Raw genomic sequence first — 143,827 nt, 5'->3', positions numbered from 1 at the left:
AAAACATGGTGGGCCTTTAGCTGGGCTGGCCTTTTCACCGGAATGGGCCTCTATTAGGCCGTGCCATGTGTCGATGTATCATAGGCGCCTCCTGTCCAATGAGTGGATGACATCTGTCCCAATAGTGAGCAAACACGTGTTTCCTCCGGCCAATGAGAATTTTACACGTGGAAAATCCCTATTGGTTCGGGCTGTTAACGGGTTATCGGATCCAAAACTGGACCCGGTAGCTTAACAACGACCCATTACAGTCAACGCCACGTGTCGGTCACCCTTGACGAAAGCACTTCTATGACGCGGGATTTATCGTCATGGAAGTGGACACTTCTGTGATGATAATTTTGATATTGTCATGGAACACTTCTACGACAGCATAGGTATGACTATCTTGATTCTGTCATAAAATCGTCATGGATGTACATGCATGACAGAAAATGTGACCTACTATGACAAACACGTATCATCACGGAAGTGTATTTTTTTTGTAGTGATATAGGATCATTACATCAGTTTGTCTTCAAAGACCTCGTGTTTTGAAGACTTTTGTAAAAATCGCCTATTCACCCCTGTCGGTGTCAAAACCGGCGGATCTCGGGTAGGGGGTCCCGAACTATGCGTCAAGGCCGGATGGTAACAGGAGACAAGGGACACAATGTTTTTACCCAGGTTCGGGCCCTCTCGATGGAGGTAATACCCTACTCCTGCTTGATTAATATTGATGATATGGGTAGTACAAGAGTAGATCTACCACGAGATCAAGGAGGCTAAACCCTAGAAGCTAGCCTATGGTATGATTGTGTATGGAGTTGATTGTCCTATGGACTACAACCCTCCGGTTTATATAGACACCGGATAGGGTTAGGGTTACACAGAGTCGGTTACAAGGGTAGGAGATCTTGAATATCCGCATCGCCAAGCTTGCCTTCCACGCCAAGGAAAGTCCCATCCGGACACGGGACGAAGTCTTCAATCTTGTATCTTCGTAGTCCAGGAGTCTGGCGAAGGTATAGTCCGGCTACCCGAACACCCCCTAATCCAGGACTCCCTCAGTAGCCCCTGAACCAGGCTTCAATGACGAGTCCGGCGCACAGATTGTCTTCGGCATTGCAAGGCGGGTTCCTCCTCCAAGTCCTTCATAGAAGATTGTAAACACCAAGAATAGTGCCATAGAGAGAATAATATTGACACAAATCAAATTTGCTGACGCATTCCGTAGTGCGTCATCACACTACGGCCAAGTCTTTTACTCGAATCATTTTTACTTTTCCACCTCAGCACAGTTTACAAGGCGGTTTCCTTGGCACGTCTTGTCAAAGCAGAGATCGTGTCCCCTTTTTTACGGGATTCTCATCAATACGGACGTGGGTAACCCAATCGTGCCCGTTAGCACATTTCCTCGATTAAAGGCGAGCCCCAAACGGTTACAGGGAGGGCTCTTGGTATTCAACCTCTTATAAAGAGACCAAGGCCCCGCTCCTCCTTTCAATCTCAAGCGAGTTCGCCCGTCACCTCGAGTTCCAACACCCTAGGTTCCAGATTTCAGGCGCTTCTGATCTTCGACAATGTCTGGTTCTGACCTTCAAGGCCGATGGACACCCTCCTCCGTCACGGAGGAGGACGTGCTAAAGTTAAGAGAGGCTAAGTTCCTGACCGGCGAAATTCCGCATAGGTTGCCTGCTCAAGGGCAGGCCATTCCCAGCCCCCAGCCCGGTGAGAGCATAGTGTTCATGTCTCACTTCCTCCAAGGGTTAGGCTTCCCGATGGATCCCTTTGTCAGGGGGCTGCTGTTTTATTACGGGCTGGAATTCCATGACTTAGCTCCGGAGTCCATCCTCCATATCTCCTCATTTATCATTATGTGTGAAGCGTTCCTCCATGTTACCCCTCACTTCGGATTATGGCTCAAGACCTTTAAAGTGGAGCCGAAGATAATCGAGGGACGGCACGCAGAGAGGTGCTGTCATAAGCAAGAAAGCCGATGCTCCATGGCCCGAGGGCTCTTTTCAAGAGGAGCTTGGCTTGTGGCAACGAGAGTAGTTTTATATCACCGCTCCCCGGGGCACCAAGTGGGTGGCGCCTCCTGCCTTTCGCTCGGGTCCCCCGCCACAACTAACATCGTGGGTCAACAGAGGGTTAGATTGGGGGTTACCCAAAGACGTGCCCCTGCTGTAGGGCCGCATTAAGGATCTCTTGGAAGGAGACCTCAGCCTGGTCAAGGTGACGCAGGTCATGCTGATTCGCCGAATACTGCCCGGCAAACGTCGCTCCCTTCTCCTGTGGGAGTTTAATCCAGAGGGACCTCGAGCTCTCCGGAATTTCATGGGCGCAGGCCTGAGCTGCAATCGCCCGGATACTCAAGTAAGTAACCTTGTGCCCGGACCTTCTATCCATATAATTGTCATAATTTGCCCCTGAAAGAGCTGTCCTTTAAGCAGGAATGGATAGCGAAGGCAAAGCTGATCAGGTGTTTGGCTCCCCTTCCCGAAACCAGGTCGGATCCTGTGCTAGTCAGGATGCTGGAGATAATGCCTTTGGAGGGGAGTAAAGGGGAGGACAAGGAAATATGGCCTCCTCGAAGGAGGCTAATCCGAAGGGAGGAACCGACAATCCCTCTCCTAAGGGGAAGAAGAGAGCCGCCTCCGACGACCCAGAGACCGTGACCTCGAAGTGGGGGAAAAAATCCTTGTCAGAGGGTCCTACGCCGGGGAGTTCCTCGGCCGGACTACACCCTCAAGGGGATCAGCCCTCCAGCGAGCCGTAACTAGAGGAAGATTTTCCTTTTGAGGGATGAGAGAAATCCTTAACTTATATTTGATAAGATTAACCGAGTTTTTACCTTGTAGTTTGGACCTCAGCCCTTCTCAGCAGAGCTCATCTTCAGGGGACCTCCTTCCGGAGATGATGGAGAGCGGGACGCCTCCCCCTGCCGTGCCGCCTAGCGAGGCGGGCGATCCTGAGGTGTCGTCGCGGAGAGTTTCTCCGAATCCGGCAGGGGCAGAAGATGGTCATGTGGCCCCCCGGGGTTCTCCGTGTCCGGCCTTCGAAAGAGGTCATGGGACGAGTCCGGCACCGTCTGGTGCTCGGACGGAGGAGTTAAAGATTCTGCTAGGGCGAGCTTCAATCTTGGAAGAGCATCGTGCATTGATGGGCATGGTGATTGAAAGGATTTCATCCGCACAAAGCGGATTGCATGAGGCCGTCAAAAGTTTACTGACGGGTTTTGAGGTACGTTGGATAATGTACACTTTTGTCAGTTACGCATAAGTAAGATGCGCCCTGTGTAGATAGTAGCCCCTGAGACTCTGCGCGTCGTCAAGAAAGGATGGCACGCGGAGGATCATAATCCCAGGTCTAAGATGTCGCCTTTGAATGTAGGCGGCAGGGTGTCTGGAATCCAGCCGGACTAATGATTTGGCCGAACTAAAGCGGCAACTGGATGTGGCAGATGCCGACATCGCGCTTGTCAACAAGCGGCTTGATGAAGCTCAAGGTATGTAGTTCCTCGGACGGCATTAGGTAAGAAGGGCTTTACGCCAGTATCTTACAATGCGTGTGCTTGACGCAGATGGTGCGGCCTCCGTGGAGAGTCTCAGGGCAGAACTTGCCCGAGCTAAGGAACAAGCCAGAAGAAGCGATGCGGCTGCCGAGAAAGCCCGTGAAGAGCTGAAAGCTGAACAGGCTTCTCACTGCCAAAGCAAGGAGGAGATGGCCGCGATGGCCGTGAAGTTAAAGGGCGCTGCTGACCGTTGCAAGCTTCTTGAAGAAGAAGACCTGGCGAGGCGGACGGGCTTAGAGAAGGCCGTTACTAATGCCAAAGACGCTCGCTCTGCGATGAGAGCTGCGAAGGAGGAGCTGCGCCAAGCCGGACAGATTGCGGCTGGAAGGCCATTTATGCTACGGAGGAAGTTTTGTGATCCGAGGTTTGCTCCGTTGGACCAGATGTGGAGTGTGAAGGACACCTATCTGGATTTGGTAGTGAGTTCTGCTGATGCGACCAAACATTTTCGAGATCAAAAAGATCACGAAGTGGAAAAGCTTTTCTGGTCGCAGTTTCACAATCCAGAGCGTCCACATTCAGTGGACGATCGTTTGGCTCAATGGGCCGAACTGAATAGGTTGTCCGGACTCGCCATGAAGTACGTCATGGGTCATCTTTGGCCGGGGAGATCGGAGCCGAAGAGTTACTTCAGCTTGGTGCAGCAATTCCTTGATGCAGTGCCACGAATCGATGCAATGAAGAGGTCAGCCTGCATAGAGGGCGCACGGATGGCTCTTGCCCGTGTCAAAACATACTAGGCAGAAATGGAGACCACCGTTGTCGCGTTCCGAGATTCGGACAAAAGCCGAGTACCTTCCGAGCACTATTTTCAGGACGTCCTTGAGGGCGCTCGTATAATAGAGACGCAGTGCTCGAAGGATGCTATTTTATGATAGCATATGTAATTATAAAGCAATATTGTAGTGGCCTTTTATACTTGTGCCTTCAAGTATTTGAAACACCTCCTGTGCGGCCGTTATATATATAATCTGAAAGATGGCTGTCGTTGGCTTCAGCCCCCACGCACATAGTGCGGGGGTGCTCGCAGAAGATGCATTTTCACACTTAACCCAACGCCTTGGTCCTACCAAGGAGGTGATAGCGCAGCGGGCCAGGCAACCAGACTATAATGCTTTAACACTTTCACTTAGCCATAGGAGCTTGACAGTGGGACTCTTTAGGTAGCCCTTTGGTGGCGACTGCGCTCGCCTGAGTTCGGGGCGCGTATATGCCTGGCTGGGAAGCGGCCCTTCGTTAAAGCGGAGGAATCCGATAGATTCCCATAGGTCGTCGAGTGGCTGACCAGTCTCACGCTGCATCATGACAGTCAGTTTTCGGCTTTCTCTACTGAGGTGCTCGCCCGGCCGAACCGGGGCACAAGCGCAGTAGTTCTCCTGGTGCTACCTTAGCCGATAGAGCGGAACGTAAGGTAGCCGAACTCAGGAGCCGGGCAACCCAACATTTGACCAAAGACATGATTCGGAGCTGATGCATATAGTGCCAAAACTCGCGACGCCGAACACTCCCTAGGGTGTTCGGTCTTTATGAGTGCGGGAAAAACAACACTCTGTAGTAAAAAAGCCCCTAGTGTCCAGTTACGCGCAAGAATTCTGACGTGGCCACATGCCAAGACGCCAGCCTCCTCCGTGGTTATGTTAAAGAAAACCAGGGGAGATGTAACAACGAGAGACAGTAAAAAAGGTTTACGCAGGGTCTTAATCTAAAAAGAATCCTTAAGACGGGTCCCTACTGCACGTCTGCGCCTGTGTCTCCGTTGTGCCGTATCCTGGACGGGCGCCGCATGACGTTCTTCTGTAAAAAAGAGGAACTTATTTAAAAATGGGTCGTGTCGGACAAAGGTTTGAAATAAACAATGTATAAAGTAAAATATATAAAATTGAGCTTTATTGTTTCTCCATGTAGCCCCTAGTGCGGGGGTATATGGCCAATAGGCCTGCATCAATGGTGATTTTTGCGCCGAACTCGTCTATCCGTGTTCGTGGTCTTTAGTGACCTATTTCTAAGTTTTTTTTGGCCATTGAGACCATTTTACTGTGAGGCTGTGAAAGCAGACGCACAGTCCTCCGCTTGGGGGAGGCGCATTTCAGTGCTTCCCCTTCAAAGAGATGATGCCCCATGGACCGGGCATCTTAAGCGTGAGAGATGCATAATGCGGTATTGCGTTAAAGCGGGCGAAAGCTTCGCGTCCTAGTAGTGCTTGATAGCGACTTGAGAACGGGACGACATGGAAGGTCAGCTTTTCGCGGCGGAAGTTATCGGTAGAACCGAATATAACTTCGAGTCGGAGAAAACCCATGCAATGGGTGTCCGGACCAGGTGTTACCCCTTGAAAGGAGGTTTTGCTATGGCGGATTCTCGCTGGGTCTATCCCCATGTGACGGATTGTGTCCTGATACATCAGGTTTAGTCCGTTGCCGCCGTCCATAAGGACATTTGAAAATTGGATTCCGCCGATTATTGGATCGAGTATCAAGGCAGTCCAGCCTGCGTTCCTGATGCTTTTCGAATAATCCAGCTAATCGAAGATGATTGGTTTTGACAACCGGTGGCAGGATCCCTTGGGTATATGTCGGGTGGTGCGTGCCTTTATGGGCGCGGCACGTTTTGTTATGTGAAGTAAGTTCACTGCTTTTACTTCTTGTGGGAAGTTCTTTTGTTTCCTGGTGCTCTGCTTTTGGGGTTCGTCCTCGTCTTCGCTTGGTGTGTCGAGCCCCTTGTGTTCGGCATTGAGTCTGCCGGACTGTTTGAAAACCCAACAATCTCTGTGGGTATGGTTAGCAGGCTTCCCGGGAGTACTTTGTATCTGGCATATCCTATCCAGGATTTTATTTAAGTTGGATGGATCATCCTTGTTATCCTGGAGGGGTGGTTTTGTCTGATTTGGTCGTGAGCCTTTGAATCCGGCATTAACTGTCGTGCTCTTCGGACTTTTTTCCTTAATTCGGCGATGGTCCTTGTTGCGTCGTGGTTTTCTGTTTCCATCCCTAGTTTTGGATGTACTTGGGTCGCTGGGGCTGCACCTTGCCAACCAGCTGTCCTCTCCTGCACAAAAGCGGGTCATGAGGCTTGTTAGTGCGGCCATTGTTCTTGGCTTTTCTTGGCCGAGGTGTCTGGCGAGCCATTCGTCTCGGACGTTATGCCTGAAAGCTGCTAAAGCTTCGGCGTCCAGACAGTTGACTATCTTATTCTTTTTAGTGAGGAATCTATTCCAGAACTACCGAGCTGATTCTCCGGGCTGTTGAGTTATGTGACTAAGATCGCCTGCATCCGGGGGGCGGACATAGGTCCCTTGAAAATTTTCTCGGAAAGCATCCTTGAGCTCTTCCCATCTTCCAATTGTGTTTTCAGGAAGGCTTTTAAGCCAGTGCCGGGCTGGCCCTTTAAGCTTAAGGGGTAAATATTTGATGGCGTGGAGATCGTCTCCTTTGGCCATATGTATGTGGAGGATATAGTCCTCGATCCAGACTCCAGGGTCTGTTGTTCCATCGTATGCCTCTATGTTGACGGATTTGAATCCCTCTGGGAATTCATAGTCCAGAACCTCATCGGTGAAACATAGGTGGTGTGCGGCGCCCCTATATCTGGGGGTGCCGGATTCTGATGATGGCTTTATTGCATTGCTTACGAGAGCTTGCTTTCTTGGCCCATAAATGGACCTCACTGGGCCGTGATGCGAATCCTTAGGTGGATCGCATGCCGTTTTAAGTGCGGCACCGCTTGCCGCTTTATGGGGTCGTCTATCCGACCATGTGGCTTTCTTATTTTTTGAATGTGAGGGCTCTAGAGCCTCTTCGTCGAATTCGGGCAGCAGCCTTCCTTTCGGATAGCTTTTAGTGCGGCGACCGTCGCCGTATTTATCTACGGTATTGATTACTTTGCTCAATCTAATCCGGAGTGCGTCTTCCGCTGTTTTTAGCTTCCGCTTCTGCTTTTTCAGGCTTCGTGCTGTTGCAATGAGCCTCTTGTGGAGATTCTTCTTCTTTGTGGGTCTATCCGGCGTAAAGTCGTCCGGAATGCCATTTTCGTCGGGGGAGGGATGTTCGGTTTCTTTATCCGTGTTGCCCTGTTCGGACGGTTGCTCTAAGGCCTGCTTGTCGTCTACCGGCTCATCCTGCTCTATGGCTGGGTCTTTATTGAGGCGGGGCTTGGGTCGGTGTTTACGCTGACGCTTTGATTGCTTTTCGGGGGGTCGATCTCCCGTTCCATCCCCTTTTTCCTCGTTGTCGCTTCCTCTAGGGGTATCCACCATGTACACATCATGAGATGAGGTGGCTGTCCAATGCCCTATGGGCGTTGGTTCGTCGTTATCCCTGCGTCGTCATCCATGCTGTCGATGTCTGTGGAGTCGAAGTTGAGCACGTCGTTTAAACTGTTGACAGTGGCTACAAAGTGGGCGGTGAGTGGGCTTTGAATTTTTTCATCGTCCGTATCCCATCCTCGCTGACCGTAATCCGGCCAGGGCTCTCCTGATAAAGAGAGAGACTTGAGAGAATTCAGGATATCGCCAAAAGGCGAGTGCTGAAAGATGTCCGCGGCGGTGAACTCCATTATCGGCGCCCAATTGGACTCGATCGGTAGGGGCGCGGGGGGTTCGGAGTCCAGAGAGGAGTCCGGATCCTCGGAGTCATGAGTCACGCGGAGTGCGGGGCTGGCGTTCGGCTCGATCACCCTTGAGATCGCAGCCCCCGAGGTGACGTCCAACCGCTCATCCTCGATTGGCGCAGTGGGCTCCGAATTAAGGGTCGGAGCCAGTGCGGCCTCCAAGGCGCTGTTCGGCTACAGAGCTAGATCATGCCCATCGAAACAGTGCGGCGCGCTTGGCTGTGGCTCGAATCCGTCAAAGATCAAATCTCCACGGATGTCCGCCGTGTAGTTTAGGCTTCCGAACCTGACCTGATGGCTAGGGGCGTAGCTTTCGATCTGCTCCAGGCGGCCAAACGAATTGGCCCGCAGGGCGAAGCCGCCGAAGACGAAGATTTGTCCGGGGAGAAAAGTCTCACCCTGTACCTCATCGTTATTGATGATCAAAGGAGCCATCGAGCCTAAAGGCGATGACACAGAGGAACTCTCAATGAAAGCACCAATGTCGGTGTCAAAACCGGCGGATCTCGGGTAGGGGGTCTCGAACTGTGCGTCAAGGCCGGATGGTAATAGGAGACAAGGGACATGATGTTTTTACCCAGGTTTGGGCCCTCTCGATGGAGGTAATACCCTACTCCTGCTTGATTAATATTGATGATATGGGTAGTACAAGAGTAGATCTACCACGAGATCAAGGAGGCTAAACCCTAGAAGCTAGCCTATGGTATGATTGTGTATGGAGTTGATTGTCCTACGGACTACAACCCTTCGGTTTATATAGACACCGGATAGGGTTAGGGTTACACAGAGTCGGTTACAAGGGTAGGAGATCTTGAATATCCGCATCGCCAAGCTTGCCTTCCACGCCAAGGAAAGTCCCATCCGGACACGGGACGAAGTCTTCAATCTTGTATCTTCATAGTCCAGGAGTCCGGCGAAGGTATAGTCCGGCTACCCGAACACCCCCTAATCCAGGACTCCCTCAACCCCCCTCTAGTCAATAACTAGCACTTTCAAGTCAACCTACTCCTTTTAGTCTGCATGAAGGTACAAATCTTTTAACTGAATTTTAACAGTTTGGCAGTGTTTTCACTGAATTTTGGCCTTAAGTACAATTACAAAATCTGACCGTTTGAGTACAATTTGGACTACTGTTTTCTGGAGTGAACTGAACTGCCTTTGGAAGCAAAAGGCATCAGAAACACAGAGAAACAAAGCCATTTTACAAAAGTTGCTTTCATAAGTTGCAAACAGTACTCCAAACTGGCAGTAACAAACTGAATTTTGTACTCCAAACTTTCATAATTTGTGGAGTACTCCAAACAGGAGTAATTCCAGCAGTACCAAATAGTTCTCCATATTTGCATATGTTTAGTGACTGCATATGTTCAGTGACTTAAAAATTTGACAGTTAGCAAAGTACAGTGATTGCGTATGTTCAAAATTGGATGATCTACTCTAGTTCCATAATGCTAGCAATAATTGATCTAGACAAACATTCAATTTCATAGATGACTATCAGTTTCACTGTGACTATTAATTTCACTATAATTGATCTGCTTCCGTACGTACCCAGACATCAGCAGAGGTGGGGGCTCTGGAGGAAGCCAAGGTCGGCGCTCAGGCAAACAGTAGCAGAGGCGGAGGCTCAATGCTGCATTGCTTGTACTGTCAAAAAGGTTTAGGCTCAATGCGACATTGCTAAAAATTGATAGTAAATTTTAACAGTTTGGAGTACAGATTAACTGAAACCGGACAATTTTAATTGAATTTTACCTTCTTCCTTCCTTAGGAACCGAGCTCTGGCGACAACACAAGGAGCAGGCCAGAGGAGCACAAGGGAGCTGCTACTGGAGCTCTGCTGCTGCTGATCAACACGATCACGCCAAGCGAGCTGGGATCAATATCACTCTGTATAAGCTACAGGACCAGAGCAGAGTAGCAGAGGCAGAGGCGGAGGCCTCGGGGGTCGGGGGCGGGGATTGGAGGGCGTCGGCGTCGCCCACCAGCAGCAGCAGTGGTGGCACAGGCGTCGCTAGCCAGCACCACCTCAACCAGCCGGTGGGCCAAAGCGGACCAGCGCGGCGGCAGTGAGCAGCGGAATCATGGGCGGAGTGGACCAGTGCGGCGGTGGTGGGTGGTGGAGGAACAACTCGTTGGTGGGCGACAGAGAACCACTCGTCGGTGGGCAGCGGAGGTCCTCCTCATGGGCGGTCGGCGGAGTCCTCCTCGTGGGCGGCCGGCGGAGATCCTCCTCGTGGGCAGCGGAGGTCATGTTCGTGGGCGGGCTTGTGAGTGGCTCAGGAACTGCTCGTCGGCGGCTACCTTCTCCTGGAGACGGCTGGCCGTGGCGACGCGGGCGACGGGAGGAGGAGGAAGGAGATGGGGGCTTAATTTCTAAAGCTTTGAAAGTGGAAGGACTAAAATGCAGAAAAACAAATGTACTACCCCTGCGACAAGAATTACGGGATGGAGGGAGTATTATCTAAAAAACATGTTAAAATTGTTAAAAAAATGTTTGTAAAAAACTATTCATGCGTTTCAAGAAATGTATGTGAGATTAAAGAAAAGATAATCATGTATATTGAAAATACGAACCATGTATTGTCGGATCACGGGTTCCGGCAAAAACCCTTAAGGTTCAAACTTTGGGGTGCGCGCGAAGATCTCTCTCCCCCTAGCTCACGCTCTCACCGCAATCTCAAAGCTCGGCCCGCCGAACCCGAAGAACAAGGGACACAAGAGTGTATACTGGTTCGGGCCACCGATGTGGTGTAATACCCTACTCCAGTATGGTGTGGTGGATTGCCTTGTAGGCTGGGGATGAACAAGTACAAGGGAAGAACAGCCTCCTGAGGAGAGGTGTTCTTAAGCTCGGTGAGCTTGCGTGTGTGAGGATGGAATGGATCCGATCCCAGATGAGTTGTGTCGGTGTCAAAACCGGCGGATCTCGGGTAGGGGGTCCAGAACTGTGCGTCTAGGCGGATGGTAACAGGAGACGGGGGACATGATGTTTTTACCCAGGTTCGGGCCCTCTCGATGGAGGTAAAACCCTACTCCTGCTTGATTGATCTTGATGATATGAGTATTACAAGAGTTGATCTACCACGAGATCGTAGAGGCTAAACCCTATAAGCTAGCCTATGGTATGATTATTCTTGGTCCTACGGACTAAACCCTCCGGTTTATATAGACACCGGAGGGGGCTAGGGTTACACAGAGTTGGTTCAAGGAAGGAGATCTACATATCCGTATTGCCAAGCTTGCCTTCCACGCCAAGGAGAGTCCCATCCGGACACGGGATGAAGTCTTCAATCTTGTATCTTCATTGTCCAACAATCCTACCAAAGGATATAGTCCGGCTGTCCGGATACCCCCTAATCTAGGACTCCCTCAGTAGCCCCTGAACTAGGCTTCAATGACGATGAGTCCGGCTCGCAAATTGTCTTCGGCATTGCAAGGCGGGTTCCTCCTCCGAATATTTCGTAGAAGATTTTGAACACGAGGATCGTGTCCGGCTCTGCAAAACAAGTTCCATATACCGTCGTAGAGAGAATAATATTTCCACAAATCTAATCTACTGACGTATTTCGCAGTGTGAGATCACACCGCAGCCAGGTCATTTATTCATTTTTCATAACCAATCTCAGCGTGTATAGCGAGGCGGTTTCCTTGGCACATCTTGTCGGAGCAGAGATCGTGTCCCCTTTATTACGGGATTCTCATCAACGCGGACGTGGGTAACCCAATCGTGCCCGTTGGTACGACTCCTCGATTGTAGGCAAGTCCCAAACGTTCACGAGGAGGACACTTGGTATTCGACCTCTTTATAAAGAGACCAAGGCCTATTCTTTTTCCTTTTTGATCTTAATCGAATCCACCCCCACCTCGAGTTCCAACACTCAAAGCTCAAGTTTAGGTGCTTCGGACCTCCGACTATGTCCGGATCCAACCTTCAAGGTCGGTGGATGCCTTTGTGAAAAAGCTAAGGGAGGCTAGGTTTCTGACCGGCGAGATCCCGCACCGGCTGCCTGCTTGAGGGCAGGTCATTCCTACCCCCAAACCCGGCGAGAGCGTTGTGTTTGTGTCTCACTTCCTCTGAGGGCTAGGCTTCGCTCTAGATCCCTTCATGAGGGGGCTCATGTTTTATTACGGGCTGGATTTCCACGATTTAGCTCCGGAATCTATCCTCCACATCTCATCGTTCATCCTCGTGTGTGAAGCTTTCCTCCGTATTACCCCTCACTTCTGACTGTGGCTCAAGACCTTCAAAGTGGAGCCGAAGATGATCGAGGGGTGGCACGCAGAGTTCGGAGGCGCCGTAATAAGCAAAAACGCCGATGCCCCATGGCCCGAGGGCTCTTTCCAGGAGGTGTCCAGCTTATGGCAACGAGAGTGGTTTTATATCACAGCTCCCAAGGGTACCAAGTGGGTGGCTCCACCTGTCTTTCGCTCGGGTTCCCCGCCACGACTAATGTCATGGGTCAACAAAGGGATGGACTGGGGACCAGTAAAGGATGTGCCCACATTGCAGAGCCGCATCCAAGATCTCCTTGAGAGAGATATCAGTCTGGTCATGGTAATGCAAGTCATGTTAATTCACCGAGTTCTGCCCTGCAAACGTCGTCCCCTTCGCATGTGGGAGTTCAACCCGGAGGGACCGCGAGCTATTCAACATTTCCTCGGCATGATGCCCGAGGAGATGTACAAATTGTTCTTCGGACCACAAATAATGTGTCCGGACACCACTGAGGATGCAGGTCTGAGCTGCAATCGCCCGGATATCCAAGTAAGTAGCCCCGCATCCGAACACACGGTCTATTTATTTATCGCAACGTTGCCCTAAAAAAGCCGCTCTTTGACCAGGATTGGATAGCGAAGGTGAAGTTGATCAGGTGTCCGGCCCCCCTCCCTGAGACCTCACCGAATCCCGTGCTAACCAGGATGCTGGAGATCGTGCCTTATCAAGTGCCCTCAGGGGAAGATAAAGGGGGGAACAAGGAGGCTGGCGCCTCCGCGAAGGAGGATAACCGGGGGAAGGAACTGAAACTTCCTCTCCCCAGGGAAGGAAGAGGACCGACTATGAGGACCCGGAGACAATGGTCTCCAAATGGGGGAAGAAATCTTTGCCAGAGGGTCCTGCCCTGGGGGATACCCCGGCCGCACTATGCCCTCAAGGGGATCAGCCCTCCATCGAGCTGTAAGTAAAAGGGAACTTTATGGTGGAAATATCATGCCTTACTTCTGAGGAAAATAACCGAAATATTCCTCTTGCAGTTCGGATCATAGCCCATCTCGACAGAGTTCATCTTTTGGGGATCTTCTTCCGAAGATGATGGAAAGTGAGACGCCTCCCCCTACCATCCTGTCTCGTGAGGCGGGTGACCCCGAAGTGTTGTCGCGGAGGGTTTCTCCTGATCCATCAGGGCCAGAGGATGACTTTTTGGCTGCCCGAAGTCCTCAGTATCCGGCTTTTGAATAGAGCAATCGGAAGAGTCCGGCGCCTCCTGGTGTGCGGTCGGACGTACTGGAGGATCTGCTAAAGCAAGCGGCTATCTCTGAAGAGCACCGCACGTTTATGGGTATGGTGATTGAAAGGATTTCGTCCGGTGAAAGACTCTGGGTGCTGTCGAAGACAACGGCACACAGAGGATCATAGTCCCAGGAATAATTGTGCCGCCTTAATATGCAGATGGCGGAGGGTCCGGTGGCCAGCCGGACTAATGAGTTTGCCGATCTAAAGCGGCAGCTTGATGTGGCAGACGCCGACATCATACTTGTCAACAAGCGGCTTGACGAGGCACAGGGTATGTGATTTCTCCAGTGACACATGGTAAGAGGAGCATGATGCCAGTATCTATAACATGTTTTTGAATGCAGATGGAGCTGCGGCCGTGGAGAACCTTCGGGCGGAACTTGCCCGAGCCAAAGAACAAGCCAGGAAAAGTGATGCGGCTGCCCTGAAGGCAGTCGAGGAGCTGAAAGCCGAACAGGCTGCTCACTGCCAAAGCAAGGAAGAAATAGCCAGGATGGCTGTGGGATTGAAGAATGCCGCTGACCGTTACGAGCTTCTAAAAAATGAAGATCGAGCGAAGATGACAGACCTGGAGAAGGCCACGGTGGCGGCCAAAGACACCCGCTCCGCAATGAGAGCGATGGAGGAGCTGCGTCAAGCCGGAGATATCGCGGCTGGGAAGCCCTTTATGCTGCGGATGAAGTTCGGAGATCCTAAGTATGCCCCTTGTATGCTCCGGCTGTGGAGTTCTGCGGACGCATATCTGGACTTAGCAGTGAGTGCTACCGATGCGGCCGAATACTTCCGAGATAAAAAAGATTACGAAGTGGAAAAGCTGTTCTGGTCACAATTTAACGTTCCAGAGCGTCCGCTTCCATTGACTGATCGGTTGGCCGAATGGGCCGAGCTTAATAGATTGTCCGTACTTGCCATGAGGTCTGTTGTGGATCATCTATGGCCGGAAGGGCCAAAGCCGAACAGTTAGTTTAGTTTGGTGCAGCAGTTCCTTGGTGCAATGCCACGCATCAACGCGATGAAGAGGTCGGCGTGCGTAGAGGGTGCGCGGATGGCCCTTGCCCGTGTCAAGACATACTGGGCAGAGATGGAGGCCACCGCCATTGCAGCCCAAGATTCAGACGGGAGCCGAGTACCTGCCGAGCACTACTTTCGAGAAGTTCTTGAGGGTGCTCGTTCAATAGAACCGCAGTGCTCGAAGAATATTATGCTCTAATGACATGTATTCCTATCGAAAAACGATGTTTTACTGAATTGTAAAGGCAATTTTATAATTTTGCCTAAAAGAATTATAATACCTCCTGTGCGGCTGTTTATGTATATATGTATATAACCTGAAAGATGGCAGTCGTCGGCTTCAGCCCCCACGCATATAATGCGGGGGTGTTCACAGAAGACGCACGTTCACACTTGATCCAACGTCTTGGTCCATTAAGGAGGTGATGGCACAGAGAACTAGGCAATCGGACTATAATGCTTTAACGCTTTCACTTAGCCAGAGGAGTTCGACAGTGGGGCTACTATATAGCCCCTGGTGGCTCCGCGCTCGTCCGAATTTAGGGCGCGTACATGCCTGGCCGGGAAATGACCCTTCGTTAAGGCAGAGGAATCCCGAAGATTCTGCTAGGTCATCGAGTGGTTGACCAGTCTCATGCTATATCATGACACTCAGTTTTCGGCTTTCTCTACTGAGGTTCTCGTCCGGATGAACCAGGGCACAATCGCAGTAGTTCTCCTGGTGCCGCCTTAGCCGATAGAGCGGAACATAAGGCAGCAAAACACAGGAGCCGGGCAAACCCAACATTTGACCAAAGACATGATTCGGAGCTGATGCATATAAGGCCAAACTCGCGAGGCCGAACACTCCCTAAGGTATTCGGTCTTTATGATGTAAACCGGGATAAACAATGCCCTTTGTAATAAGCCCCTAGTGTCCAGGTACGTGCAATATTCTGACGTGGCCACAAGCCAATAACGTCAGCATCCTGCTCGGTTGTACGGAGAATCCGGGGGATGTGTATCAACAAGAGACAGTAAAAAAGGTTTACGCAGGGTCTTAATCTAAAAAGAAGCCTTGGAATGGGTCCCTGCTGCACGTCTGCGCCTGTATCTCCGTTGTGCCATATCCTGGACGGGTGTAGCACGATGGTCATCTGTAAAAGAGAGGAACTTAGTTGAAAAGTTGTCGTGCAAAAGGTATGTTATACTAAATAAACCATGTACAGTTCAAGATGAGTAAAGTTGAGCCGAATTGTCACTTGTTTACACGCATTGAGCCCCTTGTATTGTTATAGGGGTATAGCCATCAAACCTGTACCAATTATATGTAACTACGCCAGACTCGTCTAACCGTGTCCGTAGTCTTAACGACCGGTCATCTACTTTGGTTGGTGAGGTCGTCTAGTGTGCGGCTGCCAGGGCGGCCGCACGATCTTCCACGCGCAAGGAACGCTCAATTTTTTCCATTTACTGTAATGATGCCACGTGGACCGGGCATCTTAAGCGTGAGAGAAGCGTAATGCGGTATTGTGTTAAAGCGAGCGAAAGCTTCGCGTCCGAGTAGTGCTTGATAGCCACTTTGGAACAGAGCGATTTGGAAGGTTAGCTTTTCGCTTTGGAAGTTGTCGGGAAAGCCGAATACAACCTCTAGAGACAGAGAGCCCGTGCAGTGAGCTTTTGTGCCTCGCGTTACTCCTTTAAAGGTAGTATTGCTATGGCTGACTTTCGTTGGGTCTATCCCCATTTTGCGGACTGTGTCCTGATATATCAGGTTTAAACCACTGCCGCCGTCCGTCAGGACTTGTGTGAAATGGTATCCGTCAATTATCGGGTCTAACACCAAGGCAGCCAATCCTGCCTGCCGGATACTTGCCGAGTAATCCCTACGGTCAAAAGTGATCGGTTGGGATGACCAGTGGCTGAACTCTGTGGTGATAGGTCCTGGGCCATGTGTCTTTGGGCGTGCCGCTTTGTTTCTCCCCTTCATCACGTGTAACATGTTTACTGTTTTGACTTCTGGTGGGAATTTTTTCTGTTCCCCAGTGCTTTGCTGGCAAGGCTCGTCCTCGTCTTCGCTTGGTGTATCCAGCCCCTTGTGTTTGGCGTTTAGCTTGCCGGACTGCTTGAAGACCCAACATTCTCTATGGGTATGATTTGCAGGTTTATCAGGGGTGCTGTGGATCTGACATAGTTTGTCCAGAATCTTGTTTAGGCTGGATAATTCGTCTCTGTTGCTTTTGGAGGGCAACTTTCGCTGACCTTGCCGAGAGTTGCTGAATCCGGCGTTTACCGCCGTACTATTCGGGCTGTCTTCTTTATTCCGGCGCTTGTTTTTGTTGTGTCGTGGCTTCCCATTTCCGTCCCTGACTTCGGATGTGCTTGGGTCGCTGGTGCTACTTCGGGCTAACCAGCTGTCCTCGCCCGCGCAAAAGCGGGTCATGAGGCTTGTTAAGGCTGCCATTGTTCTCGGCTTTTCTTGACCGAGGTGTCTAGCCAGCCATTCGTCTCGGACGCTGTTCTTGAAAGTTGCTAAGGCTTCGGCGTCCGGACAGTCGACTATTTGGTTCTTTTTAGTGAGTAACATGTTCCAAAGCTTTCGGGCTGACTCTCCGGGCAGTTGAGTTATATGACTTAAATCGTCTGCATGGGGTGGTCGGACATAGGTCCCTTGAAAATTTGCCCGAAAAGCGTCCTCGAGCTCTTTCCAACTTCCAATGGAGTTTTCGGGGAGGCTTTTAAGCCAGTGTCGAGCTGGCCCTTTGAGCTTGAGGGGTAAGTACTTGATGGCATGGAGATCGTCTCCTCGAGCCATGTGGATATGGAGGATGTAGTCCTCAATCCATACCCCAGGGTCTGTCGTTCTGTCATACGCCTCTATGTTTACGGGTTTGAATCCCTCTGGAAATCCATGGTCCAGCACCTCATCGGTAAAACATAGGGGGTGTGCGGCACCCCTGTATTTGGGTGTACCGTGGTGTTCGGATTTTTGTTGCGTTGCATTGTGTGCTGGGGCGCGCTTTCTTGGTCCGTAGATGGATCTGGTTGCGCCGGCCTTTTGATGCGAGTCCTCACGTGGATCGCGCACTGGTTTGTGTGCGGCGTCATTTGCCGCTCTATGGTGGCCACGTGGTCGTCTATCCGACCGGATGGCTGTTTTGTTTTTCGATTGCAGGGGCTCTAAGGCCTCATCATCGAATTCAGGCAGCAGCTTTCGCTTCGGGTAGCTCTTTGTGTGGCGACTGCCGCCGTACTTTTCTGCGGTGTTGAGTACTTTACTCCATCTAATTCTGAGTGTATCTTGTGCAGCCCTGAGCTTTTGCTTCTGCTTTTTCAGACTCCTCGCAGTGGCGACAAGCCTTTGATGGAGATTCTGTTGCTCCAGGTGCTTGTCTAGTTTGATGTCATCCGGACTGTTATCTTCGCCGGAGACGGGTTGTTTGGTTTGATTCTCCGTGTTGCCGTGGTCGGACGGCAGTTCCATGCCGTGTTCGTCGCCCGCTGGCTCACCCTGCTCTATCGCTGGGTCTATATGATCGTTGTTTCTGTCGAGGCGGGATTTGGAGCGGCACTTACGCCGCCGCTTGGACTGCTTCTTGAGGGAACGATCCTTCGCTGCGTCCTTCCGTTCCTCGTCGTCGTTTTCTTTGGGTGTGTCCACCATGTATACATCATATGATGAAGTGGGTGTCCAGTGCCCTGTAGGTAGTGGTTCCTGTTCGTCTCCTGCATCGTCGTCCATGCTGTCAATGTCTTTGGAGTCGAAGTCGAGCATGTCGGTCAAATCATCGACAGTGGCTACTAAGTCGGCGGTGGGTGGGCGGCGAATTTCTTCGTCATCCGCATCCCAATCCGGCCGGACATAGTTCGGCCAGGACTCTCCTGACAAGGAGAGAGACCTTAATGAGTTCAGTACGTCGCCGAAGGGCGAGTGCTGAAAGATATCCGCGGAGGTGAACTCCATGATCGGCGCCCAGTCGGATTCAATAGGAACGGGCGCAGGCGGTTCGGAGTCCATGGCCGGGGAAGAATCCAGCAGTTTGGCGTCACGGCTCTCGTGAAGGGTAAGGTCGGTATTTGGCTCGATCGCCGCTAAGAATGCAGCCTCCGTGGAGGGGTCTATCCACCCGTCCATGGATGGCACAATTGGCTCCGAATTGAGGGTCGGAGCGGTTGCCGGTGCGATCTCCTAAACACTATCCGGTGGCAGAGCTAAATCATGCTCATCGTGACCGTGCGGCGCACTCGGCAGGGGCTCGAATCCATCGAAGATCAAGTCTCCGCGGATGTAGGACGTGTAGTTTAAGCTTCCAAACCTGACCTGGTGGCCAAGGGCGTAACTCTCGATCTGCTCCAGATGGCCAAGCGAGTTGGCCCGCAGTGCGAAGCTGCCGAAAACAAAAATCTGTCCGAGGAGAAAAGTCTCACCCTGGACTGCATCGCTATCGATGATCGAAGGAGCCATCAAGCCTAACAACGACGACACAGAGGAACTCTCAATGACAGCACCAATGTCGGTGTCAAAACCGGCGGATCTCGGGTAGGGGGTCCCGAACTGTGCGTCTAGGCGGATGGTGACAGGAGACGGGGGACACGATGTTTTTACCCAGGTTCGGGCCCTCTCGATGGAGGTAAAACCCTACTCCTGCTTGATTGATCTTGATGATATGAGTATTATAAGAGTTGATCTACCACGAGATCGTAGAGGCTAAACCCTAGAAGCTAGCCTATGGTATGATTGTTCTTGGTCCTACGGACTAAACCCTCCGGTTTATATAGACACCGGAGGGGGCTAGGGTTACACAAAGTTGGTTACAAGGAAGGAGATCTACATATCCGTATTGCCAAGCTTGCCTTCCACACCAAGGAGAGTCCCATCCGGACACGGGACGAAGTCTTCAATCTTGTATCTTCATAGTCCAACAATCCGGCCAAAGGATATAGTCCGGCTGTCCGGATACCCCCTAATCCAGGACTCCCTCAAGTTGCCTCCTACGGTGGTGGCTAGTCCTATTTATAGAGGCCCGGGTCCTCTTCCCAAATATCAGGCGGGAAGGGATCCCACAACGGCCAATTTGAAGGGGGGCAGCTAGTACAAGCTATCCTGAAAAAAGATGGTCTTCGCCTGCCAAAGGCTCTGGTGGTGACGCCGTCGTGGGCTCCGTGATGACCTCCGTCCTGCCGTCCTGCTGGTCTTGGTCTCGTTGCACCGATATGGAAACCTTTGCCTGATGCCTCGGGACCCCTCAACTACGCCTGCTCCTTTAGCACCAAAGAGGAAACGAGTACTCTGTGCCCGCCTGGCCTTGGTCGTCATGGCTCACGTCACGGGAACCTCACGAGGTGCCCCTTGCCTTGATCTCTCTGCTCCACGCGAGCCAGCCTAGTGAGGCCGCCCCTGAGGAGGTCTTGCGTTGTCCGCCTCGCGAGGCTCGGCCCCTCGTGAGGGTCTTGAGCGTTTGCTGGTGAAGATGGGCCGTACAGGGCCGCTGGTGGAGCCACGCTGCAGGCCACAGGCAGGCAAGTCTGGGGACCCCCGTTCCCAGAACACCGACAGTAGCCCCCGGGCCCAAGGCGCACTCGGACTTGGCTTCGAGGCGAAGCCAAGGGGCAAGTGCGAAGCGCCGCATGCCCCAACCGCCTGCGGCCTTGATTGATGCGTGGCGACTGACGGGACTTGGGCGTCCCCGCTTCCCCATGCAGCCTTGATATCCGCCTAGCTAGGCGGCCACCACGACCTGCACAGTTGCTCCTTCGTTGCTGGCGACGCACTCCGGAAGAGGAAGGGATCTCCAAGCTGCGGCGGTGATGCCTTCCGGCCATTGAAACAGAGGAAGTATATCGCCATAGACGAGTGAGTACCTTATCTTTGTAGTTTCTCGAGTGCTACTTCCCCTCGTGAGCATGATTCCTCAGGGTCCCTTCTGCTAAGGCGGCGAAATCTCCCGAGAAGCAGCCTTCTCCTACCTCGAGTCCTCTGCTGATCCTGAGCACCTCTAGCCGGCCTGCCACACTCAGTGCAAGGTTGGTCGGAGAGGTGCATGTGCCGGCCTGGCATCTTGACCCCGCGTTCTTGCCATTCCCCCTTTGCGGTCCTGCTTGGGGTGCTGAAGGTGTGCCAAGGGCTCCTCCTCTGGTTATTGACTGCGGCTGGGTGACCTCGGCCCTGGCGTCTTCTTCACGCAACGAACCTCTGCCCTTCCTGGCCTCTGTTGACACTCGAAGGACGACTGGAAAGGGGACGGCCTCGAGCCCCCTGCCGGGGGGAGGCGTGCCTCTTCGGATTTCTTCAGCGACTTCCGGCACGGAGGACGGGCCTGGTCGTTCGCTCGAGCAGGCGCGCAAGAGGGGCGCTGTCCGTCATGAGCTTTTCCGGGAGACGATGGGTGCGCTGAGTCGTCTTGGGGAGGAGCTTGTGGATGTTGACGCCGCCTTGAGACCGAGGGCCTTCGGCTGGTGGACGAGTGGCATCAACTGAAGGTGGCCATCAACCTCGGGTGCCTCCAGCACGAGCACGCCAATGCAAAGGCCGAAGCATCCCACACAACCTCGCGCGAGGACAGCGCCCGAGCCTTGGAGGAGGCCAGGGAGGCAGATCACCGCCGCGAGGTTGCCGAAAAGCGCTGGCAGGAGCTCCAGGCCCTGAATGCCTCCCTGGAGCAGCAAGTGGAAGCATGTAGGGCTGCCTTGGCGTCGATGAAGGGGGCGCCATCCGACGAGGAGGAGATCTTGAGGCGCGAGGAAGCGCTGATGCTGGAGGCCATGGAGCGCAGCCTCGAGCTTGAGCGATTGGAGACGAGGGAGCGTCAAGTTGCCCAAGCGGGAGATGCTACCAGCGCGCGCGAGGCGAGGACCCAGGAAGAAGTTGATGGCAGGGTAACCGAGGCTTGCGCTGATCTTGCCAATGTGTACGAACTGAAGCTGAAGTTCATGGAAGCTGAAGTTGAGGGCAGGACCGCCGCCCTCAGGTTGAGGTTGGCTGGGGCGGAGCAGCGCGAGAAGGCCGCCGCGGCTGCCTTGATCTCCGTGCAGGCCGAGTTGGCCTCCTCCCAAGCTGAGTTGCTCCCGCTTCAGCAGCGGGTTACCGTTGCCAAGTCCATCGCGCAGTAGAGCAGGGAAGAGGAGATCCGCCGACAAACGTTGCAGCGCGAGCATGCCCCATGCTCCGGGACCTTAGGACGAGGGCCAACCTGGCGCTCGGTGCCATCTGCGACAAGCACGCCCCTCATCCCCACACCGAGGACTATGTCGGCCATCTTCGCTTCTTCACAGATGTCGTGACGCGCCTGGAGGACTGGGCCGAGAGGGCTCACGAGCTTGTCGAGGAAAAGAGCCGGGGCCTCCTTGGACGCGCGTTCTCCTGCGTCTTTAGCCATCTTCAGAATGTCGATCCCAACTTTGACTTCGACGCTGCCATCGCCCCTGTGCCCGGAGTTATCCGGGACAACCTGGCACGCTGGGTGGATGATAACATGGATGCTCTGGCCGGAGCCTTCGCTACCGAAGACGACAAGGCCGTGGTCGTGGCGGACGAAGGTGGTGTGGTTGATGATGGTGAAGACGACTCTAGCAAAAGCGCCGGCAGCGCGCATGAGAGCGACTCGGATGACGTTGCGAGCGACATGTCCGACTAAGCTCGCACCCCTCTGTTTTCACCCTGCACGCAAAGACTTGGAGATGGCCCCGTGGGGTGTGAGAGTGTTTTGATGGGGAGATCCCCCTATGTGTATAAATTGGTGTTCTTCTCTTCTCTTCCCGTCTTAAAGCCGAACTTGGGACGTGCTTCCGCGAGTTGGCGGGCTCCTGAGCAGGGTCGCCACCGCGACTCATCCTGACCTACCTGGTCTTGTGTTGGTTGCAGGGCAGTTGGCACGCCCTTCTCCTGAGATAAACCGCTAGGGGTCCGCGGCCCTGAGCCTCCTGAGCAGCATGCGGCCCTACTGCGGGGAGCTTGGCCAGGGGCGTCCTGCTGACCGCGGCAGGATGCGTACGCAGCAATTTTGTGGCGCATACGCTCTTGCCCCAAGGGGGGTCCTGCCGAGGTGGAGTAGACCTGCCTGGTGGGATCGACCGTCCAGCCCCCGAGCCGGAGGGCCTGAGGCGCAAGCCTTAAAAACGAGGTGCATGACCAGAAAGTGATAGAACCAGCAGAAATCAAAGGAAAACTCCCCCCACTATTTGCAACGAGAAAGACTTCAAATTCAAGCCGAAAGGGTGACAAACCAGTTTACAAAGAAAATGGGAGAGGAAAGCAAATAGCCGCGTCCGGCGCCTAGCTAGTCTTCTTGTCTTCCACCAGCGCGGAGCTAAGTGCTACCACGGGGACGTGGGCGGGAGCCCACGAGGCCCAAGGGCGGCACTCGAAGACTCCGGGGCGTGTACAACCCCACTCATTATTACGTGAGAGTTTCACGAGTGGAGACCTTCAAAGGCGTGAGCCTTACTTCATATTGCCTGAAGAGGGGCCCGCCTTGCGCCACCCCCGACCACTATTGGGGCGTTCGGAAACCAGGACGAGACCAAGGGGCAAGGGGGACACCAGTGGTGCCCCCGGTGACCATGGGCCCTCTGCCGGGGGGAAGGGCTCGCTGGCGCTCCGCCGGTAGAGGACCTACCTCCGTCCGGCGCCTTGCTCTACAGGGCATGCGGGAGGCCGTGGCTCCAAGCCCCCCATGCACAGCCCCTAGCGCTGTGCTCCGGTCGGGGACAGAACCTCCGCCCTTGGGTCCTCGACCACCGTCACGGCCTGGTCCACCTGCAACCCATGGTTAGTGCACGCCTGCTCCTGCGATACCTGATGTACCCCGTCATCGTCGCTGAAGGGATCGGCGGAGCCTTCAGGCGACTCGTGGAAAACTCCTGCTTCCAGCGTTCCGCCGTCCCATGCTGGCCCAAGGAGTGTATTAGGGCCCTCCCCGAGCTTGTACTCCAGGTTCACCATGCGGGGCACATAGGCATCGACGGCTGCCCCCCCGGGGGCCACCGCCTGAGTGCAGCGCGTCTTGAGCTCCTGGCCGTGGCTCCAGGCCCTGGCGGCCGCTGGGTCGCACTCCAGCATGGCTTCATGGTAGGCCACCAGCGCTTGCCTCGGCCTGTGACAAAGTTGCTGCAGTAGGATAGGCGGCGCCGGTGCCCACGCTGGTGTCTCTGAAAGTGCAACTATCCCTAGGTGGTTTTGGTAATTCATAACAACATATAGCTCATTGAGCTAATGCTATTCCAAGATGATTATTTCAGGAAAGCACAATGATTGGCATGGCATGGATGTGAAAGTGGAACCCTCAAAATGCTAAGGACAAAGGATTGGCTCAAGCTCAAAAGCTCAAGACTCTTCATTTTATATTTTAGTGATCCAAGATCACATTGAGTCTTTAGGAAAAGCCAATACTATTAAGGAGGGATGAGGTGTTGCTTAATGAGCCTCTTGCTTCATGTGCTTAGTGATATGCTCCAAAACCCTCAACTACTTTCCCATATCCACATATGACCTAAACCCTAAGCCAAACTCGGTCCTACCGATTCTTCCTATCCGGCGCCACCGAGTTTTACTTGTCATTAGCCACTGCCAAACCCTAGCAATTCGGTCCTACCGATAGGGATCTCGGTCTCACCGAGATGGGGTTGCAAACTCTCTGTTTCCCTTTTGTAACTTTTCGGTCCCACCGAAAGAGCGAATCGGTCCCACCGAGATTGCAATGTAAACTCAGTGTTTCCCCTTTGTAACTTTTCGGTCTCACCGAGTTCCACTCGGTCTCACCGAAAGAGCAAATCGGTCCCACCGAGTTTGCCTGACCAACTCTCTGGTTAGCTAATTACCAAATTCGGTCTCACCGAGTTTGTGTAATCGGTCTCACCGAGATTACGTTATGCCCAAACCCTAACCATATCGGTCCTACCGAGTTGCATGTCAGTCCCACCGAAAATCACAAACGGTCACTAGGTTTACATTTTCGGTCCGACCGAGCGTATTGATTCAGTCCCACCGAGATTGGAAAACTGTGTAACGGTTGGATTTTGTGTGGAGGCTATATATACCCCTCCACCTTCTTCTCATTCGATGAGAGAGCCATCAGAACACACACACCATTCCAACTCATATGTTCTGAGAGAGAACCACCTACTCATGTGTTGAGACCAAGACATTCCATTCCTACCATATGAATCTTGATCTCTAGCCTTCCCAAGTTGCTTTCCACTCAAATCTTCTTTCCACCAAATCCAAATCCTATGAGAGAGAGTTGAGTGTTGGGGAGACTATCATTTGAAGCACAAGAGCAAGGAGTTCATTACCTACACACCATTTGTTACTTCTTGGAGAGTGGTGTCTCCTAGATTGGCTAGGTGTCACTTGGGAGCCTCCGACAAGATTGTGGAGTTGAACCAAGGAGTTTGTAAGGGCAAGGAGATCGCCTACTTCGTGAAGATCTACCGCTAGTGAGGCAAGTCCTGTGTGGGCGATGGCCATGGTGGGATAGACAAGGTTGCTTCTTCGTGGAACCTTTGTGGGTGGTTGCTTCTTCGTGGACCCTTCGTGGGTGGAGCCCTGTGTGGACTCGCGCAACCGTTACCCTTGGGTGGAGCCCTGTGTGGACTCGCGCAACCGTTACCCTTCGTGGGTTGAAGTCTCCATCAACGTGGATGTAGGATAGCACCACCTATCCGAACCACGGGAAAAACATCCGTGTCTCCAATAGCGCTTGAATTCTCCAAACCCTTCCCTTTACATTCTTGCAAGTTGCATGCTTTACTTTCCGCTGCCTATATACTCTTTGCATGCTTGCTTGAATTATGTGATGATTGCTTGACTTGTCCTAAAATAGCTAAAATCTGCCAAGAACTAAAATTGGGAAAAGGTTAAGTTTTTATTTGGTCAAGTAGTCTAATCACCCCCCCTTCTAGACATACTTTCGATCCTACAGTCTCCTGGCTCCTCCATTGCTCCGGGGGGTGCACGAGCTCGCCGGGCCCTTGCGCGTGCCTCAGCCACAACCTGAGGAGTGGACAAGGAGCAGAAGGGCGGCATGCCCCTGCAAGCACAGTCCATCAGTTCGGCAACGCGTTCTAGTAGTGCATCGCGGCCGCTCTCGGTCAGCCTGCACCGTAACAGCTCTCGTGCCATGATGAGCGTGGCCCGCACGTTCGCCTGCTCCCGCCGGGTGTGCGGTGATGTCACCGCTGCGTAGCTTGAGGCCCTCGCGGCGGCCCGCGTGCACCGCGGCGTGAGGGTGGAAGATGCCGGTCCGCTTCGCCCACACCCCGCGGTGTTCGGCAGTATGCGGGCCGCCTGGAGTGCGGAGTTGAGGTCTTCCTGGGCGGACGGTGCTGCCCTGACGGGCCAAGCTGCCCAGCTGTCAGCCTTGGTCCTCGGGTCGCCGGATATCGGAACCGCGGAGTGTTGGCGGGTCAGCTAATGGAAGAGAGGCTCCAGCGCACCCTACCTGGCGCGCCAAATGTCGGATCACGGGTTCCGGCAAAAAACCCTTAAGGTTCAAACTCTGGGGTGCGCGCGAAGATCTCTCTCCCCCTAGCTCACGATCTCACCGCAATCTCAAAGCTCGGCCCGCCGAACCCGAAGAACAAGGGACATAAGAGTTTATACTGGTTCGGGCCACCGATGTGGTGTAATACCCTACTCCAGTGTGGTGTGGTGGATTACCTTGTAGGATACGGATGAACAAGTACAAGGGAAGAACAGCCTCCTAAGGAGAGGTGTTCTTGAGCTCGATGAGCATGCGTGTGTGAGGATGGAATGGATCCGATCCCAGATGAGTTGCCTCCTACGGTGGTGGCTAGTCCTATTTATAGAGGCCCGGGTCCTCTTCCCAAATATCAGGCAGGAAGGGATCCCACAATGGCCAATTTGAAGGGGGACAACTAGTACAAGCTATCCTGACAAAAGATGGTCTTCGCCTGCCAAAGGCTCTGGTGGTGACGCCGCCGTGGGCTCTGCGATGACCTCCATCCTGCCGTCCTGCTGGTCTTGGTCTCGTTGCATCGATATGGAAACCTTTGCCTGATGCCTCGGGACCCCTCACCTCCGCCTGCTCCTTTAGCACCAAAGAGGAAATGAGTACTATGCGCCCGCTAGCACCCGCCTAGCCTTGGTCGTCATGGCTCACATCACGGGAATCTCACGAGGTGCCCCTTGCCTTGATCTCTCTGCTGCTCGCGAGCCAGCCTAGTGAGGCCACCCCTGAGGAGGTCTTGCGTCATCCGCCTCGCGAGGCTTGGCCCCTCGCGAGGGTCTTGAGTGTTTGCTGGTGAAGATGGGCCGTACAGGGCCGCTGATGGAGCCACGCCGCAGGCCGCAAGCAGGCAAGTCTGGGGACCCCCATTCCCAGAACGCCGACATGTATAAGAATATGTATACATAAAATACTAACCATGTTTAAAACGCGCCCTATTAAGAAAGTAGCATTAGGATGTTGACAATCCACTGATGCATCAGTTATCCGCATAAATGATTTCTGCCTCATCATCAACCCACTTGATCAAAAACTGGTGCATAGTAGATGACATGCATTGGTTGCATGAACCCAATCACGGCCTAGTATGACGTTGTAGTTACCTTGCACCTCGGCGACAAAAAAAGCAGTAGCCAAAGTTTTGCTCCTGACTGTAAGCTGATGGGGAATGTTGCATGAAAATCAAATTCCTACTAACACCCAAGATCTATCTAGAAGAAGCATAGCAATGAGAGGGGAGAGTGTGTCTACGTACCATCGTAGACCGTTAAGCGAAAGCTTATATAACGCGGTTGATGTAGTCATACTCTTCGTGATCCAATCACGATCCAAACTGATCTAGCACCAAACGAACGACACCTCCGAGTTTAGCACACGTGCGGCTTGGTGACATCTCCTCCTCCTTGATCCAGCAAGAGAAGGGAAGAAGTAGATGGGATCTCAACCAACACAATGACGTGGTGGAGATGGTGGTGGTGGAGCAATGGCAGCACTTCGCTAAGTGAAAACCGTGGACTAGAACTATGCTGGGAGGGAGAGACGGGGCAGTAGCCAATGCCAATGTGTTGGGGTGCCTTGCTGCGCCCCCTCCCCTATACTTATAGGTGTGGGAGGGCTGGGAGTCTAGCCATACTCCTAGTAGGACTGGCGCCAAGGGGGAGGAGTCCTACTCCTAGTAGGAGTTGGACTCCTAGTCCCTTTCCACATGTCTTAGCCACATGGGACTCTTAGGGGTTGGTGCGCCTGGCCCATGAAGGCCAAGGAGCCCCTTTCAGCCCATGCTGGCATGCGGGACTTGGTGGACCCACTTGTGGACTTCTGGACCCCTCCGGAACCTTCTCAAAGCTTCCCGGTAAAACACCGAAAAACTACACCTTTTTCCAGAATCCCGAAAATGACTTTCCATATATAAATCTTTACCTCTCGACATTTCCAAGACTCCTCGTGACGTCAGGGATCTCATCCGGGACTCCGTATAACTTTCAGTTACCAATCATCAAACATCCCAATACTACTGTAGCGTCAACGAACGTTAAGCGTGCGACCCTGCGGGTTCGGGAATCATGTAGTCATGACCAAGACACCTCTCTGGCCAATAACCAGTAGCGAGACCTGGATGCCCATATTGGTTCCTACATATTCCTCGAAGATCTTCATCGGTTGAACCACGGCGTCGAGGATTCGGGTAATCCCGTATGCAATTCCCTTTGTCCGGTGATATGTTACTTGCCCGAGATTCGATCGTTGGTATCTCCATACCTAGTTCAATCTCGTTACCGACAAGTCTCTTTACTCGTTCTGTAATACAAGATCTCGTGACTAACTCAAGGCGAGGTTGGTAGCCAAGGGCTATGTCCAGCGGCAAGGGATTGACTTTGAGGATGTGTTCGCGCCCGTGGCGCGGATGGACTTGGTGCGTGTGTTGATCACCCTCGTCGCTCACCATGACTGGCAAATACACCACATGGACATCAAGTCAGCATTCTTGAATGGTGACCTGCTCGAGGAGCTGTATGTGCAGCAGCCGCTGGGATACGTGAAGACAAGGTGTTGCGCCTCCGCAAGGCCATGCACGGTCTGCGCTAAGCTCCAAGGGCATGGAACACGAAGCTGGATGACAGTCTGAGCACACTCGGCTTCGAGCGTTGTCCGTCGGAGCACGCGGTGTACTGACAAGGCACAGGAAACTCACTGCTTCTCGTTGGGGTGTATGTGGATGATCTCTTCATCACCGGCGTGAACACGGAGGAGATCGCAAGCTTCAAGCAGCAAATGACCAAGCTGTTCTGCATGAGTGACTTGGGAAAATTCAGCTTCTACCTTGGCATCGAAATCCACCGGGAGCGTGATCGGATCATGATCTGCCAGACGGCATATGCCAAGCGTCTGTTGGAGCGAGCTGGGCTGTCAGACTGCAACCCAGTCAGCACACCAATACAGGCAAGATTGAAGCTGAGCAAGGACGGTGTCGGGGATGCCGTGGATGTCATGTACTACCAAAGCATCATCGAAGGTTTGCGGTATCTGACCCACACAAGGCCAGACGTAAGCTTCGCTATAGGCTCTAAGGAGGTTCATGGAGGCCCCTGCTGCAAATCACTATGCGGCGGTGAAGAACCTGCTTTGTTACATAGCAGGGACGCTGGAGCACGGATGTGCGTTCAAGCGCGGGAAGGGCGAGCTGAAGCTAACAGGGTACAGTGATTCAGATCATGTCAGGGACATCGTCGATCAGAAGAGCACGACAGGCACCATCTTCTTCCTCGATGAGAACCCTATAAGCTGGTAGTCGCAAAAGCAACGAGTGGTGGCCATCTCTTCATGCGAGGCTGAGTACATTGCAACCACCACAGCTGTGTGTCAAGGGATTTGGCTGGCATGGCTGCTCGACGAGATGCTGAACAAGGAGACAGTGCCGTCGAAGCTGTTCGTCGACAACAAATCAGCGATCTCTCTGTCGAAGAATCCCGTCTTCCATGACCGGAGCAAGCACATTGAAATCAGGTTCCACTTCATCCGGGAGTGCATGGAGGGAGGGAAGATCGACATCGACTACATTTGAACCAGTGATCAGCTCGCTGATGTTCTGAAAAAGGGACTTGGACGTCTGGCGTTTCAAGAGCTGAGGAGGAGGATCGGCATGACTGGAGTTCTTAGGAAATAAATCAGCAACGACAAGATTAGGGGGTGATTTGTTGACAACTTAATCTAGTCATTGGTAGCAGTAGTTAATTTCTATTTTTCACTTAAATTCAGTTAGGCATGTGTCGCGGCTGTGCGTGCTGTGCATGTAGGGCTAGGACCCGGTCTTGGTGCTCGTGGTATGGCACGGGCGTGAGCCAGATCATGGCGCCGAGGTAGGATCTCTACTGGCCACCGTTTCTTCCTTGTACCAGAAAAAATAGCGAATGAGAAAGTCAGAAAAATCACAAGATTTTACGCGACGCCAAACACCAGTGTTCATCTCTATCAGAGCGAGTGTCAGAGAGCGAATTCTGATAGCTGCTGCCTGCAACCCAGCTCAGGATGTACTTCACTGCCATTGTAGCACATCCGGCAGTTTTTTGGCAATTCTAGAGCTTTGGTTTCTCCTTCGCGGAGTGCAGCTACAAGCAGGCGTGGAGGATACTATATTGTGGAAACACATGGCCTGTGGGAGGTGTTGGGGAATGTACTAATTTCAAAAAAATTCCTACACACACGCAAGATCATGGTGATGCATATCAACGAGAGGGGAGAGTGTTGTCTACGTACCCTCGTAGACCGAAGCGGAAGCGTTATATCAACGCAGTTGATGTAGTCGAACATCTTCATGATCCGACCGATCCAAGCACCGAAAGCACGGCACCTCCGAGTTCTGCACACGTATGGCTCGGTGACGTCCTCGCCTTCTCGATCCAGCAAGAGGGGCGAAGTAGTAGATGAGTTCCGGCAGCACGACGGTGTGGTGACGGTGTTGGTGAAGAACAATCTTCGCAGGGCTTCGCCTAAGCACTATGAAAACTATGACGGAGGATAAACTAGAGGAGATGGGGTTGCCGGCACACGGCTTGGTGTTTCTTGATGTGTCTTGGGTGCTAGCCCTACCCCTCTATTTATATGTTGAGCCTTGGGGTCGAAACTTGGAGTAAAAGCCTCCACAAAGTCAATTTCACCCGAAAGGCAAGAGTCCTTCTCGGACTCCAGGGCCAGACGCCAGGGTTCCCGGCGTCTGGACCCAGACGCCAGGGACCCTGGCGTCTGGCCCCTGGACTCCGCAAAACTTCCTTTTGCACTTTCCAAAAACCTCGTGAGCTTTCCCCTTTGGCCCAGATAAAGTGTTCTCGTGCCCAAACATTTCGGGAAACATCCGGAACCCCTTCCGGTGAATTCCAGAACCCTTCCGGAGATCAAACACTACTATCCACATATCAATCTTTAATTCTGGACCATTCCGGAGTTCCTCATCATATCTGTGATCTCATCCAAAACTCCGAACAACATTCGGTCACCAACATACATAACTCATAGTACTATATCGTCAATGAACGTTAAGCGTGCGGACCCTACGGGTTCGAGAACTATGTAGACATGACCTAGGCACCTCTCTTGTCAATAACCAATAGCGGGACCTGGATGCCCATATTGGCTACTACATATTCTACAAAGATCTTTATCGGTCAGACCGCATAACAACATACGTTGTTCCCTTTGTCATCGGTATGTTACTTGCCCGAGATTCGATCGTCGGTATCTCAATACCTAGTTCAATCTCGTTACCGGCAAGTCTCTTTTCTCGTTCCGTAATACATCATCCCGCAACTAACTCATTAGTTGCAATGCTTGCAAGGCTTAGGTGATGTGCGTTACCGAGAGGGCCCAGAGATACCTCTCCGACAATCGGAGTGACAAATCCTAATCTCGAAATACGCCAACCCAACAAGTACCTTCGGAGACACCTGTAGAGCACCTTTATAATCACCCAGTTACGTTGGGACGTTTGGTAGCACATAAAGTGTTCCTCCGGTAAACGGGAGTTGCATAATCTCATAGTCATAGGAACATGTATAAGTCATGAAGAAAGCAATAGCAACATACTAAACGATCGGGTGCTAAGCTAACGGAATGGGTCATGTCAATCATATCATTCTCCTAATGATGTGATCCCATTAATCAAATGACAACTCATGTCTATGGCTAGGAAACTTAACCATCTTTGATCAATGAGCTAGTCAAGTAGAGGCATACTAGTGACACTCTGTTTGTCTATGTATTCACACATGTATTATGTTTCCGGTTAATACAATTCTAGCATGAATAATAAACATTTATCATGATATAAGGAAATAAATAATAACTTTATTATTGCCTCTAGGGCATATTTCCTTCAGTCTCCCACTTGCACTAGAGTCAAAAATCTAGATTACACAGTAATGATTCTAACACCCATGGAGCCTTGGTGTTGATCATGTTTTGCTCGTGGAAGAGGCTTAGTCACCGGGTCTGCAACATTCAGATCCGTATGTATCTTGCAAATTTCTAGGTCTCCCACCTAGACTAGATCCAGGATGGAATTGAAGCGTCTCTTGATGTGCTTGGTTCTCTTGTGAAATCTGGATTCCTTTGCTAAGGCAATTGCTCCAGTATTGTCACAAAAGATTTTCATTGGACCCGATGCACTAGGTATGACACCTAGATCGGATATGAACTCTTTCATCCAGACTCCTTCATTTGCTGCTTCCGAAGCAGCTATGTACTCCGCTTCACATGTAGATCCCGCCACGACGCTTTGTTTAGAACTGCACCAACTGACAGCTCCACCGTTTAATGTAAACACGTATCTAGTATGCGATTTAGAATCGTCCGGATTAGTGTCAAAGCTTGCATCAACGTAACCGTTTACGATGAGCTCTTTGTCACCTCCATATACGAGAAACATATCCTTAGTCCTTTTCAGGTACTTCAGGATGTTCTTGACCGCTGTCCAGTGATCCACTCCTGGATTACTTTGGTACCTCCCTGCTAAACTTATAGCAAGGCACACATCAGGTCTGGTACACAGCATTGCATACATGATAGAGCCTATGGCTGAAGCATAGGGAACATCTTTCATTTTCTCTCTATCTTCTGCAGTGGTCAGGCATTGAGTCTTACTCAACTTCACACCTTGTAACACAGGCAAGAACCCTTTCTTTGCTTGATCCATTTTGAACTTCTTCAAAACTTTGTCAAGGTATGTGCTTTGTGAAAGTCCAATTAAGCGTCTTGATCTATCTCTATAGATCTTAATGCCCAATATGTAAGCATCTTCACCAAGGTCTTTCATTGAAAAACTTTTATTCAACTATCCCTTTATGCTATCCAGAAATTCTATATCATTTTCGATTAGTAATATGTCATCCACATATAATATCAGAAATGCTACAGAGCTCCCACTCACTTTCTTGTAAATGCAGGCTTCTCCAAAAGTCTGTACAAAACCAAATGCTTTGATCACACTATCAAAGCGTTTATTCCAACTCCAAGAGGCTTCCACTAGTCCATAAATGGATCGCTGGAGCTTGCACACTTTGTTAGCTCCCTTTGGATCGACAAAACCTTCCGGTTGCATCATATTCAACTCTTCTTCCAGAAATCCATTCAAGAATGCAGTTTTGACATCCATCTGCCAAATTTCATAATCATAAAATGCAGCAATCGCTAACATGATTCGGACAGACTTAAGCATCGCTACGGGTGAGAAGGTCTCATTGTAGTCAATCCCTTGAACTTGTCGAAAACCTTTCGCAACAAGTCGAGCTTTGTAGACAGTAACATTACCGTCAGCGTCAGTCTTCTTCTTGAAGATCCATTTATTCTCAATTGCTTGCCGATCATCGGGCAAGTCAACCAAAGTCCACACTTTGTTCTCATACATGGATCCCATCTCAGATTTCATGGCTTCAAGCCATTTTGCGGAATCTGGGCTCACCATCACTTCTTCATAGTTCGTAGGTTCATCATGATCTAGTAGCATGACTTCCAGAACAGGATTACCGTACCACTCTGGTGCGGATCTTACTCTGTTTGATCTACGAGGTTCAGTAGTAACTTGATCTGAAGTTCCATGATCATCATCATTAACTTCCTCACTAATTGGTGTAGGTGTCACAGAAACCGGTTTCTGTGATGTACTACTTTCCAATAAGGGAGAAGGTACAGTTACCTCATCAAGTTCTACTTTCCTCCCACTCACTTCTTTCGAGAGAAACTCCTTCTCTAGAAAGGATCCATTCTTAGCAACGAATGTCTTGCCTTCGGATCTGTGATAGAAGGTGTACCCAACAGTCTCCTTTGGGTATCCTATGAAGACACATTTCTCCAATTTGGGTTCTAGCTTATCAGGTTGAAGCTTTTCACATAAGCATCGCAGCCCCAAACTTTAAGAAACAACAACTTTGGTTTCTTGCCAAACCACAGTTCATAAGGCGTCGTCTCAACGGATTTTGATGGTGCCCTATTTAACGTGAATGCGGCCGTCTCTAAAGCATAACCCCAAAATGATAGCGGTAAATCTGTAAGAGACATCATAGATCGCACCATAATAAGTAAAGTACGATTACAACGTTCGGACACACCATTACGCTGTGGTGTTCCAGGTGGCGTGAGTTGCAAAACTATTCCGCATTGTTTCAAATGTAGACCAACCTCGTAACTCAAATATTCTCCTCCACGATCAGATCGTGGAAACTTTATTTTCTTGTTACGATGATTTTCAACTTCACTCTGAAATTCTTTGAACTTTTCAAATGTTTCAGACTTATGTTTCATTAAGTAGATATATCCATATCTGCTTAAATCATCTGTGAAGGTGAGAAAATAACGATATCCGCCACGAGCCTCAACATTCATTGGACCACATACATCTGTATGTATGATTTCCAACAAATTTGTTGCTCTCTCCATAGTACCGGAGAACGGCGTTTTAGTCATCTTGCCCATGAGGCACGGTTCGCAAGTACCAAGTGATTCATAATCAAGTGGTTCCAAAAGTCCATCAGTATGGAGTTTCTTCATGCGCTTTACACCGATATGACCTAAACGGCAGTGCCACAAATAAGTTGCACTATCATTATCAACTCTGCATCTTTTCGCTTCAACATTATGAATATGTGTATCACTACTATCGAGATTCATCAAAAATAGACCACTCTTCAAGGGTGCATGACCATAAAAGATATTACTCATATAAATAGAACAACCATTATTCTCTGATTTAAATGAATAACCGTCTCGCCTCAAACAAGATCCAGATATAATGTTCATGCTCAACGCTGGCACCAAATAACAATTATTTAGGTCTAATACTAATCCCGAAGGTAGATGTAGAGGTAGCGTGCCGACCGCGATCACATCGACTTTGGAACCATTTCCCACACGCATCGTCACCTCGTCCTTTGCCAGTGTTCGCTTAATCCGTAGTCCTTATTTCGAGTTGCAAATATTAGCAACAGAACCAGTATCAAATACCCAGGTGCTACTGCGAGCTCTAGTAAGGTATACATCAATAACATGTATATCACATATACCTTTGTTCACCTTGCCATCCTTCTTATCCGTCAAATACTTGGGGCAGTTCCGCTTCTAGTGACCAGTCTGCTTGCAGTAGAAGCACTCAGTTTCAGGCTTAGGTCCATACTTGGGTTTCTTCTCCTGAGCAGCAACTTGCTTGCTGTTCTTCTTGAAGTTCCCCTTCTTCTTCCCTTTGCCCTTTTTCTTGAAACTAGTGGTCTTGTTGACCATCAACACTTGATGTTCCTTCTTGATTTCTACCTCCGCAGCCTTTAGCATTGCGAAGAGCTCGGGAATTGTCTTATCCATCCCTTGCATATTATAGTTCATCACGAAGCTCTTGTAGCTTGGTGGAAGTGATTGGAGAATTCTGTCAATGACGCTATCATCCGGAAGATTAACTCCCAGTTGAATCAAGTGATTACAATACCCAGACATCTTGAGTATATGCTCACTGACAGAACTATTCTCCTCCATCTTGCAGCTATAGAATTTATTGGAGACTTCATATCTCTCAATCCGGGCATTTTGCTGGAATATTAACTTCAACTCCTGGAATATCTCATATGCCCCATGACGTTCAAAACGTCGTTGAAGTCCCGGTTCTAAGCCGTAAAGCATGGCACATTGAACTATCAAGTAGTCATCAGCTTTGCTCTGCCAGACGTTCTTAACGTCGTCAGTTGCATCAGTAGCAGGCCAGGCACCCAGCGGTGCTTCCAGGACATAACTTTTCTGTGCAGCAATGAGGATAATCCTCAAGTTACGGACCCAGTCCGTGTAATTGCTACCATCATCTTTCAACTTTGCTTTCTCAAGGAATGCATTAAAATTCAACGGAACAACAGCACGGGCCATCTATCTACAATCAACATAAACAAGCAAGATACTATCAGGGACTAAGTTCATGATAAATTTAAGTTCAATTAATCATATTACTTAAGAACTCCCACTTAGATAGACATCCCTCTAATCTTCTAAGTGATCACGTGATCCAAATCAACTAAACCATAACCGATCATCACGTGAAATGGAGTAGTTTTCAATGGTGAACATCACTATGTTGATCATATCTACTATATGATTCACGCTCGACCTTTCGGTCTTAGTGTTCCGAGGCCATATCTGCATATGCTAGGCTCATCAAGTTTAACCTGAGTATTCCGCGTGTGCAAAAACTGGCTTGCACCCGTTGTAGATGGACGTAGAGCTTATCACACCCGATCATCACGTGGTGTCTGGGCACGACGAACTTTGGCAACGGTGCATACTCAGGGAGAACACTTTTATCTTGAAATTTAGTGAGAGATCATCTTATAGTGCTACCGTCAATAAAGCAAGATAAGATGCATAAAAGATAAATATCACATGCAATCAATATAAGTGATATGATATGGCCATCATCATCTTGTGCTTGTGATCTCCATCTCCGAAGCACCGTCATGATCACCATCGTCACCGGCGCGATGCCTTGATCTCCATCATAGCATCGTTGTCGTCTCGCCAATCTTATGCTTCTACGACTATCGCTACCGCTTAGTGATAAAGTAAAGCATTACAGGGCGATTGCATTGCATACAATAAAGCGACAACCATATGGCTCCTGCCAGTTGCCGATAACTCGGTTACAAAACATGATCATCTCATACAATAAAATTTAGCATCATGCCTTGACCATATCACATCACAACATGCCCTGCAAAAACAAGTTAGACGTCCTCTACTTTGTTTGTTGCAAGTTTTACGTGGCTGCTACGGGCTTAAGCAAGAACCAATCTTACCTACGCATCAAAACCACAACGATAGTTTGTCAAGTTGGTGTTGTTTTAACCTTCGCAAGGACCGGGCATAGCCACACTCGATTCAACCAAAGTTGGAGAAACTGACACCCGCCAGCCACCTGTGTGCAAAGCACAGCGGTAGAACCAGTCTCGCGTAAGCGTACGCTTAATGTCGGTCCGGGCCGCTTCATCCAACAATACTGCCGAACCAAAGTATGACATGCTGGTAAGCAGTATGACTTATATCGCCCACAACTCACTTGTGTTCTACTCGTGCATATAACATCAAACCATAAAACCTAGGCTCTGATACCACTGTTGGGGAACGTAGTAATTTCAAAAAAATTCCTACGCACACGCAAGATCATGGTGATGCATAGCAACGAGAGGGGAGAGTGTTGTCTACGTACCCTCGTAGACCGAAGCGGAAGCGTTATATCAACGCGGTTGATGTAGTCGAACGTCTTCACGATCCGACCGATCCAAGCATCGAAAGCACGGCACCTCTGAGTTCTGCACACGTACGGCTCGGTGACGTCCTCGCCTTCTTGATCCAGCAAGAGGGGCGAAGTAGTAGATGAGTTCCGGCAGCACGACGGTGTGGTGACGGTGTTGGTGAAGAACAATCTTCGCAGGGCTTCGCCTAAGCACTACGAAAACTATGACGGAGGATAAACTAGAGGAGACGGGGTTGCCGGCACACGGCTTGGTGTTTCTTGATGTGTCTTGGGTGCTAGCCCTACCCCTCTATTTATATGTTGAGCCTTGGGGTCGAAACTTGGAGTAAAAGCCTCCACAAAGTCGGTTTCACCCGAAAGGAAAGAGTCCTTCTCGGCCTCCAGGGCCAGACGCCAGGGTTCCCGGCGTCTGGACCCAGACGCCAGGGACCCTGGCGTCTGGCCCCTGGACTCCGCAAAACTTCCTTTTGCGCTTTCCAAAAACCTCGTGGGCTTTCCCCTTTGGCCCAGATAAAGTGTTCTCGTGCCCAAACATTTCGGGAAACATCCAGAACCCCTTCCGGTGAATTCCGGAACCCTTCCGGAGATCAAACACTACTATCCACATATCAATCTTTACTTCTGGACCATTCCGGAGTTCCTCGTCATATCTGTGATCTCATCCAAAACTCCGAACAACATTCGGTCACCAACATACATAACTCATAGTACTATATCGTCAACGAACGTTAAGCGTGCGGACCCTACGGGTTCGAGAACTATGTAGACATGACCGAGGCACCTCTCTTGTCAATAACCAATAGCGGGACCTGGATGCCCATATTCTCTCCTACATATTCTACGAAGATCTTTATCGGTCAGACCGCATAACAACATACGTTGTTCCCTTTGTCATCGGTATGTTACTTGCCCGAGATTCGATCGTCGGTATCTCAATAACTAGTTGAATCTCGTTACCGGTAAGTCTCTTTTCTCGTTCCGTAATACATCATCCCGCAACTAACTCATTAGTTGCAATGCTTGCAAGGCTTAGGTGATGTGCATTACCGAGAGGGCCCAGAGATACCTCTCCGACAATCGGAGTGACAAATCGTAATCTCGAAATACGCCAACCCAACAAGTACCTTCGGAGACACCTGTAGAGCACCTTTATAATCACCCAGTTACGTTGTGATGTTTGGTAGCACACAAAGTGTTCCTCCGGTAAACGGGAGTTGCATAATCTCATAGTCATAGGAACATGTATAAGTCATGAATAAAGCAATAGCAACATACTAAACGATCGGGTGCTAAGCTAACGGAATGGGTCATGTCAATCACATCATTCTCCTAATGATGTGATCCCATTAATCAAATGACAACTCATGTCTATGGCTAGGAAACTTAACCATCTTTGATCAATGAGCTAGTCAAGTAGAGGCATACTAGTGACACTCTGTTTGTCTATGTATTCACACATGTATTATGTTTCCGGTTAATACAATTCTAGCATGAATAATAAACATTTATCATGATATAAGGAAATAAATAATAACTTTATTATTGCCTCTAGGGCATATTTCCTTCAGGAGGTACTCTGCGTCTTTGGCTTATAACGTGCACTACTTGACCATCACCCGTTCTGCCATGTACAAGGTTGTCTGGAGATTCTGCGCCCCCCCCCCGAAAGTCAATTTTCTTGCATGGCTTGCCATCCAAGACAGGTTATGGACATCCATTTGCTTGGCCAAGCGAGGGTGGCCAAACAGTGGTCCGTGCACCCTCTGTAGGCGTGAACAAGGACGGTCGAGCACATTTTCTTCCAATGTAGATACACTTTGAGAGTTTGGGAGATGGTTAGAGTTTGCCTTCAACTCATTGATTTGGATACTTCTGGTTGGGCGACTTACACGAGCATCCATGATTGATGGTGTGAATCGGCTTCCGCCCATAGTGCACACAAGAAAGTGATGCCTTCTATCTTTATGCTCATTTCGAAAGCAATTTGGAATGAGAGGAACGCACGGGTTTTTCGAGGCCGCTCCGCTCCAACGTTTAGCACTCTCCAACCAATCAAGCACGAGGCGAAGCTATGGATCCTAGCAGGGGCGAAACATTTGGGTCTTCTGATGCCGGGAGAGTAACGGCTTGTATTTTTCTTTTCGGCCTTTGGCCGGTGCCTGGATACCTTGTTAAACCTCCTTCTTATTTAATGAATGGGGCGCATCTGGCAGTAATGACGACCATGCTTAGCTATTTGAATTTTTCTTGCAAACAACAATTTGCAGTTTGCTTAGGTCACGGACATCTCCTGGACCATCTCATATATTGTCTGTGTACGAAACCTTCTTCTCCTATTTTTTTACTAGGAACGTTTCCCTTTTCTGATCAAGAAATTGTTTGGCTTTCAACTCCATGGTACTGTAATAAACTGATGCTGAGGATGCTTCATTTTACATGCAGACATATTTCAGCTGTATTGGGCTTGTATGCTTGCATGCACCAGTTTGATGCGCACTGCATGGATTTGAATAATCCCCATCGGGAAGGGATTAAGTGAATTAACCAAAATGATAGGAATTAGAAGGGATCACGATTGACTAGAGGATTGCCCGGTGGCATATGACTTGTATAAATTGGGCCGATGGCTTAGGCCAACTCCAACGCACGACCCCAAATGGCTCGTCCGTGTCTGTTTGGGTATAAATGGACAAAGCAGGACCTCCAACACGCGACTGTAAACGGACCGTCGTTCGTTTTCTGTCCGCTTCCGACCCACTCCTGGCCCAAGATTGAGACGAGTTTGCGGCAGAACGGACAGCACGCGCATGGGCGTGACGCGTGCCCTTGTCCTCTTAGCCCGCCCGTCGGTGGCACAGGCGGACACTTTCCCTCCCTTTCCTCCAAAACGCTCCCGGGCCTCGCCCTCCACTCTCCCGCGTCCTCGGCCTTCCCCCTCCCTCCATCCACCATGGCCGATGAGGTGAATCCCGGCAACCCACCACCGGCCGCCCACCCCGTGGCGAAGAAAACGAAGCCTGTGAAGAAGCTTCGGTCGGAGCTCACGTCGGCGGAGGCCGCCAAGCTCGACGCCGAATCGGCCAAGAGGAGGAACCGGCGAACTGTCACGACGGAGAAGAAGGCCGTCGTCGAGTACGCTGCCAAGTGTTCCCTGCGGCGTGCGTTGCAGCACCAGGCCGACCTTGACGACAAGGAGTCCACCATCTCCAAGGCGCACACCCTCCTCATGTTGGGAATTGTTGGGTGCTCATCAAAGATTGCCCCAAGTTCAAGGACCAATACAATGCTCTTAAGAAGAATATAGGAGAGAAGGCGGCCATGGCTGATGAGGGAGACGTGCTCAAGAGGCCGAGGGGCAAGACAAGCTCAAAGGCCAACGAGAAGCATGATGTGTCTTCTATAGCCTTGCAAGGAAATTCGGAGAACATGATGAGCCAAAAGGAAGTGCGGGAGGGGAGGAGGTGCAAAGGGAAGGAGGAGCAAATGAAGATATACCTAGATCTTCAAACGAAGAATCTTGACATGGAGGAGGCCGTGAAGAAGAGGAAGCTTGACATAGAGGAGGCCGCTCAACTCAAGAAGCTAGAGATCGAGGCCACCAATGCCGGCAGAAAAGCCAAGGAGATGGCAATAGTGTTGATGAGCGTCAACAAGAACAACATGTCACTAGAGAGGAAGGCTTAGTTCATGAACCGGCAGAAGGAGATGTTCGCCCGTGACGGCCTGAACTAGGTGAGACCTCGGCCACGCTGGCCGCGATGGCGGTCCTTTCTTAAGGCTGGCTGGTGTGTCGGCCGCTGGCTTTGTTGCCGGCGTGAAACATGTACTTTTTAAAGGCTGGCTGTGTTGCGGCATGAGACTATAGGCCGCTGGCTGTGTTGCCGGCCGACGTGAACTAGTGCGAACCGTGGCCGCGACTTAAATCATTGGTTTCTCATGTTTGCATGCACGGGGACAAGATGCGTCGAAGATGCGACCGCTCGTTGGGCGTCCTGCCGACGCAAACTCAAATCCGGGTGGATACGACCCAATTGTCACCCTCAAACGGACGAAATCCAGACAAAACGGACGTCTGTTTGGGTCATGCGTTGGAGTAGGCCTTAGTATGGAGCAGACCATGTGCCACAAGCTCCGGTCCAGAAAAAGTAGAAAGTAGCGTCGTTAGAACACCATTGTGGGCCACAACATTAATGGACAACCGGCAAGAAGCACTGGCGCATTGAATATTGATGCAATGAAAAAGAAATGCATCATGCAATACGCCTGTGTTCACTGATCCCTATGTGGACCAACGGCTCGGATAATGATACCATATGGTAATATGACCCATGTTGAATTTCCGCTATTCCTATGCATACAACAAGGAGCGATTGCTCTAACAAGATTCGAGACACGAACCAACCTGTAGTTGGATGGTTATGTGGACAGTGGTATCCCCAGCCCACCAAGGTTCAAGTCCTGGTGCTCGCACTTATCCTACGGTGACTTATTCATAAAATCTCAAGATGATATGCCGGCTCGATCTCTCAGAGATGCTCATAGGGATAGGATGTACGCGTGTGTGTTATAATAGTATGAGCACTTGCGTCTGTACTGTGTTTAAAAAAAGCAAGATTCGAGATGAGGAGGCGTTTCTGCTTTGGAGCTTTTTTAATTTTTTTTAGCCGGAATACTCTTTATTCCATTAACCAGAACGGCCAGTCAAATTGCTGGCAATTAACGTATGAACAAAATCTGGAGCCCCATCCGGCCACAAGGCTGAGGATGCATGGCTCATACGTGCACCGTGAGCAGCTAGGGCGTGTTTGGTAGCCTGCATGAGGCCCGGCCTGGCTCGCGCGGGACGAAAACGGGTCGATTGGTTGCCTGCTTTCACTATTCGGCCCGCATGACATGAACCTTAAAGCACTCCTGGGCCTGGCTCCCTAGGAACGCACGAATCGACAGTTTCTCCAAGGCCATGCCCGAGCGGTGCACGTGGGCGGCGACGACTGCACGCGCGCGGCCACGCTCGAGAAGCCACGTTGCTTCCCGAAGCGTCAGCAGTTATTAGCCTCACCGCCCCTCACCGCTCCCTCTCCCCACTCTTCCCCACTCTCCCAACTCTCACCGACGGCGGCGGATCGGAGCAGAGCAAGAAGACCACCGGACTCCATCACCGGCGAGCGGATCAGCAGTTGGCCCGCGGCAATGGCGGTAAGCACTTCTCTTTGTTCGACATGCAAAACTTTTTCCCGTTCGATCCGGCGATAGATTCGATCCATGGCGGAGGGGAATGGGGAATAGAGGTAGATAAGCATAGGGGTAGTTCATACTAGTTCATACCAGTTCATACGAGTTCATATATGCAAGATCAGAATAGAGGTAGATGCAGATGCAGAAGGGGGATTGGGGGTACACAACGGACACCGGCTCACCGCGGCGGCCGTCACCGGCGTGCGGAGCGATGGGTCGAGCTGCTGGCCTTCATCTTCTCCTTCATCGCCGTGCGGGCCGGCGGGTCATCGTCGTCGTCCTCGGAGGAGTTGAGGTCGATCTGCCAGGTACGACGGCCTGGCTCCGGCGCCCTTGCTGGCATCTGCATCGCTTCTTCTTCCTCCTTAGGCTCCCCACTGATGACCGCCGGCGGCGCGATAGCCGTCTCCCAGTACACTGCGGCACGGCGGTCATTAGGAGCCCAGTAGTTCTTGTACTTGCACCACTTCTTCCTCTGTTTACCGTCGTCGGAGACGGCCTGATTCATGGCCCAGCGAATGATGTCAACTGCCATCGCGCCCTTCGCTGGGTCAGGAATCAACGTCTTCAGGTCTTCTGCAATGGCCTTCATGAACACTGCATTAGATTCCTTCTGCATGTCAGGCATGGAGCCGAAGTTCGAGCACACCTCCATGGTGTTCTCGAACTTGGTGCGGTCACCAGCCGACCACCCGAGGAAGAAGGCCCTCCAGCCAATACCCCAAGGGAAGGGGTTGGCTTTGGAGCTGGAGCTAGAGCTCATGGCGATGGGGAGGAGGAAGGTTGACAGTTAGAGAAGAGAGGGGGTGGGTAAGTAGTGGTGGGCAGGGTGAGTAAATATAGGGGCGATGGAGAGGAGGAGAAGAGTGACAGTCATGCCGTTTTAACTACATGCTCTTCAATAAGCCATGAAATCTATGCTGTGCCTGACTCCATGAATTGTGTGCAGATCGAGGAGAGCAATGAGATGGGCACGGAGGTGCTCCCGACCGTTGACAACAAGGGCAAGCAACCCCTTCACCTAATGCCCGACGAGGTTGTGCTGCCGCCCACCGCCGAGGAAGACCCGAAGACGCCTGAGGGTGGCGACGATGAGGGCATGGAGGAGCCCCCCCAGCAACAAGCGCCGCAACTACGGCCACTACCATCAGGAGGATGGCCCAACTCACTTCTGCAAGGTCATCCTTGCACCGAAGCTTGAGTGCATCCCCATGCCCCTGGACTTCACCAAGCACTTCGTCGCGGTGCCGACGGAGTTCAAGCTCAGGAACAACACCGGTTGCTCCTGGAAGGTGACGGTGAAGCTGATGAACGGCAGGGTGACCCTGGATCAGGGTTGGGCCACCTACGCAGCCGTTCATCAGATCAAGATCGGCTACATGTGAGGTTCAAGCTCCTCACTCCAGACACCCTCAAGGTCACCATATTCGACGATGATTGCATTGAGGTCGTCAACAAGTGTGGGAAGCACGACGAAGCCTTCGCCGCCAAGGAGTAGAGTCGGGGCCTCCCTAAGTACTATCGAGTCTGCTTTGAACTGTTTATGTTTATGGTTTATGCATAAAACTGTTATGAAGTGTGGTACTGCTTATCAGAAATATGCTCTTAAGTAGTTGATCCTCTTTTTATACTCTGCTCTGCTTATGATGTGTGCTACATGGTTGTGCCGAAGTGTGCTGGTAACATCACCAACTAGCCAAAGAGGTTACCACACACCAGACGTTGCATACAACCAAACACCATGCCTTGGGTTTGTCCACCAACATGCAGGCAACCGAACACCAGCAGTGTGGTTCTGCCCATGCAGGCAACCAAACAACATGCAGATGATGCATTTGAGGCTGCATTTACATAGCCAGACTGAGTTGAGAAGGCTATGCAATGCACCTACTGTTGGCTACATCAACCAAACACGCTCCTAGAGAATCAGCTACAGTATTACAACCCCTTGGGCAAAAAACAATCTTAAAAAAGAAAAAGTTCAAACTAACAAAGATTTTAATCTCTCTGAAGACAATATCGATGGAAGAGCGGTACTGGTCTGTCCCTTTGATTGCATGCATAAGGAAAAGCCAACGGCAGCCGACCCAATTTTCGGCCGGCCACCATGCAACCATTAGATAGGGCGTTTCCCCGTTGGCGTCTCTGTCCCGGCCGCCATGTGTGCCCATTCGGCGAGGGACGACAAGCGTCCCGCCAGCAAGCTCTCCAGCATCGATCGGAGTAGCTGGAGAACTTGCAAGAAACCGAAAATGGTCAGTTGCCTGACAAATTCCTCCCAGAATCTTTCCAACGGTAAACAAACCATGCGAGTAGACCTCATGTAAAAACATTTTTTTGTGTTCAGTTGCGCTCCTGCGCATGCAACACCTAGCCGCAACTATGCATAATCAGCTACGGTGACACTTATCAGGATTATTAAAGACAAAGCCAAAATCTCGATCAGCATTCACCGAAACAAACAGTATTTTTTTTATTTTTTTGAAGAGCTACGATACAGGCCAGAACAAACAAAGGTAACACAAACACAAACACTGGAAAATGAACAGGAATGACGTAGAAAGACATCTAACAAAAATAATAAACCAACCGGAAATATATGACAACTCACACAGCCAGAAAAAGAAGCAACACATGTATGACCTGAAGCTACTTTCAACGAGATTCCACATTTACCAACCAACCATTATGCACTCATTGGAGCAACAAAAAAACTCGCAGATGGGGAGGGACTGGATTGCGACATACCCACAGGCTAGGTTATTACATACTCCGTAGTTCTATAATAACAAAATGGCTCCCAGACATCCACATTGCCCCTTCCCTCTCCTGACCTCCCAGACTTCCACATATGCCATTGCCTCAATCCTCTCGGTGTCCGCGTGGCCACCTCCCTGCGCCCCTGCCCCTGTTGTTCAAGTTCCTCGGCTGGTAGTACCCATCGTCGTTGTTGTAGTACCCGCCGCCACCACCACCACCCCGGCTATTCTGGTACCCGCCGCTGCCACCACCACCCCGGCTGTTCTGGTACCCGCCACCGCCACCACCACCCCGGCTGTTCTGGTACCCGCCGCCACCACCCCGGCTGTTCTGATACCCGCTGCTGCCACCACCATCCCGGCCATTCTGGTATCCGCCACCACAACCCCGGTCATTCTGGTATCCACCACCACCTCCACACCCATTTTCGTATCCGCTGCCCATGCCACAGCCACCACCACCACCTCCACGCCCATTCTCGTATCCACTGCCCATGCCACGGCCGCCACCACCACCACCTCCACGCCCATTCTCGTATCTGCTGCCCATGCCACGGCCGCCTCCATGCCCGCTGCGGCCATTAGGGTAGGCCCCCCTCCAGCCACGATCACCACCTCGCTGGTTCTGACAAGATTGCCGAGGGTGCTGAAACTGTCGCTTTTTTGGCTCGGCATACATCTGATCTTGTTCTTTCACATCAAATTTCTCCTGCTCTGCCTCAGCCACGCGATATTCCACACGAGGGTTCACCAGGGTTTTACCATCCTGAAGTTGGCATGTTAGTATCAGCCAGATATATATTATATACACAGAAACCACTCCACAGGTCATCCAGTCATTACCACATTTTGCACATCGGCTGCATTAGACTGATGATCATTGTCGATTTCTGTGGCATGCGAGGAATCTTCCTCGTCCTCCTGTCAACAAGTAAACATACCAACAAGATCAATATAAGCTTTAATCATTTCTACTTTTAGAGGTCAACAAACAGACCCCTCAAAATGTCCCCAATTAAAACCGTGTAAATTTTAAATATAAACACTCATCTAATAATTACAAAATGTGTACCATTTTTCAGTCTATCATAGCTCAGCTTCTGGGTGTTAGAACAAACACAAAATGAATAACCAAGCCAACACGACTAAGCAACAGTAGAGACACTTCACAGTAACCAAAATAATAAATCTAGCAAGATGTCTTGTTTTAATCTCATCTGCAGAAAACACTTCGTACATGGTAGTGCTTTAGGTGAACATTCATAGTCATGACTGATCACATATGCTAGTATCAGAAAATTAGTAGTGCTTTTGCTTTCTGGATATAGTGGTTGATTATTTGCATCCAGCGCAATTAAAAAAGGCATCCCTGAAAAGAAAATACTATAGCTGGCAGCTTAGCCTCCTAGCAAAGTGCAACTGCTGTCCTGCTTGAGATATATTTACTTATTATACGACTGACCCTACAGAGGCAAGGAGTCCACTCGAGAATACGGCTAACCAGGAGGAACCATATAGTCCTCTAGGAAATGTGACCCTCTCATCAAGAATAACAATTACATGTACCTGCATTTTCTTCTCTATATCAATCTACACCAACTAACAAGACACTAGCATGGGCATGGCTCACAGGGCAGCCACCAGCAAATAACGCCAAAAATCTTCAGTGAAGACCGAGGCAAAAGTTTCAGGAGTTCGGGTTATTCTAAAACTTGCATTAACACAATGCTCTCCAGGAAATCAAATCCTTTATGCATAAAAAACTGAAATGCCATCAGCGAAATATGTATGCACCATTACACACTAAGTGTCCAGACGACCGCTGTGAGTTGGATAAGGTCTCTCATCATATGGCACAAAATAAAAACAGTACTTGAATTCCCAGCAACCCAAAACAATGGGAAAACACCACAAAAGTTAAACGATAACCCAAGTTCATGATTGGCTGTTTGGAAAATGCAAGACAGCACAATTTATCCAGGAGAACTACTTAATTATTAATGCATCATTTCAAATGTGTACCCCACCTCAGTGATTTATCATAGGTATGTACTCCCTCCGTCCGGAAATACTTGTCATCAAAATGGATAAAAAGGGGTGTATCTAGAACTAAAATACATCTAGATACATCCCCTTTTATTCATCTTGATGACAAGTATTTCCGGACGGAGGGAGTATGTAGGTGCATTTTAATAGTACTCTACACCAAAGAACTGTGATATTACCAAAGGTGTAGTAAGGTGATGACAGTGCTGTCTAGCTTTTGTTCCAATAATCATAATACTAAAAGGTGGAGATGGACATTGTACAGTTTCTAAATATAATGTCTGAGGCAACATGCAGTAGGTGATGCTTGGACGATTTACAGTGAATATACCATGATTTTTAGTTTTAAAAGCATAAAGAACTGTACATGTACACACAGGTTTAAATCTAGGGAAATCAATGCAGAAGCGATGCCAGCATAAAATTGTTACTAAAAATATCACAATGTTGTTATAAAGAATGGAGAACTGTGAACGTGAACTCTTAGGTTAGAAATCCCATTTTGCAATTTAGGAAAATGACACTACCTTTAGTGTTAGCACACACAAAAGAGCAACACTATAACTTCTATACATATTTAAATTGCAAGTGATTTTATGATGAGCCCTAGAGGCTGGAGCTTTACCCATGTCATATTAATGCTGAGTAAATAATTACATACTATCTCAACAATCAAGCTTGCGCAACGAACTGCAAAACTGGCAAGAAGAATAGGGCTATAGATTCTGCAACTAGCAGCATTGCAATGCGCCTAGGAGATTGCGGCTAAAAATAATAAGAATTCCTCAAATGGAAGTCAAAGAAGATCCCTCGGGACTTAACAAAGATTACGAATGATCCATAGTTATGAAAGAGAATCTGCAACTCAGAAAAGTAATCTAGCAATAATATCGAAGTACACAGCTAGGATGCCAACGAACATATATTACCAGACCCAAAGAATATACAACTATTAAGTTGTGTTATCAAAGTAATGTTGGTCACAAGTCCTAGACTTGTAATCATAAAGTAGATAAGCAACAAGAAGTAAGAATGACAGATAGGAGTAAAATGGTCCCCAGGTCCCAGGAGCATGTGCTCCTTCAGTGGACGGTAAATAAATAATTCTGAGTGTCTAAAATTCAGGTAAAATTACACATGCAAATGTTTGAACCATTCAGATTCCAGTAGGTTTTCTTGGAAAAACAAACACTTTTTTGCGCCTGAGCAAAAGAAACAAATCTGGGCTCTAAAATGTAATCTTTAGAGGCACAAAACTTGTACAGAAAAAAAGGAGACCCAGTGCTAGAAGCTCCTACGCCAGGTGGGGCCTGGGGAAGGATTATACGAGGCAAGCCTTACCCCTGCACACTGCAATGCAGAGAGGCCGCCTCCAAACTTGTTTTACACAATGGATACAAATATTGTCAGAGCGCTAAACTTGGTTTCTCCACTCATGCTGCAGAAATGCCAGCTTTTTCCGTTAAATTTACAAACGTAATAAAATACAAGAGAATTTACATGTGTATCCTTTTCAGAATGTTTTGATATCAGGGATTGGGATTGCTGTTCTTTTCAACCAGCATTTTAAGTAATGGCCAACAAAGTAAAAAAGGAACAAATGTACAATAAACAATCATGTTATTGCATGACTGCAATATGATGAATTCTAGCGCGTGATATTTATAATCTTTAATACAACAAAAACTCAATTACTATGTTTGCAAACTGCGAAGACCCATCAGAATAGAGACCATCCTGTACCTAGATAGTGGTAGCACTACACATAATATTATACAAAGATCATCGTTTTTAAGTTATTATTTTCAGCGTTTTTTCCAGAACACCAATGCACAGGCACTGTCTGTTATATCTAAGCAACGGCGCACAACATCCATATGAAACAGCATAATATACACCCCAAATGGATCGACCTTACAGTTTTCCAATTAAAGCTATAATCCACATTGATCATTACTACTGAATCAGCACAAAAAGCACCAGCAGCAGCAACAATGATGATAATAATAATACTAGGAGCACTGTGCACTACAGCAGATCAATCGTTGACAAAGATCAGAACAAAGTTTCAGGGCAATGATCACTTCACCATGCTAAGCATATACTATTAAATTACTAAGGAGTGCAATTTGCTATTTCACCTTGTGATTTTCAGCAGCTAGGGTCTCCTTGAGTGATGGTGCCTCTGGTGAGTCGGTCATGCTCATCTGTGCCTGCAGACCTTCAGCTCCATGGTTCCCAGCAACTGCAGGTGCTGTGTAGTAGTCTGATGCCATGATCCTGTCTAACTTGGACCTCACCGCAGCATCTACAGCAAAAGGCCACAAATTTCAATCAGCAATCACCTCAAATCAAACCAAATTACAAACCTATATCAACCCTCACATGTAACAGAGGAGCCAGGGTGGATCGGCGCATCAGTATGGGTTAGCCATAGGCGGGCATGATGGGCACAGGCCTGGAGTGCGTCATGGTGGGAGACACCATCTGCGGAAGAAGGGCGAGCCGCGGCAAGGGCCGCCACAGCAGACACTGCATCAAGGTCGCTCTCCACGAGCAGGTCCACGGTATCATCCCATACGTAGCCGTGGGTGATGCAGCTGCTCCGTTCGTTCTTGCGCGCAACCATGGTGGCGATGAACTCGTTCGGTGACTTGACATAAAAAAGGGAGCCGAAGTAGATGAGCGCGAGGAGGTCCTGGATGGACAAATCGGAGCCAAAGGATGAGGAACCGGCAGCAGGTGCAGGGACGGTGGAGAGCTCCTTGGTGAGAGCAGTGGAGAGTGGTACGCGGAGGCGCTGAAGCTCGTCAATGAGCGCGGCGATGACGGGCTTGGAGTGCATGAGCTCCTTCTGCTCCTGGTTAAGCATCTTGCCGGCAGCGACGGACTCCTCCATCTGCGCGATGCGATTCTGCTTCTTCCGCAGCACACGGAGACGCTTCGACACCACCGAGAGCACCGGCCCTTCCTTGATTTCAAATATTGTCCCTTTGGTTTCAAATTATTTAACCAACTCTGCAAAAAAATGCAAAGCATAATGTAAGGCAACAGTAATGTTTTCATCAACAAAAAAGCAACTAATTACATGTGTTATCAGACTACCATATTAACTAGTGCTTTTCCGGTTATTACAATTTTTTGTTAACTCCGTAAATTTATTAGGGACGAGTACCTGAAGTCGTGCCAAAAGAGCTAAAAAGAACACACGGTTCATATGTTGGTTCGAGCCACGCCGTCTTTTGAGGAGCACACTGCGCACCAGACTCGAGCTTCAAACTTTTGGTGTCCACAGTAAGTACATATGCTGTCGGATGGCACATGCTCTCGTTCGCCATAATGTAAATAACATTGTCATCAAGCAAGCTTAATGTAGGACCAGCACTAGTCAATTTCTTCCAAGTCAAATTGTTTTCCTCATCAAACATCCCAGGCAACAAATTCGGCAAACTAGAGTCGGTGAAAGATATCTCAGATGTATCAATCGTCAAGCCATCACACCAAACATCTGAATAAATTGATCTAGTCCATGTTTTAGCCATCCATCCATAATCCTTTGCTCGCTTCATGTTGAAGAAAGCATCTTGCACATGAAAATCTAACTCAACACACTTGATCAAATCATTGAATATCGTCACATGACGGTGTGGTCTTGGAGTGAGATTCTCAAACATCAAATGGAACTCAGACGTATCACACGGTTCCGGAACTGGCAACGGAACAAAACGGATGGTAGGCTTTTTATCCAAAACATTGCATAAGAGAATTCCCCACCAGAGATCAATCCAACCTATGATACCCTTTTCTGCATATGCCACGCTCATGGTATTATGAAGCAATAGCTTATCCCTGGCATTCCTTGTCTCATTATCCTCAGCGATACAAGCGACCTGAGAGTGCCAATCATTCGTGTTAGATCAATATATGTGGAGTGTGTAATGTTTGCGAGACTCAAGTCTGAAATATTCAACATGTGGGAAAATGACAGCAAAGTCTTCACTGTTATCACTAACAGGCAAGATGGCAGCCATGTTTGGCGAAAAAGAAGACGGGTATGGCCTTGCAAGAAGATGAAGAGAGGCGAAATCGGGCCCTGCTTTGTAAACAAAATAGTTTATGAACAAGTAACGGTTGACACTGTCCGAGAAGGTGATAGCCAGCAATACAAAGCCTCCAGTTACACCAAGTATACGAGGCGGTGCTGTCAAGCGATCCCCGGTCTGATCAACGCAGCTGACCAGGCACAGTGAGATGGCTGGAGGGTCAACTGCTTCAAAAGAAACCTCCAAGTGAACCCCTTTGCGATTCTTGGATTTTGCGGTAGTGGAATTTTTCAACTCGCCCACTAAACATTTTTTATCCAAGAGGATTTGGGGGTGGTGGCCACACGGAGAAGGATGGTCTTGCATTGCCATGACGGAAGTGAAAGGGTGCCGATGAAGATATGGATCGTGGAAGGCGGCGAATGGCCTAGCCCTGGGAATTGACGGGAAAGAAGCTCGGGGGTCGATGTCAAGGAATCAGGGTAGATGAGCTCGGACTATGGCTGCCTGGGAGTCAGGGCAGACGGCCGGAGACGGAGCATCGTGGAAAAGGCCGAAGGTGGGAAGCGCCGGGATGGCGGTGGTGGCGGCGGCGGCAGGCGGTCGAGGTGCGCGGCGGCAGGCGGTCGAGGCGCTCGGCGGCAGGCGGTCGCGGTGCGCCGCGACGGCAGGCGGTCGCGGTGCGCGGCGGCGACGGTGGAGCCGAACCCTAGCGAGGCGGCGGCACGAGGGAGACAGATTGAGCGAGGGGAAGAACCGAAGGAGCGAGATAGACCTTTTTGACAGATCGGTCGCAACAGATCCTCGAACGCTCGGGGCGGCCGGCCCATGTAGTGTAAGGCTCGGTAGCGAGTTGTTTCCAGTGAGTTTGTTTTTCCTTTTTTTGAGGTTTTTTTCTGTTTTATTAGTTTTCAGTGGGTTTTTATTTTGGTTTTCCAGGAAAACACGAGATTTATTTATTTATTAAAAATATATTTCTTAAAAAAATACATGGAATTTTTTAAAATTTGAGAATATTTTCTAATATGTTTGTGAGCATTTTATGAAAAAATATAAACACTTTTTTATATTTCTGAACATTTTTAAGAAATTTTTGTAAATGACGAACGTTACAGTTTTTAGTAATAGACTAGCACAAGTGTTTTCGTGGCTCTCTTGGTAGGTTTTGGAATATTTGAGAATACATAGGCGGAAGAAATAGGTCGGCAGAGTCATGAGGGGCCCACAAGGGTGGGGGGCACGCCCTACCCCCTGGGCGCACCCTCCGTCCTTGTGGGTGCCTCATGGCTTCCCTGACATGTACACCAAGTCCTCTGGATGTCTTTTGGTCCAAGAAAAATCATCGCGAAAGTTTCATTCCGTTTGGACTCCGTTTGATATTCATTTTCTGCGAAACTCTAAAACAAGGGAAAAACAGGAGCTGACACTGGGCTCTAGGTTAATAGGTTAGTCTCAAAAATAATATAAAATAGCATAATAATGCATATAAAACATCAAAAACAAATATATAATAGCATGGAACAATCAAAATTTATAAATACGTTGAAGACGTATCAACGCCTTCGTCGCTGGTACCCACCCCTCTCAACCAAAGCTTTCACCTATAGCCCAGAGACCCTCCACCTCGATGAGCCTCTTAGGAGAAGGCTAAACCATCGATACGTGCCACATGCCAGTGGAAGACCACGTGAACCGAACAAGGAGCAAGCTGCTCGATGCCTCTCCATCGCACCACGTCAACAAAGTGGCTAGCTCGCCCAGAGGCCACCCGCACCTCCACAGCCCAAGCACGCCTGCGACGACACTGGCAGAGCAAGGCACACGCCACCACTGAAGCGTTTACCACTGAGCCCCACCTTCACGACCTCATAAGACTAACTCCGCCGCACGACCCTATCCCGTCCGGCCCCATCCGTTTGGGGTAAAAGGGACAAACCGGACGGCCCAGCGCGCGACGGCCTGGACCCATCTGGTCCGTTTTGTGTCCGGGCCGACTCATTTCGAGCGCAAACATGCGCCGGGTTTGGGTCGCAGCGGACAGCAAGTGGACGCGGCGCTCGTCCACGTCGGGGCCGCGTGGCAGGCGGCCACCTACCACCCACTGCTTGACATTAATGCGCACACGCGGTTGGCCCCACCTGTCATCCGCCCAAGCAAACGGTCGCCGTCCTTTTTAAATGAGGAAGCCATGGACCGGTCGTCGCCCACACTCCCCATTCCAACCCGCCGCCTCCTCGAAACCCAACACCCCCAAACCCTAGCCTCTCCCTGTCCTCGAACTCGCCGGCCGGCTGCCTCGAAGCAATGGGGCTATGGAACCACGGCCGCAAGGGGAAGCACGACCGCGAGATTGGCTCCTCCTCGGGACGCCGCCGCGGCTCCGTGAAAGAGGAGGCCGCATCGCCACCGCGTCGGGCCCCCGCGCCTGCCCCATTCACCATCGGCCCTAGGGCCGCCGGCGAGCGCAACCGGCAGTACATCAACGCGGATGTATGCCGGCGCTATTGGGAGACGATGACGCCGATCCCGTGGAGCGACGTCCACCTCCCCAACAATTGGCACCTCTCCGCCGACCAGGTCCCGATCCCGCCGGTCCCGACGGGCGACCGTGCGCGCCACGACGAGATCGTGCGCCGCCGCCGCCTCCTCCCCGGTGACCTCTACTACGACGATAGGTACGCCCCCGACTCCGTGCTCTGGGACACGTGGCTAAGGGACGAGCACGACGTGCGGCGTGCCTCTTACTTCGCCGGCACGTCGTCGGGGCCGCGGCGGCCGCGGCGGGAGGTGCGTGGGAGTACGCGGGTGCGCGGCCTCACACCCACGTCGTCGCCTTCCCCATCTCCATCGCCACCTCCACCTCCTCGCATGACAGTGGAGGAGGAGGCCCAGCTCATGCAACGTGTCATGGAGGACTCCATGAACACACACGATGAGCGCCAATGGTGGGGCCTCGAGTAGACGGTGGCTCTCTTTTTGGCCGGCGACGTCGCCTTCCCCGAGCTACAGATGGTAAGGGCGGAGGAGGTGATGGGGGAGGAGCTGGTGGCCGCGTTCCACCCGAGCCTGGTGGGCCAGCAGTGGAGCTGGTCGTGCACGGCTCCGGAGATGGCCGACGCCGTGGGTGGCGTGAACTGGTGCCCCACGCCGCCGCGGTCACCGGAGCAGGAGGCGTCGCCATGGGAGGAGGTGGTGCAGGCACCTCCTGCCTTCCGGCCCGCCACCGAGTACCACGAACCGCCGCCCCACCTCTGGACGCCGCCGGACTATGTCGACCTCGTCAGCGATGACGACGACACCGGCGGCCACCGAAGACGGCCACGGCCACGGCATCGACGGGCACGGCAGGAGCGCGCGGGCAGCGTTTTTATTTATTTTTAAGTTAATTATGCCAAAATGGACGTTCGCTTTATTTTAGTTTTTCAGTTTCTTTTAATCACGTCCACTCCGGACATGATTTGGGGTGCGGCCGCGCGTTAGGCGCACCCAGGACCCAACTGAAGGGGACATGAGCGAACCCATTGCCGCTCCAAAGAGACAAAATCCAGCCAAACTGGACGTTCGTTTGGGGACGTGAGGTGAATTTGGCTAACTCACGTCGTGCCCTCACCAGAGCTCGCCAAGAACGGATCTAGGCGCCAAACCATCCGTCCCGTGTGTGACGGCTTGGTCTCCTGTCTGGCGCTTCTTGTGGCGACCTAGGGTTCGCCTCCTCGTCCCCCAACCCGGCGACGGCAGATCCATCTCGTCCCAGCCGCCTTCGGCAGCTTCGGAGGCCAGCGACCCAACCTCCCTCTCTCGTCCGCATAGATCCCAACCCATCTCCACCAGAGGCCTTCCGTGTGAGTCTGGGGCACGCGGTCGTACTTCCACCAAATCCCTAGTTTTTTTGTTTCTCCGGTGACGCACGGGCGTTTGGAGGCTGGGGGGTAGCATGGAGGGAGTCGAAGGAATGTTGAAGAAGATGAACCTGTCCGAGGCAGAGAGGAGGGGAGTCAAGGTGGGCTGGAAGAGGGCGACGGCGAGGGAGGGAAGTGTGCCAAAGGCGATGGGGAAGCTGATCTCAGACAGGCCGGGGTATGCAGAAGGAATGGCGATTGCGCTGGGGCGAGTGTGGTGCCCGATGAAGAGACTGGAGGTCAAGGAGATGGGGGAGAACCGATTTCTGTTTATGTTCCATCAGGAGGCAGGGAAACGAAAGGCGCTCGAGAACGGGCCATGGACCTTCGGCAAGGAGCTTCTGGTGATGGAGGATTTCGACCCTAGGAAGACACTAGATGAATATGTGTTTGAAACAGTTCCAATATGGGTCCGTATTTTTAATGTTCCTTTGGGAATGATGTGTAAGGAAATGGGGGAGGATCTAGTAGATGAGATAGGGGAATTGGTAGAAGTGGATTCGGGTGAGGATGGCTCGGCGTTGGGGTAGTGCCTGAGAGTGAAGGTGCGAATCAGAATTGCTGAGCCACTTATGCAAGGAATCTTTCTGGATATTGATCCAGTGGATGATGGGGCAATGGAGGAGGAGGGAGGGGAGGAGGAGGAAGAGAGGGAAAAGGAAGACGAAACGGGTGGGAGGAAGAAGAAGAGAAAGGAGGATGAAAGAATATGGTGCCGTTTTGAGTACGAGTTTTTGCCAGACTTCTGCTACACATGTGGTAGGCTGGGGCATTTAGATAAGGACTGTAAAACAAAACTCAAAAGGGGACAGGCTGCTGAATTCGGGAGATGGATGAAATATGCCCCAGAGAAGCCTCAATCATATTACATGGTCCGGGGTGGACCGAGGGAGACGAGTGGAGGCAGCTCGGGAAGGAAGAAGGGTTGGTCGAATAGTGAGGGAAAGAGCAGGAGTGATGCACCATCGTGGAGGAAACCACCAACTTGCACAACCGATGGGGGTAAGAAGAAGAATGATGATGGGGAGGAGGTCACGAGTCCACTTAAGATTGGTCCAACTGCTAAGGGGGCTAATGACACTGCAGTGGGAGAGAAGAATAAAAAACAACTTGATTTTGGGAAGGGGGACGCCAACGATCCAAGCCTGGCTGGGATGGAAAACATTATAGAGACGGCAGTAAGGGGTGGTGGTGGTGTGATAGTGGGTGTTGGGAATGGGTCGAATGAAAACCACAGTGTGCCAGGGAACAAAGAGGAAGATGGGGTAGGAAATATTGTAAACAACCCAAGGGCTGAACCAAGAGGGAGGAATGGGAAGTTCAAGAGAAAACCTAGGGAGAGTGTGGAAGGCAAAACATGTGGAGTAATAATAGAAAAAAAAGAGGAGGGGGAGGAGATGGAAGTGGACAGCCAGGGGTCACCGAAGAAAATCAAAGGGAACGAAGCAAGTACCCAAGAAATGGAGGGAGTACACACCGTTTTGAATGCGGGACTGCCGAGTCAGTCCTGCGAGCAGAAATGAGAATCATCACATGGAATTGCCGGGGTTTGGGGAATGGCCCGGCAATTCGAGGACTCCTGGATATCCGGGAGAAGGAGGACCCCGACGTACTCTTTTTGTCGGAGACGAAATTGATACGTAGTAGGCTGGAGTGGCTGCGGTGGAAGTTGGGCCTTACGAATATGATGGTTAAGGACTGTGAAGGTCAGAGTGGAGGTTTGGCTTTATTCTGGAAGAATGAGGTAAACTTGAGAGTGGTGGGCTTCATGTCTAGATATCACATCGATTCGGAGATCACGGAAGAGGACGGGTTTGTGTGGCGATACACAGGGATGTATGGGGAGCCGAAACATGATGATAAGGATAAAACTTGGCGTCTTATGAGCAACCTGAAGGTACAAAACAACAAATCGTGGCTTTGCTCAGGAGACTTCAATGAGGTTTTACACCCATGGGAGAAGGAAGGGGGGGCACCTAAATCACAGAATTGCATGGACAAGTTTAAAGCTACACTTGAGGCGTGTGAACTTGGAGACTTGGGCTTCATAGGAGATGCATTTACATGGCGGAATCACAGCCATACTGCAGTTAATTACATAAAGGAGCGGATTGACAGAGCAGTGGCTACACAATCATGGTGCAACCGGTTTTCTGCTTTTAAGGTCACTAACAGAGATCCTCGACACTCGGACCACAGACCAATCATCATTGACACACAAGGAGGAGCTAAGAGACAGCAAGGTGCGACTCGGAGCTCTATGCCGAGGTTTGAGGCGAAGTGGCTGGAGGAAGAGGACTGTAGGGCAATGGTAGAAAATGCTTGGAAGAAGGGAGTGCAGTTGGAAGGAAAAGGGGTGGCAGCAGCTGTTAAAGGAGTCATGGTTGAATTAGTGGACTGGAGTAGAAATATTTTGGGGGACTTGGAGAAAAGAATTAGCAAAACAAAGAAGGAGTTGGAGAAGTGTCGAAGGAGCAGCATTAGTGCAGAGCAGGTTTGGAGGGAGGAACTACTTAGATTTAAACTGAGGAGGCTCGAGGATCGGAGGGAGTTATATTGGAGACAGCGGGCACATGTCCATTGGATGAAGGGAGGCAACCGAAATACGAAGTTTTTCCATGCAGCAGCCTCGGATAGAAAGAAGAAAAACCACATTAAGAAATTGAGGAGACAAGATGGTACTGTAGTGGAGGAGAAGGAGGCCATGAAGGAAGTCGTGACTAGCTATTTCCTTAATCTGTTTACGTCCCACACGGCAACAAGAATGGAGGAGATGATGAGTCAGGTTGATGCACGTGTTACCCCGCAAATGAATGAGGTTTTGAATGAGCCCTTCTCTGAGAAGGAAGTGTTTGAAGCTCTCCAAAGTATTGGTGACCTGAAGGCCCCTGGACCCGATGGTATGCCATCGGTGTTCTACAAAAAATACTGGGACATTGTAGGAGAAAAACTGGTCGCAGAAGTGCTTGAGGTGCTGAATGGGGGACCCATGCCCGAGGGGTGGAATGAGACTTGTGTTGTGCTAATTCCTAAGGTGCAAAATCCGGAATGCATGAAAGACTTGAGATCAATCAGCCTCTGCAATGTTGTTTATAAGTTGGTCTCTAAGGTACTTGCAAATCGGTTGAAACAAATCCTTCCAGACATTATCTCACCTAAGCAAAGTGCCTTTGTTCCGGGCCGATTGATCACGGATAATATTTTGCTTGCTTATGAATGTACACACTATATGCAGAGAAAGAGAAGAGGAAAGGAAGGGTTCGTTGCAGTGAAGTTGGACATGAGTAAAGCCTATGATAGGGTGGAATGGGATTTTCTGGAAAAGATGATGTATAAACTTGGCTTCGAGGAGACATGGGTCAAACGGATCATGCTTTGTGTGTCCACGGTGTCATACAGATTCTAAGTGAATGGAGAGTGTACGGATGTGGTGCTGCCCCAATGCGGCCTCCGTCAAGGTGACCCCCTCTCACCGTACCTCTTTCTCATTTGCGTGGAGGGGTTCTCCTCCTTACTGAACAGGGCAGAAGTGAATGGAACTCTGACTGGTATACGTATTTGCAATGCAGCCCCAAGTTTCAACCACCTATTGTTTGCAGACGACTCGTTGGTACTGATTAAAGCTACAAGCGAAAGTGCCAGGCATCTGCAAAGTATACTACATCTGTATGAGGTGTGCTCGGGACAAATTGTTAATTACGATAAGTCATCGGTCATGTTCAGAAAAAACACAAGGAGGGAGAGGAAGCAAAGTGTCATGGCTGAGCTACATATCAATACGGAGGCTAGATCCGAAAGGTATTTGGGGTTACCTGCTTATGTGGGACAAGATAGAGCAAAAACCTTTCAGTATCTCAAGGAACGAATCTGGAAAAGAATCCAAGGTTTGGATTGAGAGATTGTTGTCTAAGATGGGGAAGGACGTCCTAATTAAAGCTTGTGATCAAGCAATCCCTACTTTTGCCATGTCATGTTTTGACCTCACTAAATCCTTATGCGAGCAGATGGGGAGCATGATATGCAGATTTTGGTGGGCAAAGCAGGAGAAGCAAAACACTATGCATTGGTTGAGTTGGGAGACTCTGACAAAGCCGAAGAAGGATGGGGGCCTTGGATTCTGAGATCTATATGGGTTCAACATCGCTATGCTTGCAAGACAGGCGTGGCGGCTCCTCCAGAACCCAACCTCCCTTTATGCACAAGTTCTTAAAGCACGTTATTTTCCATCTACATCAATTCTTGAGGCTGCACCAGCACCTGGTATCTCATATACTTGGAGGAGTATCGTGAAGGGTGTGCATCTATTAAAGGAGGGCCTAATATGCAGAATTGGTGATGGGACTGAGGTCAATATCTGGAAGGATCCGTGGCTGAATAGGAAGGGCCAGAGATTTCCCATCATGCCAAGAAGAAGGTGCCTTCTTACTCGGGTATGTGAACTCATTAATCCAGAAACCGCAAACTGGGATAGGGAGCTGGTCAGGAATATCTTTGCTGACGCAAATGCCAAGGTCATCCTTGCGACGCCAATCCAAGAAGAGTTTGAAGATTTCTATGCATGGTTCCCTGATAGTAAAGGCCAATTCTCAGTAAAATCTGCATACAAACTGTACGTCAAAGCAAGAGATGCTACCTCAGCCTCGTCGTCAATCTCAGGTCAACAACTCTGTTTCCCATGGAAGAAAATTTGGGACATCCCCTGCCAACCAAAGATCCAACAGTTCATGTGGAGATTAGCACACAACAATCTACCTTTGAAGCTAGCTCTGAAAAGGAGAGGGGTTGAATGTGAAACACTCTGTGTATGTTGTAGAAGGGTAGATGAAGATGGGGCTCACTTGTTCCTGAGATGCAAACAGGTTAAAAAGCTGTGGCGTTGTCTCGAGCTGGATGAGATTCGTGAAAAGTTGTGTGCTTGCACTGATGCAAAGGAAGTAATACAGGCAGTGCTGGATCTACCTGAAGATCAACGGGTGCTTGTTACATGCATGCTGTGGAGGTGGTGGGACTGCCGCAATAAAATTAACGCTGGGGAGTCTTCAGACACAGTGGAGAGGACTGCAGTGTCCGCTAGGCTTTGGGCTGCTGAATCACTACAACTATGCAGTAATCCCAAATCCCAGTCACAACCCAAGGAACACCGTTTCTGGCAGAAACTGCTCGGTGACTTGATGAAAATTAATGTGTACGGGGCGTTCAATGTCTCTACTGGGTGTGGCGGTTGGGGATTCGTGGCCAGGGACAACAGTGGCGACATAAGGGGATCAGGGGTTGGCAAGCTTCAGCATGTGGCCAGTGCTTTCCAGGCCGAGGCGACTGCTGCTTGGGAAGCAATTCACGCAGCATCCTCTTGGGGAATGACGGCTATCCAAGTGGAGTCTGATTGCCAATCTTTGGTGAAAGCTTTGCAGAGTACGGAGTACGACTTGGCTCCTGAAGGTGTTCTTCTAAAAGATATCCGGTCTTTTGCTCGGTTGAACTTTTTTTTTGCGAAAAACTTCCAATCTATTCATCTTCAATCATGACAGTACAACGAACACCAGAAATAATAAAAATTACATCTAGGTCCGTAGACCACCTAGCGATGACTACAAGCACTGAAGCGAGCCGAAGGCGCGCCGCTGTCATCGCCCCTCCCTCGCCGGAGTCGTGCACGACTTGTTGTAGTAGACAGTTGGGAAGTCATCGTGCTAAGGCCCCTTAGAACCAGCGCACCAGAAAAGCAACCGCCGCCGATGAAGGATAACGTAGATCGAAAGGATCCAATCCGAAGACACGCGAACATAGACGAAAAACAACCAGATCCGAGCAAATCCACCGAGGATAGATCCGCTGGAGACACACCTCCACACGCCCACCAACGATGCTAGACGCACCACTGGAACGGGGGCTAGGCGGGGAGACCTTTATTCCATCTTCAGGGAGCCGCCGCCATCTCGTCTTCCTGAGCAGGACAGAAACCCTAACAAATATGAAAGGAACGACTAACAACGGAGCCCTCTCGCCGGCCCTTACGAGGATCCACCTCGCCTCCATGGCCCTAGGGCCACCGGAGACGAGGCAGACCTGCGGCGAGCCAGCGAGAGGCACAAACCCTAGCTTTTTTGGTGGAGGAGGAGGAGGAGGAGTACGTATTTGCTCAGTTGAACTTTAATTCTGTTGAATTTATGTATGCTCCCAGGGGCTGTAATAAACTAGCACATGCACTAGCAGCCGTAGGCTCTAAGCGAACAGACGCTAGGCAGCTGTGGACCGATGGTGTCCCTGATGATGTATTGGTGTATCTGGCCAGCTCTCTTGCTGTTCCTGTGTGATTTATGGAATCGCTGTGTTCCATCTCAAAAAAAAAGAAAGAACGGATCTAGGCGGTCCTCCAAACCCACGGCGCAGATATATCCTCCAGTTGCCATAGGGTGGCCACCACAACGCCGAAGGGATGAAGGATGACGCCGCCACAGTCTTGGAAATCAACCCGAGGCGACCACCACGCGTGAAGCTCCCGCAGAACGCTGGACACCACCGCCGTGGCCTAGCCAGGCCCTGGACGGGCATATTTTCATCAACTTGATCATATGATTAGACACGTGGCATGCTGATTCGTGACAAGGGATGTTCACAAAACATTTTGCACAAGCAAAAAACGAAACTAAAATACCCTTGTATATAAGAGGTGTTTGTTAATGAATCACGATCAAATTAATAGGAAATTCAGTCCACAACATGTGCTAAGACCTTCATCTACCCAGTTGGTAGGCTACGTTTACCGCCACATGGGCAGAAGGATAAGATGAGCCACCCGAATAGTTTAGGAACCGATTTGGTCACTTTCATAGCTTAAGGACAAAAAAGAGTGGTTTGTAGTTGGAGGAGGGTATTGTGTATTAATTCTCATTAATACCGCATTTTCTATAGCACATGCGATTGTAGTTATAGTCTTGAATGGACATCTAGGTCTCTAAATGGATTCTTATAATTAACATCCAACAATTAATTCACTAATGTGTGTGTGCGCGCTAAGTGTATGAACATGTTTCAGTGCCAAATGTTCCAGGGCATTGACGCCCCCTCCCCCCTCGAAAAGTAAAAGGAATTTAGGCGAAGGCTTTCCAAAAAAATATTTTAACTTTCCTATGTTTTTGTGATGTTGTGTAATCACCTTGAGTCATGGGGTAGCCACACTAATTACAATGGATGCCGAAAGAAAAGGGAGGCGCTCATTGCTCAACTTTATCCTTTTGTCGCCACAAAAGTCAGACCAAAACGTACAACATAATCGGATTTATATTGGATGTGTGGAACTAGGACTCTTCATATGTGTAGTAGGACTCCGTAGTGTCTGAGGGTTTCTCTGACCCTGTGTCCAGAGTCTCTCGGTGAGGGGCTCGGAGTATCCTGAATGAAACCCGGAGGCCGGACCAATGTTCGAGGTTAACCACGAACAAGCGCCTGAGATCGACCACACACCAGCTTCCCTGGTGTGTCTGCGATGATGTTGTTAGTGTGGGGGTGTTGAAGTTTCTGAATGTTGTATTTGTGCACTTTTTTTCTCCTTTGATCGATTATTTGGACTTGGTTCCCGGAATCTTCGGATGTATATTTTTTCTGCAACGGTAGATTTTAAGGTAGACCTACTTGTACTCCTCACCCCCGTGAGAGAGGGGCAATATCTGAATTCTTTTAGATGTGAGTGTTGAAAGGGAAACAAGAGAACAATCGAGAGAGCCTCGGCACAGATGTAAAAGTGAATGAGTGTCCTTTCATTAGATGATTGTAGGTATTTATACAGGCAGAAGCGATGCATCGAAGAGGCATCCGTTCGGGAGAGATGTCAGGAACCGACGCGACAGTTGCCAACGCAAACTGGCTGCGGTTGGTACAAGGGGAGATTCCCCCATAATTAACACAAGTTAATTGAGCTTTAACACTCCCCCTAATCTACACTTGTCCATGTAATATCATCATCTTGAAAAAGTCTCCTCCAAAAACCCTGTGGGAAAAATGTGAGGAGTATACTGTTTGATATGTTGCTAAACTCCTTCAAACCTAGTGGGAAAAATAAGGAGAAAATGATGCAACATATAATGGTTATTGTCTCTTTTAACTCAATAAGAGAAAACTCATAGAGTTTAGAGAACAATAAATATGTCGTATATACTTTCCCAAAAAACCCGGTGGGGAAAACAGAAAGTATGACATATGATCTCATGTTGATATTACCTCATTAAAAACCTTTATGAGAACCTGTATAGTAAACTCATGAAGGGAAAAAGAGTATAATATGATGCATTGAACAGGAACAATTCAGGAAGATACTCCCCCTGATTCTTGCAAATTCCAAAGCCGTCAGATACCAATTCCATGAACATGTTTCTGGAATGTAAAAGTTGGTAGAGACTTGGTGAACAAATCAGTTGCATGATTCGAGTTGCAAGATATGCAATATAAAGATATTGCTTATTAGTAACCTGTTTGCATCCGGACAACACAAGAAACATTATCTTGAGATAATGGTTGATGGATGTAACCATGAGGTCTGTTTCAAAGACTCTCCATGAGATGGCTACCACACCTAATAGGAACAATAAGCTTGTCTACGATCCGACATAGTGGGATCTGATCGATGTATCCAATGATATCGGAGTTCACATTCCTGTGAAACTGAAAACCAGGACAAGATGTTTGATGCCTTGGAGATATCGAAAGATATTCTTGAGTACCAACCAATTGTGTTTGGTGGATCCAATGGCATTATGGAACATTGAGTCCCAATATCTCATTTCCATCATCTCTTGGTCTAAATAGATCTTTCTCTACATCTAGAGAATGAATTACCATGAGAGTTATGGATGGATAAGATTTGTCCATAATGAGTTTCTCCAATATGTTTTGGATATAGACAACATGGTGTACCATAATGTATGAATGAAGGTGCTCAAGTTGTAGTAACGAGCAGTGTTTTGGTTTACCCAGATCCTTCATTTTAAACTCCATCATTTAGATGATTACATGTGTCGTCATTGCAGACACACAAACATGGATAATCATCATCGTAGGAGTAATCCTTGTGGAAAGGAACTCACTAAGTCGGTTGTACCAAATGTACCAACAACGATAATTCGTATGGTGACTTACTGATTTTACACAATGTATGTTGCATTTTGTATTTCGATTCAGAATTGAGATTCCATCGGGAATCAATCATATATGTCTGAATCTAGTGATGCACATGGATATGTAATCACTACATCTATCAACTGCAGAGATAGATGATTTTGTACTGCCAATGATATAAGTTATCGGAAAGAGATTCCACCTGTGGAGAATAGTTGGGTATCTGCGTGAACCCTTATGCTACAATACTTGCTCTATGTTTCACCACCTCATTGTTCTCAATTCCGTTTCCAGAAGAAAACTGGTGTAGGTATTGCTTATGAATACCTTCCCATTATTGAGCAAGATCATTTCTACCTAGATTATACCCTTTGCTTGAGTTCAGTCCGAGTGTTGTTCACACTTTGCCATGGCCATGTTCTTTGGATCTGAATCATTTGAAAGGTTTTTGCAATCTAGTTGAGAAATATATGTCGACAATTGTAGACTTCCGGTTATATGATTCTCCAGAATCTATATATCAATATAGACTTGATGGAAATATCGTTACCCATGGTGACTGCTCGCGATTTCCCAATGCGATCGAGTCGGGTATTCCGATGTCCTGGTCATTGTGTGCACTATGACCTGGGTTGGTGGAGGTTTCCCGTCCATTGGGTGTATACTACCCATTAGGTGTCTCTCAACGTGAAGTTGACTTGCATTTACTGATTCACAGGCCTTGATATCCTTGCTTGCGGGAAGCTAAATCCTGATGTACTTCTGCCATACATCTCCCTTTGTTGCTATGAACAGGGAGTGGAGTGAATTTTGTTGGTACCATCACTCTTTCAGGCATATTTTTGCAGGATTATAGGATTGTGTGACACCTTTATAGTCAGTAAATGAATGTGGCAGGTTATTTGCAATGTGATGCAAATCTTGTGAACGCATGGTTCAGATCTTTGAGTATGTGGATTTGAGGCAGAAAATGTGTTGAACATTCCACTAATTTCCTGGCATTCTTTATGGTACTTGAAATCTCCCCCTAATGCCTGGAAATGTTCCTCATTGAATCAACATACTGGCCTTGAATAACTCCCCATGTGAGGGGCTTGAGGTATTGACGAAAATACAGTTATTCCTCACATAGATCCCAACTATATGTTGAGGGGCCAATGATGTATGCCGGGTGGTGATATCGGTATGCAACCGAATTACCGCAGATAGGAAATACTTGGTAGATATCCACATATAAAAGATAGTGGGGAATAATATTATGCAGTTCTGTCATGAGCGTGTAAAACTGCATGACTCCAACGTAAAGTTGGTAAGTTGCAATTCCAAAGTAAAGATAATGCAATGAGCTTAACTCTTTGGATAGGATTCTACCAAACCATTTTGAGTCTAGACATTAGGACAAATTGCTAAATTTCAATCCAAAAGCCATAGAGATGGCCCTCAAGGAGAATTCTGCAATGTTATCCATTCAATTTGCTTGAAATCGATGTCAGGATAATGGCTAATGGTTTCGTGTGAATAAAGCACACACTTAAGACCATCATGTAGATATGTCTTTTGGAACCATGGATACCTGAATAGTCTACTCAATGGCTGGGAAGAGCCACTTACCTCGACTTGATGCATTCAAGGAGTCTGAGTGGTTCAGCGTAGACTTTAAGGTGTGCGAGCCTTAAAATTAGCTTCCCTGTGTCACTTGTAGTGCACATAAAATCCAAATGTTATTAGAATTTAGCATCATAACAATCATAAACCAGTGGAATTGTTGATAGTTTCGGTTTCAACCCAATGTCAATGATGACCAAAGCAGGAATGCCAAGTTTGTCATGCAAAAGACACTCTGGAAAACTATCTCGTACGCAACATGTGCTACGGGTTTTGTAGTATGTGTAGTGCAATGCCGATGATACATAGAGAATGTGCTTGCCATATCTGTTGCATATGGTAAAGAGAAGGTATTTCTCTTTGTTGTCATCATAAGTTTCGCTATGGAAACTATTTTGACGGATACCTCTATAGTTTAGTAGGGTACGAGTTAAACTTGGGAAGCAATAAAGCATCCCGATGTTACTCGGGTACCCACAGGGATAGTAAATATGACTCGAGTTGAGCTAACAAATACCTCATCGCGTCTAGCGATTTTAAAATACATTAGACTTCCCTAAGTATAGAGTTTGTGGTGCATATGTCCACAAGGCACATATCATTTTTCATCGGATTGACTCCCGTAGAAATCTATATATAGACATGAAGATTCTCAATATGAAAATCACTGTCAGATATATAGAATACATACAAATATATTTGTAACAAAGTGCTGATACAATATATTGTGATATACAATATATGATGACAACAATACTTATGTTCTTATTAGAACATCATAAATGGACATAAATTATGTTGACCACTCAGGAGATTGAGAGACTAGACGAAGTCTTCAAACATGTTAGTTGAGTCATATTCAACCATCATATTCTCCGTGCCCATAGGGTCCTGTCACTGCTGGTGATGTCGGGTTGAAGGTTGAAGTGAGCTCCAAACCTTTGCCCTTGAGGTCTGTTGTGTCCTAGGAATTGCTTATACAGAATAACCAGATGCAGAGATCTGAATCGATATAATGCCTTATGATGTATAAGACAATATTTTTCTGTTAGCGGTGTGATTCCGACCAGAGGTTAATCATGTGGTCTTGGATTGCACACACTATTCCACAAGACACAAGAGTGATCATGATGTCCATGCCCAGGTAGGGTAGTGGTGGCGATTGAGGGCGAATGCCTCAAATTCTCTAGCCATCGGTTACCATAGATAGTTAATTTACAATTAGTAAATTGAAGACCATCATGGTAATATTGTAAAATTAATGGATATTTCAAGAAGTTATCTTGAAACCATTAATGTGAATCTCAAATTGCTAAGCATGACACCTTGAAGATAATCTCCAAAATGAAGTAGATCTCGCGGCACTAGGGAGTATAATTTGATGAAATCAGTAGATACTCACTCCTAATGCCTTATGTCATGACTTAGTAAAATGCATGGGAGTGCACAATGTTGTGCAATCATAATGTCAAATTTGACAAAATGTAGGCTTAAACAGTAGTGGTGATAATCTGCAAAGCAGTAGATCTACACACTACCTCGGGATCCCAATACATCAATTTGAAGAAATCACTAAGAATTTTGCATATGTATTTGCAAGAAATTGAAAATCTCAATTACAAATAGACGTATTAATCTCGACATGTAGCGAACATGGAGATACATACATTCCGAAATACATCGTACTCACCACTATTATAAATGAATAGTAATGATGTTGCAAACTTGATGTTCAAGTGAAAAAACTTGAATTATATACACCTCAAATTTAATGAGATGTTCTTGTATCAAGTTGCAAGATAATTCAGCAGGGTGAATTAATATTTTGCGAGAGAAAATTAATCTCATTCACAATGAGATTGTTTTGTGAGAAAAAATTATATATTTCTCAATCGCAAATCAATATTGTTGTGCGAGAAAACTTAATCTCGATCGCAAAACAATGTCGTTATAGTAATAAGACATGTTATAGAGATTGCTAAAGGCAAACATATTGAACATGCCACATAATAACTGATATATCGCGTGTGCACATGCGGCCACGCGAGGTCGTTATCCGCACCGGTAGTCCCCACGCGATTCGTGCTAACTCCAATACGACGTTCGTGTATAAAGGCCACTGGGCAGCGTATCCCATATCGTATAGCTCTCGTATTAATCTCTGCGCATCAGTGAAGGCCCACATGGCATCTGGTAGTGACAACGGCTAGCTGAAACAGAAGGCAACGATCGCATTTATTGCCCGGCAGTGACAACGGCTACCCGCATCAGGCGTGTGAGGGAGATCGCGTTGGTCACCGTTTAGTCGCAACGGCTAGCTGGGCGACGCTCCTCGCTGGCTATTTAAACGCCATCCTTCCTTGCTTTGGATGGCCATTCCAAGCTTCTCCCATTCTCCATTATTCTTAGATTATCTGGGCTTGCAAAGCATGTGTTCGTCCATGTCCCATAGCAGTGCGACACCATCGCCATCTCATCACACGAGCAACCAGATGCCGCCACTCCCGCTCATCCGTTGCCCTGAATGCAACGCCGGCTACGTCCTGTGGTTTGTCTCCGGGACAGAACTAAACCCAGGGAGGCACTTCTACAAGTGCGAACGGCATGGGGTAAGTTTTTTCATATCCTCGCAGCTCATGTTCTCCGGGGCATGCTGATTCTTGTTCATTCTGCAGCATGGAGGGTGCAAGTTTTGGAAGTGGGAGAACAAGTACATACAGTACTTAAGCCAGCAGTGGGGACATCTGATTTCGCACGCGTCGGTTCATCGCCACGTCGCGCTGCTCGAGCAGAACCATGCATTCCTGAAGAACATATTGATGCTGTGCCTCGCGAATTTGGTGGTCATGGTCACTATCTTCCTCCTCAAGTTCTGAAGCACCACCCCGTCCTGCGTACGTAGTGTCGTACTCATACATGCCTTCGTCTTGCTGCCGCTCAGTGGAGTTTGATGTACCCACCGCATTGCCATGGCCATGAACAGGGCAATGTCGCAGTCACACATGGGCTGTATCCCCTCTGCGTAGGGAATGCCGTTTCCTTTTCGTATGTTACAGTATCTCTAGCGATCTGCATGTATCAGTTAGTACGTCCAGCTTGCCCATGCAAGGGCGGGAGCTGCTAAGTGCAATTAATTATGTACCCCCCGCCGTCGTAATTAGACTGTCTCTAATCAAGAAACAGATGCAAACACGTATTTTTTGTAAGAGAGAGTGGAGTCATGAGTCATCGCCCAGTCGTCGTCCGCCATGCACTTGAATGCACCAATAAGAGAAGGCGATGCGCCCCATCAATGCCACACCCATGATTAATTGATTGCTCCAATTACGACGGCCTGCAACGGAGCAGAAGACGCCAGGGCACGCGTGCTCTATAAATTGAGCTCCCGCGGCCCGAGCCTCAACCCACACACCACACGGTTCCTTCGTATGGTAGCACACAGCCACAAACACGTGATTCACCGTCTCTGTAAACACCACCGCCGTCGCCGTGTTGTGGCCGTCGCCGGACACCGGTAACGGTAAGGTAAGCATCTTCTTCTTGTTGCTCCTTTCTTTCATTCTGTACTCGTGAAGGTGTAATCAATCCCCCTTGTCCGCGCGTGTGTGCATGTGTATGCGGATGGATGAACCCATGCACCCCCAGGGCACGAACGACACGAGCAACCCCTCCCCAACGTCACGCTGCTCTCCAACAAAAGTACGTGCCATGCTTGATTCCTTTGATGACTTCAAACAATCTCTTGTCGAGGAGATGGGTTTTGAAGGCATACTGGAGATGCCACATTTGCCAAGGATTAGCCTGAGATTAAGTATATGGATCATGGCTAGAGTTGATGAGCTATCTAGAACTATTTACATCCGTCCTGGCAGACAAATGTCCTTCAGGGCAGCGGACGTGTTCAAAGTTTTTGGAGTACCGTCTGGCCGCGTACATATACAGAAAGCGTCGATTGCCGAGACAAACCACGTGCGCGATGTGCTAAGTATAAACTCGAGCGGTAAAAACCTATTATCTGCTGTCGAGAAAATACTAGTTAGACCAATAGACGAGTCAAGTTCTAAACTCGAGATAGACAGTTTCAAAATGGCATTTGTCATTTTCGTAATGGGGCATCTGCTTGCCCCGTCGACGACCCACGATCACACAAACACGCATTACTGGGGGGCACTCGTCCAGATAGACCACGTTAGCGAGTTTGATTGGTGCGAGTACGTGATAGAAGAGTTGATGGTTGCATGTTCAAGAGTAAAAGCAGATCTCAAGGCAGTACGGCCTGTCACGTATCTCCACGCCTGCCATTTATTCTTGCAGGTTAGTTTCAGGATTTCTACCGCTAGAATCAATTGTGCCCATACGCACGTTTAACATTTTATTTTATGTAAATAGGTCTTTTACCTAGACAACCTTGATCTCGGGATTTTCAACCTACCGCACACTACAATCCCTCGAATAGCTGTGTTCGACGACATGCAGTTCAGGCGTATGATTTTACAGTGCAGTGTTGGGGGGAAAGGCAGTACAGACTTCTCCGGCGCAATGGTCCTATTCTTGAATTTCCGATTTTTATTATTCACCTCTAAAAACCACGTTTTGATTTTACGAACCCACGTGCTGATCCTTCAACCGCAATTATATCAACTGTACAGATCCGCGAGGCTGATCAGGTGTGCTATACCAGGAGTGCGTGGGACACCCCACTAGATCCAGTTGGCCGCGCGGCTCCCATGCTGCCCGGCCTACCATGCAACAGAGTACGGGCGCCAGCTAGGCCACACGGGACCCACACCATCGCTAATCCGCAGTCGATCTCGTTCAGGCTGCCCCAAGTGCCGCATGGAGCGTCACCCACTCCAATCACACCAGCTCCTCTTTTCCCACGCATGCCGACCGGAGGCGACTTCTCTACGTATCTAAAGAATAATTACCCAAAACTGGTATGCCAATCATTTTGTAATCAACAATCATTTTTTTTGCTGCATGCGCGCATCTATTTCATCGGGCACGCCACATTATCCGACTTCGATAAATAAGGCTTGACTGGTCTGCCCCAGGCAAGTTCGAGTGTCGGGATGCTGATGAAGCGGCACAACGCCACCACTTTTAGGATTGCAAACACCCTCAAGACTGACTTAATACAGGAGAACACTCAGTTTCTCAACTCGCTAGTAAGTGAGCTCGGCGAGGGGTGCATATGCTGCAGCCTCCGATCGGTACCATGCATCATCACCACACCTGCCCCCTCGGGTTCTCCGCAGTGCACGAACATCTACCATCGCAAGATAGAAATAACCGAATCCAATGGTACGTCCATTACTTGCACTCGTGCCTAATTATTCCCCCACCGGCTAGACGAATAAACCCTTTTGTTTCATTTTTTTTCATAGGGGAAAGCTCTTCTGGTCAGAAGTTCACGTCATCGGCCTCGTCCGGGCCTAAGAAGAGGAAAGGGCCACTTGTCCCAGGTGTGTTTTTTTACCGATTGATTTCGCGATTTCGTGTTCTTTTCTTAGTGCTAAGTGGGACAAGCCTTTTTACTGATTAGACATATCTTTCCCGGCAGACCAGGAGACCACCAGCGCGGCGGGTTTTGTCACGCCCACACAAGCCAAAACCTTGTTCACAAGTCAATCACCAGCAGACGAGCAGAAGGGGTGGTGGGATGGGCTCGCGGGTTTGATTATGTTGATGGACGGAGATGCAGCGCACCCGGCCGACGCGGTCCTGTTCGGCCAGGCTTCATCTGAATTGCCACCGAAGCAAGAGCGGGCGCACGCGGGGTTCGCCGTGTCGCACTGGATTGATGGCAAATGCCGTCCAAGTTTTCAAGTCCTTGTATGGAAAGCCATCGACGGATTCCTGAAGATCATCTCAATTGAAGAAATCGAAAGGTACATGCAAACCACTTCGTCAATCCTCGTACCAAAACCAGTAATGTTCTTCACGCACGAACTAACACTTTTTATCCGTAGGCCTTTTGTAACTCATGCCATGCCAAGGTACATCTCCATCACCCCAAGCCCACTATTGACCCAGATTTTAGGAAAGGACCCATTAGACCACGAAGTATGTTCTCTTATATTCCGACGTCAAGATCAGATCGATGGCGAGTCACTTTACGTGAACAACCAGCCTCGTTTTCGTTTATTCCTAGAGCCAGATATATCAGTCAGTATCTAAATTATGAATAACACCTTATCACCAACAGCGCTCTCATTTTTCTGCTTAGAATTTGACAACCTTCTATCTTAGACTGCCGCTTTGGCTGGAGAAGAAATCTGGACACTTGTTCCTGCAACGGCACAGTTCATTGGGCCGCATTTGACACACAACATCGCGGAGTGCAGAATGGTATGCGTCAATAACCCACCCCGTTTAACGATATGCGAAAAATATAGACCATGCTACTTACCACTCCATTTTCTTTGACATTTGCAGTTTTTCCTGCCAACCATTTTCGACTTTGGATGGTGCCTGTACAGCTGGGATATGCAGCGCAAGAATATTAATATTTTTGATCCGTCATACGGGAGCTGCACCACACAGCATCGCACGGACCTCCTGGAAGCCGTCGCCGACAAGCTCCACGTGGCGCTATTCACCACGATTTACAAGCTGTTCAACAACTGGCACGTGGATTGCATTAGATGGGAGAAAATCTTCCACGTCACTTCGCCTACCACAGTCAAGCAGTAAGTTATCTTTCTCGCTTAATGGTTTTACGCACAATCCATTGTTAAATTACTAATCCGATCGCAGGAAGGACACCGGGATTTGGATTGTCCGCGTGGCAAAACACTTCGATGGCAACCAGGTTCTTGTGGATATGTCACAGGTGCGTTTTTCGATTTGCGTGCGTTTTGGATTTGCGACCGGTGGACTGGCTAGTTGACAATCTAACGATGCATTTCGTAACCACGCAGGGATCAATCGTAGGAGAGCGGCAGGAGATTCTGACCGAGCTCGTTGAAATGAAGGGCAACATGCCCCCCCTGCCGGATAGCATCACCAACCTAATCACCTCATGGCCCGCCCAAGAGCTCTAAGTTTCGCGTGCTGGCTGCCCTTCCATATAAAATAAACACAGGGCTTGCACCCTAGTACGTGTAATGTGTCTAGTGGCCAACCAAGCCCGTTTCGGGGGCTGTAAACAAATATCTATGTACTGTAATGCGTGTAATGGGCAACCAGGACCGATTATTGTAATATATAATAATCACTCGCCCTCTAATGCGTGTAATGAGTCGGTGAGTGTAATATATAATCAAAGACTGTGGGCTTCGATCGGTCAAAGTATAAACGCCATGGGTTTCGAACACGCGCGCTAGCTACCTGCAACGCTACAAGCTACCCCAGACGTATAGCACAGTCGCCTCCCGTCGCGCCAGTACTGTTGCACTGCTGAGCAATAAAACTAGATTCGCGTGCGCCTCACAATATCTCTGCCGCATGGAAACGGTGGCATCCACATGCAGTTAGCTGGCTGACTTTTCCGACGCACGCACGACGAGGAGGAGGCAGCACCATTGTTTCCGGTCCACATCGTGGTCGACAGCTCTCTTGCCCGAGACCAGGAAACAATCTCCGCTGGTTCAACGAAAAAGGTGACGACGTTTTCTGTGACGGCAAAACACAAACCAAAATTACGATGTTGTTCATACATGTCTTCATACACAAATCACATACTAAGCATTCTCTTAGGAATGCAAACATGGGACGTGCCCGGTAATGTCTTCAAGACCCCAAGCAAGAGAAGATTTTTTGAAGATTTCCAAACCCCAATGAGGGGCATTTGGAAAAATTGCCTGCTTCGTGGTGTCACATTCTAAGTTTTAGGAATGCAAGAAACGAAACACTTTTTCTCTTGCGACGCTTCCAACAGCATGATAGCTTTCAAGAGAGAAAGAAAACATACATGGTTAACCAGTTTCCTAACTATTCACATGGTCGCATCGTAGTTTACAAATGAGCGGCACTTGTCTTACATCATAAAATTAATTATACAGATAAATTTTTGTGTTCAGTTCTACAAGTTGAAGAAACAGAACCCCCGCTCGATAGGTGCATTCCACCACGAAGATGAGTGCACTGACGACTTAACCCCTTGGCGCAGTCACACCTTTATCTAAAACATAAGCAAAGAGAAAACCAAACATTTTTTCTTCGCGACCCTCCGACACCATGATAGCGGTGAAGAGAGAAAGAAAACATACATCAAATCCATCGGTTTTCTAACTAATTGCGTGGTTTTCTACGTAAACCATTTCTGTTTATATCAAGATGAGCTTCACTCCCGTCGATGATTCGGTTTGGCCGTACACGAATTGAACCAAAGAGGCTTATTTAACTTTTCAAACAACAAATGAGCCCCATAACATTTTCCAACGTAATATAAATTGGTGTTTCGGTGGGTTTGGGTGTTGGCCGTACACAAATTGAACCAAAGAGGCTTCTTCAAAGTTTTCAAACAACAAATGAGGGGCACTTGTCATACACCATAGCTTTTTCCACCGCAATTTTTATTGGTGTTCGAGTGGATTTTCTTACAAGGAGAATAGCTTCCAAGCTAAACCACCCAATCCCCCAAGATTGGGTGTTGGCCGTACTCGAACTGAAACAATGAGGATTTTCTCATTTTCCAAAAAAACAAAACGAGGGCCACTTGTCATACACCATACATTTTTTTCCCGCAACATTATTTGGTATTTGAATGGATGTTCTTCCATAGAGAATAGCTTCTTGGAATCCAAGAACTCAAACAACAGATAATTTTTTTAAATCTCCAAATTCAAAAGAGGGGCATTTTGCGTACAACATAGCTCTAGTCTATAGGTACACACAAAAATGCTGGGACATGCCTCGTGATGTTTACAAGAAAACAATCCAAAGAGGATTTCTAAAAGTTTTAAAAAACCAAACATGGGGCATTCGTCATACACCGTAGTTTTACAAATGACCGGCACTTGTATTACACCATAAAATTAATTATACAAGTTGAAGAAACAGAACTCCCGCCCGATAGGTGCATTCCACCATGAAGATGAGTGCACTGACGACTTAACCCCTTGGTGTGGTCACACGTTTCACGCCTTTATCTAAAACATAAGCAAAGAGAAAACCAAACATTTTTTCTTCGCGACACCTCCGACACCATGATAGCGGTGAAGAGAGAAAGAAAACATACATCGAATTCATCGGTTTTCTAACTAATCGCGTGGTTTTCTACGTAAACCGTTTCCGTTTATATCAAGATGAGCTTCACTCCCGTCGACGAACTGGATGAGCGGTTTCTACGTAAACCGGTTTGGCCGTACACGAATTGAACCAAAGAGGATTTTTTAACTTCTCAAACAACAAATGAGCCCCAAAACATACACCAAATTATCCGGTTTTCTAACTAATTGCATGGTCTCTTGCATAAACCGTTCCTGTTTCTATTAAAATGAGTGCCACTCCCGTTGATGATTGGTGTTTGAGTGGATGTTCTTCCAAGGAAAAAAGCTTTGAAGCTAAACCGCCCAATAACCCAAAAGAAGACGCGGTCACACGGCTTTGTCTAAAACATATTCAAAGAAACAAACCAAACACACACTTTCGTCCCGATGCTTCCGACAACATGACATAAAATTAATTATACATATAATATTCGGTGTTCAGGTCTACAAGTTGAAGATACGGAACTTTGCGCCCGATAGGCGCCTTCCACAACGAAGATGAGTGCACTGACGACTAAAGCCCTTGGCATGGGTAGTTCTAATTATACAAATAATATTTGGAGTTCATATCACAAAGTAGATCCAGCAGTCATTTTTGGAGTCCGAACAATTGACAACCTTAGAGGCTTCAGGCAGGTGGGTTTAACACGATGGCTGGAGGCAGGGCGTTGTTTCTTGGCATAGTAAGCACCAGCATCATGAGCTTCTGCTTGAACCGCAACATCTTGTCCTGACAACACTAACCAAACAAATATTCAGAAAGAGTTCATCACTCCGAGAATAAATAGTTGCTAGGACAATGCACGCACCGCCCATATCCCTTCTGTCATGAACTCCCCATCAAAGCACATAGTGTAGTGTAGAGTGTAGAACGGAGTGTCATCGCTGCATCCGAGCACAAGTTATACGTAAATTTGATATTCTAAGCTGCAGATCAAACATCAAAGCGGATGGACGGGGGGCGCATACCTGTTCGATGGCTCATGCATCAGGCGGTGAGCCGCCCTTTTGAATTCATCTTCTCGGACATGCCACCCTTTGAAAAACTTGTCAATGCACTTGCACAGCCCATAGAGCATCCTGTCGAGGACCCGTGCGTGTTGCCTCTCCAACTCTAGAAGGTTCCACTGGGTACGTCTCGGATCCATCACGTGAGCAATTTTCTTCAGCATGTCAAAAACATAGAGCACATAGAAACCTCCCTCGTCCTTGAACGGCACGGTTATCTGAAAAAAGCACATCCATGCAGCTGTCACGTAACATGCTAAAACATGGTTATGAACTAACGATCTATGGATCAGCTGGGGATTACCAGGCGGCATGTCTCCACATCATATCCCAGGTGCTCCCCAACAAACAAGTTTTTTATGTAAGGATCGCTCAAGAAACCGTCGCCCACCTCCATGATCCGGGACTGCACGAAACAAGGAACAAGACGCTCAGGGCACGATAATCATGTATGGATCATTGAACTAAACATCGCCGATTCGAATTACGTACCGCAAAGTAAGGCGGCATTGGGTGACGGAAACGCGCCCTGTCTGAAGGATCGTACCACCTTGCATCTTGTTCCCTCATCATCCTGTTTGCGACTTCGAAACCCTTGTCATCCAGTGTCTGACAAAAGTTTTCATAAATTTCATAGCCAGTCATTTTCACATGAGGCGGACCCTGTTGATCGACCCAGACACTGCAAAAAGGCGGGGATGCGATTAGTTAGATATAACGCTAGCTGCGGAACAAACAACATGCGATAAATTCAGTGTTTTCTCAAAACGCACTGGGACCAACAGTACCTGTTCAATACATCTGGGGCTAACTGTTGTATTTGTACCCAAGCGGCGTGGGCGACTAGAGGCGACACGAATTCGTAATTGAACTCCGGGATGCGGAATGGTGAGACACCATTCTCCGTGGAGATAACGATCTTCCTCCCATCTCCCTCCTCACCAAACCTTGCCAGCAAGTTTAACTCACGAACAGCTGCACCTGCATTGACAAGCGTCGTTCAGCTGCGACTACAAATTCAGTATCCTGACATAAGTAAATTCCATTCACAGGAACCACTTACGTCTACCCTGGTAAACAATGATCTCGTTGCTGTCCTCCACCTCCCTTTCTTTCCTCTTCCCCAGTTGCACGAAGCCCATATTTTCACCAATCGGCCGCCCAGCCCCTGCATCATGCTGGCCACACCGGACAGGCTGCACCACATTCTCTAATCCACCATCTAGATACAACTGGCCAAAAGACCCCATGGACATGAATATTGGCACACCCGCAGAACGAAACCGGGGTGGTGGGTGTCGCGTGGCTGCCCAGGCAGCAAAAGGAACGGACCTGGAGGGGAAGCAACCAGTTTCTCATTTAATTCACTGAAGTAAGCATCGGCGCTGTTGGTATATGCATAAATGCTGGGTCTCACCTGTCTCGGCGTGCTCAATGTGGCCATGGGCAGAGCTCGCGGGAGCAACTGGCACTGGACGGACGGCAACTGCATCGCGTACTCCTTGTTCAGCAGGCATCAATAAATTGGTAACATCTACCGCATCTATCACACTGCAAGAGGAAAACTTACCAGGACGAAGGACGCCTGCCGTGGGGATCATTTCGTCAGGCTCTCCTGCTTGTGCTCCACTGCATCCTTCCCCGGAAGCACCCCCCTGGTACGCACCTGCGCATTAAAACCAACAATCATTTGTTTTTTTTGCCAAAAATGAACAGACACTGAATTAATGCAACGGTAGATATAGAGTACGTGCGTTGTCCTGGTTACCTGATTGCGCAGCGACTACAATCACTTGGTTTTTAAGCTCGTTTACTGAATCACCCAGGCCCAACCCATCCACGTACTTGAGCAAAGCTTGCATGTCCCGCATTTTCATCACCCTCTCGTTAGCAAGGTGCCTTTCAATCTCTCTGTGCATGTTCTCGTTCATGCAGGTGATTGTCCCGTCGTTAAGTGCAGTTAAGTTGCCAAAGAACAAAGTATTACGCTCAGCACTAGCCAGCGCGTGCTCTTTCAGTGAGCGATCTATGAAAGCTTTTGCCTGAAACCAAACACAATGGTTAGTGCGCACCACTTCTGCAGGTGGCTAAAAAGAATGGGTTTAATGAAATCACCTCCTAGATTTGTCTCCTAACATTTTCTCTGTTCCATGGCAAGCTTTGATCCGTCATACGCCTGCCCTGTTGCATGCATGCATGGGTCAGAACAAGGGTGATGTGCACAAAAAAAGAAACATGGGATGAAGGCCGATGATCACCTTCATCACACCGTATCTCTTCGGAACGCTGCCTATGGCTGTATCTTTGAGTATCAGTTTTGACAAGTTGGAGGCAGTGTAGAACTTTATTCTGGGGCGCACAAGCGGGTCAGGCTGGACAGATGCAGAAGTGTCGACCGAGTCGAAATACAATGCCTGCCACGGAAGCAAACTGACTCAATTTAGTTCAAGCCCTGAACAAACATAATATTAATTCAAATTCCTACGCACGATGGAAACAGGCACCTCACCTGCAACACTAGCGGGCACCCGTACAGCTGCGGCCTCTTCCCTTCACTGTGTATTGCATGGGCCGCCTGGGCTGCGCCGATGAGCTCAGAATGAACGTATCTTCCCCAGTTCACCCTGTGCAGGTTAGCCGGCTCCATGCAAATAGCATACGCCTCCGTTGGGACAGTGTGCCTCCTCTCCCTAGGACTAAAACAAGTTGCCATGAAAAGCATGGCAAAACCGACCTGGATCCTGATCTTGTCCTCTTCAGACAGGGTGGTCTGGCATGGTTTCTTCAACGCCCATCTAATGTCACCGACAGTTATGTAAAAGTTCGACGGGTGCAACCCTAGGTACTCTCTGATCTGCGCTAGCTGTGCCGTTGAAGGCGCAACATCTCTCTTTTCTATTTCTATATCTCCGCCTAGTGCAATTCCTAAGATGTTGTGGATGTCAACCTCGTTGAATGTGACGTAAACGCCATCATCTATCTTGAGTGCACCACGCTCAAGGTCTACATCTAGGAATAAACTCCAGCAATTCTCCCGATCCACATGGGTTATGTTGCCTATAGCTAGCATCCCCCCGAGACCAATCTCCCTTACAGCATCTTCGTACACATCTTTGGGAGCGAAACTACTGTCTACTGTGCATTTTGGCTGCGCGGCTTTCTTCCTAGACTCATAAACCTTGCTACAACGTGGACGGCTAGACCCGGACATCTAAACGAAGCAAAGGATAGGAGAGCAAAAGAGAACAGGGAACAAGAAACAAGAGCGCCCCATCAGTATACATCCAAGCAAATGCGAGAAAGTATTACATCTAGCAAAGGGATTTTTTCTCACCTCGCAGTTGGCCGCCGCTCCGGCGACGCGCTCGCTCCAGAAGCAAAGCTCTCGCGGTGGTAGAGTGCTCTGGTTCTTGGATAGATGAATGGCTTCCCTCAGACGACTCCCCCTCGGGCAAGCTCTTTCTTATGCACGCGGAGGGGAGGGGGTAGAGAGTACAGAAGAGTAATGCCTGACTAAACAGCTCTGTCTACTCGCGTCAAATCGGACTGCCAGGGCGGCAAAGCGCGATGATGGCCTGTGCTCGCTGGCTGAGCATGGCTTCAAGGCGCGGTACGTCCTCTATCCGTCCGGGATCTCCTAGCATACCATGTCTATGTATTAAACTAAACTACACGCTCGGTACGAAGAACCTTTTGCAAGCACATAGCCGGCTGTCCAGGGCCACTACACACGCGGCCACACGTGATCCGGTCACACATGCACGCATTGAGCACCGCTGCGGCGAGTTTGAAAATTGTTCACACCAATCCATATGAAAAAAAAGAATTACGGAGTAAATCGCCCTAATCAATTCTCACAGCACTATGCAGGTCGACGCCTCTTTATGTATGCAAACCACCCATCGCGCGATCAAGCGCAAGATGACAACCAGGGACTAAATTGCTAGGCAGCCCAAGACACAGCGAACCGGAGGAAGCATGGCCACCCATCAAAACCCGTACCCCCGCTCATTTTTGTAAAACCAGAGCCACTGTTGTGATGACGGATGCAGGTCACGCAATCCTAGCGCAAGATCACCCACCCACCCACCCCCCCCCCCCCATAGCACACCACTGTTCACATTTTGACTAACCTTTCCTTCGGGGAGGCACAATTTTTTTATTTATATTGGACATTCTGGGTCCATGTCATTGGTAATCTTCAGTTGGTTTCCGACCCGTGAAGATGTATGAGAGAGTAGAAAGTTGGGGTTATTCATTTTATGCACCAACATTTAGTTTCCTCTTTCTTCATCTCTTCCGGAGTGGAACCGGTGACGCCGGGGGGGGGGGGGGGGGGGTGGGGCGGAGGGTGGTGGTGTACATGCCCCAGTCGTATCATCGATTTCTCGTCCCGCTGAGATTCGTGTCTGATGATCGGCCGTCGACACTCTCGCGGGTGGCGGTTGTGTCAACTGCTGTATCAAATAAAATGCCCCACGCTAGCATTCATAAAACATGCGGGCAGTTTAGATTCAAACCTATTGTCCGAAAAAAAGGACAAGCCCTCTCGTAAACATTGTGGTAGGCTCGGGCTTTCTTTTTTTACACCGAGAACTGAACATGTCACCTTCGAGCCTCCGAGAATTGCATGTGGTTAGAATACACCCACTCCTACGCGGCTGTTTTGTGCCCAATAGAACTTATTGTGGATTCGTTGAAGAGCGACAAATGAACTATTCGACTTTAGGTTTTTCACGAGTGCAAGTCATGTGTGGGAACACACATTTGTTCGTGTTTCGGAAAATGTCACCAGCGCATTTTTTCTGCTTCACGTGGGTGACCATGGATCGGCTTTTTCCCAGAAAGAATGGACCGTTCAAATTATGTTCTCCTTTTCTATCTTGACGTGCACCCACTCCTACGCGGAATTTTCTTATCGATTCGTTGAAGAGCGACATCTGGATTATTCGATTTAGGTTCTCCCCTTCCTTTTCGAAACCAACGCAAAAGGTGGGTGTAGTCATTTCTTCTTTGCGGAAAACTCGCCCTGGCTAATTTACGCCTAACGTGTGTCACCAGGGCTTGTCTTTCCCCCAGAATTAATAGATCTTTCAAATTAGGTTTTCTTTTATGTTGAAAGCTACAAACATAACGGCGCTATTCATTCCGACTTTTTTTAAAACGAACCGACGCCATTCATTAGAACTTTTATTTAACGAACGACGCCATTTCATTTCCAACTTTTTGTGTGTTGTCTATAATGCAGTTTTTATTTTTTTGCCTTTTGCAATATCACACCGTCTTTTACACACAACCAACGGATATACAGACAGCCTGTTTACATTTTTTTTCAAACCCTAAATCCTAGGATAAGACGGTAGGCCTGTACGATGCATTCGCTGTGTTCATAAAACCATAGGCAAGAAAAGAATTTTTGCTCCGTCAGACATTTTTTATTCATGAGTCGTACAAGCGTCATACACCTGGGCGCACGCGAACCGGTTACCACAGCTGGCCCATTGGGCATCAATACAGTTTGGGCCTTTTACATGCAACGCTGTCGACCTCGTCGTCGTCTTCCCATGAAGCCCACGCCCACCTGTATACTACAGCGTGAAATAGTCGATCCCCAGCAGGTTCAGGTTTTATCTCTTGCGCCAGCTCTGCAGACTCATGAGGGTCGTTCTCGCCTGACCCTTCTGTTAAATCATAAACTTCTGCATCCAGGGATGCATTGGCTGCCACGCATTCTTCATTCTCACCTCCGATATCTGCCGCACGCACGCTACCCTGAAATCATAGAGTTTGTGCATCCCAACTGTAAGACTCCATGAAAGCCAGCATCGTGTTCATTGAGAATGCAACCATCAGAAAAAGCTTACATCGTTCTGAGGTTGAGCAACACCTTGTCTCCCCAACTGCCCTTCTGTACTAACTGCACGCACCTCGTGCTGTATACATAAAAAACGTAATGCATGAGGAGGGGGAACAAAACGTGCCCGCTGAAAGAAACAAAGAAGAGGCAAACGAGCACCTGAATTGTTTCTGTGCTGCCTCCTGAGTATGAGCCAGCTGAAGACGAGCTCGACATGATGCTTGCTGTGCCCATCTAGCACATGCACGAGGTGTTTATATAGCCCCCGCTCTAGGCGCGGGCGGATATGTTTGAATTTTGAAATCTGCAAACCCCACATAGCTGTAAGCTTGAATGCTTCATTTACCTCCGCGACCTGACGCGGGCTTAAACGCCATTTTCAAATTTACCCATGGCGCACCAGGTTACAGACGTGCTCTAGCCAGACACGCATGGACACAGCCAACCTTGTGGCAAAACAATGTGCTCCAGTTGGATGATGGGTGACTGTACAGAAAAACATGGCACCTACCGAGATGCATTTTGAAGTCAACAACGTTCGAGAACTTTTATTAATACAACAGCCAAATACAGGGGACGAGAAGTTCAGACAAACATTTTGGAGAAACTAATGAGATGGAGGAACGCCGGCCATCGAGGACAAGAGCGGCTTGCTGCATGTTGTTTTCCTATGCCCAGGCACTCCACACTTGCTGCATGTGCCCACTTTCCTTTCTTTTCTAGGGGCGTCACCACGGTCGGGGCAGGTGCTTGACTTGTGGCCTTTGCCCCTACAGATCGAACAAAACCTTGATCTTTTGTTGCTTCCCTTCTCATATGGAGCCTTGTCCCTGCTTGTTGTTGGCCGGCCACGTTTCTTTTTCCTTTCTGGTGCAAGCAGACTCTCATCCAGATTGACAGTAAACCTGGATGCAGCCTCAGAAAAGTCTGAATTGTAGCTATCTGCATTTGGACAGGATCCTTCTGATGCCTTGTCTTTGGACGTCGGTGCCCCCTCGCCTTGGTTTGCTGGTGGATGAACCGACACCGATGTTTCTCCTATGGCCATTATGTGATTCCCTTCATAACTTCTTACAGAGCACGCCGCCTTACAAGTCTTGGTTTTCTTGCTGCAACCACCCGCAACTCCATTGTTCGAGACCTGCTGCTCAACGATGCCTAGGCCATCATTTGGTGCGCTAATCTCAGCTCCTCTCTCCCTAAGATCCACCAATCCATCCAACATGAATTTGTATGCTTCTAGGTTTCTGTCGCCCATTTTAACCACCTCCAGGGCAGTGATGTACAAAGCAGAATGTCTATAAGTGGGTGCGTCCGGCGGGCCCATGTCCTGTTGGTAATGTTTGAGATGATCCGGCAAATTATCTCTGCCATGTATGCTCCACCTCTTCAAGATGTGCCTGTGGGGAATCTCCCTAAGCCGGAGCACATTCATGACCTGTGAAGAACATATAATATCAGAAGGTGCATCGCCCAAGCAGCAGGGGAGCTACATATGCATGATAAAAAACCTAGGTAGTCAGTTTCCTGCTTATTCAGATATTGGAGGTGAGATGAAATCCCTAGGTGTAGAATTGCCACCTTGCTAACCTGCAGCGAGTGACAGCAGACCATACCCATGTGCTCGAACAGGCCGCATATGCACGAGAAATACCCCAGATTATCAAACACATTGACCTCATATTGGCATTCGAACCATTTCTCTCGCTTTTCAGCCTTGACATGGGTCACCATGTATTTCTGCTTTGGTATGATCTCTTCTACACCATAGCTTCCGGATTCATACAATATTCCTCCAAAAATCTCAAACATCTTCCTGGTGTAAATCTTGCTAGCGTGCACTTCTAGTGGGGTGTTGACCTTCAAGACAGCTCCACTCTGCAGTAAAACAACAAGAGAGAAAATATATGTCGTTAAATGCCCCACGAGTTTTTGGTTGTCGGGCGGACATTATGTGGAATTTGTCATACCAGCCTGGTTCGTTTCTCCTGGAACCCTTCTTCTTGTTCACGGTCAAACTGTAGCTTGTTATATTGCTTGACAAAAAGATTCATTGAGCAAGAAGGTGGAACATATTGTTTCAACATGTGATTTGCGCTCTCACTCCTTCCAGTACTGGTTTTCCTGGCACAGAATTTTCCTGCAAAGTATGGTTTGGCCCATTTCTGCCTTGTTTCGTAAATTTGCGTCAGGTACGTGTTCTTAGTCAGTGAGTACTTCTCAAGCAACGCTACCCACCCGTCCTCGAACTCCTCGATGGTGAGCATCTCGTGGACCAACTTATGGAATTCTGCCCTGAAATCAGACTTCTTTGTGTAATTAGACCCCAGGCTCTCTTTGGCCTTCTTCAGGATGTGCCACTTGCACCATCTGTGTGTTGCATCTAGATATATTTCCTCAATAGCGACTTCCATCGCCCTGGCTTGGTCTACACAACACGACATACAAGTCAATCATAGATCTTCACACAACTAAAAGGGAATAACATAGATGCATTTCATTTTACCTGTCAAAATTGTAATTGGTCTTTTCCCTCCCATCATCTTCACAAACTCATCAAAAATCCATTTGAAAGTGTCGACCGTCTCATCTCGCATGAGCACACCAGCATACAACACACTCTGGAAGTGGTTGTTCACGCCAACAAAAATTCCGAATGGCATATCGTATAGATTGGTCTTGTATGTTGTGTCGAATGTGACCACATCGCCAAAGTGATGGTATTGTTTTTTGCTACGCCCATTTGTCCACATGAGAGTGCGTATCCTACTTTCATCGTCTACCTGCACATTCTAAGTAAACTCGCCGTCTTGGACTTTCAATTCTGAAAAGATGGCCATAGTCTTCTGTACATCATCGTCCGCCTGCTCCCTACTCAGCTTCCCACACAGTGTCCTCAAGCATCTTTTGGTGAACGGAACGTTTTCTACCCTTCCAAAAGAAGTTGCAAGAATGTTGTAAACTTTGCTCAGGTTCACATTATTCTCTCTAAGCTGAGATACTAGCTCTCTCGTATATTTGTCAATATGCCTATGTGAAGGGAAGTGGAGTTTCTCAGCACATGTGTTCAACATCGAGTGATTGTGGCTGGACCTGAATTCATTGATGTACCAGCCATCGTCATCTGTACGCAAGAGACTTATCATGGCTTGGCATTGACACCGTGATGATGTTGAGTTCGCCTCTTTTGGCTTGCCCTGATTTTATCAAAAAAAAAACAAAAGCTGGTAAGTGACCTGTCCGACCTTTCTGAACATGAAGCAAGAATCAGCATGATATTGTGGTTACTCACCGAGCAACAGCACACAAACTCCTGCATGCATCTCGTTCCTTTGACATTGGTTCTGCTCTTTGCATATCTGATGCCAAACCCTGTCTCCCAGGAATAAAGATTGTAAAAATCGTAGGCCTCGATTATAGAGTCAAAAGTCAGCCCAACCGATGGTGTCACCACCGTGTCTGTTTTTCTTTTGGCAAATCCTGTGAGTGCTGTTTCCAGGGCTGTCACCCTTTCAACACTTGTTGCTCTCTCGTCTGGCATTGCCACCTTCCTGTTCCTGAACACGGCAAGGAAAGTGAGCCCATGTATGATTTATCTAAAGAGGCGTGAAGAAAAACGATAACTTGTGGCAGGAACTAGTTACCTTGTAACCCATCCAACTTTGTCATCAAGAGCCGTATATCTATTCTCCATCCTCGAAGCCCTATTGTCATCTAGATCCACATTGCCTATTTCTGACCTAACGTCAACAAAATCCATCAAATCCGCAAATCTGCCACTGGGGTCGTCCTCGGTAACCTCTCGCAGCATGCTCAGCCTCTCCGAATCGACGCCAAAAACAGCAGAATCGGGGTAACTAGCACTCGCCCACGATAATCGCGAGCACACAGATCCGTTGCTTTCCCCCATAATCGGCGGCATGCTATGGAAGACAGGGGGTCAATTACAGTTCGTCTAGTACTATGATGCTGAGGAAACAAGGGTATTCATATGGATCTTGCCAGGGATTACCTGGATTTCTCTGTTTCTGCTGAAGCCATGCCGTCTCCCCCCCTTTGCGCCTCCTCCAGTGTGCAGCTTCAAGAAGATGTACAGTGCTACTGGTCGGAGACGGCTCGCCCGCTTGCTAAATGATGGTGGACCCGACGTCAGGGCGTTTATGACCACACCACCGAACGGGTGTCCCAGCATGTCGACTAGCTAATGGACAACGCTGTATTTGTACAAAAGTAAATGCATACTGGCCCATAAATGAGAGCGTATAGCGGGCGTATCCCGGCTAAGAACAAATAAAACACTGTGCCGTATTTGCTAGTGGGGAGGAGTTGCTATATTAGCTGCCGATCGCAACGCGCTGCCGACGCACGAGATAACGACCTCGCGTGGCCGCATGTCCTCAAAATTCGCGTCGCCTTTTCTTCTTCTTTTGAGATCGTCAGTGGATCTAGAGTGGGTGAACGCAGAGGTGGCAATGCATAGGGGGAATCTTGATGGCCTCCAAAGTCCAAACTAGTGCTGTTACCTTCTTGGAGATCAATCCAATGGCACATCGGATAGCATAGAAGAATCAGAAGATACAACATTTAACTAGGAAGGCAGCCAGATTAGCTAGAAGAACATGATGACAACCGGTCAAACAGATAGAATCTCTCCTACGGGCAGAGGAGAGGCGTCGACCTCGGCTGGCCGCGCGGATTTTGCCTCGGCTCTGTATTGGGTGAGCTTTCCAGGAGTAAAATGCACGTGCTTCAGTATTTTGTTAATGAACTACTAGAAGTGTTTCTGTCTTTTGCTTATGATCACCTACAGAGCTTGTAATGGCTGTGTTCTGCTTATGATCAGGCTGTTGGATCTCTCTTTTATTTCCTAAATTATGGCTTATGTACCATCCAGGACCTACATGTGTGGTGCGGTTCAAGCAAATTCAGTTAAACAATGTTCTGTTCGATGCAGATTCAGTCATATATATGAACTTCTATTATCTTCAGTTCAGATGTGTTGTGGTTCATGCAGATTTGGTCAAATTCAGATCATTTGAGCACAAGTACTGTTGCGCTGATATTACAAATGCACAAGTTCAGTTCAGTCTCAATTGCAATATTCTTGCACATGTATTGATATCTTTTCATGCACAAGAACTCTCAGCTCAGCCATGTCATAAACTGTGCAAAAGTATGTGCAAAAGTAGTCTCAAACTATTTATTTTCATTCAGCAAAAATGCACAGTCATACTCAAATAAATATGTGCAATGGAGAGAGCCATACACAAGACAAGTACTCTCAGTTCATGATTCAGCAAAAGGACACGGTTATACTACACAGCACAAGCACTCTCACAGCAAAAGCGGTCTCAGAACTCCACCAATTACTTGCAGTACACAAAGAAATTTCGTTTCATAACAAATCTATATCATAACCCTGCATAGCAATGGTCGACAGACACAACCCTTCAAATTTAGAATAGCATTGCAACCTTAAACATCCGACGGCAGGAAGCTGCACTTTACCTCCATGGCGGTCAGTAGAGCAGCGGGCATCACAGCGTCGCTACAGTCTCTGACAGCCGTCGCCAGGAGGACATGCCCGCACGACCATCTGCTCATCCATGGAAGAGGAACGCACGTGGCCCGCCTCCGGGAGCCGTCAGGGCTCTCCCCGCCGTCACGCCTCATGCGGAAAGCTTGCCCCAGCAAGCCGCGGCGCGAGCCACCGCCGGCAACGGAAGGGGAGGCGCGGTTAGGATGCCAACGGCGATGGGAGGTTCGCCGGAGATCGAACTGTCTGCAACGTTGACGCCGTGATGATTGGGGATAGCGACTGCGATTTGACCAGGGGATGAGCAAGTTGTCTTTTTTTCATGGTAATACATGTCTCATTTATATATAGAATAAAGATCAAGTTGCATGGCATGTAAACACCAACAATGACTGAAAAGATAGGAAAATCATATGCAAAGTACAAGCGTTTGTCCCTCTCCTTCGACACCGCCGAAGCGACCACCAAAGGGTAAAAGACAGATCACCTCTTCACCCAAGCTCGACGCGACTCCTTCGTTGATCAACAACTTTGCGGACCTCCAAAGTAGTTTGCTAGAAGCAAAATCATAGCCGTTGAAAGAACCAGACGGGGCAACATGTCCCCGGACACGTCATCGTACTTCAGAACTGACACCCCCGCATGACGACGACGCCGGAGGAGGAAAACAGAACTGTCAACCTTCAACCACAGACCCAGCACAAGATACTCCATCTTCCAGCTGTCACTTGCGTAGACAACCGCCTGCGCGTACTCCTGAATGACAAAACCTCTCTGCTCCACCATGACGTCGGAGACAACGCCACCGCAACGAGGACAGAGCAAAAGGAGAGACACACCTGATGGAGTCACCGCCGCCTCACCAACACCATCCATGAACCCAAATGCTGATGATATGAGGGATCGGCAGAGACACGATGCCATCAACTCCGAGACACCATCATAAAAGGCATCACTGGTGTGGGAGTGGAGTTGAAGCAGATTTATTCGTCCGAGCGCTGGCCCCACCACCCCAACGACACACCACGACCTATAAATCCAAAACCTAATGCGGCTGTCTCTAATGCATAACCCCCAAACGATAGTGGTAAATCGGTAAGAGACATCATAGATCGCATCATATCTGATAAAGTGCGGTTACGACGTTAGGACACACCATTATGTTGTGGTGTTCCAGGTGGCGTGAGTTGTGAAACAATTTCAAATTAATTTAAATGAAGGCCAAACTCGTAACTCAAATATTCGCCTCCGTGATCAGATCGTAGAAACTTTATTTTCTTTCTATGATTATTCTCCACTTCACTCTGAAATTCTTTAAACTTTTCAAATGTTTCAGACTTGTATTTCATTAAGTAGATATACCCATAGCTATTCAAATCATCTGTGAAGATCAGAAAATAACGATACCCGCCACGTGCTTCAACACTCATCGGACCGCATACATCGGTATGTATTATTTCCAATAAGTTATTAACTCGCTCCATTTTTCCGAAGAACAAAGTCGAGAGCGACCATTACCTCGATAGCTTTCAGCAAACTCACCAACAGCGGTTGGTTCCTAGACATTGTCCCATTCGACCACCGTGTAGGGGTCGCCCCGGCCGACCGGTTCTGGTCCGTGGCGCGACTTGAGGGTTCGTTCATATGTAATCACTGCTTGGAAACTGAGGCCTCCTGTGACGGCCTCCTCCTCTTCTATCACCCCGCCTCCGAGACGTTCAACCGCTGCATCTGCAACCCGACAATACGGTCCTCTCCACCAGCTCAAGGGGGGATTCGTTCCTCTCGGGATGTACCCTCACCCCCTACCGGAGTACCGCTTGTTGATGTTCCGACGATGGCCTGAAGATTGCGCCTACAAGATGTAGCAAATTTGCACCTGCTTGAGAAAGTAATACCAACTGGGTCTATTTTCCTGCATTTAGTTTTTTTTGAGATACTAGATCAGCTCACAAGAGGACACCTTGTTCGGTCCTGCTCGAAGACTAATTATATTTCATATCAACGCCCTCCCCCTCCTCGATAGCTTCAGCAAGCTCGCCAACGGCGGCTGGTTCCGAGCTAAAGGCAGAATAAAGAAAAAGCGGTGCAGTGAGAAGTGTCGACATAGCATGTTTTATTTTTTTAATATATTTAAAGCCACACCGAGGCGGAGGAAGGAGTAAACGAGCCAAGGCACGAGGTCAAAACCTTCAGAACAGAGTCTTTCGCCAATGGTTAGGTCACTTCAAGAAGACTATCATAATTTTGAGGAGATTGAGGCTTCTTCAGATGAGCGGTTACTCTCGAGTTTTCCGCTTTTGAGAATTCCATCACGGTATTAGGATTGAACGACCTGCTCGGCCCATAATCATTCTGGAACTCCATCACTCAGTAATGAATGATCCACTTGGCTGATCAACATATTATGTCGAAAGAAGTCTTGTGACTGCCATCTTTCACTGAAATTACTGATCAGTTGACCTGGTACTCATAGATTTCACTATGGGGTCCCAAACGATGAGCGTCATTGGTGGATAGGCCATTTCGCCAAGGAGAACGTGGCCATGACGGCAGTTTCATAGATAAAGGACCTGTGTTGTTTGCTTAGGCCCTGGGCTGGGCAATTGAGTGCACAGACAAATCAGCTGATTTTACTGAAATAATAGATGATGAACATGGTCTCATAAAATTCCAGGCCAAAGTGCCCGAGCACCTCACAGAAAAAGTGGTGCAGTGAGAAGTGTCGACATAGCATACTTTATTTTTTAAATATATTTAAAAAGCGGAGGAACGGGTCCCCCCTCCCGCCGGAGCAGCGGTCGAAGGGAGAGGGGACCAGCGCCCCAGCCGGTGGAGATAGGAGGAAAGAGATCGCCTCCCTAGTCGCTTGGCTGGTGGCGGTGGCTAGGGTAGGAAACAACTTCGTTATCTCACCCTCTTCCAGTGATGACCAAGTCATCTGACTGCGGGCCCTTGGCCGACGTGGCATACGTGATATGTATACCATACCTGCATTTTACTCAGTTACCAGGCTCTACCACAAAGCACATTCGATCATCTGAATTAAACCCCTACCAAAACCAAATCACGTTTCCAAGCCCAAATACAAACATCCAAACGCAGCATAATGATCTTAAACGAATGCAGCAACCAAACTCAGTCTAAACTGCTGTTTTGCAATTGAAATCCTTATTACTCCCTTCGTCAGAAAAAACTTGTCCCTCAAATTGATGTATCTAGCACCAAGTTAGTTCTAGATACATCCATTTGAGAAACAAGCTTGGGACAAGCTTTTTCAGACAGAGGGAGTAGGAGCTATCAGTTTCCTACTTGAAGAAAACACTACCATTCCAAAACTCAAACATAATACTCCCTCCATCCGAAAATACTTGTCCAGGAAATGAATAAAAATGGATGTATCTAGAACTGAAATACCTATAGATACATCCATTTATCCGACAAATATTTCCAAAAGGAGGCAGTACAAAACAGTACACGCCAATTGATAAAAAAAGATCCGGTAAGATGCTATAGTATGTTAATTTTTTACAAGGAAGTCATGAGCAACATGAATCAATAAGATTCACTGATTCAGTAAGTAGACCTAAGCAACAGAAAATTACAAAAAGATTCACTCAGCAATGCATTGGCTCATCAGTGCAACTTTTGGAGAATTTGATCAAACTGGAACGCATTGCGAATCAGCCCACAAGCTCGTAGCCGCAGCCTTCAACTTAAATCTTGCCAGCATTGGAACATCGAAACTCCTCTCAGCTGTGCCTCGACAATGGGAGAAAACAGCATGACCTGTAGAGCAGATGGGTTATAAACGACAAGCCAAACTATTTCTTCTAAATAAATTGCACAGTATACACCCCAGCAGAATGCAACATCCTCCTGGGGGGATCATTATCCAAAGAGAAATGTGAACCAATAGCAGAAACCATTATCCAAAGAGAAATTGTTCATCATAGACAAGTTGAATGGTTCTTCTCATTACATATATTATAAAGATTCAAATAAGTGGTGCATAAAGGATAGTCAGTTATCCATTTATCCTCCCAAAACATTGAATCACCCTTTCCAAGGTCCCATCTATACCCAAACTGCTTGGGCAGCCCAGGTTGCATATTCCCAAAAAGGAGAACACCCTAAAACAGAGCCTAAAAGGCAAATGTTAAGATCAAACTTTCTTAACAAAGGATTAGCGTGATGGAAGGAAATAAAGCAGGTTCTAGTGGGGCCGTAACTTGGATCCCTACATGTATCATGTGAAATGTGTCCCCATCCCCAAAGTACAAAGCATTACCAAACTACTCCCTCTATAAACTAATATAAGTGTGTTTAGATCACTAAAGTAGTAATCTAAATGCTCTTATATTAGTTTAAGGAGGGAGTACTTGTTTAAGTACAAAAATTACAGAGCTACGAAATTAAGAGCCAATTCCACATAGCTGCAGATTTAAGACTTTCGGTGTATGCTACGCAGGCCTGGATTCAATAAAGAAGTGCAACATAAAACTGCACTTTTTAAAAACAAATAGAATCTAGACATGTAGATCTACGAAACATGTCTTTACACGTGGAATTTCAGCAACACAAATTCTCCCTAAATAGTAGCTCGTAGTGGTAAGTGAGGTATAGTATGTACATTGAGTCTGTAATTCAAGTAATTTACTCAGAATATATGTGCCGTACAAAGTTCCATCAGAATGGCAAGCTTTAGCTAACAAAAAAACTAACACCGAGAGAAGCATAGACCTGACAATACACTTTAAACTCTAGTAATTGTGTGCTAGTCAACTTCATGTTCCCTATTCAAACTCACATAAAATAGGACATTATCTCAGGCCTGTTTCGCAACTAAAAATTGGCTCTAGCAGATTGAATGACAAGAATATAAATCCATGATGTAAAATACATATGTGATTTATGTTCACAGGTACAAGTGTAAAAAATGGCATCAGACCATAACATCAAGCTTCACTGGTCGGAAAATACAAGTGTGTACAAGGTACTTACTCTGCAGTTAACTATCCATTGCCTCTTCGTATCTCTGATGAGGCTGATCAATACTGTATTCAGAAGAAATTTTGATTATTTTCTATGCACTTTCTTTGCCAAATTTGAACAAATATGAAGAAAAAACTTACTACTCTGGAGTTCCACACTGTAAGAATAGGAGGACAAAGGCCGTGGCATGAGCAAAGAACATCCCAAACTCCTTCCCTACCATATGGCCCACATTCTCTGGATTATCCATTTTCTGGTCCTGTGTAGTTTGCATGTAAAGACACTGTTTAATGTATATGCCTCAAATTTTATGTATCCATGAAACCAAGGGATCTCATCACACTACCTGGGCAGATAATGGTAGTAGAGGCAGCACTGGTGCAGCATTTGGCCACTTGGTCATTCGCCACTGGGTATCACCTAGAACCGTCGGCCAGAACCACTGCCCTTGAGCAGGCTGCCACACCCAGCCCCATTCCCCCTCAGGAGTAATGATCATCCATCGCCAACGCCCTGCACCATGGGGTGGCACTTGCTGAATCTCCCCTAGCAGAGCTCCCCTTGGCCCTTGAAATGACAGAAGAGGTAAAATTTACAACGTTGCTTTGTCTCCAGCCCAACTGTGACATTTTTTACAACAAACATAGTAATATGTATACCTTTGTTTTTTCAGGTGCATGAACTCTGTTGTTTCTTCCAAAATTGTATAATGACTCAGGTGTACCTGTATATCCTCTCCTTGGAGGTACCCCTGCCTGCCTGCTCTGCCACCACATAATTTCATAAAAGATCGGATTTTGTTCGGCTTGATCAGGCCAATTTTGACCAACTACTGCAATCTGATCCATCAGTAAATCATTCCAAGCTTGTCGAAGGAGAATATTAAATGCGCGTACATCATCCTGCCCAAGATGATTTTTTGCTGTTGCAAGTGCTGAAAATAGCGAATACGTATGATCCGGCAATGAGAACGAGAAGTGATGGTATATCAGACGAATGAACCTAGATTGGAACACAATTGATGGCCCAATTCCTAATGGGACATTAGTGGTAATATAATGAAGATGGTCTGTGAATAGTGCAGGCACGTTTCCAGGTTGGTTTCCTTCACAGTAGTATGGCAGCAAAGCATTGCTCAAGGCTCCAAGATCAATAAGGAGGTCATGAAAACCAAGAGTCTTGTGGAGTGCAGGTATGCCCATCATAAATAATTCACCAGCGACCAGGAAATTGCGTACAGAAAATGATCCATGCCAGCAATACCCTCGATTGAATGTATCAATGACAAACCGGTAGGCACTCTTCAGATAGTTGCGACCAATGTTGCTGCATATGACAGCAGCATCTCCAAAGTAAAGATCAAAAAATTCAGTCAATTGGGTCCGGTGGGCGCCGATTTGGGTCCGGTGGGCGCCGATCCATTGCAAGAAGAACAAGGCTTGGGCTTGATCCATTCCTTAAAAGCAGAAAACGGAATGTTATTCTTATATTGTCAGACATAAGCAAAAAAAACAAGTAACCCAAATGCAGGCAAACAACACTTATTTTAAATAAAACAATCAGCACACATTGACAGTCAGCACATATTTGAAATCAAACAATCAACACAAATTTTCCAATCAGTATCAAAATATACTCAAAAGCCAGAATTAGAACAAACTAAAAAAGCTGTAAACTACAGCTAAAGTATACCACATATTAAAGCAGCAATTCAAGATTTGATAGTCCATGGGGAAAAACACAGCTTAACAGCAATTACCAGGATAGGGTTGTTGATAATGCCGCGGTATAACACCTACATCTAGTACTATTTGTGGACAAGAATAAAATGAACCAGGACAATACTGTTACTAAGTATATGAAATTAACCAAGTTATTTTCATCATGTCAACATGTACAGAAACTTGCATAATCATAGAAAAAAACAACTTAAGCACATAGGCACATACAAGTGCTCACCCAACAGATAACGTTTTCTGAGCGAAAGGACTACCAAATGCACACCTGATTTTTTCATAAATACTCCCTCCGTCCGGAAATACTTGTCCAAGGAATGGATGTATCTAGATGTATTTTAGTTCTGGATACACCCATTTGTATCCATTTCTATGACAAGTATTTCCGGACGGAGGGAGTACCATTTACTTTCGATTAACTTACTTTAATTTGTGAAGCCATAGCTCTGGAACTACGCATAGAATGGCCTCATAACAGATTACTTAATCATATCATAGTTTGCACTTAACAGAAGTAAAGCACACATACAATCATCCATTCTGTCAGCAACTCAACATACAAATACATAGAGAGGCTCATATAACAAATTAGAAGGACTAAAAGATACTAAATCAATCTAAGGAATTGCTTGTAGGCATTTGCCCATCACGTTACAAATTATACATCAGAGGACAGCGATTGATATAATGAGGAATGAGGATAAAATAGCATACCCCGACGCCGTGGACTGAGTCGGATGAGATGAAATGCTGGAGAGCCAAGGAGGGTGGTTCAGGTCGGATATGTGGGAACGGCTGAGAGCTCCGCCGCCGCCCCCTTGCACTCGCTTCGCTGCCACCGTCTGTTCGCGCCGCCATGGACGCGAGGTGTCGAGAGGTATGAGATCGACCAGATGCGCGGCAAGATGGGAGATCCGAGCGTCGCCTGATGGGCGCCCTTGCCTTCGCTTAGCTGTCGCCGCCTTGTTTGCGCCGCCGTGGACGCGAGGTGCCGAGAGGTGGGAGGTCGACCGGATGCGCGGCGAGCCGGGAGATTCGACCGTCGCTCGATGGGCGCCCTTGCCTTCGCTTCGCTGCCGACGCCTTGTTCGCGCCGCCGTGGATGCACGCGAGGTGTCGAGAGGTGGGAGATCGACCGGATGCGCGGCAAGCTGGGAGATTCGACCGTCGCCCGCCGCAGCTGGGTTAGGGTTTGGGGCTTTGGGCGACGGGGCTGGATTAGGGTTTGCCGCGTGTAGAGGAGAGGGTGAGGGGCTGGATAGTGCGTGCGCGCCCGCGCGGCGGCTGCGGGGTGCGGGACTGGAGTGACTGGGGGCCGGCTGGGGGGGTTATATACGGGATAATAGGGTTTGCTGGGCTAGTGGGCTCTAAGTTTCTATACCGCTCGGAATAAATTTCGATCCCCTGGGCTAAATTTGAGACCAGAGGCCCACAGTAGGCTATGAATGAAGAATTAAGCCTTTCAAAAGAACCTTAAAAATGAAAGAATGCACTTTGTTCCTTTTGTAGACCTGATTAAATTTCAAAAATGCTTAAAAATTAATACATATATTTAAAACATAATTTAATTATGATTTTAAAACCCACAATTTTGAAATATGTTAATGAAATGTACAAAAATTGTTACTCTAGTACACTCCCTCCATCCTGTAATTCTTGTCGCGAGGGCAATTTTGCAAAAAACACATCTGGTTTCTCCCGACCAAACCCGCGCTCCTCATCGTCCTCCTCCGATAGAAGCAGCAGCTGCCCTTCTCCCCGCCGCCGCAGCTCCCCTGCTCCCCCGCTCTCCTGCCGCGGTTGCCTCCTACTCCGCCGCCGCAGCTACCGCTCGCCTGCCTGCCCAAGCACCCTCCTTCCTCAAAAGAATCTTGGATTTCCCCAGCTACCGCCGCGCTCTACTCCGGCTGCGTCGGAACCGCCGTCGGAGATCCCGGAGGCGCTGGATCCGGACCACCAACAACAACATAGAGGCCGACGAGCCCGACGACGACAGGAGATGCAGCAAGCTAAATGCTGACGAGTCCGATGACAATGGCAAGCTAAAGGTCGTGGATTTGCGAGTGTGGAAGACGGCGACGACAACTCCACGAGGAATACGATGGCGGCTGGGTCTTCTTCGTTGTTTCTCTGGTGGAAGACCCACGCCTGCAACACCACGGCTGGGCTGTCTAGTGGGTTGCGCCTGCTCACTTGGCAGCAGCAGCGGCGGCTACAAGTTTTCTGCACTGCTGCAGATCAACCCCAAGTCCTACAGCCTGGGTCAAGCTCCCTTCTCTACTCCATATTTACTAAATTTACTGAATATTTGCACTAGTTCTGCTAGATTAAATTTTGGAGTATTTTGCACAATTAACTGAACAATTTTGCACAGTTAACTGAACAATTTTGCAAGCATTCAATCTCTGAACAATTTTGTTTTCAGTAAGATTTTTACTGTCTCTAAATTCAGTCATGAACTATGAACTCTGAAATTAGTACTGTCTCAACAGCATTTTAAATATACACTAATTCTAAAATGCTAAAATGCCACTAATTCTAAAATGCTAGATTTAGTAACTAATCTTTGTGTCAGAACAGAACATTGTATTACGCGTGGAGTAATTATGTGATGTGTACTAGTGCATCCTTAATGTTTTGAGGATTTTGTTCAGTCCATAAGCAAGTCCATCTGTTTATTCTGATAGGCACGATTCAGAGCTCACCAAGAAAGAAACAAGTACAAGAAGTTACTTCAAAGTGTTGGCATCCTTGAGAATATTATGCTGAGGTGGTCCCGAAAAGGCGTTGGTCTGCGAGGAATCAATGGCAGGACGATGCCAATCGACCAAGACGAGGAAGAAGACATCGTCAAGGTTTTCCGCAAGGAAAGAGTGGAAATAGCTGTCAATGAGGCTGTTTCGAGGGTATCGATTATCATTGGTTGCCCCTGTTGCAAGGCTGGACTGCCGCAGGATGCTCGAAATGCACCAACAAGCAAAGGTGAGGCCATGATTTGTGGTGTCTACTTGTGATAGCCTGGCTTATTAGGGATGATAGACTACTCATATCAGTAAGGAATCCCTTTTTTTCCGGAAGCCCATTCGGACATAACTCCAAAGTTAAGCGTGCTCAGCTTGGAGTAATTTCAGGATGGGTGACTGACCGGGAAGTTGCTCCCAAGTGCGCACGAATGAGGACAAAAGTCCGTAGAAAAGACGAGATCTATGGGGCCAGTCTAAATCCCGCCAGGAGTAAGGACACCGGCGGGTGTGTCCGGGGCGTTACAAGTTGGTATCAGAGCCGACCCTCGCGGTTACACGGATGTTTGCGGACAGGTGCGCGGTCATGTTGTTCATGACGTTTTTGACCCGTCGTGGCACACGGCATGGTACATGTACCGGACTGGATGCACAGACGTATGTGCCAAGAGGGAACGTTCCTGTGGCTCGACAAGGACGTTGGTTCCTCTGAGTGGGGGTGTATGTGATAGCCTGGCTTATTAGGGATGATAGACTACTCATATCAATAAGGAATTCCTCCTTTTTTTGGGAGCCCATTCGGACAGAACTCCAAAGTTAAGCGTGCTCAGCTTGGAGTAGTTTCAGGATGGGTGACCGACCGGGAAGTTGCTCCCGGGTGCGCACGAGTGAGGACAAAGTGCGTAGAAAAGATTAGTATTGATCTGTGGGGCCAGTCTAAATCCCGCCAGGAGTAACGACCACCGACGGGTGTGTCCGGGGCGTTACACTACTGAAGGTGTTTCAGTCAAAAACTTGCTTAAGCAAGAGCAGATTTACGAGCAAAAAACTCACTCCATATGTCTACTGTTTATCACTTTGTGCATGAAATCTGTAACTTATTTATTCTCTTGAACTTACTAAAATGGTTTTCCCATCACGGATTGCCATGGAAAGTAGATGATCTGGCACCAGCTGTGTTGATGATAAAGCACTGGGCAACCACTATCCTGTGTCCTCCTCCCCTGTTAAATGATGATCTGGAAAGCAGCTGGCTTCCTGAAGGGCAGTAAAAGCCTTGGTGAGTAGTGGATCCTGCCAAATCAGAAGGATTTACCAACAAATTTCAGTACCATCACCAATCCATGACAAAATTGAAGTTTCACTTCACTATACATAACCTTCATGCATTTTAGAAATACTCCATGGCAAAGATTAGTAACACCGTTAGTTACTCAATCTATATCTATAGTACTCCATGGCAAAGATTAGTGCATTTCTAAAATGGGAAAGATTATGGCACAAAGATTAGTTACATCATGTCAAGCATGCCATGCCATCTTTGATTCTGTTTTTGATGGAGTACTAGGTAACCTTGTGAAGTGAATAATCAGCATGGGCAATAAATATCCACTACTACTCCCACATTATGTCTTTGATTCTGTTTTTGATGGAATACATTTGCATGGCGCTGAATCATGAAAATACTAGTAGGAGTAATACTGCCAACCACTTGGCCCCAAGGACATATCATCATTAGTAGGAGTAATTAGGATCTTAGCTGAGAAGATCTGCTCTAGCACTAAGCAGAAGTTATTTTGGGGTACTATGGCTTTTTGACAGTCAGTAAAATAGGGCACTTGCTTCGCAAGAGAAATGGCTTAATTAAAGTTAATCTCTCCCAAGAGAGACAAGAGAGTATGTTCTTTTCTGATGTCCTGATGCAAGCAAGCACCCTACACATGTCCATATTAAACAAAAAGTGCAGTCACCCTCTGCACAACAGGTGACTGGTAGGACTAATACTAGTACGGGTAGACGAGCAACAAATAAATTCAAATAAGTTGAAATAATTCAAATAAATCCAGATAATTGAAATATATTCAAATAAATCCAATAGATTCAAATAATTACAATATTCCAATACACATGACATTCACAAGACATACACTTCACTTCCCTTCTCTTCATGTTTCTTTCTTTTCCCTTCTATTGCTACTTCTTCCATTCCCTTTACTTTTCCTTCTTTTCCCTTCTACAACTACTTCTTTACTTCCCTTTTCTTTTCCTATTGCGATTTCAATTTCTTCTATAATGGCCCTGGTATCAACAACTACCTGACTGTCGCAATATACACTGATTATTTCCCTGCCAGCATTCTGAATACGATCCTTGTGCAAGTGTGGAAACTTATATTGATTTCTATGGGGACCCCGACTCATAAGTCGTGATCACCGAATGCATGTGTACAGTGATCCCAGAGATCAATGCTCACTGAACACACATAAGCTGAATAACAAGAGTCTTACATCCATACATACCGTATTACACAAGTAGGACCATTATGGTCAAGTCTTGAGTATAGCATCGCAGCGGAAATCTTCGTTGACAACTTGGACCCATGCCATCTGCCTTAACCCTATAGGCATTCTAACTGGGAAGCGTCCTAGCTCGCATGTTCGTCACCGAAGTGGTTCGCCGGAGCCGGGTGGAGGCCGACGGCGACCATGGCAGCCATGGAGGGGGCAGGAGGGCGTGAGGGGTAGAGGTGTCTTGTCTGGGAGATTGCTAGGGAAGAGGGAGAGCGGGAATAATCCGTAGGAGAGCTCGGGAGGGCCTCTAAATAGAGGGGCCGTGGTGCACCATGGACGCGGCCTACGGCGCACTCGGGAGAGCTCCATGGAGGAGAGAGGGGAGAGGTTTAGGAGGGGGCCGGCAGCTTGCCATGTCCCAGATGCCGAGGCGGCCTCGTGAGACACGCTGGGGAGGCCCGAGGTGGCCGGAGACGGTTGGCAGGGGGCGGCTACAGTGCGGGAGCGCACTGTAGCGCGCTCCAGAGCGTGCAAATGGCCGGCATGCCATTTTTTTGGCAAAGTGGGCACGGCAAAGTGTGTCTGGTAGCTCTAGGGAGGAGTAAAGAATGTGGGGAAAGCCTTGGATGCCTTGGGTGGCCACTGGAGTGAGGAGGGAGGTGAGGAAGAGGGGTGCAAGGGCTGTTCAGAGAGGTAAAGGAGGTGGTTTCACCCCTCAATTATTGACCTGAGCTGCAGCCATTGCTACTGGAGGTAGAAGAGGTCTAGGAGGAGCTGTGGTAAAAAGTGGAGCTCAAGGAGAATAGTTTTAGTGGTCAAAATGGTGATTTTTGATAAGTGGCAGAAGTAGTTTGATAAAGGTTTTGGAAAGCAAATGATTTCCAATTGCCATGAGACCCCACAGGGTGAAATGACACATAAAATTAGGGCCATCCACCAATTTGGAGCTTATTTGGGCAAAGTTGCCAATGCAACTTTTGTAAACCCTAGGAATGAGCAGAAATAGACTTGTGTAGATCTAGTTGAGCATAACACTTCTCCTTGATGCACTACTTGGTGTAGTGGCCTCATTTTGGCATATGAACATGCTCACAAAAGTTGAGGTCAAGGAGAGAAAGTTGGTAGTACAAACTTGTTCAAACTTGATTCTGGTCAGAGAGGGTTTTGGGGCATTTTGGTGAACCAAAATGACCTTGATTGACATGAGGCTTTGCAGGGTGATCACAATATGCATTTTTGACTTGCTGGATTTTTCTTTGATTTTTATGAAAATATTTCCTGTAGAAATATTTCAAATCCTTGAAATGGGCAGAAATGGTTTTGAGGGGATTCCATGGGGTTATACTATTCTCCATGACATGAGGCTTGGCAAGCTCATCAAACATGTCATATGAGACATGATAGAATTTTCTTGGAATTTTTGGGGAATATTTCCTTTGTAAATATTTCAAAAGCTTGAAATATCTAGAAAGGGTTTTTGAGGGATTTGACCAATATTTTGAACATGACCATGTGTTGAAACTCTTATATATGGGAAATATATGCCCCCTGAGTTTCCCTGATTTTGTCAAATATTTTTGAAACAATAAAATAATTTTTCCCTATTAAAGACCATTTCTGGCCTTGAGAAAAAGCTTTCAAATAAAATGGGAAAATAACTTTTAAAATTATATTTTTGTGGTTTCTGGGAATCCTATATCTAATAGGTTTCAAATATACCTTTTGAAATATTTTTCACACCTCAAATCAAGTACTTGCAGTGCAAATCTCAATTCAAGGGTTTTTGGAAAACTAATTTTAGAAAATACTTTTTGGCCAAATTATTTTTGTAAGAAATTATTTTTATGTCCTATACACATGGCATGATCATTGTTTCAAGAGTTTGGAGAAAGGAGATGAAGTATAGGAGTTGGAGGATTTATTTGATTTTTAGAGCACTTGCAAACAACATACAAAATCCAATCAAGGTAAGGTCCAAAACACTCAAAAGTTTTTGTCAAACCACATTTTATCATGATTTATTAGCTTAAGTGTTGTGGCATGAAAATCAGGGTGTGACAATTTCCTCCTTTGTCTTTCATAACTTCAAACATAACTGCTTCTAATGTGATAAAGCTTCTGTACAACTTGTGGGGATCATAGTTCTCGAATTCCTCTTCCACACCCTGTACCAGTTCCTGGATGTTTGTAGGTGACTTGCAGTCGGTTAGATACTGGAGGGAGTTATGAAAGCAGAGGTCCAAACAATTAAACTCAGGGCTATTTGGAGGTTGTTGTAGCAATCGGATGTCTAGATTAGTTTGTTGCATGACTTCCTAAAAATATGTAAGTGCATCAAGTGCAACCCCTAGTTGGTTTTGGAGTATTGACGACAAACTTGGTTGAGGGACTAATGTGTTTGTGAGAACTGCAGGATAACACAGGTAGTAGTCCCTTATTGATTCAGTTTACCTACCAAAGATGACCCCTAAAAATGTATGAAGACATTGAAGACAATGGTGGTTTGTGAAGATATTCACAGTGGAGATTATGACATGAGATGACATTCACGTGAAGACTATGGAATGCGACGACATAGTTGTTCCGTAGTTTCCTTTTCTTCTTTGTTGAGTCACAGGAACCACCGTACTGCTAAGTGGGTTCCAAGTGAACAAAGTCAGAGTGACTGATGTGATGCTCAACCAAATCCTATGTCTTTGAGCGAAGACAATGAGAGCAAATCTTATCCAGAGCTGGATGAGTCAGCTTTACTTGTAGCCGAAGTCAAGCTGCCGCGTGTGTTTGAAATCCGACCGTTGGACACGTGTCGGTTCCTTAGCGACCCAGGGTCAGTTCGGACAAATCAGGTAGAGTTGCCTCCTGGCTATAAATAGCCCACTCCCTACTGTTGGGGAACGTAGTAATTTCAAAAAAAAATCCTACGCACACGCAAGATCATGGTGATGCATAGAAACGAGAGGGGAGAGTGTTGTCCACGTACCCTCGTAGATCGAAAGCGGAAGCTTTAGCACAACGCGGTTGATGTAGTTGTACGTCTTCACGATCCGACCGATCAAGTACCGAACGCACGGCACCTCCGAGTTCAGCACACGTTCAGCCCGATGACGTCCCTCGAACTCCGATCCAGCCGAGTGTTGAGGGAGAGTTTCGTCAGCACGACGACGTGGTGATGATGATGTTCTGCCGACGCAGGGCTTCGCCTAAGCACTGCTACAGTATTATCGAGGTGACTATGGTGGAGGGGGGCACCACACACGGCTAAAAGATCAAACGATCAATTGTTGTGTCTAGGGTGCCCCCCTGCCCCCATATATAAAGGAGCAAGGGGGGAGGTGCGGCCGGCCAACGGGGGTGCGCTGGGAGTAGGATTCCCCCGTTTCCTAGTTGGATTAGGACTTGGGGGGGGAGAGGTGGAGGAGAAGAAGGAAGGGGGGGCGCCACCCCCCTCTCCTTGTCCTATTCGGACAAGGGGGGAGGGGCGCGCGGCCCTTGCCCTGGCCGCCTCTCCTCTTCTCCACTAAGGCCCACTATGGCCCATTAACCCCCCGGGGGGTTCTGGTAACCTCCCGGTACTCCGGTAAATAGGCTTCCAATATATTGATCTTCATGTCTTGATCATTTCGAGACTCCTCGTCATGTCTGTGATCACATCCGGGACTCCGAACAACCTTCGGTAAATCAAAACATATAAACTCATAATATAACTATCATCGAAACGTTAAGCATGCGGACCCTACGGGTTCGAGAACTATGTAGACATGACCGAGACACGTCTCCGGTCAATAAACAATAGCGGAACCTGGATACTCATATTGGCTCCCACATATTCTACGAAGATCTTTATCGGTCAGACTGCATAACAACATACGTTGTTCCCTTTGTCATCGGTATGTTACTTGCTCGAGATTCGATCGTCGGTATCTCAATACCTAGTTCAATCTCGTTACCGGCAAGTCTCTTTACTCGTTCCGTAATATATCATCCCGCAACTAACTCATTAGTTTCAATGCTTGCAAGGCTTAAGTGATGTGCATTACCGAGAGGGCCCAGAGATACCTCTCCGACAATCGGAGTGACAAATCCTAATCTCGAAATATGCCAACCCAACAAGTACCTTCGGAGACACCTGTAGAGCACCTTTATAATCACCCAGTTACGTTGTGACGTTTGGTAGCACACAAAGTGTTCCTCCGGTAAACGGGAGTTGCATAATCTCATAGTCATAGGAACATGTATAAGTCATGAAGAAAGCAATAGCAACATACTAAACGATCGGGTGCTAAGCTAACGGAATGGGTCATGTCAATCACATCATTCTCCTAATGATGTGATCCCGTTAACTAAATGACAACTCATGTCTATGGCTAGGAAACATAACCATCTTTAATCAACGAGCTAGTCAAGTAGAGGCATACTAGTGACACTCTGTTTGTCTATGTATTCACACATGTATTATGTTTCCGGTTAATACAATTCTAGCATGAATAATAAACATTTATCATGATACAAGGAAATAAATAATAACTTTATTATTGCCTCTAGGGCATATTTCCTTCAGTCTCCCACTTGCACTAGAGTCAATAATCTAGATTACATAGTAATGATCCTAACACCCGTGGAGTCTTGGTGCTGATCATGTTTTGCTTGTGGAAGAGGCTTAGTCAATGGGTCTGCAACATTCAGATCTGTATGTATCTTACAAATTTCTATGTCTCCCACCTGGACTAGATCCTAGATGGAATTGAAGCGTCTCTTGATGTGCTTGGCTCTCTTGTGAAATCTGGATTCCTTCGCCAAGGCAATTGCACCAGTATTGTCACAAAAGATTTTCATTGGAGCCGATGCACTAGGTATGACACCTAGATCGGATATGAACTCCTTCATCCAGACTCCTTCATTTGCTGCTTCCGAAGCAGCTATGTACTCCGCTTCACACATAGATCCCGCCACGATGCTTTGTTTAGAACTGCACCAACTGACAGCTCCACCGTTCAATGTAAACACATATCCGGTTTGTGATTTAGAATCGTCCGAATCAGTGTCAAAGTTTGCATCAATGTAAACATTTACGATGAGCTCTTTGTCACCTCCATAAACGAGAAACATATCCTTAGTCCTTTTCAGGTATTTCAGGATGTTCTTGACCGCTGTCCAGTGATCCACTCCTAGATTACTTTGGTACCTCCCTGCTAGACTTATAGCAAGGCACACATCAGGTCTGGTACACAGCATTGCATACATGATAGAGCCTATGGCTGAAGCATAGGGAACATCTTTCATTTTCTCTCTATCTTCTGCAGTGGTCGGGCATTGAGTCTTACTCAACTTCACACCTTGTAACATAGGCAAGAACCCTTTCTTTGCTTGATCCATTTTGAACTTATTCAAAACTTTGTCAAGGTATGTGCTTGGTGAAAGTCCAATTAAGCGTCTTGATCTATCTCTATAGATCTTAATGCCCAATATATAAGCAGCTTCACCGAGGTCTTTCATTGAAAAACTCTTATTCAAGTATCCCTTTATGCTATCCATAAATGCTATATCATTTCCAATCAGCAATATGTCATCCACATATAATATCAGAAATGCTACAGAGCTCCCACTCACTTTCTTGTAAATACAGACTTCTCCAAAAGTCTGTACAAAACCAAATGCTTTGATCACACTATCAAAGCGTTTATTCCAACTCCGAGAGGCTTACACCAGTCCATAAATGGATTGCTGGAGCTTGCACACTTTGTTAGCCTCCTTTGGATCGACAAAACCTTCTGGTTGCATCATATACAACTCTTCTTCCAGAAATCCATTCAGGAATGCAGTTTTGACATCCATCTGCCAAATTTCATAATCATAAAATGCGGCAATTGCTAACATGATTTGGACAGACTTAAGCATCGCTACGGGTGAGAAGGTCTCATCGTAGTCAATCCCTTGAACTTGTCGAAAACCTTTCGCAACAAGTCGAGCTTTGTAGACAGTAACATTACCGTCAGCGTCAGTCTTCTTCTTGAAGATCCATTTATTCTCAATTGCTTGCCGATCATCGGGCAAGTCAACCAAAGTCCACACTTTGTTCTCATACATGGATCCCATCTCAGATTTCATGGCCTCAAGCCATTTTGCGGAATTTGGGCTCACCATCGCTTCTTCATAGTTCGTAGGTTCATCATGGTCGAGTAACATGACTTCCAGAACAGGATTACCGTACCACTCTGGTGCGGATCTTACTCTGGTTGATCTACGAGGTTCAGTAACAACTTGATCTGAAGTTCCATGATCATCATCATTAACTTCCCCACTAATTGGTGTAGGCGTCACATGAATAGATTTCTGTGATGAGCTACTTTCCAATAAGGGAGCAGGTACAGTTACCTCATCAAGTTCTACTTTCCTCCCACTCACTTCTTTCGAGAGAAACTCCTTCTCTAGAAAGGATCCATTCTTAACAACGAATGTCTTGCCTTCGAATCTGTGATAGAAGGTGTACCCAACAGTCTCCTTTGGGTATCCTATGAAGACACATTTTTCTGATTTGGGTTCGAGCTTATCAGGTTGAAGCTTTTTCACATAAGCATCGCAGCCCCAAACTTTAAGAAACGACAACTTTGGTTTCTTGCCAAACCACAGTTCATAAGGCGTCGTCTCAACGGATTTTGATGGTGCCCTATTTAACATGAATGCAGCCGTCTCTAAAGCATAACCCCAAAATGATAGCAGTAAATCAGTAAGAGACATCATAGATCGCACCATATCTAGTAAAGTACGACTACGACGTTCGGACACACCATTACGCTGTGGTGTTCCGGGTGGCGTGAGTTGCGAAACTATTCCGCATTGTTTCAAATGTAGAGCAAACTCGTAACTCAAATTTTCTCCTCCACGATCAGATCGTAGAAACTTTATTTTCTTGTTACGATGATTTTCAACTTCACTCTGAAATTCTTTGAACTTTTCAAACGTTTCAGACTTATGTTTCATTAAGTAGATATACCCATATCTGCTTAAATCATCTGTGAAGGTGAGAAAATAACGATACCCGCCACGAGCCTCAACATTCATTGGACCACATACATCTGTATGTATGATTTCTAACAAATCTGTTGCTCTCTCCATAGTACCGGAGAACGGCGTTTTAGTCATCTTGCCCATAAGGCACGGTTCGCAAGTACCAAGTGATTCATAATCAAGTGGTTCCATAAGTCCATCGGTATGGGGTTTCTTCATGCGCTTTACACCGATATGACCTAAACGGCAGTGCCACAAATAAGTTGCACTATCATTATCAACTCTGCATCTTTTGGTTTCAACATTACGAATATGTGTATCACTACTATTGAGATTCATCAAAAATAGACCACTCTTCAAGCGTGCATGACTATAAAAGATATTACTCATATAAATAGAACAACCATTATTCTCTGATTTAAATGAATAACCGTCTCGCATCAAACAAGATCCAGATATAATGTTCATGCTCAATGCTGGCACCAAATAACAATTATTTAGGTCTAAAACTAATCCCGAAGGTAGATGTAGAGGTAGCGTGCCGACCGCGATCACATCGACTTTGGAACCATTTCCCACGCGCATCGTCACCTCGTCCTTGGCCAGTGTTCGCTTAATCCATAGTCCCTGTTTCGAGTTGCAAATATTAGCAACAGAACCAGTATCAAATACCCAGGTGCTACTACTTGCTCTAGTAAGGTACACATCAATAACATGTATATCACATATACCTTTGTTCACCTTGCCATCCTTCTTATCCGCCAAATACTTGGAAGCAGTGACCAGTCTGCTTGCAGTAGAAGCACTCAGTTTCAGGCTTAGGTCCAGACTTGGGTTTCTTCTCCTAAGCAGAAACTTGCTTGATGTTCTTCTTGAAGTTCCCCTTCTTCTTCCCTTTGCCCTTTTTCTTGAAACTAGTGGTCTTATTGACCATCAACACTTGATGCTTCTTTTTGATTTCTACCTTCGCAGCCTTTAGCATTGCGAAGAGCTCGGGAATCGTCTTATCCATCCCTTGCATGTATAGTTCATCACGAAGCTCTTGTAGCTTGGTGGAAGTGACTGGAGAATTCTGTCAATGACGCTATCATCCGGAAGATTAACTCCCAGTTGAATCATGTGATTATTATACCCAGACATCTTGAGTATATGCTCACTGACAGAACTATTCTCCTCCATCTTGCAGCTGTAGAACTTATTGGAGACTTCATATCTCTCAATCCGGGCATTCTTTTGACATATTAACTTCAACTCTTGAAACATCTCATATGCTCCATGACGTTCAAAACGTCATTGAAGTCCCGGTTCTAAGCCGTAAAGCATGGCACACTGAACTATCGAGCAGTCATCAACACGTGACTGCCAGGCGTTCACAGTGTCTGCAGTTGCCGGCGCAGGTGGTACACCTAGCGGTGCTTCCAGGACGTAATTCTTCTGTGCAGCAATGAGGATAATCCTCAAGTTACGGACCCAGTCCGTGTAATTGCTACCATCATCTTTCAACTTTGCTTTCTCAAGGAACGCATTAAAATTGAACAGAACAACAGCACGGGCCATCTATCTACAATCAACATAGACAAGCAAGATACTATCAGGTACTAAGTTCATGATAAATTTAAGTTCAATTAATCATATTACTTAAGAACTCCCACTTAGATAGACATCCCTCTAATCTTCTAAGTGATCACGTGATCCAAATCAACTAAACCATAACCGATCATCACGTGAAATGGAGTAGTTTTCAATGGTGAACATCACTATGTTAATCATATCTACTATATGATTCACGCTCGACCTTTCGGTCTCAGTGTTCCGAGGCAATATCTGCATATGCTAGGCTCGTCAAGTTTAACCCAAGTATTATGCGTGTGCAAAACTGGCTTGCACCCGTTGTAGATGGACGTAGAGCTTATCACACCCGATCATCACGTGGTGTCTGGGCACGACGAACTTTGGCAACGGTGCATACTCAGGGAGAACACTTTTATCTTGAAATTTAGTGAGAGATCATCTTATAATGCTACCGTTAATCAAAGCAAGATAAGATGCATAAAAGATAAACATCACATGCAACCAATATAAGTGATATGATATGGCCATCATCATCTTGTGCTTGTGATCTCCATCTCCGAAGCACCTCCATGATCACCATCGTCACCGGCGCGACACCTTGATATCCATCGTAGCATCGTTGTCTTCTCGCCAATCTTATGCTTCTACGACTATCGCTACCGCTTAGTGATAAAGTAAAGCATTACAGGGCGATTGCATTGCATACAATAAAGCGATAACCATATGGCTCCTGCCAGTTGCCGATAACTCGGTTACAAAACATGATTATCTCATACAATAAAATTTAGCATCATGTCTTGACCATATCACATCACAACATGCCCCGCAAAAACAAGTTAGACGTCCTCTACTTTGTTGTTGCAAGTTTTACGTGGCTGCTACGGGCTTAGCAAGAACCGTTCTTACCTACGCATCAAAACCACAACGATAGTTTGTCAAGTTGGTGATGTTTTAACCTTCACAGGGACGGGGCGTAGCCACACTCGGTTCAACTAAAGTTGGATAAACTGACACCCGCCAGCCACCTATGTGCAAAGCACGTCGGTAGAACCAGTCTCGCGTAAGCGTACGCGTAATGTCGGTCCGGGCCGCTTCATCCAAAAATACCGCCGAACCAAAGTATGACATGCTGGTAAGCAGTATGACTTATATCGCCCACAACTCACTTGTGTTCTACTCATGCATATGACATCTACGAATAAAACCTGGCTCGAATGCCACTGTTGGGGAACGTAGTAATTTCAAAAAAAATCCTATGCACACGCAAGATCATGGTGATGCATAGCAACAAGAGGGGAGAGCGTTGTCCACGTACCCTCGTAGACCGAAAGAGGAAGCGTTAGCACAACGCGGTTGATGTAGTCGTACGTCTTCACGATCTGACCAATCAAGTATCGAACGCACGGCACCTCCGAGTTCAGCACACGTTCAGCCCGATGACGTCCCTCGAACTCCGATCCAGCCGAGTGTTGAGGGAGAGTTTCGTTAGCACGACGGTGTGGTGACGATGATGACGTTCTACCGACGCAGGGCTTCGCCTAAGCACCGCTACAGTTTTATCGAGGTGGACTATGGTGGAGGGGGGCATCGCACATGGCTAAAATATCAAACGATCAATTATTGTGTCTAGGGTGCCCCCTGCCCCCGTATATAAAGGAGCAAGGGGGGGAGGTGCGGCCGGCTAAGGGGGGCGCGCCAGGAGGAGTCCTACTCCCACCGGGAGTAGGACTCCCCCCCTTTCCTAGTTGGATTAGGACTTGGGGGGGAGAGGTGGAGAAGAAGGAAGGGGGGTGCCGCCCCCCTCTCCTTGTCCTATTCGGACTAGGGGGGAGGGGCACGCGGCCCTTGCCCTGGCTGCCTCTCCTCTTCTCCACTAAGGCCCACTATGGCCCATTAACCCCCCGGGGGGTTCCGGTAACCTCCTGGTACTCCGGTAAAATCCCGATTTCACCCGGAACACTTCCGATATCCAAACATAGGCTTCCAATATATCAATCTTCATGTATCGACCATTTCGAGACTCCTCGTCATGTCCGTGATCACATCCGGGACTCCGAACAACCTTCGGTACATCAAAACATATAAACTCATAATATAACTATCATCGAAACGTTAAGCGTGCGGACCCTACGGGTTCGAGAACTATGTAGACATGACCGAGACACGTCTCCGGTCAATAACCAATAGCGGAACCTGGATGCTCATATTGGCTCCCACATATTCTACGAAGATCTTTATCGGTCAGACCGCATAACAACATACGTTGTTCCCTTTGTCATCGGTATGTTACTTGCCCGAGATTCGATCGTCGGTATCTCAATACCTAGTTCAATCTCATTACCGGCAAGTCTCTTTACTCATTCCGTAATACATCATCCCGCAACTAACTCATTAGTTGCAATGCTTGCCAGGCTTAAGTGATGTGCATTACCGAGAGGGCCCAGAGATACCTCTCCGACAATCGGAGTGACAAATCCTAATCTCAAAATACGCCAACCCAACAAGTACCTTCGGAGACACCTGTAGAGCACCTTTATAATCACCCAGTTACGTTGTGACGTTTGGTAGCACACAAAGTGTTCCTCTGGTAAACGGGAGTTGCATAATCTCATAGTCATAGGAACATGTATAAGTCATGAAGAAAGCAATAGCAACATACTAAACAATCGTGTGCTAAGTTAACGGAATGGGTCATGTCAATCACATCATTCTCCTAATGACGTGATCCCATTAACCAAATGACAACTCATGTCTATGGCTAGGAAACATAACCATCTTTGATCAACGAGCTAGTCAAGTAGAGGCATACTAGTGACACTCTGTTTGTCTATGTACTCACACATGTATTATGTTTCTGGTTAATACAATTCTAGCATGAATTATAAACATTTATCGTGATATAAGGAAATAAATAATAACTTTATTATTGCCTCTAGGGCATATTTCCTTCACCTACACCATATATTGGGGGCTGCTCAGAGTTAGTGCACGGCTTTTGTCGTTTGAGAGCAACGCACCTCCGAAGCATTTGAGAGAGAGATCCTTGCGAGGACAAAGCCCAAAACACCCAGAGCTAAAGAGTGTTAGGCATCACTGAAGTCTTTCTGTCCGCGTGATCTGAAGACTTGTTACACTTGAGGACTGTGAATCCTCCAGCCAATTAGGTGTCGCATTCTGAGCATCCAAGAGCCATTGTGGATTACCAGTGAACGAAGTCTGTGAAGGTTTGGAAGTCTACCTTGAAGACTTACCAGAGTGATTGTGCGAGGACTAAGTGTTCTTAGCTCAAGGGGAATAAGGTTAAGACGTGGTCTTATGAGTTAAATCTCAGCCTCCCTAACCAGATGTACAGTTGTCGCAGCAACTGGAACTGGTCTACCAAATCCTTGCCTTCAAGAAGCTACTGGTTCTATCCTTCACTTCCCTTTACTTTTAGTCTGTCTTCGTGAAGTCATTGTCTGCTTGCATGATATGATTGTCTTCACTGTGTGAAGACTATTTACCGTTTGGCTTCATACCATCTTCCATCCCGATCTATACTACCTAGTTGCTGATAGTCTTCGTGCTTTCACTTCATTGCTTACTTGACTATGGCTTGTCTAGTGTAGTCTACCTTCTGCTGCATATCAATAGGTTCATTTCTACTATTCGTCTTCAAAGCCCCCATGTTTTGAAGACTTTCATAAAAATCGCCTATTCACCCCCCCTAGTCGATAACTAGCACTTTCAATTGGTATCAGAGTAAGGTTCTCCCTTGTTCTGTGTGATTCGGTTTATGTTGGGAAACACAGTATTTCAAAACATTTACCTACGATCACACAAGAACTATCTAGGAGATGCATAGCAACGAGCGGGGAGAGTGTGTCCACGTACCCTCATAGACCAAAAGCGGAAGCATTTAGTAACGCGGTTGATGTAGTCGAACGTTTTCGCGATCCAACCGATCCAAGCACCGAACGTATGGCACCTCCGCGTTCAGCACACGTTCAGCTCGATGACATCCCTCGAACTCTTGATCCAGTTGAGGCCGAGGGAGAGTTCCATTAGCAAGATGGCGTGGTGACGGTGATGATGAAGTTACCGGTGCAGGGATTTTCCTAAGCACTACGACGATATGACTGAGGTGTGTAACTGTGGAGGGGGGCACCGCACACGGTTAAGAGAAACTTGTGTGTTCTAGGGTGCCCCCTGCCCCGTATATAAAGGAGGGGAGGGGAGGCCGGATGGCCCTCCTAGGGCACGCTAGGAGAGGGGAGTCCTACTAGGACTCCAAGTCCTAGTAGGATTCCACCTAAGGAAGAGGGGGAAGAAGGAAGGAAGAGGGGGAAGGGATGGAAAGGGGGGCGCCGCCCCCTTCCCCTAGTCCAATTCGGACCCAAGGGGGGGGTGGGCGCGGCCAGCCCCTTGTGGCCCTTCCTCTCTTCCCACTAAGGCCCATCAAGGCCGATTAGTTCCCCTGGGGGGTTTCGATAACCCTTCGGCACTCCGATAGGTATCCGGTACCTCTCGGAACTCATCCGGTGTCCGAATAACATCATCCAATATATCAATCTTTATGTATCAACCATTTCGAGACTCCTCGTCATGTCTGTGATCTCATCCGAGACTCCGAACAATCTTCGGTCATCAAATCACATAACTCATAATACAAATCGTCATCGAACGCTAAGCGTGCGGACCCTACGGGTTCGAGTACTATGTAGACATGACCGAGACACATCTTCGGTCAATAACCAATAGCGGAAACTGGATGCTCATATTAGCTTCTACATATTCTACGAAGATCTTTATCGGTCAAAACCGCATAACAACATACGTTATTTCCTTTGTCGTTGGTATGTTACTTGCCCGAGATTTGATCGTCGGTATCACCATACCTAGTTCAATCTCGTTACCAGCAAGTCTCTTTACTCGTTCCGTAATGCATCATCCCGTGACTAACTCATTAGACACATTTCTTGCAAGGCTCGCAGTGATGTTCATTACCGAGAGGGCCCAGAGATACCTCTCTGATACACAGAGTGACAAATCCTAATCTCGATCTATGCCGACTCAACAAACACCATCGGAGACACCTGTAGAGCATCTTTATAATCACCCAGTTACGTTGTGACGTTTGATAGCACACAAGGTGTTCCTCCGGTTTTCGGGAGTTGCATAATCGCATAGTCAGAGGAACATGTATAAGTCATGAAGAAAGCAATAGAAATAAAACTAAACGATCATTATGCTAAGCTATCACATCATTCTCTAATGATGTGATCCCATTCATCAAATGACAACACATGTCCATGGTCAGGAAACTTAACCATCTTTGATTAACAAGCTAGTCAAGTAGAGGCATACTAGGGACACTCTATTTGTCTATGTATTCACACATGTACTAAGTTTCTAGTTAATACAATTCTAGCATGAATAATAAACATTTATCATGATATAAAGAAATATAAACAACAACTTTATTATTGCCTCTAGGGCATATTTCCTTCAGTCTCCCACTTGCAGAGTCAATAATCTAGATTACATAGTAATGATTCTAACGCCCATGGAGTCTTGGTGCTGATCATGTTTTGCTCGTGAGAGGCTTAGTCAATGGGTCTTCAATATTCAGATCCGTATGTATTTTGCAAATTTCTATGTCTCCCTCCTTGACTTGATCGCGGATGGAATTGAAGCGTCTCTTAATGTGTTTGGTTCTCTTGTGAATTTTGGATTCCTTCACCAAGGCTATTGCTCCAGTATTGTCACAAAAGATTTTCATTGGACCGATGCACTAGGTATGACACCTAGATCGCATATGAACTCCTTCATCCAGACTCCTTCATTTGCTGCTTCTGAAGCAGTTATGTACTCCACTTCACACATAGATCCCGCCATGATGCTCTGTTTGGTACTGCACCAACTGACAGCTCCACCATTCAATATAAATACGTATCCGGTTTGTGACTTCGAGTCATCCGGATCAGTGTCAAAGCTTGCATCGACGTAACCGTTTACGACAAGCTCTTTGTCACCTCCATAAACGAGAAACATATCCTTAGCTTTTCAGGTATTTCAGGATGTTCTTGACCGTTGTCCAGTGATCCACTCCTGGATTACTTTGGTACCTCCCTGCTAAACTAATAGCAAGGCACACATCAGGTCTGGTACACAACATTGCATACATGATAGAACCTATGGCTGAGGCATAGGGAATGACTTTCATTTTCTCTCTATCTTATGTAGTGGTCGGGCATTGAGTCTGACTCAATTTCACACCTTGTAACACAGGCAAGAACCCTTTCTTTCACTGATCCATTTTGAACTTCTTCAAAACTTTATCAATGCATGTGCTTTGTGAAAGTCCAATTAAGCATCTTGATCTATCTCTATAGATCTTGATGCCCAATATATAAGCAGCTTCTCCGAGGTCTTTCATTGAAAAATTCTTATTCAAGTATCCTTTTATGCTATTCAGAAATTCAGTATCATTTCCGATCAACAATATGTCATCCACATATAATATCAGAAAATCTACAGAGCTCCCAGTCACTTTCTTGTAAATACAGGCTTCTCCAAAAGTCTGTATAAAACCATATGCTTTGATCACACTATCAAAGCGTATATTCCAACTCTGGGAGGCTTGCACCAGTCCATAAATGGATTGCTGGAGTTTGCACACTTTGTTAGCATCTTTTGACAAACCTTTTGGTTGCATCATATACAACTCTTCTTTAAGATATCCATTAAGGAATGCAGTTTTGACATCCATTTGCCAGATTTCATAACCGTAAAATGCGGCAATTGCTAACATGATTCGGATAGACTTGAGCATCACTACGGGTGAGAAGGTCTCATCATAGTCAACTCCTTGAACTTGTCGAAAACCTTTCGCAACAAGTCGAGCTTTGTAGACAGTAACATTACCGTCAGCGTCAGTCTTCTTCTTGAAGATCCATTTATTCTCTATGGCATGCCGATCATCGGGCAAGTCAACCAAAGTCCACACTTTGTTCTCATACTTGGATCCCACCTCAGATTTCATGGCCTCAAGCCATTTTGTGGAATCTGGGCTCATCATCGCTTCCTCATAGTTCGTAGGTTCATCATGATCAAGTAACATGACTTCCAGAACAGGATTACCGTACCACTCTGGTGCGGATCTTACTCTGGTTGACCTACGAGGTTCGGTAGTAACTTGATCTGAAGTTTCATGATCATCATCATTAGCTTCCTCACTGATTGGTGTAGGAATCACTGGAACTGATTTCTGTGATGAACTACTTTCCAATAAGGGAGCAGGTACAATTACCTCATCAAGTTCTACTTTCCTCCCACTCACTTCTTTCGAGAGAAACTCCTTCTCTAGAAAGGATCCATGCTTAGCAACAAATATCTTTCCTTCGGATCTGTGATAGAAGGTGTACCCAACAGTCTCCTTTGGGTATCCTATGAAGACACATTTCTCCGATTTGGGTTCGGGCTTATCAGGTTGAAGCTTTTTACCATAAGCATCGCAACCCCAAACTTTAAAAAACGACAACTTGGGTTTCTTGCCAAACCACAGTTCATATGGTGTCGCCTCAACGGATTTAGATGGTGCCCTGTTTAACGTGAATGCAGCCGTCTCTAAAGCATAGCCCCAAAACAACAGTGGTAAATCAGTAAGAGACATCATAGATCGCACCATATCTAATAAAGTGCGGTTACGACGTTCAGTCACACCATTACGATGTGGTGTTCCAGGTGGCGTGAGTTGCGAAACTATTCCGCATTGTTTCAAATGAAGAACAAACTCATAAATCAAATATTCTCCTCCACGATCAGATCGTAGAAACTTTATTTTCTTGTTACGATGATTTTCCACTACACTCTGAAATTATTTGAACTTTTCAAATGTTTCAGACTTATGTTTCATTAAGTAGATATACCTATATCTGCTCAAATCATCTGTGAAGGTCAGAAAATAACGATACCCGCCGCGAGCATCAACACTCATAGGACCGCATATATCAGTATGTATTATTTCCAATAAATCTATTGCTCGCTCCATTGTTCCGGAGAATGGAGTCTTAGTCATCTTGGCCATGAGGCATGGTTCGCAAGCATCAAGTGATTCATAATCAAGTGATTCCAAAAGCCCATCAGCATGGAGTTTCTTCATGCGCTTTAGACCAATATGACCTAAACGCTAGTGCCACAAATAAGTTGCACTATCATTATTAAACTTGTATCTTTTGGCTTCAATACCATGAATATGTGTATCACAACTATCGAGATTTAACAAAAATAGACCACTCATCAAGGGTGCATGACCATAAAAGATGTTGCTCATATAAATAGAACAACCATTATTCTCTGATTTAAATGAATAACCGTCTCGCATCAAACAAGATCCAGATATAATGTTCATGCTTAACGCTGGCACCAAATAACAATTATTCAGGTCCAAAACTAATCCCGAAGATAGATGTAGAGGTAGCGTGCCGGCGGCGATCACATCTACTTTGGAACCATTACCCACGCGCATCATCACCTCGTCCTTAGCCAATCTTCGCTTAATCAGTAGCCCCTGTTTCAAGTGCCAAATGTGAGCAATAGAACAAGTATAAATACCCAGGCGCTACTACGAGCATTAGTAAGGTACACATCAATAACATGTATATCAAATATACCTTTCACTTTGCCATCCTTCTTATCTGCCAAATACTTGGGGCAATTCCGCTTCCAGTGACCAGTCCTTTTGCAGTAGAAGCACTCAGTCTCAGGCTTAGGTCCAGACTTGGGCTTCTTCACTTGAGCAGCAACTTGCTTGCCGTTCTTCTTGAAGTTCCCTTTCTTTCCTTTGACCTTTTTCTTGAAACTAGTGGTCTTGTTAACAATCAACACTTGATGCTCCTTCTTGATTTCTACCTCCGCAGCTTTTAGCATCGCGAAGAGCTCGGGAATTGTCTTATCCATCCCTTGCATATTATAGTTCATCAGAAGCTTTTGTAGCTTGGTGGCAGTGATTGAAGAACTCTCTCAATGACACTATCATCAGGAAGATTAACTCCCAGTTGAGTCAAGTGGTTGTGGTACCAAGACATTTTGAGTATATGTTCACTTACAGAACTATTCTCCTCCATCTTGCAGCTATAGAACTTATTGGAGACTTCATATCTCTCAATTCGGGCATTTGCTTGAAATATTAACTTCAACTCCTGGAACATCTCATATGCTCCATGACGTTCAAAACATCGTTGAAGTCCCGGTTCTAAGCCATAAAGCATGGCACACTGAACTATCGAGTAGTCATCAGCTTTGCTCTGCCAGACGTTCATAACGTCCGGTGTTGCTCCTGCAGCGGGTCTTCCACCTAGCAGTGCTTTCAGGACATAATTCTTCTGTGCAGCAATGAGGATAATCCTCAAGTTACAGACCCAGTCCGTGTAGTTTCTACCATCATCTTTCAACTTAGCTTTCTCTAGGAACGCATTAAAATTCAAAGGAACAGTAGCACGGGCCATTTATCTACAATAACATAGACATGCAAAATACTATCAGGTACTAAGTTCATGATAAATTAAAGTTCAATTAATCATATTACTTAAGAACTCCCACTTAGATAGACATCCCTCTAGTCATCTAAATGATCACGTGATCCATATCAACTAAACCACGTCCGATCATCACGTGAGATGGAGTAGCTTTCAATGGTGAACATCACTATGTTGATCATATCTACTATATGATTCACGTTCGACCTTTCGGTTTCAGTGTTCCGAGGCCATATCTGCATATGCTAGGCTCGTCAAGTTTAACCCGAGTATTATGCGTGTGCAAAACTGGCTTGCACCCGTTGTATGTGAACATAGAGCTTATCACACCCGATCATCACGTGGTGTCTCGGCACGACGAACTTTCGCAACGGTGCATACTCAGGGAGAACACTTGTACCTTGAAATTTAGTGAGGGATCATCTTATAATTCTACCACCGTACTAAGCAAAATAAGATGCATAAAGGATAAACATCACATGCAATCAAAATAAGTGATATGATATGGCCATCCTCATCTTGTGCCTTTGATCTCCATCTCCAAAGCACTGTCATGATCACCATCGTCATCGGCTTGACACCTTGATCTCCACCGTAGCATCGTTGTCATCTCGCCAACTATTGCTTCTACGACTATCGCTACCACTTAGTGATAAAGTAAAGCAATTACATGGCGATTGCATTTCATACAATAAAGCGACAACCATATGGCTCCTGCCAGTTGCCGATAACTTTTCCAATCATGATCATCTCATACAACAATTTATATATCATCATGACTTGACCATATCACATCACAACAAGCCCTGCAAAAACAAGTTAGACGTCCTCTACTTTGTTGTTGCAAGTTTTACGTGACTGCTACGGGCTTCTTGCAAGAACCGTTCTTACGTACACATCAAAACCACAACGATTTTTCGTCAAGTGTGCTGTTTTAACCTTCAACAACGACCGGGAGTAGTCAATCCCGATTCAACTAAAGCTGGAGAAACAGACACCCACCAGCCACCTGTGTGCGAAGCACGTCGGTAGAACCAGTCTCATGAACGTGGTCATGTAATGTCGGTCCGGGCCGCTTCATCCAACAATACCGCCGAATCAAAGTAAGACGTTGTTGGTAAGCAGTATGACTATTATCGCTGACAACTCTTTGTGTTCTACTCGTGCATATAACATCTACGCATAGACCTGGCTCAGATGCCATTGTTGGGAAACGCTGTATTTCAAAAAATTTACCTACGATCACGCAAGATCTATATAGGAGATGCGTAGCAACGAGCGGGGAGAGTGTGTCCACGTACCCTCGTAGACCGAAAGCGGAAGCATTTAGTAATGCGGCCGATGTAGTCAAACGTCTTCGCGATCCAACCAATCCAAGCACCGAACGTACGGCACCTCCGCGTCAGCACACGTTCAGCTCGATGACGTCCCTCAAACTCTTGATCCAGTTGAGGCCGAGGGAGAGTTCCGTCAACATGACAGCATGGCGATGGTGATGATGAAGTTACCAGCGCAGGGCTTTGCGTAAGCACTACGACGATATGACCGAGGTGTGTAGCTGTGGAGGGGGGCACCGCACACGGTTAAGAGAAACTTGTGTGTTCTAGGGTGCCCCCTGCTCCCGTATATAAAGGAGGGGAGGGGAGGCCGGCCAACCCTCCTAGGGCGCGCCAGGAGAGGTAGGACTCCAAGTCCTAGTAGGATTCCACCTAAGGAAGAGGGGGAAGAAGGAAGGGGGCCGGCCCTCCTTGTGGCCCTTCCTCTCTTCCCACTAAGGCCCATCAAGGGCCATTAGTTCCCCCGGGGGGTTCCGATAACCCTCCGGCACTCTGATAGTTATCTAGTACCTCTCGGAACTCATCCGGTGTCTGAATAACATCGTCCAATATATCAATATTTATGTCTCGACCATTTCGAGACTCCTCGTCATGTCTGTGATCTCATCCAGGACTCTGAACAATCTTTGGTCATCAAATCACATAACTCATAATACAAATCATCATCGAACGTTAAGCTTGCGGACCCTACGGGTTCGAGAACTATGTAGACATGAGCGAGACACATCTCCAGTCAATAACCAATAGCGGAACCTGGATGCTCATATTGGCTCCTACATATTCTACGAAGATCTTTATTGGTCAAAATCGCATAACAACATACGTTGTTCCCTTTGTCATCGGTATGTTGCTTGCCCGAGATTCGATCGTCGGTATCACCATACCTAGTTCAATCTCGTTACTGGCAAGTCTCTTTACTCATTCCATAATGCATCTTCCCGTGACTAACTCATTAGACACATTGCTTGCAAGGCTCATAGTTATGTGCATTACCGAGAAGGCCCAGAGATACCCCTCCGATACATGGAGTGACAAATCCTAATCTCGATCTATGCCAACTCAACAAACACCATCGGAGACACCTATAGAGCATCTTTATAATCACCCAGTTACTTTGTGACATTTGATATCACACAAGGTGTTCCTCCGGTATTCGGGAGTTGCATAATCTCATAGTCAGAGGAACATGTATAAGTCATGAAGAAAGCAATAGGAATAAAACTAAACGATCATTATGCTAAGCTAACAGATGGGTCTTGTCCATCACATCATTCTCTAATGATGTGATCCCGTTCATCAAATGATAACACATGTCCATGGTCAGGAAACTTAACCATCTTTGATTAACGAGCTAGTCAAGTAGAGGCATACTAGGGACACTCTGTTTCTCTATGTATTCACACATGTACTAAGTTTCCGGTTAATACAATTCTAGCATGAATAATAAACATTTATCATGATATAAGGAAATATAAATAACAACTTTATTATTGCCTCTAGGGCATATTTCCTTCAGTTTAACCACCTGTAGTTTTAGCTATGTCGACTGCAGGGATAATCAAGGTCTCCGATGCGTGCCCCGTCTTCAATGGCACTAATTACCCCTACTGGAAGAGTAATATGCGTATGCATCTTAAAGACATTGACGTCGACCTCTGGTATGTCGTCAAGAATGGCGTTCCCAAGGTCGGTGAAGGTGTCACCGCTGCTAATGTCAAGAGGTTCATTCAACTGGATTCGACTGCCAAGAACATCATCTGTGGTCATCTGACCAAAGGACAATATGGCCGTGTGAGTGCACTGGAAACTACAAAGCTAGTATGGGACCGGCTCTCCAAGGTCAACGAAGGCGTCTCAACTCAAAGAGACTCAAGGATTGATGTTCTTTGCAACCTATTCAACTGCTTCAAGAGAAACGACAATGAGAATGTCCAGCTCACGTTTGATCGCCTCACTGATATCACAAATGAGCTTCGCGCACTTGGTGCCACTGAGATCACCAAGCACGAAATCGTCAAGAAGCTTCTGAGATCACTTGACAGCTCTTTCGACACCCTGACCCTGATGATTCAAGAACATCCTGACTTCAAGACTCTCGATCCGTCTGACATACTTGAGAGGCTCAACACACATGAGTTCCAGTTATTTAAGAAGAGAGACATCTATGGTCCCAACTATGGTCGAACTCACGCTTTGAAGGCAAAGGTTGTTTCCTCATCTAAAGAAGAATCTGACTATACTTCTGGGGATCCCAAAGACATTGGAAAGGAGCTAGCTATGCTCGTGAAGAAGTTCCAGAAGTTTACCAAGAAGAAAGGCTTCAGAAAGTCTTCAAGATCCACCTGAAGAAATGATGAAGCTTCCACTCGTGACCACAAGAAGAGAACATACCACAAATGCAAGAAACCTAGTCACTACATCTCCGAGTGTCCACAATGGGACAATGAGACCAAGAAGAAGAAGAAGAGCAAGGATTATGATTATGATGACAACAAGAAGAAGAAATCCTCAAAGTCTTCATCGAAGTCTTCATTTCTCAAGAAGAACTCATCAAGCAAGGCTCGTGCGTTTGTTGGCAAGGAGATGGATTCAGAGGAGGAGTCTGCTTCTGAGGAGGCGGGGGTGGAGTTTGAGGAGGAGTCTGATTCAGGTGTGGCAAGCTTGGCTCTGGCTTCAGCGTATGTCGCCAAGTCCATCTTCAACACCGAAGACAATGGTCTCGTCCCCAACGCTGATGCTAATGATGAGGATGACTCTGCTCCTACCTACTGCTTCATGGCACGTGGTGCCAAGGTAAACTCACGCGATGCTTACTTTAAAACATCCAGTGAAGATGACTCTGAATGTGAATCTAAACCTAGCTACAACACACTTGCTAAAATTGCTACAAAACAACAAACTGCTATGGAGCATATTCAAAAGTTGTTAGACAAAAGCGATGACCTGTTGGCCACAGAAATGACTCAAACTCAGTCCTTAATTGAAGACTGAAAGTGCTAGTTATCGACTAGAGGGGGGGGTGAATAGGCGATTTTTATGAAAGTCTTCAAAACATGGAAGTTTCGAAGACAAACAATAGAAATGACCCTATTGATATGCAGCGGAAGATAAACTACACTAAGCAAGCCATAGTCAAGTATGCAATAATGTGAAAGTACAAAGATTAGCAGCAGCTAGGTAGTAAGGATCAGGATGGAAGATGGCATGAAGCCAAACTACGAAAATAGTCAGACAGTGAAGACAAATAGGTAAAGCAAACAAGCAATGACTTCACGAAGACAAACTCTAAATAAAGATAGGGAGAGGATAGAACCAGTCACTTGTTGAGGACACATGATTTGTTGGACCAGTTCCAGTTGCTGTGACAACTGTACATCTGGTTAGGGAGGCTGAGATTCAACTCAGAAGACCACGTCTTCACCTTATTCCCCTTGAGCTAAGGACACCCAGTCCTCACCCAATTACTCTGGTAAGTCTTCAAGGTAGACTTCCAAACCTTCACAGACTTCGTTCACCGGCAATCCACAATGACTCTTGGATGCTCAGAACGCGACGCCTAACCGGCTGGAGGATTCACAATCCTCAAGTGTAATAAGTCTTCAGGTCACGCAGACAGAAAGACTTCAGTGATGCCTAACACTCTTTGGCTCTGGGTGTTTGGGCTTTGTCCTCGCAAGGATTTCTCTCTCTCAAAGGCTTCGAGGTGGGTTGCTCTCAATGCGACAAAAGCCATGCACTAACTCTGAGCAGCCACCAATTTATGGTGTAGGGGGTGGGCTATTTATAGCCACTAGGCAATCCGACCTGATATGTCCGAAATGACCCTAGGTCACTAAGGAACTGACACGTGTTCCAACGGTCAGATTTCAAACACACACGGCAACTTTACTTGGGCTACAAGCAAAGCTAACTCATCCAGCTCTGGATAAGATTTGCTCTCATTGTCTTCGCTCGAAGATATAGGATTTGGGTTGAGCATCACTTTAGTCACTCTGACTTTGTTCACTTGGAACCCACTTAACAGTACGGTGGTTCCTATGACTCAACAAAGAAGAAAAGGAAACAACGAAACGACTAAGTCTTCGCGCTCCATAATCTTCACTCAATGTCTTGTCATGTCATAGTCTTCAATATGAATATCTTCACATACCACCATTGTCGTCAATGTCTTCATACATTTTTAGGGGTCATCTCCGGTAGGTAAACCGAATCAATGAGGGACTACTACCTGTGTTATCCTGCAATTCTCACAAACACATTAGTCCCTCAACCAGATTTGTCGTCAATACTCCAAAACCAACTAGGGGTGGCACTAGATGCACTTACAATCTCCCCCTTTTTGGTGATTGATGACAAACTGGTTGAAGTTTTCAACAGGGATAAAGTATGTGAAATGTAAAGGATTTAGGAATTGTCTTCATAAGTGGTAAGGGCTCCCCCTGAAGATGTGCATATAAGTAATTTGCTTTTGGAATGCAAATGCACATGGCAGGTTGTACTTGTGGAGATCCTCTTCAACTTATGAAGATAATTCATCATGCATGATTTGATATAACGAAGATAATGACATGCATAATGAAAAATGGACGTCTGCAGAATGACTTAAGTGCGGAAGTTATCATCGCACATGCGGAATTTATCATCGCATCACAGAATAGCAAATAAGTAGCAGACTACCATCGAGTTTAAGTGTTACAACTCAAAGAACCAAATGTATCAAAAAGGAAGAGTTGTAAACACTAGGAAAAATATAATGCAACCACCCATATGAACCCGCTTGAAGACTATCAAACTCATATGCTTCTCCCCCTTTTGTCAGTAAGGACCAAAAAGGTTTGAAGACATAGAGCCTCTACTCGTTCCCATGAGGAGTAGGTGAAGCAGCAGGGTCGTCGGTGTTGTTTGGCGGTGCAGACGAACTTGGTGCAGTGTCGATTCGCGCAAAAGGTGGTGAAGTAGCATCATATTCATCATTAATGACACGGGCATCCACTGTTGCAGCAGAAGAGGAGAACTCAGAGTCTTCAAGAGATGGAGTGCGCCGCAGCACAATCCTTCTCGGAGGTGTTGTGTCAAACTTGAAACGTTCAGAGAAGCCATCATCTTGAAGATCATCTTCAGAACACATAAGCGTCAGCCCTTTCCATGTATGCCGACAAGTTTCATGGGCGACAAAGGCATTTGGTGGCAAGGTTGCGAATCCTGTTGACGTCCACCAAGAGGCTTTTCATTTGACACTTCAGCCAGTCATGATGCTTATCCTGTTTCTGATGAAGGGCAACCAGAAGCTCTCGGTCATTGAGAACACGAGATCGCTTCTTGGGCCGTTGTGCAATGGTGCTTTCAGTGGCTTCAGTGAGGGCACGATGAGGTGCACACGTAATACTAGCCAGAGGATAAACACGAGTGACAGCTTGAACTCCTTCAATATTTTGCGAGAAGCTTTGATTATCAGCATTGTGAAGACTCAGGGTGTCGGTGTACAAAAAGAGGGGCACACTTTTTGTACCCCTATAACTGTGCACGGGCAGTCTGAGCCACGGGCACCACCACACCAAGCAAGGCAAGGGGGGTGAGCCAGGGTAAGACCGAAGCTCAAGGGAACTAGAACGACGCCAAGACCAAGACCACGAAGAGCAAAAAGGACGAAGCAGACTCCCCCGGCAAGATCCTTGCCGGGAGACAGTTTTAGCAACCCCGGCAAGACCCTTGCCGTGGCGACTCGCCCCACGCCTACGGAGCAAATTACCCTTGAGTCCACTGCCCCCAAGGGGCAAGGATGCGGGAAACATCCCTGTGGTGGCATGCAGATCTTTGTGAAGACATTCAAGATCAGATACGCACTAAGAAGACGACGACCTTTGGCGAGATACCAGCCAGGGAAGACCACGAGACCCCCGGCAAGCGCCTTGCCGGGATGACAACAGGCGCCTTGGCAAGACCCTTGCCGGGGCCCCCCTTGCCGGGGCCCCGGCAAGGCCCTTGCCAAGGACATCCGTAGGGCCGCCATCAGGCCCACGTCGACTAAACCTCCACCGCCGTACGCATGCAGCTGCCGACCCAACCAGCTGGGCAGGCACCTGCGTGGCGGCATGCAGATCTTCGTGAAGACCCACCACTGCGCCACCTCAGCTGCCTGCCTACCTACATGGCATCGCAGGCATCGCTGGCCAGGGCGCGTGTCGACACAAGAAGGAGCGGCGACGGACGAGACGGATTTCTCCCCCGTCCCCGATAAAGTAAGGGCACCTAAGCAGACGCATTAAATGCGCCTTGTCGTGTAATGCAAGGGATAACCTCGCATCACTGTACCCTTTCCACCTCCTGTATGCCACTGTGGCGACCCCTTTTTCTATAAAAGGAGGCCCGAGGCGACCAGGAGAAGGATTCGGCTTTTTGGAGCTCCTAACGCCCCAGAGCTAGCTCAAGAACAGGAATATACATCCACCAAAGTAGGAGTAGGGTTTTACGCATCATCGCGGCCCGAACCTGGATAAACAAACTTTGTACTATCTGTTTGATCTGCTCTTCTCACGACCCCGCGCCCCGCCTGCCGTAGTAGGGATTCTTGTGATCCCATAGGTGTCGTTCCCACCGACATCTTTGGCGCGCCAGGTAGGGGGCGCGGTTGTGAGAATCGGCTTTAGCAGTTTGTTCGACGCTTCTTCATCATCATGGCGCCCAAGAAGAAGATGACGGTGGCGGTTGGCCAGTCGGAAGCCGGACAGCCCGTCCCGACGCGGGCGAGCAGCGGACCGGTCACAGAAAGGACCCAGGGCACTGCTCGCGAACACCAGCACCGTCCCAGCAGCCGGAATATGGGAGGCGGTGATGTTTCTGCGCCTAGTAACGGGCCACACATCGCCAAATCCAAAGGCGGAGCCAGGCCCTCCGCGGGTGGAGCGGGGCCTTCCAAGGTTACCGCCGCCCCACCCGAAGGCGACGCAAGGGCCTCCAAGACTCCCACGCCGGCGCCAACAGTGCGCTCCCCCAGGCAGCGCGCGATGAACGGCGTCGTCACGCCGAAGATCCCAGGCGTTGCCGCGGGAAGAGCCCCGAGCGCCACTCCCGGGACATAGAAGACCTGCCCGCTCGCCGAAGCCCTGGTGAAAACGGCATGCGACCGCGGGATCGTGATAGGGCTCCTTCTGACATGGTCAGAAGTCGAAGCGCGTCGCGATCCGTGCAGGTTCCACTGCCGCCGACGCCAGCAGAGGCCCTGGCGCGCGCAGTTGCTCCTCGACTTTCCCCCCACCATGGGGAAACTCGACGAATGGAGAGCCACTATCCGAAGCCTTGTTGCGGTGGCCAACAAAGACGAACCAAGCTCGGTGGAGCCCCCGGGTCGACGCTCCAATGGAGTCCGACGCACCAGTGGCGGAAAAGCCGGCGGCGCCGCGACCACGGTGCATTCACCTCCTCCCCATCCGGTACCGCGGACGCCGGCTTGTCGCGACGTCACGGGCGACGACATCTCCATAGCGTTGTCCGACCCATGTACCCGTTGTGACCAGCGCCAAGTTCTTCGGGAACGAGCCCATGAAGACGCTCGAACCACTATCGAGCGCCGGCGTGCAGCGCGCCACCAGTCGGACAGGCGAGCAGGGCCTGCTGCGAACCACCCGGCCCCGGAGAGCCCTGGAGGCCTACCTTACGAGGTAGGCTGTCCGGCTTTTACCCGTGAGCTGCGGCAGTTCCAGTGGCCCACTCACCGCACCTTCAAACCTGACGTTGGCGAGAAGTACAAAGGCAAGACCCACCCGTCTGAGTTCCTCATCATCTACACCATCGCGATGCAAGCTGCCGGAGCCCGCGACGATAAGGTGCTTGCGAATTACTTTCCATTGGCTCTTAAACCCAACGCCATGTCGTGGTTGATGCACTTGCCGGTAGACTCTATTTCCTCCTGGTCGGATTTGTGCCATGATTTTGTTGGCGCCTTTACTGGAGGTCACCAAGCCCATGGCCAAGCAAGCGACCTGCACGTCATTCCCCAGAAGGGAGGCGAGAGTCTGTGCAAATATATACAGAGGTTCAGCCGGGTACAGTACAATATCCCTGATGTTCACCCTGCTGCCATCATCAGCGCGTTTCATCAGAACATGCGTAACCGCAAGATGCGCGAAGAGCTGGCAATGAACAAGGTGAAAGACGTGGCAGAACTCTATGTTCTTGCTGACAGATGTGCCTGGGCGGAAGAGGGAAGGAAGTACCCCGGCGAAGATGCCGGCGTGGAAACCGACTCTTCAGATGAGGATACTGCCGCCCCGGCAAAGAAAGGCCGGCGCCGCAACAGGAAGCGCAAAGGTAAAGCCGTGCTTGCCGTCGAGGGATCTGATGACGCCGGCTCCGCCAAGAAAACCAAGGAAGATGACCCTGGCAAGGAAATTGCCGGATGTGTCGCCTGCCGGGCCTTGGCGACTGCCGAGAAGCCAGGAAACTCCGACAAGCAATACTGCAAGATCCATCACACCAAGGGCCATGATCTCCAGAACTGCCGACAGGTTGAGCTCGTTGCTGAGAAGCAGAGGGCTGAATATGAGAGGCGGGACCAGGAGAAGGGCCAGGACAGTGCTGAGGGGTCCGGCAAGAAGCATGACGGCCAGGCGGGCCATCACGGCAAGGATAAACAGCAGAAGAGGCCCGCCCGGGGCCGTGACAAAAAGCCAGAAGACGATGATCACGAAGAGGACGATGAGTCTGGTGACCAAGAATTTCAGAAAGCTACAGAGGCCATGTGCGTCGATGGCGGCGCCTTGCTGCATACCTCTCACCGCCAGCTTAAACAGTGGGCGTGTGAGATTACAGCGGCAGAGCCATCGTTTGATGCCCAAAGGCCGCTGAAGTGGTCCAGCACACCTATCATTTTTGACACTGAGGATCACCCTGATCGCACCACTGCAGTCGGGTGCTTGCCATTGTTGGTTTCACCAACAATACGCAACCTCAAGGTGACAAAGATGCTAGTCGATGGCGGAGCCGGTCTGAACTTAATCTCGCCTACCGTGATCGAGAAACTGCAGATTCCTAATGGAGATCTCGAAGAGACGGGCACATTTCAGGGGGTCAACCCGGGAAGAAGTCAACCAAAGGGAAAGGTCACGTTGCCCGTGACTTTTGGGAGTGATCTGAACTACCGGACAAAAAAGATTGTGTTCGGCGTTGCCAAGATCCCCTTGCCTTACAACGGGATCCTTGGCCGCACAGCGCTGGCCAAGTTCATGGCGGCGTCACATTACGCCTACAACACCCTGAAGATGCCGGGGCCTGTGACGATCATCACCGTCCCATCGGACAAGAAGGACGCGCTAATTTGCGCTGACCAACTCTACCAACAAGCAGTTGCAGCAGCCGCCACTGCTAAGGCGCTTGCTCCTGCCGCTGGAGCCCGGGGAAGGAAAAAGAAGAAGTCCGGCGAGACCTCAGGCACCCACTCCGGCAAGCGCACCTCTTCGGAGTGTAGTGCTCCCGTCGAGGATGTGCCAGAAAGCTCCACCGGCAGAAACAAGAAGTTCAGGGCCACACCGCAGGGAACCAAGAAGGCTTCTGTCAAGGAGGACGGCACGGGAGGGGCTTTGACCATAAGCTCCGCCCTTGACGACAAATAGGAAGACGCGCTCGTCACCTTCCTGCGGGCGAATGTCGATGTGTTTGCATGGCAAGCATCCGACATCCCCTGCGTTCCCAAGGAGGTGATTGAGCACCACCTTGCTGTCTGTCCTCATGCGCGGCCCGTCAAGCAAAAGGTAAGAAAGCAAGCTTTGGAACGACAAGAGTTCATCACAGAGGAGATCCAGAAACTGGAAGCAGCGGGTTTGGTAAGAGGAGTGCTCCATCCAACATGGTTGGCCAATCCAGTGGTAGTGCGCAAGGCAAATGGGAAGTGGATGCTGTGTATTGATTACACAGATATCAATAAGGCTTGTCCCAAAGACCCCTTCCTGTTGCCGCGCATCGACCAGATTGTTGACTCCACGGTTGGGTGTGATCTGTTATCATTCCTCAATGCCTACTCCGGCTACCACCAGATCTTCATGACAAGAGAAGACGAAGAGAAAACGACATTCATCACCCCATGTGGTACGTATTGTTTCATACAGATGCCTTTCGGGTTGAAGAGTGCTGGTTCAACATTTGCAAGGGCGGTCCAGATTGGTTTTGAACCCCAGCTCCATAGAAATATGGAAGCTTATATGGATGATATAGTGGTCAAAACCAAGAACAGGGCAACCCTTATACCGGATTTACAAGAAACATTTGCAAACCTACACAAGATCAATCTCAAGCTAAACCCTGAGAAGTGCATCTTCGGTGTCCCGTCCGGCAAGCTTCTCGAGTTCTTTGTGTCACAGCGTGGGATAGAGGCCAATCCGGACAAGATCAAAGCTATAGAACAGATTGAAGCGCCCAAGCGGGTCAAAGATGTACGTCGGCTTGCTGGTTGCGTTGCCGCCATGAGCAGGTTCATTTCCAAGTCTGCCGAGCGCGCCCTTCCCTTTTTCAAGGTCTTGAAAAAGGCGGGCCCGATGGAATGGACGCCAGAAGCCGAAGCAGCATTGCAAGATTTGAAGAGGTATCTCTCCTCCACGCCAGTACTAGTTGCGCCTAGGCCACAAGAATCGTTGCTGCTATACCTGGCGGCAACGAACCAGGTGGTCAGCGTCGCGCTAGTGGCGCAGAGAGAAATTGATGACGAGGTGATAGCAGCGACAGAGCCTGATGCCGTTGGTGCAGAGACGACACAGCCGGTTGGAGTGCCGCCAAGGAAGAAAATGATGCAGCACCTGGTCTACTTTGTTAGCTCCCTCCTGCAGGGGGCTAGATCAAGGTACTCCGGTGTGCAGAAACTGCTCTTCGGCGTTCTTATGGCCTCGAGGAAGCTGCGTCACTACTTCCAGGCGCACGAGATCACCGTCGTTACTCGCCTCCCTCTGCAACAGATATTGCACAATCCAGACGCAACAGGAAGAATTGTAGAATGGGCACTGGAGCTGTCCAGCTTTGGCCTCAAGTTTGAGAGTACCTCGACGATTCAAAGCCGAGTCCTGGCGAAGAAACCCAGGAGACTATTCTCCCCGGCAAAGAGGCAAGTTGTGACTGGGTCATGTACTTTGATGGGGCTTTCTCCTTACAGGGCGCCGGGGTTGGCGTACTGCTTGTCGCGCCCACCGGGGAGCACCTCAAGTACGTGGTCCAGATGCACTTCCCCAGGGAGGTGTCGACAAACAATACTGCTGAGTACGAGGGGCTGCTTGCTGGTCTTAGGATCGCGGCAGACCTCGGAATCAAGAAACTCATTGTCAGGGGCGACTCGCAACTTGTCGTCAGACAAGTCAACAAGGACTACCAGAGCCCGTTGATGAAGGCCTACATAGATGAAGTGAGGAAGCTGGAAGAGCGTTTTGACGGTATACAGGCAGAGCATGTTCCCCGAGCAGAGAACGACATCGCCGATTACCTGTCAAAACGCGCCGCCCTCAAGCTACCTGTGGAACCAGGTACCTTTGTGCTTCAGCTAACTCAGCCATCCATTGATCCATCAACTGAACAAAACAAGAGGAGAAAATCAGGGCCCGGCAAGTACTTTCCCGCCGAGCTCCCCGAAGCCGCCGACAAGGATGTTGCCGGAGACACTGAGCCCGCCACGGGACGGCTAGCTCCGACGGAGCATCAAGCTCTTGTCATGGAGACAGCCGCTCCTATAGCGGAGGAATTGCCTTTAGTCCTCGCCGTCGAGCCCTAGGCTCCAGCGTGGGCACAACATATTGTCCGATTCCTCCAAACAGGGGAACTTCCTGAGGAGCAGGAAGAAGCGGAAAAAGTAGCCCGTCACTCTACTATGTACGAGTTTGTCAATGAAGTCCTGTATAGAAAGAGGCCGAACGGTGTGAAATTGAAGTGTATCCCTTGAGAGGAAGGACTGGGGCTATTGGCGGAGATACATGGAGGCATATGTGGATCCCACATAGGGTCGAGGGCCCTTGCCGGCAAAGAGTTTCGGCAAGGCTTCTTCTGGCCCACCGCCCTCCAGGATGCGACGACACTAGTCACCAAGTGTGAAGCGTGTCAGTTCCATTTGAAGAAGCTTCATCAGCCAGCTCAAGCCCTTCAAACCATTCCTCTCTCCTGGCCTTTCTCGGTCTGGGGGCTCGACATACTGGGCCCTTTCCCCCACGCTGTCGGGGGCTTTGAGTACTTGTACATTGCAATCGACAAGTTCACAAAGTGGCTAGAAGTGGAAGCAGTGAGGAAGGTCACAGCACAGTCAGCCGTCAAGTTCTTCAAAGGACTGGTGTGCCGTTTTGGTGTACCCAATAGGGTCATCACCGACAACGGCACGCAGTTCACAAGTCACACCTTCATGCAATATATTCAAGACCTCAGCAGCAAGGTCTGTTTCGCTTCCGTTGCTCACCCACGAAGCAATGGTCAAGCTGAGAGGGCGAATGCTGAAGTACTGCGAGGCCTGAGGACAAAGACCTTTGGCAGACCACGCAAGAGTGGAAGGTGTTGGATTGATGAATTGCTGGTAGTTCTTTGGTCAATCAGAACGACACCAAATCGAGCCATCGGCCAGACACCCTTTGCCCTGGTATACGGGGCAGAAGCAGTTCTCCCCACAGAACTCATATACGGGTCACCTCGAGTACTCGCTTATGACGAGCTTGAGCAAGAGCAATTGCGGCAAGATGACGCAACGCTCCTTGAGGAAGATCGTCTTCGGGCGGCTGTGAGAGCAGTGCGCTACCAGCAAGCCTTGCGCCGCTACCATAGACGCAAGGTTCGTGCCCGAAGCTTTGAGGAAGGCAACCTTGTTCTTCGGCGCGTTCAATCGGCCAAGAATTCCAACAAGTTGACGCCAAAGTGGGAAGGCCCTTATCAGGTAATATGAGTCACCAGGCCCGGCGCAGTCCGCCTGGAGACCGAAGATGCCGTTCCGGTGAGTAACTCCTGGAACATTGAGCATCTTCGCAAGTTTTACCCGTGAGGCGCGGCTTGCCGGGCCCCCCGGCAAGCCACCTTTTGTACAAGCCTTGCCGATGACGCATGTAACCCTTTGTACAAAGCCAGGCGTAGACCCTGAGCATAAATAAATGAAGCGCTGGCGCCCTAAGTTATAGCATGCATGCTAGGTCGAGTCTCATCCTTGGTTAGGGTTGATAGTGCTTAGCGGCGGCTAACCCCTAGCTTAGAGGTCGAGTTTGCATCTCTTTGTCTTTCTTTTATCTTCTTTGGTTCGCAGGACACACAGATATCCTTGCCAAACCACTTGGGGAGAAAAAAAGGAACAGACCGGCATCTAGGCCCCGACAAGCCAGTATTGCCGAGGGCTGCAAGAGCAAAGATTCACCCATGGCAAACCAGGGTTGCCGGGGGCTACAGATTCAGATAAGTTTTTTATCCCTTATCATGCATTTCCTTACGGACTGAGGTATGTGAAACCTCATTTTACCCTCAAACTACCGTGCTCCCCTAACTCTAGGCCCTAGGGCCCGTTCCTAGGACCGATTTTGGTCGTAGTCGCGACAGCAAAAGGATAGGACGAGGAGCCTAAACCCACTTCATCCCGGCCTCCGCCGAAAGCGTGAGGAAGATCGAGCGAAGTGGGGAGATGGCGAGGCGTGTTGCCGGGAAAGGAAATGTTTATCTTAAAGATATCAAGGATTTATTCCTTGTCGTGGGTTTCACCCACAAACAAATGACCCGGCAAACATCCCTTTTTCATTAAAAACATTCCAGTCAGGTATAGTCCATAGGGAATGAAAAACATGAATGAGAGGATTACGGGTTTTAAATTCAACAAAGGCCCAAAGGCTTACAAATTAAAAAGAGATAAGGTGCCCGTAATCCCTTTCTTGTCCCTCTCCTCAGGAGGCAGGTCAAGGAGGCGAAAAGGGCAAAAGGAGCGCCTAGGCGAGCTACGGGTGGCAGAAGGCACTGAGAGAACATCTTGGTGGCCGTCCAAAGGCTAGATGGTGATGGCGGTGCTGGAAGCAGAGCTCGAAGACGAGGCGGCAAGACGTCAGTACGCGTCGAAGGTGTCGGTGCCCGTGTACTCCGACTTGACGGCCTTGCCGCCCGCCCTCTTCCTCTTCCGCAGCCTCCCAACGCCAGCCGCCCAAGGAGACGACCCCGAGAAGTTCAAGGAGCCGGCGACACGGATGATGGGGTCGCCGGTGCCACACGGAGCGGCGCCCGACACCTAGTCGGACCCGTCATCCTGCTGCCTACCGCCCTCGTCGTCGCTGCCGCTGTCCTCCTCGTCACTCTCGCTCGAGGAGGAATCTTCACTATCAGAAGAGCTCTCCACGCAGCACCTTGTACGAGTCCCAAAGTGCCCGAAGACCTTGACGGAGAGAAGGCCACCCTCCATCAGCTTAAAATGGAGAGTGAGCCCCTCCGTCAAGCTGTGGATATGAGAAAACGTCTTCCATCCCCGATGAAGATACATCACATGAGGAACAGGGAAGTCGACACGGACCCGCGTGCCACTGATCCCGCAGCCCCTCATGTGCAGCCGCAATGACTCCGGCGGATCCAGCTCCATCTCCTGCGCAAATGGAGTCGGGAGACGAAGGCGACGGCGTGGCGGCCGGCGCAACCTGACGAAGAACTCACAAGGGTCATCCCCAACATGGCCCTCCATTGGAGGAGGAGCTGCTGGCGGGGGCGAGGCCAGCGTGCCACCCCGTCCTCCTCTTCCCCGAGCGCCCTGGCCTCGCCCACGGCCTCGCCCCCTCCCCCTTCCCCTCGTAGCCGGCTCTGCCACCACAGGCGCAGGAGAAGGAAGGACGCGTTGTCGAGCGGCGACCCTCGCCGCCACCATTGAAGGACTGGGATTTCCTCTCTCCATGACGAATGGAAGAGAGGAGCAGAAGCTGAAGGAGGAAGAAGATGGAAGAATGCGGGACGCCATCCCCCTCCCGCTCTTTATAAAGGAACGGGGTTGGGGCTCGACCGCCCCGCTCGGCCAATCAAGACACGGAAGGCGCAGGGAGCCAAGACCGACCCGCCGCCCCAACCAGCGACGGCCCGGTTTCCCGCCTCCATCGTTTGCCACCCCAAGCGCATGGGAGACATGTGGCAGACGTGCAGAACCGAGGGGACAGGTGAGGCGACCTCTCCCCACCCCGTGATCGTGGGGAGTGGACGCCTTGAGGACCGCGCCTCGGCCCCATTCAGTAAATGGGCCGCGCCTCCACGCTTCCCTCCGTTTATGGGGAAGGCGTGAACCGCCCCTTTACTACGACATGATGCATGCGTGCGGAGACCAACCCCACGCATGCCGCCCACGTCACACGCGCCTCCCCACGCCGCGCCACGCGTGGGAGTCGTGGGAAGCGCAGCGCGCGAAAAATCTTACCGCGGTAAAAACCGCCCCGCCTGCCCGCGCACCGTTTCTGGGCCTGGCCCAACAATGAGTTGCACTTATGTGTGGCCCATGCCAGGGGGCTCCTATCGGTGTACAAAAAGAGGGGTACACTTTTTGTACCCCTATAACTGTGCATGGGCAGTCTAAGCCATGGGCACCACCACACCAAGCAAGGCAAGGGGGGTGAGCCAGGGTAAGACCGAAGCTCAAGGGAACTAGAACGAGACCAAGACCAAGACCACGAAGAGCAAAAAGGACGAAGCGGACTCCCCCGGCAAGATCCTTGCCGGGAGACAGTTTTAGCAACCCCGGTAAGACCCTTGTCGCGGCGACTCACCCCACACCTACGGAGCAAATTACCCTTGAGTCCACTGCCCCCAAGGGGCAAGGATTCGGGAGACATCCCCGTGGTGGCATGCAGATCTTTGTGAAGACATTCAAGATCAGATACGCACTAAGAAGACGACGACCTTTGGCGAGATACCAGCCAAGGAAGACCACGAGACCCCCGGCAAGCGCCTTGCCGGGGATGACAACAGGCGCCTCGGCAAGACCCTTGCCGGGGCCCCGGCAAGGCCCTTGCCAAGGACATCCACAGGGCCGCCATCAGGCCCACGCCGACTAAACCTCCACCGCCGTACGCATGCAGCTGCCGCCCCAACCAGCTGGGAAAGCGCCTGCATGGCAGCATGCAGATCTTCGTGAATACCCACCACTGCGCCACCTCAGCTGCCTGCCTACCTACATGGCATCGCAGGCATCGCTGGCCAGGGCGCGTGTCGACACAAGAAGGAGCGGCGACGGATGAGACGGATTTCTCCCCCGTCCTCGATAAAGCAAGGACACCTAAGCAGACACATTAAATGCGCCTTGTTGTGTAATGTGAGGGATAACCTCGCATCACTGTACCCTTTCCACCTCCTGTATGCCACTGTGGCGACCCCTTTTTCTATAAAAGGAGGCCCGAGGCGACCAGGAGAAGGATTCGGCTTTTTGGAGCTCCTAACACCCCAGAGCTAGCTCAAGAACAGGAATATACATCCACCAAAGCAGGAGTAGGGTTTTACGCATCCTCGTGGCCCGAACCTGGATAAACAAACTGTGTACTATCTGTTTGATCCGCTCTCCTCACGACCCCGCACCCCGCCAACCGTAGTAGGGATTCTTGTGATCCCATAGGTGTCGTTCCCACCGACACAGGGGCTCCTTGGCAGGCTCTGGATAGATAGCTTCAACTGACATATCAACCTCAGGCAGAAAAATCAGATGATTGCGAGTAGAGGGCTGATAGTTGACAGCTGAGTGCGGTTTGATCAGACGCATAATCCATGGAGCGTAAAACTTCAAGCCAAAGAGATCAAAGCCTGATGCAGCAAGTTGGCAGATAAAGAAGTCTTGTGCATTGAAGCTTTTGCCATGAAGAATATGGAAGACCAAAGTCTTCATTGCACCTTCCAGCTTTGCATGAGGAGAATGCCCTTTGATGGGCCAGAGAGTTCGCCTTATGATGTGATAGATAGTACGTGGCAGATACTCAAGGTCTTCAACAAAGAACTCCTTAGGATATTCCGCATCAGGAGACAAAGGCTTGATCATGCTAAGCATCTGACTCATGTTGGGTTCAGGCTTGTGAAAGATGCTTTCCATAGCAGCACTATGAAGCTGACAACCAGGTTCATAGAGATCACCTGGAGTGGGCAGGCCAGTAAGCTCAATGATATCAAAGGCTTTGGCTTCATGATGGACATTGCCTGTCATCCACTCAAGGACCCAAGTCTTGGGATCCCTGTTGTAGCCACGAATATGAAGAGTGGAATAGAATTGGAGCAGTAATTCTTCATTCCAGTGCTCCTTGTCAGTGACGAACTGCAACAAGCCAGACTCTCTGAAGCAATCCAGCGTTTCTTCCAAATAGGGCAGATGAGTTATGGCTTCAGTGTCAAGACGCATATGTGGGAAAATGCGACCTTGATTGTACAAAATGCATGAGTAATAACCGCACTGCTGATAGCTCCAGAACCGATCAGATGATATTCTTGCCCTAGTGTAGGGGTTCTTGGCGCTATTGAAGAAGGTTTTGTGCACTTTTAAGCCATTGATATTAAATGATCCTGGTGCAGACGCAGTACCTGGAAACCTAGGTAGTCTTGGCAGTGGCTTCTGAACCTGAGGCCTGTGCTCAACGTGGTAGTCAAATTGAGGACCAGCAGCAGGCGGAGGAACCAGAAGAGGCCATTTGACGGTTATAAGCTGCCTAGTTGTATGCTTGTTCTATGGTATGCGGCCTTGGTGGCGGAGTGGGAGCAGTGGCATTGGCAGAGGCGTCAGGCTGCGCATCTGGAGCAGGTGCTTCATTGGCTTCATTGGTTTCAGGCTCAGTATTCTGTGCAGGCTCCAAATTTGCTTCAGCCATGACCACGTCATTGGCTTCATTGGTGTTAGTGGTGGCAGCCTCAAGATTCTCAACCTCCACTTGATGAGCTGGAGGGTTGGGCACAGACACGTTCACTTCAGGAACAACTTCTTCAGTGATGGGGGGAGTAGGGACACATTCTTCTGCTTGTTTTCCTTTGGCTGATGCAGCCGGATTGTCTTCAGCAACTTTAGCTTCAGACTCGGAGACATTCACAGTAGGAGTGGCTTCTGGGAACACCTGACGTGCAATGGATTGGTGGTGCACTTCTCCTTCTGGAACGCTCGAAAGAGGAACTTGAGGCCTTGGTCCTTTGTAAAGCCTACGTAATGCTGGCGACGCCTGTGGAGATGGAGTTGGCTGGGCCTCAAAGTCATCATCTCCTTCTTGCACTGGTGGGGTAGCTTATTGTTGGGGAGTACTTGAGGTGTCTTGGTGTTGTGGGTGATCAGCCCATGATGCATCCTGAGCAATTGGCATCAGAGGACGACCAATGCTGATGAGTTCGCTATTCGTGAGAACAGGCGATGATACCAAGTTGTGCTCGATCTGAGGAAGAACTACATCATCTTCAACATTGTCATGGTGACCAATGTCTTCAGCAGCGGAGGGGTCAACTGCTGGAATGTCTTCAGCTTCAGGAGCCTCTGTGGAAGCAGGCTCATGAACTATCATCCGTCGTTCTTGATACGAAGAGTCAGGACGAGCAACCGATATGGGTTTGACAACGAGGGGCTCTGTAGGAGCAGCCCGATCTTTCTTGGTTTTGCGCTTCTTCTTGGAGGGAGCGACATCAGAAGCTTCAGGACTTTTCCTCTTTCTGGCTTCAGCCTCGGCAGTCCTTGTCTTCTTCAGTTCTGAAGCGGTTGACCTGACCTTTGTCTTCGAGCCAGTCATGCTGCTTGGGAAGACTATGCGAGGTTCTTCCCGTCTTGAAGGTGCAGATTGGTCAGTCGATGGCTTCTTCTTCTTTGCAGCCATTCTGGGGTCGATTCCAGGGCGACCAAGAGCCTTGCGCTTCTCAGCTTCATTGTAGGCTTGCACGCACTTGTCATCCAGACTCTTCATGCGTTCACGAGAACCTTTAGCTTCTTCACGCTTCTTGAGAAAAGCTTCCTTGAGCTCGTGCAGCATAACTTTGAAGTTTTTGACATCTTGCACGCTGAGCTTTTCCATGTGCTTCTTGAACTGAGCTTTCTCATAGTCAATTTTGTGCTTCAGTTCAACTATGCGCTGAGCTAGAGCTAGCTCAGAAGCAATGGCTCCATTGAAAGAGACGCTGAGGCCAATTGGAAGTTGCAGATCTTCAAAACTAAGATTGGGGGTATCAAACCACTCATCAATGAAGTTGTGGATGATTGCCACATCAAAGAGAGGCAAATCATTGAAGATTTCTGCTTCTTCCTTGCTCTTTATCAGTTGTTCAAGAGCGTCATCTGCAAGATCTTCATCACTGGACAGATCAATGTGTTCGTCTCGCAGAATGGCAGCAGGGGTCAGTGCCTGATAAGTATTCTTGACATTTTTCTTTTTCATCTCCGTCTTCTTGGAGATACGAGATAGATCTTCAGACTGCACATTGTCTTCAGGAGGTGCAGTAGCCAGTGGCTTCGCACGTGAAGCTTTTGGAGGAGCAGCTGACTTTGAAGCTTTAGCCTTCTTTTGCTTCTGCGGCTTTGGGGTAGGAGCAGGGGCTTCGTCAGTGTCAGCATCATCATTAGAATCCACTTTGGCACCTTGAACAGAGATGTGGGTGATGAGGCCATCAAGGTTGTAGAAGGGTCCAATGATATTGGGTTCTGCATCGGGTGTGCCGTCAGCCCGGGGAGCAGAAGGATCAGGATTGAAGTCTAACCCTAAAGAATCTTTGTTCTTCTTTGCCGAGGCTTTTGCAAACTGATAATTCCGTTTGAAAAGATCGTCATCTCGACACCACAAGAGAGAAGTGGGGTCGGCGTTGGCAGGTTGAGGTCCCCTGACCATGCAAGGATAGAAGCCTTGCTCAATGGCTTCAGCTCTGGTCTTGGGTTGAAGATTTTTGTACAAAATATCGCCCCAAGGCCGCTTGATAGCATTCTTCTCAGCATACTCCTTGGTGACGAAGTTGTACTTGAACCATTGCTCTGCCCAGTATCTTCGAATCCATTGGATTCGAGTCTTGCGCTGTCCATAGCTTTCTTCGGGATCGGTTTTGTAAAGTTCATAGAGATCTTCGGGCAGATCCATTGATGTACCCCCACGGCGCTGTCTGCCACCCTTCCTTGCAGATTTTTCTGTAGCCATGAACTTCAAACTGAATGGCTTCAACATGTTCAAAGGCTTCAAAGGCTTCCGCTTGCTGGACAAACAGGAACTGGCTTCGGGAGAGTTAATGTGATGCTGTAAGAATTCTGCAAACGAATGCAGACTATGAGAACCAAGGGATTCTCCCACGGACATGTACCTGTGACAGCATTAGAGATGTGAGGGAAGGGGAAGAGGTCATATGCATTCTCAGAAGATTTTGAAGATAAATCAGTTTGAAGACATTTACCTCATGATGCGAAGACATTCACTTATATGTTGAGAGTTGGTTCCAGATTTGTACGAATCCACGAATAAGTACAAGTGAGGAATCTAACAAGATGTGAAGCTTAAGTGAAGATACTAGGCAGTATGAGATGCAGACAGGATAGATCTAACATTGTGTAGGCAGAAACCTATTTTGGTAAACAAGATGAATTTTTGAGGATCAAAAAGATGGTAAAAATAGAGTTGTATTTACCACGCGAAGAACTACTAGATGGGAAGAGTAGGAGACCGAGCAGTTCAGTCCATGGTGCCCTAACTTGGCGACGGAGGACACCTACGGCGGCGGCGGAGAGGATGATGTCCGCGGCCAGTGTGAGGACGGCGTCGGTGAAGTCGCGGTAGCTAAGCACTTCATCGCCGGCGTCGTCAAGAGCTAGCGGTGGCGCTAGGGTTTTGACGAGGTGGAGAGGTGGAAGAAGGTTTTCTTGACCACAAGGGGACATGTATTTATAAGGAAGAATGCGACACAACGCAATTACGCAGGTGCCCCTGGCGGTTCAGATCTGAGGAACACGTGGCATGCATGCAACATACTTGGAGTTGTCCCACGTTCCCACGCTCGCCAGGTTTGTCGGATGGTCGTTCCGGCTTCTCCGGATTTCAAGCAATAAGGATGAATCATTTAAAACAGACTTAATGTTTGTCTCTATATCTTCTGCTGACAAGGACGCAGAGAAGACATTTGACAGTTTCAATAGAATGCATATGATTTGGACAGATAGAGTTTGAGATAGAAAGCATAGAGAGATTAGGGTCCGATCACATTCACTTAGTTCAAAAGATTCAACAAGGAAGACATAGCTATAAGTGAATGCTGTAGAGGACAGAACACTAGTATATATCAGAAAACAATCAAATCAACATAGTGAAGATAATCATGAAGACAAGTTGAAATTGAGGACAAACCAAATGCGAAGACATAGCAAAAGTAACGCCATGAGTAAAACACTTCAAACAGAAGAATTTGGTGGTGGCGTTACCCACTGTATAGGAAGTATTAGACCCAGACACGGCACACAATTATTGTGGTGCTCCGAAGTCAAATTCCGCGTTAACGTATCCACACTCAGAATGTAAGTCTTCATTGATTGAAGATATACTTTACTTCGTGTGTTGTACATCTAAGTCATCAACATGCATAAGTGTTAGGATGTGTGCCTGATCACAGGACATTTGAGGATTCCAAGATATTTAGCTCACACCGTAACTTGCAAAACCTTTTCTCATCCAAGGGCTGTGTGAAGATATCTGCCAGTTGCTCTTCAGTGTTGACATGGATGATATCAATATCTTCCTTCATGACATGATCTCTGAGAAAGTGATGACGAACTTCAATGTGCTTTGTCTTCGAGTGCTGAACTGGGTTGTTGGCAATCTTGATGGCGCTTTCGTTGTCGCAGAAGAGAGGTACTTGTTTCAGATTGATGCCATAGTCCTTGAGAGTTTGCTTCATCCATAGAAGCTGAGCACAGCAAGATCCAGCAGCAATGTATTCAGATTCAGCAGTGGAGAGTGATACACAGTTCTGCTTCTTTCAAGACCAACAGACAAGTGATCATCCTAGGAAATGATATGTGCCCGATGTAGACTTGCGATCCACCTTGTCACCAGCATAATCAACATCCGAGAATCCAACCAGATCAAATTCTAAGCCCTTTGGATACCATAATCCTAATGTTGGGGTGTAAGCCAAATATCGAAGAATTCGCTTCACAGCTAAGTGATGCGATTCCTTTGGTGCCGCTTGGAATCAAGCACACATGCAAACACTAAGCATAATATCTGGCCTAGATGCACATAGGTAAAGTAAAGAACCAATCATGGAGCGGTATACCTTTTGATCGAACTCTTTACCATTGTCGTCGGGACCCAGATGGTGTTTTGGCTGGCATTGGCGTCATGTAACCTTTGCAATCTTTCATTCCAAACTTCTTCAGGCAATCTTTGAGGTATTTTTCTTGAGATATGAAGATGCCATTCCTTTGCTGACGAATCTGAAGACCAAGGAAGAACTTCAGCTCACCCATCATGGACATCTGATATTGCTCTTGCATCATGTGTCCAAACTCATCACTATACTCCTGATTGGTGCAGCCGAAGATAATATCATCCACATAGATTTGGCACACAAACAGTTCACCGTCATATGTCTTCGTGAAGAGTGTGGGATCAAGGGATCCAGGTTTGAAGCCTTTGCTGTTCAGGAAGTCTTTGATCGTATCATACCAGGCGCGAGGAGCTTGTTTGAGGCCATACAGTGCTTTGTTTAGCTTGTACACCATATCAGGGAGTTTTGGATCTTCAAAGCCAGGAGGTTGTGCGACATATACTTCTTCTTCAATCTCGCCGTTGAGAAATGCACTCTTCACATCCATTTGATATAGCAAGATGTTGTGATGGTTAGCATAGGCTAGCAGTATGCGAATAGCTTCAAGCCTAGCCACAGGAGCAAATGTTTCATCGAAGTCAATCCCTTCAACTTGAGTATATCCTTGAGCGACGAGATGTGCTTTGTTTCTGACGACTTGACCATGCTCATCTTGCTTGTTTCGATATATCCATTTTGTGCCTATTATGTTATGCTTGCGAGGGTCAGGACGCTTGACAAGTTCCCAAACATTGTTCATCTTGAACTGTTGAAGCTCTTCTTGCATAGCTTGAATCCACTCAGGTTCCATAAAGGCTTCAGCAACTTTCTTGGGTTCTGATATTGACACAAAGGCAAAGTGCCCACAGAAATTTGCTAATTGTGTTGCTCTTGAGCGAGTAAGTGGACCGGGTGCATTGATGCTATCAATTATCTTCTCAATCTGTACTTCATTTGCAACACGAGGATGAACTGGACGAAGATTTTGCTCTTGCTGATCATTATCAACATTGGAAGGATTGTCTTCAGGCTGAGCATTTTCTTCAGGTTGATTGGGTGCAGAAATGATAAGTTCCTCTTCAGGCTGAGCTTCAGAAGGCATGATTTCACCAGTTCCCATTAGCTTGATAGATTCGCTGGGTGGAGCTTCATCTAGTGTACTTGGCAGGAGCTCTCTTTGTGAACCATTGGTTTCATCAAACCGCACATCCACAGTTTTGATGATTTTGTAAAGATAGAGATTGAAGACTTTGTAAGAGTGCGAGTCCTTTCCGTAACCGAGCATGAAGCCTTCGTGAGCTTTAGGTGCAAATTTTGATTTGTGATGTGGATCCTTGATCCAGCACCTAGCTTCAAATACTCTGAAGTAACTGACATTTGGCTTCTTGCCAGTGAGGAGCTCATAGGATGTTTTATTTAGAAGCTTATGGATGCAGACACGGTTGATGATATGACAAGCTGTATCAATAGCTTCAGGCCAGAACTTTCTTGGGGTCTTGTATTCATCGAGCATTGTTCGAGCCATCTCAATGAGGGTTCTGTTCTTGCGCTCCATGATGCCATTTTGCTGAGGTGTGTATGGAGCAGAGAACTCATGAGTGATTCCCATTGTATCCAGATAAAGATCAAGTCCAGTGTTCTTGAACTCAGTGCCGTTGTCACTTCTGATATGCTTGATCTTGACGCCATAATTATTCATGGCACGGTTGGCGAAGTGTCTGAAGACATCTTGCACTTCAGTCTTGTAGAGAATTATGTGTACCCATGTATATCTTGAGTAATCATCAACAATGACGAAGCCATAGAGACAAGCAGTTGTTGTGAGGGTAGAGTAGTGAGTAGGGCCAAATAAGTCCATGTGTAGCAGCTCGAAGGGTTGATATGTCGTCATGATTATCTTCGAGGGATGCTTGGCCCTAGTCATCTTTCCAGCTTCGCAGGCACCACACAAATGATCCTTCTTGAACTTGACGCCCTCGATGCCTATGACATGCTTCTTCTTGGCGAGAGTGTGTAAGTTCCTCATGCCAGCATGCCCCAGCCTCCGATGCCAGAGCCAGCACTCTGAAGCTTTTGCAAGAAGACATATGGCAAGCTGTGGACCTGCTGAGAAATCTACCATGTATAGATCATCTTTCCGGTACCCTTCAAAGACTAGAGACTTGTCAGATTCCATTAGTACAAGGCAACGATATTTTCCGAATAACACAATCATGTTCAAGTCACAAAGCATTGAGACAGACATTAAGTTGAAACCAAGGGATTCAACAAGCATCACTTTATCCATGTGCTGATCCTTTGAGATTGCAACTCTACCTAGACCCAATACCTTGCTTTTCCAGTGTCAGCAAATGTGATGTGACTCTTGTCAGATGGACGTAAGGTTGAGTCCATGAGAAGACTTCGATCACCAGTCATATGATTAGTGCATCCGCTGTCCATAATCCATTCTGAAGCATGAGGTGTCATACCCTA

The 143,827-nt window shown here is 48.1% G+C and overlaps 7 protein-coding genes, 1 long non-coding RNA gene, 1 other non-coding gene and 3 pseudogenes across 9 annotated transcripts; 6 read left to right on the top strand and 6 right to left on the bottom strand.

The window, feature by feature from the left end:
- Positions 1–42,828: 42,828 nt before the first annotated feature.
- On the bottom strand, positions 42,829–43,409 carry LOC147958759 (uncharacterized). Its single transcript, XM_087532288.1, has one exon. The coding sequence runs from the start codon at positions 43,396–43,398 to the stop codon at positions 42,829–42,831; it is 570 nt and encodes a 189-aa protein (XP_087388414.1). The 5' UTR covers positions 43,399–43,409.
- Positions 43,410–43,416: 7 nt separating this feature from the next.
- On the top strand, positions 43,417–44,133 carry LOC147958758 (putative B3 domain-containing protein Os03g0621600; annotated as a pseudogene).
- A 1,364-nt stretch (positions 44,134–45,497) lies between these two features.
- On the bottom strand, positions 45,498–46,155 carry LOC147958757 (uncharacterized). Its single transcript, XM_087536036.1, has one exon. It carries the CDS (start codon positions 46,071–46,073, stop codon positions 45,498–45,500), a length of 576 nt encoding a protein of 191 aa, XP_087392162.1. The 5' UTR covers positions 46,074–46,155.
- Positions 46,156–47,163: 1,008 nt separating this feature from the next.
- On the bottom strand, positions 47,164–47,250 carry LOC125555140 (small nucleolar RNA Z161/Z228). The gene has a single exon (XR_007304567.1). It is a non-coding gene; the product is annotated as a small nucleolar RNA Z161/Z228 (small nucleolar RNA).
- A 2,322-nt stretch (positions 47,251–49,572) lies between these two features.
- Positions 49,573–50,982, bottom strand: LOC125531768 (uncharacterized). Its single transcript, XM_087532287.1, has 3 exons — positions 50,616–50,982; positions 49,826–50,431; positions 49,573–49,748 (listed from the first exon to the last, which is right to left on the bottom strand). The coding sequence occupies exons 1-3, from the start codon at positions 50,980–50,982 to the stop codon at positions 49,573–49,575; spliced, it is 1,149 nt and encodes a 382-aa protein (XP_087388413.1).
- A 2,805-nt stretch (positions 50,983–53,787) lies between these two features.
- Positions 53,788–54,444, top strand: LOC147958756 (uncharacterized). The gene has a single exon (XM_087532286.1). It carries the CDS (start codon positions 53,788–53,790, stop codon positions 54,442–54,444), a length of 657 nt encoding a protein of 218 aa, XP_087388412.1.
- A 1,186-nt stretch (positions 54,445–55,630) lies between these two features.
- Positions 55,631–56,679, top strand: LOC147958755 (uncharacterized; annotated as a pseudogene).
- Positions 56,680–56,901: 222 nt separating this feature from the next.
- LOC147958754 (uncharacterized) lies at positions 56,902–58,788 on the top strand. The gene is made up of 3 exons (XM_087532285.1): positions 56,902–57,992; positions 58,146–58,510; positions 58,616–58,788. The coding sequence occupies exons 1-3, from the start codon at positions 56,902–56,904 to the stop codon at positions 58,786–58,788; spliced, it is 1,629 nt and encodes a 542-aa protein (XP_087388411.1).
- Positions 58,789–68,567: 9,779 nt separating this feature from the next.
- LOC125523490 (uncharacterized) lies at positions 68,568–69,304 on the top strand. Its single transcript, XR_007290248.2, has 2 exons — positions 68,568–68,707; positions 68,774–69,304. It is a non-coding gene; the product is annotated as an uncharacterized LOC125523490 (long non-coding RNA).
- A 2,476-nt stretch (positions 69,305–71,780) lies between these two features.
- On the top strand, positions 71,781–73,144 carry LOC147958753 (uncharacterized). The gene is made up of 6 exons (XM_087532284.1): positions 71,781–71,989; positions 72,098–72,266; positions 72,351–72,449; positions 72,537–72,790; positions 72,858–72,933; positions 73,022–73,144. The coding sequence occupies exons 1-6, from the start codon at positions 71,781–71,783 to the stop codon at positions 73,142–73,144; spliced, it is 930 nt and encodes a 309-aa protein (XP_087388410.1).
- A 2,797-nt stretch (positions 73,145–75,941) lies between these two features.
- LOC125554535 (uncharacterized) lies at positions 75,942–85,989 on the bottom strand (annotated as a pseudogene).
- Positions 85,990–90,815: 4,826 nt separating this feature from the next.
- On the bottom strand, positions 90,816–95,745 carry LOC125553427 (uncharacterized). The gene is made up of 6 exons (XM_087537302.1): positions 95,160–95,745; positions 93,374–94,165; positions 93,056–93,279; positions 92,850–92,968; positions 92,719–92,771; positions 90,816–91,503 (listed from the first exon to the last, which is right to left on the bottom strand). Exons 2-5 carry the CDS (start codon positions 94,161–94,163, stop codon positions 92,726–92,728), a joined length of 1,179 nt encoding a protein of 392 aa, XP_087393428.1. The 5' UTR covers positions 94,164–94,165; positions 95,160–95,745; the 3' UTR covers positions 90,816–91,503; positions 92,719–92,725.
- Between the last annotated feature and the right edge of the window lie 48,082 nt (positions 95,746–143,827).

The sequence above is a fragment of the Triticum urartu genome, chromosome 7A, assembly GCF_056163025.1.
Source record: "Triticum urartu cultivar PI428250 chromosome 7A, HENAU_Tu73, whole genome shotgun sequence".
In the NCBI taxonomy this organism is placed as follows: domain Eukaryota; kingdom Viridiplantae; phylum Streptophyta; class Magnoliopsida; order Poales; family Poaceae; genus Triticum; species Triticum urartu.
This window is presented reverse-complemented; position numbering and strand designations above follow the sequence as displayed.

Coding starts and splice junctions, on each gene's coding strand:
- LOC147958759 (XM_087532288.1), bottom strand. CDS start 43,398: ATGAGCTCTAGCTCCAGCTCCAAAGCCAACCCCTTCCCTTGGGGTATT.
- LOC147958757 (XM_087536036.1), bottom strand. CDS start 46,073: ATGTATGCCGAGCCAAAAAAGCGACAGTTTCAGCACCCTCGGCAATCT.
- LOC125531768 (XM_087532287.1), bottom strand. CDS start 50,982: ATGGCTAAAACATGGACTAGATCAATTTATTCAGATGTTTGGTGTGAT. Junction 50,432..50,615: donor CTCTTTTGGCACGACTTCAG/GTACTCGTCCCT, acceptor TTGAAACCAAAG/GGACAATATTTGAAATCAAG. Junction 49,749..49,825: donor CCCTGGCTCCTCTGTTACAT/GTGAGGGTTGAT, acceptor CTTTTGCTGTAG/ATGCTGCGGTGAGGTCCAAG.
- LOC147958756 (XM_087532286.1), top strand. CDS start 53,788: ATGGGGCTATGGAACCACGGCCGCAAGGGGAAGCACGACCGCGAGATT.
- LOC147958754 (XM_087532285.1), top strand. CDS start 56,902: ATGAGAATCATCACATGGAATTGCCGGGGTTTGGGGAATGGCCCGGCA. Junction 57,993..58,145: donor GGAGGCAACCGAAATACGAA/GTTTTTCCATGC, acceptor CACGGCAACAAG/AATGGAGGAGATGATGAGTC. Junction 58,511..58,615: donor GGTACTTGCAAATCGGTTGA/AACAAATCCTTC, acceptor CACACTATATGC/AGAGAAAGAGAAGAGGAAAG.
- LOC147958753 (XM_087532284.1), top strand. CDS start 71,781: ATGTTGATGGACGGAGATGCAGCGCACCCGGCCGACGCGGTCCTGTTC. Junction 72,267..72,350: donor TCCTAGAGCCAGATATATCA/GTCAGTATCTAA, acceptor CTTCTATCTTAG/ACTGCCGCTTTGGCTGGAGA. Junction 72,791..72,857: donor TCGCCTACCACAGTCAAGCA/GTAAGTTATCTT, acceptor ATCCGATCGCAG/GAAGGACACCGGGATTTGGA.
- LOC125553427 (XM_087537302.1), bottom strand. CDS start 94,163: ATGGATCAAGCCCAAGCCTTGTTCTTCTTGCAATGGATCGGCGCCCAC. Junction 93,280..93,373: donor AGTTCATGCACCTGAAAAAA/CAAAGGTATACA, acceptor TTCTGTCATTTC/AAGGGCCAAGGGGAGCTCTG. Junction 92,969..93,055: donor TACTACCATTATCTGCCCAG/GTAGTGTGATGA, acceptor CAAACTACACAG/GACCAGAAAATGGATAATCC.